Consider the following 121,778-nt stretch of genomic DNA (forward strand, 5'->3'; position numbering starts at 1 on the left):
TATTTCACATTCATGGTTTTATGTTTAAGGACAGCTCTGCCAGACAAGACTTTACCTGAGTGTTCACACAACCCCAACAGCAGAGCTAAGCTCAGCTCTCAAATCTTTAACAGGCATTTCTGGCTTTTCAGTGTGTTGCCTTGTCCCAGTGTTACTGTCAGGGCCTGATGCAGCATTGCAGGGGCTCACCTCCTTCACCAGGAGTGTCTGGCTGCCAAGTGCTGGGCAGCTGTGGAAGGAAACTGTTGCCATTCTAGCTGATGCTTGTATTAGCAATGTTGTTTTAAATATTTAGCTTCCTCTCCCTGCTCCTGAATCAGTTCAATCTGCCTTTCTCTGAGTTAGAGAGGATTTAGTCTGTGGAGATCAGAGCAGTCCACCCTGCTGGAAGGTGACTCAAACATTCAGCAGAGAGACCTGAACTCCCCTGGCCATGCCCATCTCTCAGTGTTCCTTGGAAATGCTGAATATTCCAGTTTGTTCTGGTGATTTAGGTGATTCACAGCTGGTCTGCTTTCAAACTGCACTGAGGTGTGTGCAGGAGCCACCAGTGACTGCTCCTCTCATCTTGGGCAGTCTAAAATAATTTATGTGCCTCTTGTCCTCCAGCCTGGCCTTGCTATGAGCTCATCCATCTATTTCAAGTTCTTACCTGCTCACAGCTGGGGAGAAGGCTTGAATTCACCTCTCCCCTTTTTTCCACAGCTCTAGCAAACAGTTTTCCTTGGATTTCATGCCTGAACTGCAGCACTTTCACCTCCCATATATCCTTCTAGAAGATAAATGATCATACTGAAACAAAAGCCCTGTGCCAAATGCTTAAAAGAGTCATTTATTAGCAAATCCTCTACAAACTGGTTTGAACATGGGGGGATGCATTTTCTAGAGAGGATGAATGATCAGAAACGTGGCAGTTCCCTAAAAATGGGAACTGTCTGTGTCCAGGGGTGGCCTGGGCTCCACACCCACATCTGCACTCCAGGACTGGAGCTGGAACAGGAGCTTGGGAGAGGGAGGTTTTGACAAGGAATTTGATACACCCTCATGGCATGCTCATTTAAAAAATGCAGAAGGGACTCTGCAGGCTGGAAGGGAGGAGCAGAAAATAAAAAGGACATCAGCAGCATGTTGGACCCAAAAGAATACACAGGACCTAAGCTGCTGGGATGTCACAGTCATCCAAGTGCAGAAGATACAAAAAGTGACCTTTCCTTTATTCTTTTAGACCTGTATGAAGTTTCATTTCCAGAGTTCTCCCAAAGGTTTATTCTGAACCTCCTGCATAGTTTCCTTTGCAATGGACTTGATTTCTCTGTGCAAGTCTTCAATGCTCTTTGAAGCATCCACCGTCTGTTTCCAAGACAACAAAAACACAGGACAGATAACAGAGAACACAGAAATGAGAAAAACCTTGCTGTTAACATCTGCTTACCCCCCATTACTCAATATGTTATTCTTCCTGAGTAGTGAAATGAGCTAATTACACCTCCTCTCTGCAGTTTCTGGAGTGCATTTGGGAGAAATCAAAATAGGTAGGAATAGACATTTAAGAAGTAGATGTGAGGGTGGGTGAAGGTAAACAGAAGGAGCTGCTGCTGGATGTTGTTTGCTGGCAGTGTCTGGAGTGTGTGACAGAGGCAGGTAAGCTGGGGATTCATCCCAGGTGCACCAAGAGTTGACCAGGGTCTCCTGGAACAGGGAAGTGCCCTCTCTGCCACATCTCACAATGCTCTTGGCTGGTCCCCAACATGTCCTGCTGAGCAAAGTGGGAAGGGGCAGCACAGGGATGTGACAGGCAAAATCTGGGAGCTGTCACTAGAGACCCTCAGTCCATGACAAGCCCATTAGAGTTAATTCCTCACCTTCCAGTTGAGGGTCTTGTCCTCCATGAGGGAATAGAAGCACTGAAGAACTTTCTTTTGGAAGGAGCTGGTCTCATAACGTTCCTGTCCAAAGTTGCCTCGTTCTGCTGCTGCTTCTGGGTTTAACTGGAGGAACAGGATCAGGTCTGGCTTTGGGAGCCCAACATCAGGCTGTTTGCACCAGTCCAGGCCAAAGTTCTGCCCCAAGCAAGGACAAGAGAGTGTGAGGTGAGACACAGAGACAGGAAAGCAGCAGACTGGCTGGAGAGTGAGGTGGGGAAGGAACTGCCAAGGATGGCAGGAATTGCAACCCAAAACTCAGCACAGGCCATGAAGTGCACAGGTGATAGCCCAGCTGGCCATGTGGGAATTCAGCTCATCTGGGGGTGAGCAGGTTTTGTCAGGTGTTCAGCACCTCCTGTGCTTATTCAAGTTGGAGAGAGTGGAAGCTTTTTGTGCCTCTGCTGCAGATCCCATCTGAGCTCTACCAAGGCACGTTCTGGGCCTCCACACAGCCAGTGCCACTCCAGAACTTGCTCAGTCCAGAAGAAAGCTGCTCCCAAACACAAAGACCACACAGCTGCAATGCAGATCTCTCTGAGCCCCTGGAGGTTCCTTCCCAATACTCACCTCCCCAGGAATTTCAGCCCAGACACAGGAGATGCAGTTTTCCAGCTTTTGGATTTTGCTGACAGGTCTGAAGAGTTTCACCAGGGAATCCATGAATGAATACCTGATGTTGGTGAGACTACAGAGTCCACTTACTGCTCATCCACATCTTAAATCCCTCTAGGAGGAGCTGGCACATCTGCCCCTCCAGTTTCTCCCCAGATGTTCTGTATCCTGGTAATCTGGGTATTTTTGGGGTGTATGTGCAGTGGGTTTTTCAATCCCCTGAGGGGGTAAGAGAAGCTGAAAGTGCCACAACATCTTGGGTGTGAGATCTGGCAGCCAGCAGACTTTTGTGTTAGGTATGGCCATCAACATCTCCCCTTCTCCTGGAAATGCTTCTTGAGTGAAAAACATGCCAAACTCCAGTCTTATAAGAAGCAGAGGAGGCCCATTCCAGCAGCAAAGGATGCCATCCCTGCTTCCCAAGGGTGGCATCCACATGGCTGAGCCCTGCAGCTCACCAGCTACATTCAAAGAAATGCAAACACTTTAAGACACCTTTTTTTCCCCCACCAGAAAGCAGCAGAGCATTCCTTGCTGTGCCCATGTGGATTTGGGATCACTATTTTGGGGTGATCAGCTCGTGTTACACATCCTGGCTCTTAATTTGGGGCTTTTGCAGACACCTAATTAGCACCTAAATGCTTCAATGCATCTGTCTCAAGCTACACAATGTCCAGGCAAGCAGGAGTGGGGGAGAAGATGCAGGTGAGGGTGCAGGGCTTGGGGAGCCCAGGATCTCCTCAGTCCCTCCAGGAAGCAAGAAAGGCTTGGGCAGGAATGAATGCAGGTCACAGCTGGTGCTGCAGGCATGGCTGGAGCTTCTGTGACCACTCCTAGAGGATTGGTGGCTGCTCAGCAGGAACAGGACACTTCTGAGGGAGTGGGACAAGTGTCTGTGCAGAATGGCTCCAAGAGAGGCTGACAGAGCTGACTTGTTCTGAAAGCCAAAAGGCACAAGTGGGAATTCCCAAGATATTGAGAAGAAATTCTTCCCTCTGAGGGTGCTGAACTGGTTCAGTCTCAGCTGCCCAATGTTTTAATCCAGTGCAGCACAGGAGTTGGAAATATGGCACCAATGATTTAAAAAAACCCCAAACTGTGGGATCTGATCTAAGATTACAAGGGCAGGGTTAGATGGGATATTGAGAAGAAATTCTTCCCTGTGAGTGTGCTGAGGCCCTGGCACAGGGTGCCCAGAGAAGCTGTGGCTGCCCCTTGATCCCTGGCAGTGTCCAAGGCCAGGTTGGACAGGGCTTGGAGCAACCTGGGACAGTGGAAGGTGTCCCTGCCCTGGCAAGGACAAGTGGGAAATTCAGGCTAAATGAGGAAAACCACTTTTCCTCTGAAGGTGAGCAGAGAAGAACCGAGAAAGGAATGGATCTACATCCCTGAAGATACTCAGACCTTGGCTGGATGTAGGCCCAAGCAGCCTGCTTATGTCAGCCCTGCTGGAGGCTGAATTCCACAGGTCCCTTCTAATGTATGTGGTTCTGTTCCACAAATTGATGGGCCAGCAGCCTGAGCAAGTACAGAGAGTCTACAGGTCAGCTTCCAGTCCAGCAGTCTGTCCAGACTTACAAAAAGTCACCAAATAAGTTTTTCTGCTTGTTGTGGGGAAGGGTGGGCCCATGTTAAAATCTGAGCTGACCCTTCCACCCCTCACCTCCCAGAGGAACGGCCCCTGGGCCATCCACACCAACAGCCTGGGGCTGCTTCCCCAAGCAAGAGAGGGGCAGGGGCTGCTGCAGGTCTCACTCACCCCTTTGGCACTCGTGAAGGCCACTCCAGAGAAGGCATATCTGTCAACCACCACCGTGATCCCCTGCTGCAGCTTCTCCTTCATCATCGGTCTGGAACCATGGGGGAGATAAAATAACAAAGCTGCACTCCTTTATGGTGACAGCAATGGAAGGAGTTCATTTAAAACTCCAAATATATCATCATTAAGGGAGGTCAGCTGTGATGCAGGTGGTAGGTGAAGAGATGTTTGTATTCCCCACCAGGCACTGACCAAATACCCCCTCATGACACCCAAACTCAGGGTGCCAGCACTGGGCACTGCTTTAGGCAGCTCCAGGGATTCCAGGCAAGATCAAAGATGAACTATATTGACATGGACAGATAGTCCTCTTGCCTTTTTAGGTGGTACAGCAGATTTTGTGACATGCTCTGCCACCTTTATTCATGACACTTCTTCTTAGAGCTCACTTCTGTGCCTTCTGCTTAACTGGCACTGCCACTACAGCAGAGCCAGCAAAGCTTTTCTGTAAAATGAGAACATTTTGGAATCTGTATTTCCAGGTAGAAACAACAGCCAAGAGTGATTTCCCCACGTCCACACACAGGCTCTGTGACTAAAGCAAGGACAGCCAACTCCTTAAGCATTGTCACTCACAGGGACTGCCTGGCAAAGCAAGGTTATCTTCAGGAAAGAGAATAAATTCACAGTCTGAACTGGTTCAGTCTCAGCTGCCCAATGTTTTAATCCAGCACAGCACAGGAGTTGGAATATGGCATCAATGATTCAAAAAAAATCCCAAACTGTGGGATCTGATCTAAGATTACAAGGGCAGGGTTAGATGGGATATTAGGAAGAAATTTTTCACTGTGAGGGTGGGGAGGCCCTGGCACAGGGTGGCCAGAGCAGCTGTGGCTGCCCCTGGATGCCTGGAAGTGTCCAAGGCCAGGCTGGACAGGGCTTGAGCAGCCTGGGACTAGTGGAAAGTGTCCCTGTCCATGCCAGGGGTGGCACTGGCTGGGCTTTAAGGTCCCTCCCAACCCAAACCATCCTGTGATTAAATCTGAGTCCTTAAGACCCCATTTCCAGCCTGTTCCCCTGTCTGACTAGGATGACATTCTTGTACTTCCTGTGCCCACTGCAAGCTCAAAGCCTGTGGGACCCCACCCCAGCCATTTTTCTCTCCCAAGTGAGCAAACATCAAGTTACACGTGCTCCCAGCGGTTGGCAGAGAAGAGCAGGTGGATGGTGTGGTCCTCCAGGTTCTTCTCCCTGCCCAGGTAGGAGCTGATCAGCTGCCCAATCTCTGTCGTTCTGTCTGCAGGAAACACAGAACACGCAAAGGCTGCCCCAAACTGCTCTTCCCAGAGGGGTGTCCGTCTGTCCAGGGGAGTCTGTCTGTCACGGGTGGGAGGTTGGTCTGAGCAGGGCAGGGTCAGTCTGTCAGTCATAGATGGGCTGAAGTCAGTCTGTCTGTCCATCAGAGGTGGCAGGAGGTCTGTCCAGGGTGAGGGGGATGTTTATTTGCCACAGTGGGAGAAGGCCAGTCCATAAGGGGCTGGATCTACCTACCTGTGACAGGCTGGGGGAGAGGAGCTCGGTCCATCCGGGATGAGAGTCTGTCCGTCTGTCTGTCCGGGACGGGAGCAGTCTATCCACCCGGGGCTCTGTCTGTCTGTCCGGGACGGGAGGGGTCTATCCACCCGGGGCTCTGTCTGTGTGTCTGGGACGGGAGCGGTCTATCCACCCGGGGCTCTGTCTATCTGTCTGGGACGGGAGCAGTCTATCCACCCGGGGCTCTGTCTGTCTGTCCGGGACGGGAGCAGTCTATCCGCCCGGGGGTCTGTCTATCTGTCTGGGACGGGAGCAGTCTATCCACCCGGGGCTCTGTCTGTCTGTCCGGGACGGGAGGGGTCTATCCACCCGGGGCTCTGTCTGTCTGTCTGGGACGGGAGCGGTCTATCCACCCGGGGCTCTGTCTATCTGTCTGGGACGGGAGCGGTCTATCCACCCGGGGCTCTGTCTATCTGTCTGGGACGGGAGGGGTCTATCCACCCGGGGCTCTGTCTGTCTGTCCAGGGTGGGAGGGCTCTATCGCTCAGGGCTGGGGCGGTCCCTCCGTTCAAACGCGGGCCCGCGCAGAGTTCGGGCGCGCCGGAAGCTCCTCCGGCCGGCCCCCGCTCCTTCCCTCCCCAGCACCGTACCCGGGAAGCGGAGGAGGTCGGCGGGGTGCCCGGCCTCCCGGAGGGCCTCCACGAGCCGCCGGCCCTGCGTGCTCTTCCCAGCCCGATCCACGCCCTCCAGCGCGATCAGCGCCCCGCGCCGTGCCGCCATCGCCGCCCGCCGGCCCCGCCCCTTCCGCCGCGCCCGCCAATCGCCGGCGGGCCCGCCCCTCATGAATATGCAGCGCTGCCGGCGGCGGCGGCGGCCAATGGGAGGCGGGCGGCCGTGAATACGGGATGAGGCCGCGGGCCTTGTCATGCGGGCCCGGCGGGCGGCGGGGAGCGGCGCGCGGGCCGCAAGATGGCGACTGCCATGTACCTGGAGCACTACCTGGACAGTGAGCGCGGGGCGGGGGCGGCGGAGGGGCCGGGACGGGGAACGGGGCGGGGGCGGCGGGATCGGGGCGGGGGCGGCGGCGGCGGCAGCGCGGAAATTAAAACTGCGCCATGGACAGCGCGGGGGAGTGGGGGGCGGGGGGGGGCGCGGCACGGTGATTGCGTCATCAGCCGGCGCCGAGCTACGTCAGCGGTGTGCGCTGGGGAGTGGGAGTGAAGCCATGGCGGCTGTGGGGGTCAGCGGGGCGGGGGTTTTGCTCCTGTCCCTTCTCTCTGCTCTAGATCCTCTTCCTGTCCCCTCCTTCTTCTCAGGGTCCCGCTCTTGTCCCGTCTCTCTGCTCTGGATCCCACTCCTGTTCCCTCCCTCCGCTCGGAGCCCGCTCCTGTCCTTTCCCTATGCCTTGGGTCCTGCTCCCGTCTCCTCCCTCTGCTCGGGGTCCCGCTTGTTCTCCTCTCTCTGCCTTCGGTCCCGCTCCCTGTCCCCTCCCTCCACTCGGGATCTCTCTCCCGTCCCCTCTCTTTGCTGGGAGTCCCGCTTCCGTCCCCTCTCTCTGCTCTGAATCCCGCTCCTGTCCCCTCTCTCTGTCCTCTCCGCTGCTCGGGGCCCCGCTGCTCCCGTCCCTTTCCTCTGCTCACGGCCCCGCTGCCCCCTCGGCTGGGCCGTGGTTCTGGGTGGTTCCAAAACCCAGGCAGGTGCTCAAGGTCTGCTGAGGTGAGCGGGCGGCTCACGGTGCGTGACTCGCAGGCTGGGTTTGGTTTGGTTGGGTTGAGTTGGGTTGGTTTGATTTAGAACTCATCTCGTTCCAGCCCCTGCCGTAGGCAGGGACACATTCTGTTGATAAGGTTGCTCAGAGCATTTAGCAGCATTTTTATTGTAGGTATTGAGAATCTGCCGTGCGAGCTGCAGAGGAACTTCCAGCTGATGCGGGAGCTGGATCAGAGGACGGAAGGTACGTGCAGGTGTTCCGGCAAGCAGAGCCGGGAGAGCCCCCTGGAGGCCGGGCTTTAGAGGCCGTGGCTGTTCCTTCTCTCAGGCTGAGTGCTCTGCAGTGTTTGCCTCTTTCCTGTGAGGATGCAGCTCACATGGCAGGGCTTGATTTTGTTTCCAATTTAAATTCATAGCTCTGTGATCACTCTATTCAGTGGCCTTCCTTCCACATGTTCCCATATCTAACAAGTTCTAGATTCCTCTGTGCCTTGCAGGATGATTTTTCTTGCTTTTTGAAGTTTTTGTTGGTGTCTGGCTGCACATTAATTATTTTAATTTTGAGCCATCAGAGCAGTAAGTGACAGCCCAACAAGTAAAATGTTCTGTATGTGGGAAGAGAGGCTGAAACTTGTGAACCCATGGGTTCAGGTCATGATCTTAACTGTGAATTAACTGTAAATTAACTTCTGAATTAGCTGTAGAATACTTGAGAAAGCAGAATCACACCACAAGTGACAAACGGTGAACACCTTTAACTTAACAGGTTTTGTTTTTAAAAAAGAAAATGCATTAAGGAATTGAGGGGAGCATAACAGCTGCTAGGAAGGGTCTCCTAAATGGAAATAGAAAACCAAAAAAAAAAAAATATTTTTTTTCTTTTCTCCAGACAAGAAAGCAGAGATTGACAGCCTGGCAGCAGCATACATTGAGTCTGTGAAGAACATGGTACCTGAGGAGAGGGTGGAGCACCTGAGGAAGATCCAGAGTGCCTACAGCAAGTGCAAGGAGTACAGTGATGACAAAGTGCAGCTGGCCATGCAGACCTATGAGATGGTGAGCCATGGAAAAATGGGCATCCTCTGGAATGCTACACGTGGAGATGCTTTCACAGTGTCAGCTTCCCTTCACTTTTTCTTCTTTTTGACTTAAATTTCTTACCAAAAGAAATTTAGTCCTCAAGTTTGTTTCTCTCTGTTGCCATCTCTGTTGCCATCCCCAAAAAGCTTTCTCCTTTGGCATCAGGTTTCTCTTCTGCTGAAGAATTAGTGAGTTTACCCCCCCCCCCCCCCCCGGAGATGGCTTTATCAGCAGTACTCGTCTGCTGTGTGATGATGCCAGCAAATTTACCCCACTCCCTCCTCCCCAGCAGCTCTCTGTCACTGATAATTTATTTGGGGCACACTTAGTTGAAAGCAAATTGGTTGGGTTTTTTTTAAGCCACTTGCTGTGCTGTGTTGTGGAGGAACAGCAGGAATTCTGCTCAGTTGCCTTGGTTTATTGGACCTCAAAATTTCCTCTATGGACCTTGGGAGAAAATCCCATTTCTTAAGATGCAGCTTTCCACTTTTTTTTTTCCCTTCTATCCCTTGAATATTTCTTATCTCCACTTGTTTTACCCCCTGGATGAAAGTTGAGTGAGGGGAATCCTTTTGACTGTAATAAATGTTTGTTGTCCAGCTTGCAGAGATGCTTTGAGTTTTGCTACAGCTGCAGTAGGTGTTTTGCTGCCATCAAACACTGCAAAAAAGGAAATGATGTCCCAGGATATCAATGCCCTGATAATTAGTGCACTCATTTAATGACAAACTATTGTAGCAGCACAGTTTGGGGGGGTGGCTTGAAATCCCTGTTCTGAAAGTCACTTTATTGCAGCCAGGGTAGTTCCAGGTACTTAATTAGTGTGTGTTGAGTTGATACTGAGGATAGCCAGACTCTGTCTGTATTTGTTGTTAAACTTTGATTCACATGACAGTGGAGTACCCTGGGAAAAACCCAAACTGCTCGGCTCGACACATTTCAAGGACTGCCTTTCAGTTTTGAAAATCGCAGGGACAAAACCATTTATTTTTTAGTCTCTCTCACATTGTTTTGTTCTGAAAATCATTACTCTGAGTTGCTTTGAGTGTCTGTTGCCTCCCTTCTTCCTTTCTGCCTGCTTGTGGAGGGGTTGGATCCTTGTGCTTTTCCTCCTCGTTCCCTCTGCGTGTGCCATTTCCCTTTCCCCACCCCATACCCCTTTCCTGCCTCACTCTGCACCACCACACTGCTCCTGCTGATAACAGCCAAGTTTGAGCCCTTCCTGTTTTTGTCTGGGGCTCTTTTTTTCTTTTTTTGGGTGTTTCTTTGCAGTTCAGTTTGTGGTTTCCTCTCGGGGCAGGTGGATAAGCACATCCGCCGGCTGGATGCGGACCTGGCGCGCTTTGAAGCTGATCTCAAAGATAAACTGGAAGGCAGCGACTTTGAAACCCCTGCATCCAGGAGCCTGAAAAGTGGGTGAATTTTACACAGTTGGCAGCCTTTTCCAGCACTTAGAGTATCAAAGAAGGAAGGCTGAGATGTAAAATAGGCTGTTATTTCTGGAGGAAGGAAAGAAATGTGTCATTCTGTTTGTTTTTAATGCTCTTACAGTGGGCAAGAGATGAAGAGAAATGTGGTGCTGGGATCAAATTTACTGTCACTGTTTCATCCTGAGCTTGTTACTGGTTCTAAGGAGGGTGCTGTGCCAAAACTGCACTGCTATAACAGTCTTAGTTTTGGGAGAAATTAGGAATTAAAAGAAGATTTAAAATTAAAAGCAGCAGTGCAGCACAGCTTTATGCCTTTGAACAATGAAATACGGGGTAGGAGCAAGGAGGTGGGGATAAAAGTTATGTTAGTTATTGAGTAATCTATTAAATGTGCTTTAAAATACACTGAGATGAAAAAAAAAATACTTCATGTCTAATCAAGTGTGATGCTGTTTATGACACACTGCAGTGCTTTGTTGCCAAAACTACAAACACAAGAGCTTGGTGCTCAGTTGTTATTAATTTGGTGTACTTGTGGATTACAAATGCATTTCAGTTGGCATATTCAATTACATACATAATAAGGATTACTCAGTTGCATATGAAATAGGGATTTGAAGCCAGTAACTGCATCAAAAGAACAGCTGGGGATGTTTCTGCCACTCAGATAGGCTGAAGTTTTGTTTTTCCTTTCTAGAGGGACGAAGTCAGAAAGACAAAAGAAGCTCTCGTGGTCGAGGCAGGAGAACATCTGAAGAAGATACACCAAAGAAAAAGAAGCTCAAAGGAGGGTAAGGCAGAGCCAGGCACAACTCCAGGGCCTTGGTGGTGACACTTGATGAATTTTCCACAGGCTCATATTACCCTGTTTATGACTCATGTCCAGATGGAGAGCAGTGTTAGGAGTGCTCTGGTCTTACTCCATTTCATTAATGTCCTGCTTAGGACAGGCCAGCATTGTTAATTAACTCCTTGGTTGGCATGTGGAAGCTCAGCATGCTTGGAGCACTCTGACTGGAAGGACAAGATCCTGTTGCTGTTGGCAAGCTGGGAGAAAATAGCTTTGATTTTTGTCACAGGGCTATTTTTAACAGTTGCTTGTGGTCTTGATGGTAAAAGAAATTAACTTCGCCATCAGGACAGAAACTGATGTTGTGCTGCTGTTCTAGAAATCTTGGAGAATTTTGGGGGGTTGTTTTCACAGAATTGTGTCCTAGATAGCCTTGAATAATCTGATTTGGTTTTGAGAGGCAAGGAGGAAATCTTGTCCCCTCTCTGAGGTGGGATTTATATTAAAGGGGCTCGGTTTATTATGATATTTTCAGGTGGCAGGAAACTAAAAGTAGTTTCTATGGACTGCTACTGGCATGTCAGCACATCCCTGTCAGGGTAAGGGGTTCACTCATGCCTGACAATGAGAAAAAAATCTGTATTGAAACAGGTTGGGAAAAACCTGTTTCAATAAACCTCAAAGAGGTTATTGTACCCACAACCAGGAGTGATCTGTATGATAATTTGTTACTTTACTCATGACAGCTACAAATCCCTCTCTTAATTCTTTCCAGTCATAGTGTGTTTGATCCAACCTACCGTATGATTTTAATTACTGGTAATGTAATACAAACTCTAAAACAGGCTCAGTGTGGTTTAGGGAAGGTACTGTAAAACACTAATTTTCCCAAGTAGGATTTGGATCTTGGAAACACCAAATCCCAGAATGGTTTGGGTTTGGAGGGACCTTAAAGACCATCCCCTGCAGTGGGCAGGGGCACCTTCCACTAGCCTGGGTTGTTCCAAGTCTGGCCATGAACACTTCAGCAATGGGGAGGCACAGCTTTTCCAGGCAACCTATGCCAGGGCTTCCCTACCCTCACAGAGAAGAATTTCCTCCCAGTATCCCATCTAACCCTTCCCTCTGGCAGTGGGGAGCCCTTGTACACAGTGCTGTCTGCAGTTGAGAAGTGTTTTGTCCTGACTCTGTCCTTGCCCACAGGTCTGAGTTTGCTGATACCATCCTGTCAGTGCATCCCTCAGATGTCCTGGACATGCCAGTGGATCCCAACGAGCCCACCTACTGCCTGTGTCACCAGGTGTCCTATGGAGAGATGATTGGCTGTGACAACCCAGATGTAAGCACTTGAGAGATTATTGATTTTCAGGTGTTTGTTGCCTCCCAACCTTGTACAGTCCAAGGAGGGGGTCCTTGCTCAGTTAGCTCAGTCCTTGCTCACTTAGCTCATACCAAATTATGGGAATGTTTGTGAGCCACTAAGAATCTCCTCTGTGGGTTTTTCCTTTCTCTTTTGCAGTGCCCAATCGAGTGGTTCCACTTTGCATGTGTGGACCTGACCACCAAACCAAAAGGGAAATGGTGAGTGTGACAGCATTCAGCTTTGGGGTTTTTATTAGGCTGCAGTTTGCCTCAGCAAGAATTAAAACCCTGCTGTGACCCTGACAGTTTGCATCCTCTGTGATTGGGGATTAATTTGAGGGTAGAAGATAAAAGATGAATCTTCTTGTTAAAAAAATCATTTCCACAGAAGTCTTAGGTACTGATGGGAGCAAAACTGCCTGATAAACAGAGCAGGTTTTGACCTGAGGCTTGTGTAAACAGGGACATGTTTCATTTGACAATGTTTGCTCCATTGTCACTAGTTGTGGCTATGCTTAAAACAGACCCAGGCACCTCTTTGTTTCACTTCTGGAGGCAAATTTTGAAGACTTGTCAGGGTTTTACTCTCTGCTTATCTTGGAAAGGGTTGTGGGCTTGTTATTTTTATCTAATGGACTGTTTTAATCAAATTACCAATTGTCAGTCAGAAAAAGGCTTAATTGTGCCCAAATGTTAAAAACAGTTCTCAGGCTCTGTGCTGGTAATTTCAGGAGCTAATTACTGCCTCTTTTTTGTTTTCCTACAGGTTTTGTCCTCGTTGTGTTCAGGAAAGAAAGAAAAAGAAGTAAGCAGTAGAGGGGGATACACTGCCGAGGCAAGAAGAATTTAATATATTCCTACATTCATGTTGCAATATTACCTTTGATTATTTTTTGTTAGTCTATCCTCCATCTTTTTCTGGTATGATATTTAATTATCCAGTGGCCAGTTGAAATTCCTGTTCTTTCCTAAGACAGTGACTTTGGGAGGGAGTCCCAAATCCCTTTGCCACGGAGATTTTATTTATGTTAGTCTTGCACAATAATACTGAGGGAGGGTGTTGCCTTTTCTGGCTGTTTCCATTTCCCTGAAGATTCTTTAAGTACATCACTGTGAAGATGAAACCTGCAGTATTCTTGGAGAGAGAAGGTCGGATTTATTCACCAAATAAGATGAAGGCCTGAATTTTTAGCTGTGATTGCCTGTGTGGCACATGGGTAAATCAGGTTTTAGGGAAAGGCTCCATGAGGATATTTTTTGTTTGTTCCCATGATGGTGTGGCTCTGCTCTTGAAGAAGGCCATCAGGAATGTTCTAACAGAACTTCTTGTCTTTTTTTAATTGGCCACATTAGCATGTTCTTGACTTCTCTAGCTGCCTTTCAGATGATGAATGTGAATCCTTGCATTAGCACAGTGTCAGTGGCTGCAGCAGAAGAGAGAGAGGAACTCAGGAGCTGGACAGCAAAAATCTGTCTTTTTCTTCCTCTGAGATACAGAAGTTGAGGGAAGAGCAAACTCTTGCTTTTATATCTGTCTCCTGCATCATGAGACTTCCCTGCCTTCAGTGAAAGATTTAGTGGGGAAAGGTGTTCCAGGTTTCTTTCCTGCTGGTGAAAGGAGGAAAAAAAAGCCCCAAACTCAAGAACTCAAGGATTTTGCTGGCTCTGGTTCCCAGTGGGTGTTGGTGGCAGCTCTGTGCAGGGCTGTGTGCTGCTTCCCATACCAGTGTGCAGGAGCTCTTGGTACAGACTGCTGGGAAGGCATCGAGAAACTCCCAGATAAACTTTTCTTCTGCTGAAAAAACAGTACAGAAGATTAAAGACACTTCTGCTCAGATTCTGGCACCTGTTTTCAAAAGAAAGGTGGCTTTTCCTGTTACACTGAGCCTCTTACTCACGTTTTGCAATGAAGGAAAGTAGAACACAGCTCCTGCCACCTCTCCTTTCCTCTGTGGGGCTTTCTGCCTGCTGCTGACATAGAACAGACCTCTCAATTGTGAGGCAACTTTTCCATGAACATTGATTTGTGGCAGGAAAAAAGGATGGATTTTAGGAAGAAATCCCTGTCTTCAGGGTGCTGTCATTTCCAGTGTGGTGTTGCAGGTGTCTTACTGCATTGCATCACAGAGAGATGAAGTTCCCACAGTTGTGTGCATGAAAAAGCACATTTGTGATACACATTTGTCATTGCTGCCTCAGAGCAGTACATGGACAACAGCAGGCAGGGAAATTAAAGCCAGAGTGCTGAATGGAAGGAGAAGGAACAGCAGTCACAAAAACCTGGAGTTCAGTGAGCCCTCTTCTTCTTCCTGCCTCTTCATGAGAGCAAATTTGTGGTACCTCATGAGCCAGCCTGTAATCCAGTCCCTGATGCTGTCCCAGGGTTTGTTTTCCCCTTCCCCCCCAATGGTATTGTAGGCAGCTTCTCTTCCTGATTTTCCTAAGCTTTGTTAGTACCTGGCATTGCTGTGGATTAAGCATTTGATCGGAAGCAACCTCAGAATTCCACTCTGGAGATCTTGCTGGAAGTGTGCCATGAGGGGAGAGCAGCTCTGGGTGAGCCAATGTGGAGCTGACTTCCCTCAGCTCTAAAATTCTGGTCAGGTAGGATAAAAAAACCACATTTCGATTCGTACTTTTGGGGCTTTGAAGAGCATTTTCTTCTTGAACCAGCAAAGCAAAAAGGAAAACAAGCTCTGGAAGGTAGAGCCCTCAAAAGGAAGGATAATTTGCTAGGAATGATGAATAGTGGGAGGTACAACATTCTGTTCTTTACAACACCTGTGATGTGTAAAGCATCTGAGATCTGAAACCAGCAATAAACTCTCCCATTGGGAACATGCCAGTTCAGGGCTTGGATGGTTCAGGAGCATCTCCTGCCCTCTTACACCTGGTCGTAGAGAATTTTTACGACTCCTTGTAGACAGAAATACCAGCAGCCTTCATTTTTGCTTACTAAAAGATTTAAATCTTCTGACTTTTGAATGTACAGTGTTAAAATATTTCCTACAAAAGGGTGATCCCTAAAGGAATATCCCACTAAACATTACCCCCCCAAAAAAAAATCCCACACAAAGAGAGGGGGCCCAGCTTTACTGCAGCTCATCCAAACTGGAGGTCCATACCGACTTTCACCCAATTCCCGGAAAAAAAATAATTAAGGAATGTAATGTTTAAAAGAAAAAAAAATGTATATCTGTATTTTTGGATCTTGGAGATGTTGGATTATATTATAAATAAAGTATTTTTGGGAATAAATGTGTGAGCGGGTTTTTTTTGGCGGGAAGAAATGTGAGGGGGTGCTGTTGCAACCTCCGGCCGCCAGGGGGCGCTGCCGCCCGCCCGCGCTGAGCGCGTTCGCTCTCATCGCGGCGGGCGGCAGCGCCCCCTGGCGGCTCGGAGTGAGGCGAGCGGCGCGTCCCCGCCGCTTCCAGGCCCCGGAGCGTCCTTGGAATCTTCCGTTTTACCGGGATAAGCCTGACTTTTCCCTCCCGGTCCGCGCTAGACCGCACTGAGAAGGCCGCGTGTGGCGGTGGGAGCAGCGGAAGAGCCGCCCTCACGGAGCGAAGCCGCGGTTTTTGCCCATGGCTGCCGCAGTCGTGTGGCGCCGCGGGGCCGCCTGGCTCAGGAGCTGCCGAGGGAACCGGGAGCTCCCCGGTGTGCCCCGGGCCAGGGGCTGTGCTGGCTCCCGGGAGGTGGTGCCGACCTGCGAGCGGTACGCGGTGCGGAGGCTGCCCTTCGGCCGGCTGGCGGATGGCGATGTGGCTTTCTTCGAGCGCCTCCTGCCCGGCAGGGTGGTCACCGGCGAGGAGGAGGTGAAGCCATTTAATGTGGACTGGCTGAAGTCGGTGCGAGGTAAGCGAGCCGCGCGGTGAAACCTCCTTCCTGCCTCCGTTAATTACCGGAACAAGGAGTTTGCCAAAGGAAAGCTTATCTTTATTAATGGCGGATCGCGTCTGTACAGGCCGTAGAGTTGGAAGGGACCCATGAGGATTATGGAGTCCAGCTCCTGGTCCTGCACGGACACCCCGACAATCCCACCCTGTGCCTGAGAGCATTGTCCAAATGCTGCTGCGGCTCTGGCAGCCCTGGGGCCGTGCCCATTCCCTGGGGAGCCTTCTCTGGAGTAAGAACCTTTCCCTGATACCCGCCCTAACCCTTTCCTGACGCAGCTCCAGCTGTTCCTCGGGTCCTGTCACTGGTCACCAGAAAACAGATGAGTGCCTCCCCATCCAAAATTAGTTTTTCTCATAAAATTATTCCTTTAAGAATTACCTGAGAATAAGAATAAGCTGGAAAACTTATAGGCTTTCTCAAAAAAAAAAAAAAAATCTAAACCCTCTAACTTAATTTTTTCCTGAGACAAAGTGATTCAGCTAACAGTTTTGATTAAACCTCACAAAAGAATATGAAAGCTTTTGGGAGATTTGATTGCAGCCTTCCAGTACCTTAATGGGGCTTATAAAAAGGAGGGAGAGAGACTTTATGTGGGCCTGGAGTGGCAGGACAAGGGGGAATGTCTTCCCACTGCCAGAGGGCAGGGATAGATGGGATATTGGAAAGAAATTCTTCCCTGTGAGTGTGCTGAGGCCCTGGCACAGGGTGCCCAGAGAAGCTGTGACTGCCTCTGGATCCCTGGAAGTGTCCAAGGCCAGGCTGGACAGGGCTTGGAGCAACCTGGGATAGTGGAAGGTGTCCCTGCCCATGGAATGAGATCAACTTTTAGGTCCTTTCCAACCCAAATCATCCTGTGATTCTGTGTTTCTAAATCAAGCATTGTGAATTCTCTGTTCCTTCTCTCAAAGATTTCATGAGAATTTAAACTGTTTCCCATTGCCTCCATTGGCACCCAAGTCTGCCTATACATGCAAAGTTTTTTGCAGGGCTTTAAGGGAAAGGCTGCTGTTGAAATGTTTGTTGTCAAAGTGGTTGAAATGCCTAACAGTGGAGGGAGCATCGTTATTTCCCACCTCATCTTTTCCCCCCTGTTTCTTTCTGACCTCTGCAGAGCCACAGCTTGCCTTGAGAGTCCCTTGCTTTCATTGCAGGCTGCAGCCAGCTGGTGTTGAAGCCCCAGACCACAGCAGAGGTGTCTCAGATTCTCAGGTAACACACACCTTTTCTGCTGGGCTTGGTGTTGAGGAGACTTGGGTCGAGCCAGGGATGATCCAGCACCTGAAGGCAGCTTGTAGGTGTTCAGACACCAATTCCTTAAGCACTGGACTTGCTGAGTTAGTTTTCTTCATGACTTTTCTGCTCTGATAACTGGCTAAAATTAGGTGTTGTACAGGTGCTCAGAAAAGAGCAGTTTTGTGAAAGATTCAGGAGGGTCTGTTTGAAAAGGTGAAGAAGGTTAGGGCAGAACCAGGCAGTTTGAGGGTCTGTTTGATCCACCGTGGTGTGAGCACAGCTCTGGTTGGGCAGTGCTGTGCCAGATCACTGTTTGGCTGAGGAGCTGACAGCTGCAGGAACGTGCTCCTGGCTCTGTTCAAACAGGGGTGCAGAGCACAGGAGAGGCAGGCAGGGCTTCTGAGGGAGCTCTGGTGCCGTGGGCTCTGTGCCATCCCTTGTGCAGGAGCTGCTGTGAGCTCAGAGGGGATGTGGTGGGTGCTGCTTGGCAGGGATGTGGCAGGTGCAGCAGCTGAGGCACAGGTGCACATTTTGTTGCCTACAGGACATGAATTTCTTGGGAGGAGGAGGGCACTCATGTCTGAAAGCACTGCCAGAGGGTGGCTGACAGAGCCCACTGGGGAGCCCAAGCTCTTAGAACAGACTGCTATAGAAACAGAAGCAGCGCTTTCCAGGCAGATGATGTGTGCCACATGTGTAGGGGTCTAACCTCAAGTGTTGGTTCTTTGCTCAGCCCTAGGCTGAGTTCAGACAGAAATTGCCCTTTCTCACTTTGTCATTGAAACTCTCTCCTTCCATCAATTTATTCTTTCAGTGAAATGCTGCTTAATTTTAAGGAGCACTGTCACAACAGTCAACATTCATGTAGAGATGAAACTTGTCTGACAGACTGATTGTGGCTTTTAAATGCATAAAAATTCAGAGAACTTTTTCCCTCCAGGTACTGCCATGAGAGGAACCTGGCAGTGAACCCTCAGGGGGGCAACACAGGCCTTGTTGGGGGCAGCGTTCCTGTCTTTGACGAGATCATTCTCTCCACTGCTCTCATGAACCAGATCATCAGCTTTGACAAGGTGTCTGGTAAATATTCCAGGGATGTGAAGCACAGAAATGAGCCCCAAAACACAAAACAGGCATTTTCCTGGAACAGATAGCAGCAGGATCAGCAGGGTTCAGCCCAGCAGCATCATAAGGAGGTTTGTTTGGATTTGGGGGGTTAGGCTGGTGTGAGTATCTCTGTTCAGAGAGGGAGAACAACAGACAGAGACACATTTCATGTGACTGTGTTTTACCAGTCTACAGTTGTGGGTGATGGGATATTGAGGCAATAGCTAAGCTCCCTGAGGCTTGAGGAGGGGGCAGCTCCCTGGAACATGCACAGATTTCTGCATTTAAACTGAATCCCAGGAAGTTTTGAAGAAAGTGGTGCTTGTATCTGCTCAAACTGCTCCTACTTCTTGAGGAGGCACCTTCTTCTTGGCCATCAGCTTGTAGCATGGTGTTTGCATTGCAGGAATCCTTGTGTGCCAGGCAGGCTGTGTGTTGGAGAGGCTCAGTGAGTACTTGGAGGAGCAGGGCTTCATCATGCCACTCGACCTGGGAGCCAAGGGCAGCTGCCACATCGGGGGGAACGTGGCCACCAACGCCGGGGGCCTGCGGCTCCTGAGGTACGGCTCTCTGCGAGGGACCGTGCTGGGCCTGGAAGTGGTAAGGCGAGTACCTGGCAGTTCCCTTCTTGTATAATCCTCTGCTGTACTGCTTCCTGCTCTTCTGACTGCCCAGCACACTGCCAGGTTCCTCTCCAGGCTTCCACTCTATCTTTTCCTTGTTGGGCTCTTTTGAGAAGGGTCAGCGCATGTCTTCATGCGTGTAGCATGTTATTGCTGCTGCACTTTCCAGCTTCCTGACTTCCACTGCTTGCTGACAGAGGTGGTGTTAGGTGGTTTTCTAATCCAGATAAGTGAAAAGAAGGTAGGGAGAGGTTGGGCCATCCCAGGTTATCTGCATGGAGTTGGTTCCTCTGAGCAGAGGGTCTCTGGAACACTCTGCTAAATCCATCCTGCAACACTCTCTTCTAGTGGCTGCTCACTCGGATTTTAATAGAATCATAGGATCACAAACTGGTTTGTGTTGGATGGGACTTTGAAGATTAGGGTTTAAAGCCCACCCCATAACAGAGCTGTCTGCTTTGGGTTCATTTGGCTGTGTCCTAGAGTCTCTGCTGTTTCTCAGCTGCTCCTGTCCTACAGGCGAGTGCCTTGGGATGTAAAGGCTGGATTAGGAGTTCTAAAAGTTTTCATGGCTGGGGACAAAATTTGGGCAGGGAACAAAAGCATGGCTTTGTTTTACTGTGTAGACTTAGAAAGGAGAGCATTTGTCTGAGGTCAGTTTGGCTCTAATGTCAAAAAGCCTTTAGTAACCTGTCTTGGAGATACTCAGCCTTAATTTAAGGCTCAAGTGGCAGAGGGTTTACTTCATTCTGCTTAACTGTTCACTGTTTCAAGTAGCTTTCCTTTTCTGCTGGATAGTGGGAGCTAGGGCTGCAGAGAATGTCTGGTCTTCTCCACCATTAGTATGAAAAGCAGAGCAAAGTGGATCTTCTGCTATTACTTCTCCTGATGGAAGTAGAGAAGTAGGAAGGAAATACCTACTCTATCCTACTGGGGTAGGATATAGAGAGGGGGAAGAGCTGGGAATGGAGGAGCAGTGTGGGAATGGGCTGCAACTGTGTCACGTGCTCAAGGGGAGTGACACTGTGACACTTCCCATCAGCTTGGTGATGAGTTCATTCCCAAAGGCAGCAGATTCCTAGGCAGGTGCTCTGACTGGGCCCCTGTTCCCACAGGTGCTGGCTGATGGCTCAGCTCTGGACTGTCTGACCTCTCTGCGCAAAGATAACACGGGCTATGACCTCAAGCAGCTCTTCATCGGATCCGAGGGGACCTTGGGAGTTATCACTGCTGTCTCCATACTCTGTCCTCAGAAGCCCAAGGCTGTGAATGTGGCATTCCTAGGTAGAAGTTGATATGAATGACTTCACACCTGAATTCAAAGGCTGGGAATAGGGATAGAGAGGAGAAAGCATTGCTCAGCCTGCTGAGCTGGACTGCCAGCATCAACTGGTTTCTTGGAAATAGTGTACGGCTCTGTGCTAAAATACCTGTGCAGGTATTTAATACCTGTTGAAATATCTGCAAGGGCAGGTTGTTCTGTAAGGAAAGTGGAGCCAGGAGCTTAGCAGGGTGAGCAGGCAGGCAGGACAGTCCCCTCACTGGTGAGGGAGGGCCTGGTCTGACAGGCTCAAGAGATGAGCAGGGCAAGACTGTGACAGCAGGCAGAGGCAGCCACCATCCAGGAGTCAGGTGAGTGACCAGGTGATGAGGCAAGGCTGAGAAATCACATCTGCAGGTCAGGCTCTGGATCAGCAAAGTATGTGGCCAGGCTGCTTAAAAGCTGCTTCTGGATGTCCCTCAGCAGGTCCAGAGTTGTTTGTGGGGAGCCTTCACTGAGATTGTTTTACTTCTCAGAAACCTCCAGAGGGTTTGGGGTGGTGTCTGTTTTTTGGTCATGACTCCTGTCTGTTTTGTCTGAAGGGTGTCAGAGTTTTGCCAAGGTTCTGGAAACATTCACAACCTGCAGAGCCATGCTGGGTGAGATCCTGTCTGCCTACGAGTTCATGGATGAGAAGTGCATGGAACTGGTTGAGACACATCTCAAGCTATCCAGCCCAGTGGCAGGTACCAGTGATATTCACACTGTAGAAAGGGGCAGGGAATCCCCTTCTTGGGGATTTTTAGACTACTTTTAAACACTTCTAAAAATTGACTCATTTTAAAAAGTTGACTCACTGACTTTTAAAAGGTTGGTGATTGTGTGGGCATCCCTCATAATTTTTGTACCTAGTATATCCATTCCAAACACCTTTTATCTTTAAAGATGAGACTTTTTACTTGTATTTGTCCTCACAAAACTGCTAGCTTTCTGGGAAGTGGTTGCTTAATAAAAGATCTAGCATGTCAGTGAAGTGCTCTCTCTGGCACCAGGGAGTCTGGGCACTTAACATGTGGGGGAAACTCAAAAACCTGCCCTGAATTCCTCTGTTTTGCCCCAGGGCATCTACTTACTTTGTTTACCCTCATTCTCAGACAGCCCTTTTTATGTTTTAATTGAAACTTCGGGCTCCAACTCAACTCACGATGAAGAAAAATTGAACAGCTTCCTAGAACAGGCCATGGCTTCTGGTTTGGTCACTGATGGAACAGTGGCAACGGATGAGAAGAAAATAAAGGCAAGTCAGTGTTTCCTCTCCCACAAATCTCTTTGTGTTTTATATAGGCAAGTGTTCAGACTCAGGTTTGGTGTATGCATGGAAGCCAAGAGCTGCTTGGCTGATGTGGATTTCTGTGATCCCTCATTGCTCAGGTGCTGTGGAGCCTGCGGGAGAGGATCACCGAGGCCCTCACTCACGAGGGTTATGTGTACAAGTACGACATCTCCCTGCCCCTGGGAAAGCTCTATGAGCTCGTCACTGACATGAGGGCTCGGCTGGGCCAGACTGCCAAAAACGTGGTGGGCTATGGCCACTTGGGTAAGTGGGGGTCTCTTGGATTTGCAGGGAATGCCCCAGCAAAGACAGGAATGACCAATCTGACTCCGTGTTCTCAGAAGGCTCATTTATTACTTTATGATATTATACTATACTAAACTATACTAAAGAATACAGAAAGGATACTTACACAATGCTCAAAAGATAATAATGAAAACTCATGACTCTTTCCAGAGTCTTGACACAGCTTGACCCTGATTGGCCAATGAGTCAAAATAACTCACACCAGAATCCAATGGAACAATCACCTGTGGATAAACAATCTCCATACACATTCCAAAGGGGCAAAACACAGGAGAAGCAAATGAGATAAGAATTGTTTCCCTTTTCTCTGAGGCTTCTCAGCTTCCCAGGAGAAAAATCCTGGGCAAAGGGATTTTTTCAGAGAATGTGAATGCCACAGGGGTGCTGGGAAAGGAGGTGATGGCCCCTCTGTGCTGTGGGTGAGAGGCTTAAATTGAGGGCTGTGGAAGAGGAGGATGCATCAGGATCTTTGTGTTTGAATTTCGCTGCTTTCAGACTGTTTTCCATGTACTGATGGCAGGTTGCTGGCCAGTGAGCCATGGAACTGGTCATCTGTATCTTCTGGCTGTGTACTTTCTATTTAAATATGTAATTTGTTCAATTGGGCCATCAGTTTGGTTGATGAACTTAGACACATTTGGCAGATAACCACTTTATTGTCCAAAGTGATTAATCCTACTGGAAATCAGTTTTTTGTGAGCCATTAACCCTCCAACAGAGAGTGATAAATGCACAGAAAGGCTGATAGATTTGTCAGCTTGCTAGGAAACTAATCTGATTTTACAAGCAGGTAAACTGGTCATTTGGGAGAGCTGTTCTGTTACAAAAAAATCTGGAACACTGTTGAGCACACTTGATTAGGGATCATTTGAAAGACACATTGCATAACAAAGGCTTCCTGTTGGTAGCTCTTTGAGGACTAAGCTGTGTGCAGTGAGGGTTTGCTAGGATGCAGGAGAAGGATGAGCAAGTTGTATTTTTCTTTGTGTGTTTTGTCTTTTGGAGTACCCAGCAACTCTGTGCTTAATCAAATCCTGTCACACACAGTGGCAAAAGGAGAAGTTGTTCTGCTTTCTTTGTTTCTATTGACACAGTGCCAAAGCACATTTAGGGCATTGCACAAACATAATAGGGAGAGAAAAAGTGATGAAGGACCATGTTAAAATCTAATAATCATTATGAAATGCCATTGGGCAAGTCTTTGTCATTGCATCACGGTGGTGGCACAAACATTAATGCAGCACAGTGGGAATTTGAAAATCACAAAGGTCAGAGTTTGAAAGTAGCTTAACTCAGAACCTTTCCTCAAATACTGCACTTGGAGCATGGAAAAGCAAAGATCCCATTTGAATTATTTGTGCACGGAGAGGCTGACATTTGTAGGACAGTGAGCTTGTCCTTTCTGCACAGTTTGCAGACTAACAAAGGCCCTGTTGTTTGAGAACAGGAATGAGTATCCATTGCAGGGCCACCAGGTTTTTCCCCCAGACCCAGCTGTGCAATGTTTTCTTCCAGGAGATGGGAACTTGCACTTGAACATCACGGCAGAGTCCTACAGCCATTCCCTGCTGGATGCCATCGAGCCCTTCGTGTACGAATGGACTGCCAGATACAGTGGGAGCATCAGTGCAGAGCACGGGCTGGGCTTCAAGAAGAGGCACTTCATTCACTACAGCAAACCACGCCAGGCAGTGCTGCTCATGCAGCAGTTCAAAGCCATGCTGGACCCCAAAGGGATCCTCAACCCCTACAAGACTCTGCCCTCAGCTCCTGAGGGGAGCACGTGCTGAGGAGGCAGCAGAGCAGGGCAGCTCCAGCTCTGTACCTGCACTTGGGCCATAAGCATCCTGGATCAGCAAGAACATGGAGTGCTCTGTGTTTGATTTTGTTAGTGGGATGGAACAAGTAAAGGAGTGGGGTTGCTCTTTTTGGGGGTGCCTGCTCTTGCTGAAGAACACACTGCTGGGTTTTCTACTTAGTCTGAACACTGAAACCAAACATGGAGATACTGTGTGTATGAGTATTCCAACTCTCTGTCTCCTTGGGTTTGCTTTGATTTATCAGTGACCTTAGCCAAAGGAGGCGTTTTCTCACTTGGGCTGTGCAAGTGAAGCATCAGAGACACAGGAGAGCCTGTGGATGTAAGTCTTCCAAGTGAAGGTGTTGCTCTTCCTGTCTTGGTTTGAACAGACAGGTGTCTGCTAAGGAAGGCAGGAGCCTCCCCTGAAATGGAAAATGTAAACCCTCTCCCTCTGAATTATTATGATTTTGAAACTAAGAGGCTCTCAGGTAAATATATGGGAATAGGAATAACAGTTCTTTACTAGGAAAATTAAAATAAAATTGCAATAGTACAAACAAACAAAACCATTGACAGAGTCAGACCATGCCCTGTCCCCTGTGTGTCAGGGGGTGGCACAGCCCCATCCCATGGGGGCTCAGCCCTCCTGCAGTGCCAGCTGTGGCTCTGCTGGAGCAGGGATCCTGCACAAGGGGGGAGTTTTCCTCTGCAGCTCCAGGGCTGCTGGAGATGGGCCTGGGCTCCCTCTGGCCATGCAGGGCAGCAGAAGCTGCTCCTCTGGCAATGCACTGGGCAAAGGCTGCTGTGCTGTGCCAGGCTCAGATTGGATCCAGGTAGGAATGCTTGGCTCCTGCCCTGGGCGCAGCATCTCCCCATGGGATGATGGATTGGATCAGCTCTGCAGGGACACAAGAGATCTCCTGGAGGGAGGAGTGGGTGTGGAAAAGATAAAACAAACTGCCCAATGAACAGAGGATAACTGCCCTGCCTTTAACAGATGGTAATTTAATACACACCCAGCCAAACCTGAGACACTTCCTCACTTGTTTTATCTAATACACTTATCCCAAAGCCCACAACAACATCTGGCCATGGCCTCTTTAGTGATGCCACCTCCAGGCTATCCCAACTAAGCACCAGTGTTGTCCCATGTACAGGTTTGCAGTGCTGGAAGGACTGCCTAGAGAAGAAAGGGTTCTGGAGACCCAGCTTCTGGATTTTATTACCTGGAGGAGAAATAGCAGCAGCCAGGATGATGGGGGGGATCCCAGCCCTCCTGCTTGGCCAGGGGCAGGCTCTAGGCATGCCAGTGTTTCCTGCTTCCTTGACTTCCAGTCTGTTCTTCACAGCAAATCAGGATTTGCTCTCACATAGAGGTGTGAAATTATCCCTCCCAACCTGGCTGGATAATACCTGGGATAACCTGAAGTGATAATCCAAAAGGATGGGCTTGGAGCAACCTGGTCTAGTGGCAGGTGTCCCTGCCCATAGCAGAGAAGTAGAATGGGATGGGCTTTCAGGGCCCTTCCAAGCCAAACCACTGTGTGACTGTGCTGGGAGTGCTGTGGGCTCTCTGGAGGGAGGAGAGGCCTTGCACAGGGCTCTGCACAGATGCACCACGGGGCAATGCCAGTGGCACAGAACTGCTGAGTCCAAGTGCTGGGCTCTGCACTCAGGGGGAGCAAGGCTGGGCACGAGGCTGAGCTGGGAGGGGAGAGGCTGGGGAGCAGCCCCTGGAAGGGTCTGGGGGTGCTGGGGCAGCAGCTCAGCAGGAGCCATGGCCAGGAGGGCAGGTGGCATCCTGGGGACACTGACACAGGAGAGGGCATGGCCTGGCTGTGCTCAGCCCTGGGCAGCCTCACCCAGAGAGCTCCAGGGTCAGGGATGGGGGAAGGGGCTCGAGTGTGCCCAGAAGAGGAGAACCAGGCTGGGGCTGGGAGGTGTGACCTGGGAGGAGGCTGAGGGCTCTGGCTTTGTCTGCTTTGGAGAGAAGGAGCCTGAGGGACAGCCCCATCCCCTCTGCAGCTTCCTGAGGAGGGGGCACGGAGAGGGAAGTGCTGATCTCATGGGAATGCTGCTCTCAAAGCAGGGCCAGGGAGGTTCAGGCTGGACATTAGGAAGTGTTTCTCTATAGAGCAGATAATCAAACACTGCACCAGGCTCCCTGGAGAGATGGTTGATGCCCCAGACTGTCTGTGCTCAAGAGGCATTTGAGCAGTGGTGTAACTTTAGGGCAGCCCTGAACTGGTCAAGCAGTTGGACCAGATGGTTGTCCTAAGTTCCTTCCAGCTGAACTGTTCTATTCTAACATGAAGGGTTTTGTTGGTTTTGGGGTTTGGTTTTATTTGCTACAGTGTCTTGTAATGTATGGTTTGTTGTACAAAACCACAGTCACCTTTCTGCTACAGAGGCAGTGAGTCATTTATCTTCTGGCTTACTTGGTGTTTGTTAGTTATATCCTTATTTACTGATATGTGTCACTCATAATCTAGGCTCTTTTGTATCCAAATGAAGCAGGTGGTAATAAGAAAGAGCCAGAGCATTTTCCAGAAGTAAATCGTCTCACTAAGCTGATAACTTTTTACAACAAAAGGATGTTTTCTTTCAACATGGGCAGAGCAGTGGATGTCAGCACAGCCTGTTATGCTCTTTCCCACAATCTTCTCCAGGCTGGACAGGGATTTGAGTGGCCTGGCCTAATGGTAGGTGTCCCCTGCTAGTGGCAGGGGGGTTGGAACAGGGTGAGCTTCCAACCTAAACCATCCTGTGATTCTGTGATTCTCCTGGGCTGCCTGGGTGGGCTGGGGGACAGGTAATAAGCTGGCTCAGGCTGTGCTCAGAGGGAGCCCATTGATGGATTTTACTCAGGTGTACTGGTTTGGAAAGCCTTACTGGATGCCATGAGAGTAGGGAAGGGAAGGTTGTGTCCTATGCAGTAGCCATCTTCTCCACTATCTGCTTTTCTGTGATGTTGGCTCTTCCACAGAGCAGTAAAATAAATGTTCCGTCCAGAGCCTTGTTCTTCAAAGAAAAACCATCCTAAAGAGTGTTTTCTTCTGTTTGTAGGCAGAACACAATCTCTACAAGGCTGCACACTGTCAGACTGCACTAAGGATGCTGGCTTGTGCTCAGCAATGTGTTGCAATGCCCTTCTCAATACAGTTCCTAAGACCACATCTCTCTCAGCTTGGTCTTGTGGATGCTTTTGACAGAAATACCTCCATATATTCCATGGCCTGCCAGTACCTAGTCCTGCTCTCCACTCTTGGCCATTCAACCCTTTCTCTTTATTATGGGACACTCCCCACCTCTCCCTTCATCCTTCAGGACCAGTCAGAGAGGAGTTGATTGTCCTCTTCTGGGCTAAAGCAAAGTGAACAATGCCATCACTTGCAAAGAGGAAGAATTTTGTCATGGAAGGGGTGCCCAGGCATTGGCAGGGGCTGCCCAGGGAGGTGCTGGAGTCCCTGGAGGTGTTCAAGGAATACCTGGATGTGGCACTCAGTGCTCTGGCCTGGTTACAAGGTGGATATTGGTCACAGGCTGAGCTCAGTGGTCTTGGAGGTCTCTCCCAGCTCAAATGGTTCTGGACTTCTGTGGCTCTGTGAAAAGAGAATACAGTCTGTGCTGCTTGGGTGTGGGGTGATGAAAAGCTATGGGAAGTTCATGATGTCCTTGGAAAAGAAATCTGCCAGGTTGCAGCTAGTTCTTTCTGAATCAAGCTGTTTATATTTTCTGCCCTTTTCCTACACCATTCTTTCTTTTTTTCCCCCTAAACTACTGACCATCACTGTGTAAAATACAGACTTTCCACATGAAAAGCTCTTTTGGGGAAGTGGAACTTTCCATAGTTCTCTTTTTCAGCTGTGTACAGAGAGGGTGCTTGGGAGGGAGACACACAACCCTGGGCTGTGGCCAGGGGAGTTCTGGCATAGCTCCATTTAACATCTTCCTTACACTTGCAGATCTTAAAGCCCCGTGTAAGTTGCACTGTTGCACTGAACAATAGAGCAGTTCCCTGGGGGAATACAAGGGAGGAGGCAGTGTAGGGTTGTTTTATCTTTCCTAGACCTTACTTCTGTGTTCTCAGTGATGCTTTCACATAGTGGTGCACTGTTGTTTGTAGCAGGGAGAGACAGGGTGGGTACATGTATGTGTATTTTTAGAAAGAGTCAGCGTGACAGGCATTTCTTGTCCAAAATTCTATTTTTTTTGAGACAGACTTAAACACTAGAATGCTGTGAATGCTCTGCACTTAGAACCAGTGGTCTTCTTGGCTCTCTCTACTGGTTTTGTCTTTCTCTGTACAGGATTATGGCGGGGACAGAGTTAATTTTCTTGACAGCGGCTGGTCTGGATCTGTGTTTGGATCAGCGATGGAAGCACAGGAATGTTGTAGCTGTTGCTGAGTGGTGCTTACACAACATGAAGGTCTGTTCTGCTCCTCACCAGTGCGGAGCTGCGAGGGGACCCAGCCGAGCTGGCTGAGCACAGCGCTCTCCCACGCCGGAGGAGGCGGCGCCCAGCAATAAAACCTGCCAGGAAGGAGGAAGGGGGTGTTCCCAAGTCACCGTTACGGGTGATGGAGCTCAGCTTTCCTGGGATGGCCCAGCACCCACCTGCGGCAGGAAGCAGGGAATGATTTCCTTTTGATTCACTTGTTTGTGCAGGTTTTGCTTTACCTGTTAAACTGCCCTTATCACAACCCACGAGTTTTTGCATTTCCTCCTTCTGATTCTCCCCATCCTGCTGCAAGGGGCAGCTCTCCCGGGGCCTGACCCCCAAGAGGAAGCAGAGCAGGATGGAGTGATGAATCTCACCCCAACTCACTAACTCTGTGTCACCTGGCTGCCCTTCCCTGCCCCAGCCCACCTCCACATCAGAACAAGTATTCATGCCTGGCATAATTTTTTTTTTTTTGGTGTAACCAAAGCTGACAATTCGTGTACAACACCCCAGGAGAGAGCAATGAATCAATTGTAAAAGTGTAAAAAATGGGCTTTTGTGATCTGCGGGCTCTACCAGCTCCCGAGTGAGAAATGCCACAGCTGACGTGTGTAATGTAACAGGAGAAAGAGGTCGCTGAAATGTGCCCTCCCTGCCAGCAGCAGCTGGTGCTGTGCCAAGAGTAACCCTAGAAATTCTCCATAAAAGAGCACATTGACACAGGTTCTACCAAGAAACTCAAGGAAAGCAACCCTACACCTTGCTAATCTCTGCATCTTGGTAAAGTGCTGGAGTTGGGGCTGGTCTGGGGAAGCTGTGATTTAAAAAGAAATGCTGTGAATTTCGGTGCTCTGGAAATGCAGCAATGTAGGTGAAGGATCCTGGAGTGCTGAGGATTTGGCTGTTCAGGGGGTCCAACAGTATGCAAGGGTTAGAAGGGTGGCACTGTGTGAGGGGAGGGAAAGGGGACCACCAGGAGGTGCATGGAACTCAGCATGGCTGTAAAAGACCAAAGTAACAACTCAGAGCCCCCTAATCCAGGCTGGGAGGTGTGGGTACACTTCTAGTTGCCCAAATGAGGAGAGCAGTGGCTTCCTCCCAGTATGGGGAGCAGGGAGATGACCCCCCCTCCAGACCTGCAGGACAGATTCTGCTCTCCCAGGACAAACTGCAACCATCAAATCCAGTTTGTGAAGTCCTGGTGTACAGCAGCCTCAGTGGAATCTAAAATTCCTGCACAATATGAATTGTAATAGTTGTTAATGACACCAGAGATAAAATAATGCCCCTTTAGGGACAAGATTTCTCCCTCCCAAGGCATGCATATAGCCAAGTCTATTAAGCTCTTAACCTCCAGCTACAGTAATTGCATTTTTACCAAAAATTTGAAGTCTAAATGTTTTAAGAGGAATTTCCCATAGGTGAACACCATTCCTGTTTGCTCTTGCCAAATGTGTCTGGCAGTGAATTCCTGTCCTTACCCATCGAGCAAGAAGCAGATAAAAGGGACAGCAGTCACTGACCATGGCCCCTGGTGCAGGGTGACAAAGGTCCAGTGCCCTCCAGCAGCCCCTGTGAGCCTCCCTCCTGCAGCCAGGAGAGAAAAGGATCCCTTCTAAGGAATCCCAGTTCAGCCTCTCCTTCCCAGCAAAGCTGCTGCAAACGCCGTGTCCCGAGGCAGCTCTTTATGCCCATGTTGATGTCCTGGATACCAGCACTTTTCATGGCTTATTAATTAACTCCCACCCCCTTCTGGGAACACCTAGCCACTCCCTTCATCCTCACCTATCCCAGCCATTTATAGCAGTGAACAGATGCTAGAAATAGAGACTTGGCCACTGTGAGCCAGAGGAGACAAACAGGCACTGGAGTCAGTTTGCAAAAGGAGAGATTTCCCAGCCTGCAGCAGCATGAAAAGCCCTGGGTGCACTCCAAGGTAAGGGCAGAGGGTGCTGAGTGCTGGGGGTGCCCAACTAAAACTTGCTTTGCAGGAAGGTCTGCTTCAAGTCATCCCTGGAAGTTGTTAATAACCCACAGAGTTAGTTACAATTTGCTCCAGGGAAGGGATTCATTTTGCCATTAGTATTTCTTGCCTGTGTTCCAGATCTTTGAATTTAAAAGAACCTTGCTAGTTTGATGCAGATGTCTGTTATTTTTGGCTTAAGCCAAAGGAACAAGAAGGGGGTCACAAGCCTTAAAGCATCTATAGCTGCACCTCTAAGAGAGGTAGATTTTGTGTAAGAGAGATAGATTTCCATGTTTTCTTCCCAGAAGGGAAAAAAGCACAGCAGAGGCTGGAAAGGCAAGTGGAACCTCTGGCACCAAGTGCTCCGTGGGTTTTTTGGCTTCTTAGAATTTTGTGTCTCCCATGCGCTGCTCAAAGGTTTTCCAGGCTCGTTCAGGTAACTTCAGCACAGCATTCAGATTTGGACTTTCTCTCCTGAACTTCGCTGCACCAGATCTTAGAGGTATTTCACAACCTAAACAATTCCATGATGCTGTGCAGGTCAGAGCCTTGCAGTCTTGTGACAAAGGGGGTGTGTGATACTAAGGGAACACAGCTTAAGGCTCTCACAGAGATGTGCCAGGGTGGTGGGGGCCAAGCTGGGGTGAAACCCCAGTGCAGGTCTGCAGACAGAGAATCAGAATATTCTGAGCTGGAAGGGATCCACAGGGATCATTGAGTGCAACTCCTGGTCCTGCAAAGGACAATCCCAAATACCACACTAAGTGCATGACAGCATTTTCCAAGTGCTTCTTGATATTCTCATAATTTCCATTGCATGCATTTGAAACATAGAGAGCCTGAGATGTAATCATTCTCTGCAGAATTTCAAGCAGTTGTCATGTCTTATTCTGTACTGAACACTGGAAGCAGGTCTGGGAGCAAATCCCACACTGGCCCTGTGCTGTTTTCTGGGAGAGCAGTCACACTGTGTTCAAAACACTGTGTATGCTCCAGGTGAAGATCCTACACCCTTTCTGTCAGTAAAAACCCTGAAACATTTCAGGAGCTCGTTTGTTTCCAAGCACAAGATGTGCAGAAATGATGGAGGCTTGTTGCAAGAGGAGGGAAAAGTGCCATCAGTTTGCTGTGTGAGAGATTTGTTTATTCAGCCACCTTATTCCCCCAGTGTGTGTGGGGATGTCACCCTGGAGCCAGGGACAGCCCTGACAGTGCAGTGCCCTGACAGGGGTGATGGGCACAGGACTCCATGGGTGCACTAACCTGCACCCTGTGTACCTGCAGCCCTCCTCTCATCCCCAGGGTCCCCAGTTTCCCACACTCCTCCCTGGGGATCTCCTGGATCCCTGCCCTTGGCTCTTCCTCTGGACACCTTCCTTGCTCACCTTTGCTGGGCTGAGGTGCAGCAGAGTTCCCTCCATGTCACCACTCCCTGCTTGTTCCCTGGGCTGGAAGGTGTTGTGGTGTTATGAGGGTCCCCAGAATGAGGTGAGAGATGAGAATCTGACTCCATGTTCTCAGAAGGCTGATTTATTATTATATTATATTATATTGTATTATATTGTATTGTATTTTATTGTATTGTATTATATTGTAATGTATTGTATTGTATTGTATTATATTGTATTACATTATATTGTATTATATTATTTATATTATATTGTATTATATTGTATGCTATACTAAAACTATACTAAAGAAAGAGAAAGGATACATCAGGAGGCTATAAAAGAATGAATAATAAAAACCCATGACAGACCAGAGAGTCTGACACAGCTGGACTGGGATTGGTCATTAATTAAGAACAATTCACATGCTGGGTAAACAATTCTCCAAATCACATTCCAAAGCAGCAAAACAGGGAGAAGCTGAAGTTTCCCAGCTTCCCAGGAGAAGAATCCTGGGCAAAGAAGATTTTTCAGAAAATATCATGGTGACAGGAAGGCAGATACCCATCCATCCATCATCCATCCATCCATCACCCATCCATCCATCCATCCATCCATCCATCCATCCATCCATCCATCCATCCATCCATCCATCATCCATCCATCCATCCATCCATCCATCATCCATCCATCCATCCATCCTCCATCCATCCATCCATCCATCCATCCATCCATCCATCCATCCATCCATCCATCCCAGGCACAGGAACAAGCACCATGCCATGACAATGCATTGTTTGTCACCCCTGGGACAAGGATCCTGCCCTTTCTGCCTGGGGACTGGCACCTGCATGGACCATGTTCTGCAGAGATCAGTCACTCTTGCTTCTTAAAACCCACCATTCCAGGAAGAAATAGTTTTGGTCTAGACAATTCAAAGGTTCATTCCTCCCTGTGTCTCCAGGGACAAAACATAGCTGTTGTTTGGTTTGGGGCATGTCCAGACAAAATGGGTCTCTGGGAGCATTCACTTAGGCTGGGGTTGGGCTTGGTGTGCTGAATGTGTCTGAATATTGGGAGGCAGAATGGCACTGTGTAATCATTCATTTAAGTAAACAACTATTAAAATATTGTGGGATGCCTTGAGGTGATAAGGTGCAGAGGTCTACAGAGCCTGTCTTTTTGCAGTAGAAGGGATTTTGCCATTAGTATTTCTTGCCTGTGTTCCAGGTCTTTGAATTTAAAAGAACCTTGTTAGTTTGATGCAGATGTCTGTTATTTTCAGCTTGAGCCAGAAGAACAAGAAGGGGGACCTATGCTCTGGGTCTTCTAGAGCATATTGTGATCTGTATCTGCCCTCAGGATGATTTTGGGTGTATGTGATTTGTTTGCCCCATAAAACATCATTCAGAGTTGCCATTTTGGGGACACTACCTAAATTAATAAATGGACTGTTACTGCACCCATTAAACTCGACAGAAAAGGTGCAGCAGGAGGATGTCAGCTTAGGAAGGACCTCCAGGCAGGCAGGCAGGCAGGCAGGGTGGTGTGCTTTGGAAAACCATCAGATAGAAGGCAGCCTCAGTTTAAATGAAAGACCAAGAAGATTGGTGTGGGGGCTGCATGGAGCCTGCTCGCTGCCCATGGGCTCCTCTGTCTTTCTTCTCCCACCTCATCTCCAAGGACAGGGGATTGTCCCACTGCCATCCCCCTAACAGGCCTGGGGCAAAAAGTTTAGGAAATCCTGATGAAATCTTGCCTGCAGGTCTGTCTTGAAACTCTGTGTGCAGATGCTGTGCTGCAAATTCCTGACAGAGGTTGGTACCAGCTAGGGTCTCCCCTGGCCTTGGGAAGGGCTTTTGGAGGAGGGCTTGAAGGCTTGCTTGCTCCCTTTGGAGAGAGGAAACCACAAGTGTGACCATAGCATGCTGGAAATTGGGATGATATCTTCTTAAAACAGTGTAAAGCCTGAGCCAGATCTGCTGCATTTTGGCCATGTCTGCAAATATGAGATTCACACAGAGCTAAAAAAGCTTCCAGGGTGAGAGAAGTCAGATCAAACTTGGTGGTGAAAAATTCCTTTTAGGTGGGCACCAAACCTTCAAAAGATCCCCTCTGTGTCCCAGCTGGAGTACACTGGTGATGATCATGGTACCATAGATTGTTTGAATTGGAAAAGACATTAAAGACCATCCCATTCCAACCCCCTGCAATGTGCAGGGAACCCTTGATGCATCATGGTTGCTTAATTAGTGCTGGAAAAGACTCCTCCCTCATCATTATCCACCCCCCCATTTCAAAATGGGGTGTAATAAATCCATTATAGGTGTTGTACAGATTTTTGTCTTGAAAAATCGTATTTATATTGCAAAAGTACCTCAGTTTAGTGGATTTTTTCCTCAGTTTAGTGGGTTTTTTCCTAATCCTCATCTTCTGGAGTGATGTGATTACAGGAGCTGCTCAGGTTTCTCACCAGGGAAGTCTTTATACGCCTACAAAGGGCTCGTTTTCTGGTGAATAATCTAGGAGTTTGAATAGTGAATAAGCTCTAAAGCCCCAGAAAACCAAAAGAAAAGCAAAACAAAAGGCAGCCAAGCAGAGCAGGAGGCTGTGGGAAGAGCTCAGGCTCTGCCTGAAGCACACTGTGTCTTGCCAAAAGCAAAATTAGGAGAGTAATAGTGAAAGTGCAGTTTCTCACTATCTGGCCTTTAATACCTGCTCAGGGTCCAAAGCTGGCTGCCAAAACGGAAATATAAAACTGTGCTCACATTCCTGAGGGCAAGATGCAAAATGTGGTGGTTTGGGAAAGGACTATTGGGTAAAAATCCACTGAAACTCTTTTTTTTTCCAGGCATGCCAGGTGTCTCATCATTTTCAGCTTCTGCCTGGGACTTTCCTGCCTCTCGGGATTCTTCCATATGAAGAGTAAGAGTTACAGGTAAGGGAGGCTGAAGCAAGGTTGCACAATTTCCTGTACCTGGAGCAGCCAGGACGTGGCCTCTGACATCTGATTTATTTCTCATGAGGCCTTGTGCTAATGTTCAAAGGGGGGTGGCTCAAAACTAGGTCCTGGTTTGGGGAAGGAATGGAATTAGCCAAAGCTCAGCCTCTTTGGGACAAAATCAGCTGTGTGGGAAAAGGGGATTGAGCTGGAATCTTTGGTAAGTGAGAGTCTGGAGAGAGGGAAAACTGTAGGGGGAAAACACCTACACTGGAGGGCTGGGGCTGATTTGGGTGCAGCCTTGGACCACTGCAGGTGTGGGGTCAGAGGAGCAGCTGGGCTTGGCTTTGCCAGGTCTCAGAGATGGGGTGCAGCACCAGAGAGTCTCTTTGCCCCATTTGTCACCTCCCTGCAGAATCTCAAAGAGCCGCGAGGAGCTGCTGATCCCTCCCACGCCGTGCCATGCCAAGACAAACGTCATGTTCCTCAAAACCCACAAGACTGCCAGCAGCACTGTGCTCAACATCATGTTCAGGTTTGCAGAGAGGTACAACCTCACTGTCGCCCTCCCTGCTGACAAGCTCCTCCACCTGGGCTACCCAAGCACTTTCGTGGCCCACTTTGTGGAGGGCTTTGAAACCATAGGCCAAAATTACAACATCATGTGCAATCACCTGCGGTTTAACCCCTCGGAGGTAAGAAAGAGCCACGACACCTGAGGAGAAACTTGGCTGGGACAGGACTAACAGTGGTGGTGTTTGCAGGGGTCCCAGGATGAGGGAGGAGATGAGAATCTTGACTCCATGTTTCAGAAGGCTGATTTATTATTTTATGATATATATTATATTAAAAGAAATTGATATATTAAAACTATTCTAAAAGAATAGAAGAAAGGATTTCATCAGAAGGCTAGCAAGAAATAGAAAGGAATGGAATGAAAATAAAATCTCATGACTGACCAGAGAGTCTGAGACAGCTGGACTGTGATTGCCATTAATTAAAAACAACCACATGAGGCCAATCAAAGATGCACATGTTGCATTCCACAGCAGCAGATAATTATTGGTTTTTCTTTTCCTCTGAGACAGACTAACCTCTTCTTCCTCCCACAAATAGGTAAAAAAGGTGATGGCAGCCAACACCTTCTACTTCTCCATCCTGAGGAACCCCATTCCTCTGCTGGAGTCTTCCTACATCTACTACAAGGACTATGTGCCTGCCTTCAGGAACTCCAAGAACGTGAACGAGTTCCTGCAGTCACCCACAAGGTATTACCAGCCAGCAGATTACAGGAGCAACATCTACGCCAGGAATATCATGTGGTTTGACTTTGGCTACAACAACAACGCCAAGGATGACACCAACTACACCCAGGCTGTCCTGGAGGAGATCGAGCACAACTTCCACCTCATCTTGATAGCAGACTACTTTGATGAGTCCATGATCCTCCTGAAGCACACCTTGTGCTGGGATCTGGATGATGTGATTTACTTCAAGCTCAATTCCAGAAGCCAGGACACCGTCCAGACGTTGACTCCGGAAAGTGAGGAGCAGATAAAAGCCTGGTGCTCACTGGACTGGAAGCTCTACCTGCACTTCAACCAGAGCTTCTGGAGGAGAATTGAGGAGACCATAGGGCTGGGGGTGCTGGCAAAGGAGGTGGATCACCTGCGGACCAGACAGAAGGAGCTCATGGAGACTTGTCTGTCAGAGCAGGAGGCAGTAAGGAAGGATCACATCAGGAATAAAGCTCTCCTGCCTTTCCAGTCAGGGGCTGCAAATATCCTGGGCTACAACCTCAAACAAGACTTGGACAACACAACTCTGAGAACCTGCCAGAAAATGGTCATACCAGAGCTCCAGTACACCTCCTACCTTTATGCTGTCCAGCACCCACACAAGAAGAGGAAAAATGTGGGATTGCCATTGCTGTGGACCAGTCTCCAGGAGAAGATGCAGCTCCCAGGGTCCGACTAGGACATGTGGCAGCCCACTGTGGCTTCCCACTGCTTTGCATCCCCCCTTGTCTGACATGGAACTGACCCACAGGACTCCTGTGCATGAGGGGGAGGCAGTGGGGGCTTTGTTTAGGGACACCAAGTTGGTGGTTGGTCTCTTTGGGGACCTTGAGCCAAAGGCTTTGCATTGTCCAGGTCCTGGGTGATCCCACCTGCCTGCTCCTGGCTGGAGGGAGCCAGGCTGGCTGCAGCTGGCCAAGACATTCCAGCCTCTTAATCATTAATCAGGAGCGTGATCATTTGCCTTCATTTGATTTTATTTGATATCCATCGTTGCATCAGTCTGGTCACAGCTCACTGGAGCAGGTCCTGATTTTGGAGGGTTTAGGGGAGGGGGAGGGAAGTCAGGGGGGTGTGACAAGGGGACACAGTGCTCAGGGGAGCAGGGGAGATGGTGGCTGTCCCATCCAGCAGCATCCACGCTCACTGAGGACAAACCAGCACACGCTGCTGGAGCTGCCTCTGCTGTGGCAGCCCCAGGCGTCCTGCCCAAAGCCAGGCAGGCTGGCTGCCTTGCCCAGTGGCATGTAAGCTGTGCCTCTCACATGTGTCACCAGGTGAATGGGCCTCTGTCCCGCGTGGGAGAGCTCAGTGCTCCCCTGGGAGGAGGTTTTGTGGTTTTGCCCCTCGCTCTCAGGCAAGGGTGCCTGGGCATGGATGTTCCTTTGGGTGCAGCATCCCCAAAGCCCTTTTTTGGCAAAGCAGACAGTTTTTTGGGGCTCCCATTGCTGTGTTGGCCAAACTCTCCAGCACAGATGAGGAGGGGATGGAGTGAGGCACAGCTTTGGGCACACTGGTGCATCCAGGTCCCCACTGCTGCCCTGACCAGCACGAGCAGGAGGAGATGCTGGCCCAGCTTTAAAACACTGGGGTTTTGTCAGGGTAAGCTGGCAGTGACAGATGTGTTGGGGACAGGTGACAGTGACACCAAATCCACCCTCACAAACCTTCCTGCACTGCCCCAGCAGCAGTGCCCTGGATGGCAGGACGGGGAGGATGGCTCTGGGGTCCAGATGTTGCCTTGGGGGTGAAGCTGTGGGGCAGCAGCTCCAGCTGGGAAGCAGGGGTGATGCTGTCAGAGGGAGGGGGGTGAGAAGCAGAGCCAGGATTTTCCTCAGTTGTGTTTAGCAGCTGCTGAGGCAGGGGTTAACCAGCCCAGCAGGAACAGCCCAGATTAACAGCACTTTGCTTCACTAAAATTAACCTGAGGCTTTTGTAGCAGCCAGGTGAAGCTGCAGGAGCCACACTTGGTCACCCTGGGCCATCCCAGGGGCCCTTCCTGAACAGTTCTGCAGCCTCCACCTGTTTTCCCCTTGGAGCTTCTGACCTGTGACTTGCCATATGGATTTTGTCAAACCCTCTTAGCTAAACTGATCACACAGATGGAATATTGGAATATAGGTATAAAAATGTTTTCTTCATAGCTGATTTATGTGCAGGTGGGGGTCCTGGGAAGGCTGGGGATGCTGGGAGGGCTGGGGTTCCTGGGAAGTTTGTGGATTCTGTGGTGCTGGGGATCCTGATAGGGCTGGGGATCCTGGAGAGGCTGGGAGTGCTGGGGGTCCACAGAAGTTTGTGGGTCCTGGGAGGGCTGGGGCTCCATGGAAGGTTGGGGGTCCTGGGAGGGCTGGGACCCTCTGTCCCACAGCTCCCAGGCTGGGGAGCTCACAGTGGGGTGCACTGGGGTGAACATGGGCTGGAGCCCCTGGACAGGGCAGTCTGGCCTCTCCCAGCCTGCAGGAGGGGGGAAACTGAGGCAGGAGATGCACGGATGCCCTCGCTTCCCCTCCGGGGGTCCGAGCACGGTGTCTGGGCAGCCGCGGGCCCCGCTCTGCCCATAAGGGCTCCTTTGTGCCCCGGGCGCCGCCGCAGCGCCGCTGCTGAGTCAGGGATTCGTGCGGGGGAGCCCCGTGACCCAGCGGAGGGGGGACCCTGCGGGACAGGGGGGCCGAGCAGGGAGGCCACGGCTCTGCCGAGAGCCGGCGTTACTCCGTGCTGGGGCCAGGGACACGGAGAGGGGACACTCAGCTGAGCGGGACACGGTGAGTGCCATCGCTTTCTCCGGGGGGTTGAATCAGCAAAAGCTCCTGATGAACCCACAGGTGAGAGCTCCAGCTGAGCCTGGAGTGGGTGCCCATCTCCTTCTAATCTCCAGGGAAATGCAGGGACATGTAAGCAGGGGACAGCTGACCTGTCCCTGCAGGAAAGGCTTTGGGGACAGCTCTCAGCCAGTGCCACAGGGACAGCCCAGCTGGGGACGCCGCTGTCCGTGCTCAGGTTCCCCCGCAGAGGAGGGGGAGCAAGGGCTCAGCCGGGTCCGTGTCACTGGAGGCAGCAGGGGCACAGGAGCACCCCTGACCCTGTCACGATGAGCCTGGGCTGCTCCGGGGGTCTCCTCTGTGGGCTCTGCCCTCCCAAGGTGTGCAGCTGCAGGTCTCACCCTGCTCTCTGCTCACTGGCCTTGATTTCCCAGACAAGCATCCTAAAGATCAAATTCATTTTATTTCATTTTATTTTGGGGTCCCTAGCTCAGCCTCCTCGCTGGTACCCTATGCCCTGACAGCCCTGAGCTGTGGTGAGTCGCCAGCACACACTCATCATCCCCTGTCCACCCCGGCCCCTGCTCCGGGGGCTACCCCGACCCCAGCCCACCGAGCTAAACCCCAAACCCTTCCAAGGACAGCCCCACACCCCTGGCCATGCCCAGCTGTCGCTATAGGACACGAAAGAACACAAGCGCACACCGCTGTTCCTAAGGGGAAGAAAAAAGGGAAGTTTATTTTCTGACTCCAGCATTTATAGTTTTCTAAAAGTGACAGCGGATTGGAGGGTGACAGTGCCACCTCTCCAATGCCACTGGACAAACCAACAGTCTATCAACTTTCTCCTCCTCCATAAAGGAATGCAAAACAATGAGTTATTTACAGAAAGTGTGTGAAAAAGTTCCCTACAAGAATGTTAATATTAGAAAGCTTAGAAAATCCCTGGGTGTCAGGGGCGACACCCAGCAGCCGCTCCCCCGCCTTCATCAGGCCCGCCGCATCCTTGTGCCGCAGCAGCTGCCATGGGCTCCCGGCACTTCCCGGCGCGGACCGTGCTCTTCGAGAAGGAATCCAGCGGTGTCACCTACCGTGTGCCCGCCCTGCTCTACCTGCGCTGCGTGGCCAAGCTGCTGGCGTTCGCCGAGGAGCGCCTCAGCGCCGACGATGCCCACGCCAACCTGCTGGTGCTGCGCCGCGGCTCCATCTACGGCAGCTACGTGCAGGTGGGACGCGGTGTGCCAGCCTGGGGACACGCTGGGGCTGTCCCCATCGCTTGGCGTGGCACAGCCAGGCTGTGGGGACTGCCACACGGGGAGGGGAGGATGGCTGGGTGGAGTCACAGGGCCACGGGCTGGTTTTGGGTGGATCTCAAAGGCCATCTCACTCCATGCCCTGACAGGGGCAGGGACACCTTCACTATCCCAGGCTGCTGCAAGCCCATCCAGTCTCAGGATCTCTGCTGGTCAGAGTGACTCTGAGATACGTACAAGTCTCTTTTTCCCAGCCTGGCAGTCGAATAAGGAGTCAGGATTCTTCTGTTCTCATTCTCAAGGTTGTTTATTATTTTTATCTAGAACATTTTTTCTCTGACCCGACGAGGTCTGTCTGGCAGGTCAGGTTGAGGCACACTGCCCACCTCAGAGGGTCTTTTTATACTTAAAACTACATGTACATTATTTCCAATAACTTCCCAATACCTATCACCGATGTTAGACAGTGAGCTTCTACTCTAAACCAATCTAAAAGTGCCAACATCACCTGGAACATTTACAATAACTTCCCAATACCCTATCACCTATGTTAGACAGTGAGTTTCTACCTTAAACCAATCTAAAAGTGCCAGCATGACCCAGAACATGGAGGCTAGGAAGAAGAAGGAAGAAGGACAGGGTACACCCAAATTCCCACATCTTGGGACTTCGAGCCCCCATTCTAAAAACCTCAAAAATCTATTTTTCACCCCGTGACAAACTAACTGTTATTCTACTTAAATTCTCTTGACTTGTGATTCTTCATATAAAGGTAGTAATTTGCTCCATGGGTCAAAATCAAAGGCACAGGGGTCTTGGGCTCTGTGCCAAGGTCTCCGAGCCCCCTGTCAGGGTCTCGAGTCCTCCAGGGCAGCCAGAGGAATTTCCAGGGTTCCAACAATCCAGCCCAGCTGGGAACAATCCAGGGATAGGGCAGCCACAGCTGCTCTGGGCAAAATCTGGGATGGTCCTTACCCCTGTCTGTCCTCTCCTCCTCCTCCTCCGTGGGCAGTGGGAAGACATGCGTGTGCTGGAGACAGCAACGCTGCAGCACCACCGCTCCATGAACCCCTGCCCGCTCTACGATGAGTTCACGGGCACCCTCTTCCTCTTCTTCATCACGGTGCTGGGCAGGACGCCCGAAGCCTACCAGATTGTCACTGGCCAAAATGTCACCCGCCTGTGCTGTGTCACCAGCGCTGACCAGGGCCTGAGCTGGAGCACGGCCACAGACCTGACACAGCAGGTGATTGGTGCCACCATCAAAGGTACCCAGCGGCAGGGGGTGCTGGGGGAGAGGGGATGTGACCGTGTTCTGTGTCTGAGGGGATCTGAGGATGAGGGAAGAGATGAGGATCTGACTCCATGTTTCAGAAGGCTTGATTTATTATTTTATGATATATATTATATTAAAACTATACTAAAAGAATAGAAGAAAGGATTTCATCAGAAGGCTGGCTAAGAATAGAAAAAGAAGGAATGATAACAAAGGCTCTGTCTTGGACTGTCTGTCCAAGCCAGCTGACTGTGATTGGCCATTAATGAGAAACAAACACATGAGCCCAATCCCAGATGCACCTGTTGCATTCCACAGCAGCAGATAACCATTGGTTACATTTTGTTCCTGAGGCCTCTCAGCTCTCAGGAGAAAAAATCCTAAGGAAAGGGTTTTCATAAAAGATGTCTGTGACAAGGGGACAGCAGCCAGCATGGTGGTGGCCCTGGCTTTTGCTGTCCTGGAGCCACCTGTGACATTGCTGGGGGTGACTTTGACACAGGAATCCCACAAGCTTCCAAAGAGGTGGAGGAGGACTCCAGGCAGAGGGGAGAAGGGGGATGGAGGGAGTCTGCATATCAGTTCGTGGGAGTGGGGAGAAGATGGAGAGGCACGTGTGGGGACAGCTAGGCAGCGCTGGGCTGTGTTACCCTCCCACCCCACCCCACCGCTCGAGGGGAAGCCCCGGGGACCCCCCACGCTGGGCATGGCGGGGCACCATGGTGCTCCCTCTTTACCCCATCCCACCTTCACCCCATGCCGCCTCTGCTCCCCAGACTGGGCGACGTTCGCGCTGGGCCCCGGGCACGGGATCCAGCTGCGCTCGGGCCGGCTGCTGGTGCCCGCCTACAGCTACCACATCGACTGCAAGGAGTGCTTCGGGCAGCTCTGCAAGACCACCCCGCACTCCTTCGCCTTCTACAGCGACGACCACGGCCGCGCCTGGCGCTTCGGGGAGTTCATCCCCAACCTGCAGTCGGGCGAGTGCCAGCTGGTGTCCGTGGATGAGGAGGACGGCTCCAACGTCCTCTACTGCAACGCCCGCAGCCCGCTGGGCTTCAGGGTGCAGGCGCTGAGCACGGACGACGGGGCCGTGTTCCACGGGGGGCAGCTGGTGCAGCGGCTGGTGGAGCCGCCCCACGGCTGCCACGGCAGCGTCATCGGCTTCCCCGCGCCGCTCGTGTACGTCCCCGCTGCCTCCCGGGACACCGGGATGCCCTCCCGGGGCTCGGGGGGCCGCCTGCTCCCCGGGGCGCTCCGGGCGTTTGGGCACCCGCCCGCCCGACAGGGCAGGAGGAGCTGAGCTCCCCGCTGGCGGCCGCCCTGAGCCCCATGAGGATGCCCACGGTGTCACCTTGGTGCAGGGGGACTCTGCGGCGAGCCCCAGCCCCGCTCCCTTCTTCCAAGCGCCAACGTGGATCCTGTACTCGCACCCCACCAGCCCCATGTCCAGGGTGAACATGGGCGTTCACCTGAGCACCTTCCCCAGGGACGCCGAGAGCTGGACAGAGCCCTGGGTCATCTACGAGGGCCCGAGCGCCTACTCGGACCTGGCGTACCTGGAGCTGCCGCAGCGGGAGGCGCCCGTGGCCGGCGGCACCGCCACCGCCTTCGCCTGCCTCTACGAGAACGGCGTGAGGTCTCCCTACGAGCAGATCTCCTTCAGCATGTTCACGCTGCACGATGTGCTCCAGAACATCCCCCTGACAGCCGCTGCTCCCCCCCGGCCCCGCGGCGGGAAGAGGAGGAGGAGGAGGAGCTGCTTCATCTCCTAGAGCCCGCCTAGGTCAGCTCCCCCCACCACCACCCCAGTGCTGGATCCTGGAGCATCAGCCCCTCGGCTGGGTCCTGCCACCGTCCAGCACGGCCCCAGCACACGGAGGTGTCATTGTCCCCACACTGGGGTCTGTCTCATTTTTATTGCTGCTTTTTAAATTCTGTTTTGGGTGGGGAGGCTTTTGCCCCCAGCTCTGGTGGTGTTCACAGGAGTCCCAGGACGAAGGAAGAGATGAGAATGTTGACTCCATGTTTCAGAAGGCTGATTTATTATTTTAGGATATATATTAAAAGAAAATGAAATATTAGAACTATACTAAAAGAATAGAAGGAAGGATTTCATCAGAAGTCTAGCAAAGGATAGAAAGAAAAGGAATGATAATAAAATCTTGTGACTGACCAGAGAGTCTGAGCCAGCTGGGTGTGATTGGCCATTAATGAGAAACAACCACATGAGCCCAATCCCAGATGCACCTGTTGCATTCCACAGCAGCAGATAACCATTGGTTACATTTCGTTTATGAGGCCTCTCAGCTTCTCAGGAGAAAAAATGCTAGCAAAAGGATTTTTCATAAAACACGTCTGTGACAGCCAGCCCAGCCTCAGGCTCCTCTCCAAGCAAGATCCACCTCTGGAAACAAATACTGGGGGGCGGCAGTGCAGGGGGGAGGCAGCCAGGGGTGCCCTGTGCCACCCCCGTGTGCCAGGTGCTGGCTCAGGGGCATGTGGGATGGCTGGTACCACCCCCCTGCTCCAAGGGCTTTCCTCCCCTTCTTATGCTATATAAATGTGGTATATAATGCTAAATTCTTTATTTTTCATGAAAAGGCTTTTTCTCAATGGTCTCTCTGAAATCACTCTGAGGGTTTGGGCTGGGGTAGAGTTCTGTTCCTTCATTGTAGCTGGGATGGGGCTGGGTTTTATATTTGGGCTGATGATAAAGAAAATTTTGTATTACATTACTTGTCTGTCTGGGCTTTTAGTGATTTTTCTTTGTTATTTCCCTTTTCATTACAATTCATTCTTATTATTTCCATTATTAAAGTGTTTTTATGTCAACCCAGGAGATGTCTCACATTTACCCCTCCAATTCTCCCCTCCCATGGCATGGGGGTGAGTGGCTGGGTGGTCCTCAGGTGCCAGCTGGGGTTCAACCACCCCAATGGCCCAGTAACTGTTTTGTCTGCTCTGGGATTTGGGTTTTTGATGTGCCAGGGCCATCACTGCTCTCTGACCCTTGTCAGTCTGGGGACAAAGCCCCTCCCAGCCCATCAGGCTCAGGCCCACGCTGGGTGCTATAAGGTTATGGGGAGGGGGCTGAGCACAGGAGGGGGGGTCCTGCTCCAGGGAACGAGCAGCAGCTGCTCCTGACACTTGTGTGTGGGTGAACTTTGGGGGTTGCACCTCAATTCCTGCTCTGCCTCCCCCAGCACAGCGCCTCAGGCTCCTTCACCTGTCCTGGCCTGGTGACAAACACCAGCTCAGCTGCCCTAAACATGCACTGATTAACAAAACTGATTAACTGGATTAATCTGGAGTGATTAGCTGGAGTGTCCAGCTCTTCAGTCTGTGACATCACCATGCCTCATTTTCCACCAGGGTGGGTGGAGGCTGACAAGTGACAGACAACACATAGAATAGAAATTTTCTGTTCCCTGGAAGTTGCAAAATAGAGCTTAAAGACTAACTAGCAAGTGAGACAAAAGGATGTAAAAGCAGGCAGACAGGATGCTAAATACATCTGGAACCACTGGAGAAACAGGTAATGAGACAGATGAGCTGTCAAGGTGATTGGTTTACACCTGATGGTTGCTGACAATCCCTAAAACATTTCATGTAAACTTGTTTCTTCTCTATCAGGACAAATCCCTTTACCACTGTTGTTGCTGTGTTATCTTGGGAACATTCAGAGCACATGGTGAGTGTCGAATGGAGATTTATTTTCAGGGTGTTGGTTTTCTTAGAAAACTCAAAGCTACAACAAATGGCCAAGTCTTCTGATGGAGCTTTCAGATCTGACTGTGTCTTTTTGGGTGCTAATATGTAACGCTGGCTGTTCACTGAACTGTTTGTATGTGATGCCACAGATTTATTTATCTCTTAGTGAGGATGTCAACCTCAAACAATTAAGCTATATTTATAGTTTTGTAGCAGATTAAATAACTCCTCTGGATTCAACAATTAACATTTTGGAACATGGTGACTTTTGTGGCAAAGTTATGTAACAGGAAACAGCAGCTCGTGCCCTGAGAGAGGTTCAAGGCAAGGTCACAGTATTGGGGCACTGAGTACAAGCAGCACACACCCCTGTAGACAACCCTCTAGGATCAAAAATCCCTTTTCCAGGAAGGGATGGAGGCATGTAAACTGGTTCTAGGCAAAGTGCTGCTTCTGTGTTCTCCAGGAAGCCCCTTGTGATGAACCTGTGTGACCATGGGGGAACAAACCCTGCTGTGAGGCCCCACAGCACGCATTGGGTCAGAGGAGACATCCTGCGTGTCCAGCTCTGGGATGAGGAGTGCCTGCTTTCTAATGCTCCAGATTGGGGCAGGAAATTGGTTCTCTGCCTTGCAGTATCTCAAGGCTGCCTGCCTTTCAGTTCTTCTCCTTTCAGTATCACAAGGGGTGGCTGAGGCAGCTGCTGGCAGCCAGGCCCTCCCCTCCGTCCCTTACCAGGCCAGTCCCAGCCCCAGGGAGGGGACACGGCCCAGGCCAGGGGACCTGCACAGGAGCAGCCCTTGGCTCATCATCCCCACGAGCTGCTCCAGCCCCTCGGGGGCTCTGTCCGTCTCACGCAGGGCTCCGGCACCGGGCCGGTGTCACAGCTCCTGCTGTGCCCTCTGTGCCAGCAGCCAAGGGACACCCGGGGTGGCACCTCCTCCTGGCAGGCCCTACTTGCCGTCACAGGAGCCGCAGAGGCAGCCGAGGAGGCCGTTGAGGATCTGGAGCAGGGCCAGCAGCATCTCGGCGGCGCTGATGAGCAGCAGCAGCGAGAACAGCGCCACGTGCCAGGCGACGATGCCCTCGGGCTCCAGGCAGGTGCTCCAGGTGCTCCGGTTGTACAGGTAGTTCTCAGCCCTGTGTGACAGGAAGGGGATAAGGTGCAGGATCCCATCGATTTCTGCCGTGAAACATCCCCCAGACACCCCACCCTTCATCCAGGGGATGAGCAGAATAAAAGCTCAGAAGCAAAACAGCAAGGAGCAGGCAAGAAAAAGAATGGTTAGAAGAATCACATGTACTCATGTGTGTGAATCTAAAAAGAGAACAGAATTATTTTGTGGCACATACAATGACAGGAGGGAAAGAAACCTATACAATAATTCTGCCATCTCTCCGAGAATTGACCTGGCCACTGGAGGCAAGCTCATGGAAGCTAATGTCAAGATGTTGCAGTGCAAAATCATTGGAATAAAACATTAACCATGGGTTCAGATAAGAGTCTGGCGTAAAGAAATGGGGCAGTGGGGTTCAAACAGTGAATGCAAAGGGATGATTCCACTTCATAATAAACTAGCAAACAGTGCTGCAACTTCTTATTCGAGTTCTATTCTGTAACTTATTATTACAATTACTTTAGCTAGGAGGTGGGAGGGTGATGAGGATGGAAAGCACCACTCAGAAACCCATGGAAGGTGAGGATTCCTCGAGCTACCAGGGTCCTGCATCAACCACCACCCACCCACCCCCCTCCATTAATCCACTTAATTAGCAATGAATGAATGAGGCGGCAGCGACTGAGCCCTCACCTGGCACCAGCCCCCAGGTCGATGGGATCCAGGAAGGGGTAACCCCAGAGGGCGGCGTGCCCGGGGCCCAGCGCGGTGCTGTTGTGCAGGCAGAGCGGGCCGGTGCTCAGCCCCACCCCGCAGAGCACGAAGCAGGCGGCGGCGCCCAGCAGCGCCAGCTTGGAGAGCAGCACGGACAGGAGCGCCTGCGGGGGCACACACGGTCAGGGGGTACAACCAGCCCAGCCTGTTTGGGAGGGGGAACTGCCCTGCCCAGCTGTGCTTGGGGATGGAGGCACCGCTGGGATGGCAGAAGCGGGCAGGGAGAGGCAGCGACCTGCAGAGCCCATCCCGGCACGCCCTGGGAGGGGACAGCCTGCCATAGGGCCCTTGGAGAGCAGCTCCCTGCCTCAGGACCCGCTGCGGGACAGGGGCGTTCCACACCCCGCCGTGGCACCTGAGAAAGGGATCTGTGCCCAGCATAGGAGAGAGGGACCCGACACAACCCACCGGGGGCCGGGGCAGAGAGGGATCCCTGCCCTGTCCCATGGCACAGGAGGGTCCCTGCCCTGTCCCGCCCTGGGGCCATGGCAGAGGAGGATCTCTGTCCCAGGTGGGGCTCTGGAAGAGGAGGATCCCTGCCCTGTCCCGTGGCAGAGGGGGATTCCTTCCCTATCCCACCGCGGGGACATGGAAGGGGACGGTCCCTGCCCTGTCCCATGGCAGAGGGGGATCCCTGCCCTGTCCCACCGCGGGGCCGGGAGAGAGGAGAATCTCTGCCCTGTCCCAGGTGGGGCCAGAGGAGGATCCCTGCCCTGTCCCACAGCGGTTCCATGGCACAGGAGGGTCCCTGCCCTGTCCCACAGCAGGGCACGGAGGAGCCGCTTCCCGGCCCCATTCCCGCCCCGCCGCTTCCCGGCCCCGTCGCCTCCCGGCTCCCTTGGCTTACGCTGTGGCGGCCGGAGCAGCCGGGGCGCTGCCAGCCCAGCGCCGTGACCTGGGTCGCTGCCAGCAGCACCTGCGGGGACAGAAGCAGAGCTGGGGGACCAAGGGGAGCCACCGGCCCCGCTCCGCGCCCCTGGCCCCGCTCCGCGCCCCTGGCCCCGCTCCGCGCCCCTGGCCCCGCTCCGCGCCCCTGGCCCCGCTCCGCGCCCCTGGCCCGGCGGGAAGGGCGCTGTGCCCCGCGGTACTCACGGCGATGCCGCCGCCCCAGAGCCCCGGCAGGGCGCGGGCGTGGCGGCCCAGGTGTCCCTGCAGCAGGTACCGGGATGCTCCGGCCGGGAACAGCAGCAGGACGCTGGCCAACATGGACAGCGTGCCCAGCACCAGCAGGCAGGGCCCCACGATCCGGCTGCACTTCCCCACGCACATGGCTGTCCTGCATGGGCACGGGGAGGAAGAGGAGGAGGAGAGGAAGGGGCTGCATTTGGCCCTGCAGAGCCCCGAGGGTTCCCCACCCTGAGCCCATCTCACAGCTGTGGGTGGGTGGGAGTTGCTGGGTTGTGCTTTTGGGTGTCAGCCCACCCTGCTGGCACTGCCCCTACTTGGGGCAATTTCCAATGGAAATTCTAATTCTTGTTTGCTAAATGGGCACTGGTGTTCCTACACCAAGCCCCAAGACCTGCGGGGCTCTTCCAAAATGTGTCCCAGCTCCTGGCAGGAGAACATGGGGGAGTTTTTTTCTTTAAGGTCCCTTCCTACCAAAACCAGTCTGAGATTGTATGGAAATGTTACTGCAGGGAGCCAAGCACCCACCACAGCTCAGCTTGGCTTTCAGGGTTTACAGCAAGCAGGAGGGAGCCAGGAAAGAGGCAAAATCCTTATACAGAACTTGTGAAAGCACATCAGTCTCCAACTGAATCCAACAGCAATTCCATCCCTGTCCCTGCCAGAGGTCTGAGCATGAAACCGATTAAATTTAATTAAGAAAACATTATTACCTATGCTCCAGTTCCACTGGCATCTTATTAAGTTATGAGTTTATCTAGAAAGCACCTGCCCATCTCCAGGTGATACCTTGTGCAAAATTGCCTCTCTTCTGCACCTAAAGACCCTTTCTGTACAGGATGTCCTTTGGTCACTCTGGCACTGCTGAAAACAGCATGGTTTGCTGCTGTCCTGGCTCCCAGCTGTTTTCTACCCTGAGTTTTTTTGGCTTGAAGTTGGGCTCATGCATTTCCCCCTTTCCTGCTCGATTGCAGCCCATTTTGCACAAGTTCCCAGCTCAGGATGTTTCTTGCTCTGGCTTTGCACAGCAGCAGCAGCTGTGGCACCGTGGTTGGCTCTGTGGAAGAGCTCTCAGCCCCTCCTGCAGGGCCCCGGGGCCAGGGAGGAGCCCAGGGCAGCACATCCAGCCCTGGCACTGCCCCAGGGGCTGGGGGACACCAGTCCAAGGGATCTACTTGGGACCAGTCCCAGCAGGGCACTGGGGAGGGCTGAGCATGGAGGGCCAGGGCTCTGAGACACCTGAGCAGCACCATCAGCTCCACACACCCTGGAATCCCACCTCTCTTGATTTCCATCCTCCCTGCCTTGGTTACAGGGAATTTAGGACCTCTTTCCCCCCTTCAATCGCTGCCTGCAATCCAGGGGCTGTGTGTGGTTGTTTCCTGCCACAGCCATGAGTGCCCTGTGCAGAGTCCCACCTCCCCTCCACCTTCTGGATACAGCTCCAACTCCTCTGAGCTCACAGCCTGGGCCCTCACCTTTCTGCCCATCTCCCTTCCACCTCTCCAAGCATTCTCCTTCCCCCCCACCACTGCTGCCCTCTCCCTGGGGATGGCAGGAGTCTCTTTCCCCTGGGAATCTCCCAGGGAATGCTGTCCCTTCCAAACATCCCCTGAGCACGCAGCTCCTCAGCCAGCACAGACAAACCCCTGTGCAGGTGCTCCCGTGTCCATGTGGACAGCAGGGCTCCCTCTGCCAGCACAGCCCCATGACCAAAAGCACAGAGACTCCAGCACAGCCCAGGGAGCTTCTCCCCCCTTCCCAGCTTACCTGGAGTGATGCCTCAAGGAGCAGCAGTGTCCAGCCCTGCTGAGCCCTGAGGATCTCCCATATTTATGGCACCTCAGCCTGGGCTCCCCTCCCTCTGCCCCCAGGGGCCGCCCACCAGAGCGTGACCCTCTGGCCATGTCCCCATCCCAGGGAAGGATGAGTGGCTGCATGAGCCAGCCTCTGCCTTGCTCTTCCCCATTTCAGAATTCACCCTGGCAGAGCTCACCCAAACAGGCACACCCTCAGACTTTAAGGCTTCTACCACGTCTGCACTAATTGCCTCAATCACTGCCTGAGCATTGAACATTGTTGCTCCTGGAACAACCTGTTGGGATAATGCTTTCCTCTCTAATACTTCAATAAAAGTTCAGAATAAACATTCCCTTGTGTTAACTGGCTCCTACCTCCCACCTTTTGCTCCTCACAGGTGTCTCAGCTTTTCCTCAGGTGCTGAGTGCATCCCCAACACATATGTCTCGTGCCTTGGTGATGAGATTGAGAGAGGAAGGTTATTTCTGGGTATCTTCATTATTAAAAGTTATCAGATATCAGCATTTCCTATCTGCCATGGCTGGCAGTTAATGTGCAATGGGAAACTCCAATTCCCACAGAGGTCAGGAACAGGAGCAGGGGAACATCAATGATCTCTGTGTCTGAGAAAAGGAGTCAGGGAAACAACAGCACCAAAAATGGCAAAAAATGGGGCAGTTTTGTCGGCAGAAGAGCTGCAGGTGGCACAAGCAAAGAGAAGAATGGCTCATGGGCTGTGCAGGCACAAGGAAGAACCTCCTCAAAGAAGAGTTTTGAGAGCCCTCCAAGAGCCACATGGGAAAAGATGAATGGGTGAGGCTGAGTTACAGCAGGCAATTCCATTCCTCTTGCAAAAATAAACTGAGGAGCAGGTTATCAGACAGTCCCTGTGAAAGGAAAATCAGAGTTGGCACCAGGAGAGGAATTCCCATTTTAGTCACAGAATCTCAGAATAGTCTGAGGGGGAAGGGACCCAGCAGGATCGTGGAGCCCAACACTGAATTGAGTTGCCCATGCAGGGATTGAACCTGAGACCTTGGCATCCTTGGCACTGGGCTCAAGCACCTGAGTTAATCTCAGGCTATTTCATCCTTAAATTAGACAGATCAGTCTCCAAAATGCAGACAGACAACACATGCAGGATAAGCAGAGTCCGAGTTTTCCTTCCTCCCTTTTCTCACTTTGAAAGAGGGGAACCCATCTTTCACTCTGCTGGAAGAAAATGTTTTGCAACCTCATCCTGTGCCTTTCCTACGTCACAGCAGCCTGAGGTTCCCAGCACACACATGATCTGCTCCATCACCCACAGAAAACCCCACGCCAGGAAGTGTGAAGCATCCAGCTGACACTGCTCCCTGGGCTGCTGATCTTTTCCTTATAAGAATAATCTTCATGGAAGGGTAATTTTAGCCCTGCACGTGAGGAGCTGAGTGCTTGCCTTTCTCACACCAAAGTGCAACTGTGAAAGTGTCAGCACAGCAAGGAATTTGCTGCCAAGTCACCCAGTCCTGGTGCAGCCAAACATGGTCCCAGCTAAGCCAATTCCAGCTTGGCCAGGAGCTCCTGCTGGTTCCTCAGAGCTGAACAGGAGCCTTCACCTCCCTGCTCCCCTGCCCTTTGCCTCCCCAGGCTCCTCTGGGGCTGGGGAAACTGCACAGCAGCCTGGGTCTCAAGACTGGTTTGGCTCCAAGGAGAACCAAGGAGACTGAGCTGAGTCTGACCTGGTGAGAAGGAAACCTGTGCCAAAGCAGCCTCCGCCTTGCTCCTGGATGGAAGATGTTCAGCACCCCTCTGGCTCTCCACTCCTCTCCTCAGCACCTGCAAACCTGTTTGTGCCACTACTCAGCCAAGATTTCTCCAAAATCCCCTCAGACAAAGTCCTGCAGGGCGTTTGTGGCTAGAACTAACTGAGGAAACACCAACACAATGCTGCACAATATTCCCTTTAGGGCTTAGAAATGTCACCCGAATTTACAGTTCAGATAAATCAACCCCATGAAAAGCTGGAAGTTTACAGAAAGGAAGAACAGGTAAATGAAACCCAAGAGGTATTTTGAGTTTGAGATATCCCTGCAGTTCCTTGACCTGAAGCCTGATGTAAAAAGATTCCTGACTCAGTTGGAACTGGAAATATTTTCCTAGGCTGTGTGAAGAGTTCAGGGTTTTCCAGCTTCAAGACCCTGGCAGGGGCTGAGCTCCACAGCAGAGTCCCACCTACAGTCAGGAACACGAGATGACCCAAAACTGATTTCTTAATTTCTGTTTCTCCACTGTACCTGCCAAGCCCTGGCCAGAAGGGTCCCTGCTCCTCAGCATTTCATGCCAGGCCACGACAGGAATGTCCCAAGGAACCCAAACTCCCTAAGTCAGAGGCTCTGCCTTGCCACTACCTGTACTGGGAGACACTGACAGCTCAGAATAGAAACCCCCATTTCCTCTGCTCCTTCATTGGGAAGGATGGGAAATCCTAGCCCTGCCTCTTTTTATTAGTTTTCATACAGGTATTTTTCCTGTCAAGGTCCTGTAAATTTGTCTCACTTCAAGATTTTCTATCCTCTACAACAGCCTGAAGCTTTCTTGGGCAGTGCTGTCATCAAGTTTCTAATCCTTCTAGCCCAGTATCTTTAAGGAAAAACTCAGGAACTCCACAAATAACACAGGGACAGACTTCCATTAGAACTAAACCAACAAATAAACCCCAACCCCAAAAAAGCAAGAGCTGAAGAAAGCTACTGAAAACAGTTTGTTTTATTTCCAGGATCAAATATTACAATAGGACATTTACATATATTTATAAAAAAATGCAGCAGTTGTGTATATAGATCAGAGGTTTCCTTGAGTTTGGTCCCTCCCAGCACAGTGAGCTGAAAACTTCCAAATTAATCCTCTCCCTCCTCCCATGTGAAGTTGCCATTATTGAATAAACTGACCATTGTGAAAAGCTGTCCCTTAGAAACTGGATGTTCCCCAGTTCCAGGAAACAGCCTCATTTTTAAAAAAACATCTGTCCTAGAGTCTGGTGTCTCTGAGCTGAGTTTTACCCAGATGTTCTTCATATAAATCTGGTCTATAAAATAGCACCTCATCCCCTGCTCCACACAGTTTCAGTTCCACACCTTCAACGTGGGCACCATTTCACAAGAGTTACAAAGTGACTTTCTCTGCACTGCAGACACTCCTAGTGATCAGTCAGTGCCCAAATCCCCAATTTCCGTCCTCCCTCCCAGGGTGCCCATGGAACACAGGGGATAACCCGAGGCAGGTCCAGGCACTGCTGTCAGGTGCAGCAGTCTCTGACTGAAGCCCTGTGGGTGTAAATAAATATGGCTCTGTTTGTGGGGACTGCACAGACACCGAGCATCCCAAGGACAAGAGGAGACAGGGAAAAAAGTCAGCACAGAAAGGGCATCCATTGACCTGCCCAGCTCCAAACCCACACGGGCCTGGGGGTGCTTCCACCAACGCAGCCAGCACAGGGCTCAGCATCAGTTTGTGTTGTCTTTGAAACAGGAGCTGTTCCACTTACAGAAAATCACTGGTGAAAATAAATAAATAGAAAGGGTGAGGGAGAGCAGAGGCTGGATTTGAGCCTGTGGGAACAGCCAGACCAGGCACAGCCAGTCCTTAAGGACAGACTTTGCCCTTCACACACCTAAAGCACATCTCTGCCACCCCTTCTCCTCTTGGAACACCTGATAATCAACTTCACTAAACAGGGATTAAACCAGAAGATAATGACATCTAGTACAAACTAAAAAGGGAATAAAAATGAAGTGATGAGGCCCTGAAATGATACAGATCTTCCTACTCACATGGACATTCCTACACAGGTCCCTGTGGTCATATTTCATTTTTATGTGGTTAACCAAAAAACCACCATGTTTCAAGCATCTCTGCAGTGTTTGCTACCTGACAAACAGCCCAAAATGCTGCCCTGCCCCCAAAAGAAAACTGGTTTTAATTTAGCCCTTGTTGCTCGAGTCCCAGTGAAGCAGCTCGGTGCTCTGACAGGAACAGGAATTTGAGACCCTTCAGCAGAGAGGCTGAGTTACTAAAACCTGCACCAAACCCAGTTTTTCTGCAGAGGTACAAACCACAGCAGCAGTGCCAGGGCAGGCTGAGTGTACAAATCAGCTCTGAAGGACGTGGACCCTGTGAAACACAAGCTGGACAAAGGAGAGGTGTCACTTCTCCTAACAGTGAGGAGAAGGTCAGGGAGCTCTGGGAAGAGCTGATGGAAAATCCTGTTTAGACCCACTTAGGAATAATGGTACATCTGGATGCCTTCTACAGACAACTGTATTTTACAAAGCCACCTGCAGATCCTGGACACTCCTCCAAGATCAGTGGTGTCAACTGAACCGATTTATCAGGAAAAGCAATGCACTGCAGTCCATGAATGTCAGAAATCATAACAGTCACAGACTTTTGTTAAATCCTAAAGAAAGTAACAAAAGTATGGCCAGAAGTGTTTGGCCCAGCCTCTACCTGCCCTTTTCAGGTCACTGGGGAATGCTCTAAGGTTGAAGCTGGTCAACCAGCTTGACTTAAGAGCGCATAGCATCAGAAAAATCCAAAATCCTTCTGTGGGCCTCTGAAATGGGAAGTAAATGTGTCAGCTGCACCTGGCAGGGAAAGCCAGAGCTTGTTTCCCCTTCTGTTCCAGGATCCTGGTTGTGACCAAATGGGATGTGCTTTACATCTCAAAACAAAGCTGTGTTAGATGAAGAGCACAGGCAAAGGGAACATTTCCACCAGCAGCAAGGAGCTCCAGCTTCAAACAAAACAGCCCTGCCAGTTCTCACTCAGGAAAACCTGCCCTGCCCACAGGCACTGCTGCTGCTCTGCTGCCACCAGCCCTGCAGCAAATCCTGACCCAGTGACACCCACAGGAAGCCACAAACCACAGCTTTTGAAGGATTGGCTTCCTCTGTCCTGTCCTTCCAGCTCAACACTGGATTTCTCAACCAAATCCAACACATTTTTTCCAGCAAAGGCAATTTGAGCTTCAGATTTCACATCTAGAAGTGACTCTTTAAGCATTGCCCAACCCATCACCTTCACTGCCATGAGCTGTCCTGTCCCAGGCAGGACTTGATTTGTGTTTTCAACCACATTCCTCAGGCCAGCAAAACACATTCCTCCAAAGGGATGAAGAGCTGAAGAAGCTGTATCCTGGCTGGGGCAGTTTCTCATCAGCTTTCAGCCCCCATAGCACAGCTGATGTGTGGCACTGGGTTTGTTTGGGTTGGGAAGGAGAGAGAGAGAGGAATGAACAAAGAGAAGAGCCACATGCAGGGATATGTATTCCTTAAATTTTTTTTTTCTCTCTGTTTCTTGTTCTCAAAGCAAAGCAAAAGAAAGGTGATAGAAAAAACCACACCGTGAGACAGAAAAACTCCAACTCAGTTTCCTGGAACAGAACAAACTCCTAGAAACTATGAGAAAATGCCATTTTCAGTGTAAATGTTCAACTTCCATATCTTCTTTCCCCTGTTTGAGCAATTCCTGGTCTCATCACAGCCCCACACAGAGGAGCAGGCCCAGGAGGGGCAGGGGAGGAAAGGTGCCAATAAACCACACCTGGTTCTTGTTATTCCAACCAGACAGCTGGAGCTGCTTTGGGAGCTTTAGGACTACATGGAAATGTGAGTTAGGGGTCTGGATATGCAGGATCTAAAGGATCCTTCAGTCCAGAGGTGCCACTGCTGCTCCACAGGCCAAACACAAGATCCCCCCTCACTTCCCCCTGCTGGGAGCAGCCTCCACACCTGGGGGTCTTTACAAACCAAAGAGGACATCTGGTGTCACATCAAGCACTGATCAGGAAACTGAGATGAGAATCTGCTTTCCTGACACTACATCCTGCAGCAGAAAGGGAAATCAACTTCTACAATTGCATGATTACGTGTCAAAGCTCAATTAGGAGCAGGAGACAGCTGTGAGTTGAAGTTTTCATGGGGAATGCCAGGCATTTTCTGTGATTTCTTGCATTTAAAGGTTCCAAAGTACTGATGCTAGTATGAAATCAAAGGCAAAATATCTTGAAAAACTGGAAAATGTAAATTTCTGACTACTAAAGTCTTTAACAAAGACAATCATCTGAGAGAGGCAGAAAAAGTCAGCAGTTATGCCAGGTCCCATGTGCTTTCTCCTCAGTGATTGAAAACCATGTTAAACTGAGTTTTTAGCAGTAAATACACAAATCCACCACACTGTGCTGAGGGCTGTGCCAGTTAACTCCTGTCCCATCTGCTGAAACACCAACTGGCCAAGATGTCCATCAGAAAAATCCAAAATCCTTCTGAAGGATGACATCCTGGTGGAGATACTGGAGGAAAACCAGGGCACTGACTTGTGTGCCAGTTTCCAGAGCTGAAAGGAAAGCCTGCACCAAGGAGCAGCTTTCCATGCAGCCCTCCAAATTTAGAGGTAAGTGACAGTAGATGAACACAGAAATAGGACAAAAATCATCCCAGGGAATTCAAGCCACCAGGCTGGGAAGTGTTTTATGATGCATTAATTGATGGTCAATGCTGTCAGTGATGTAAAACCCCTGTAAAGCCACCCACTCCTAGAAAAAGAGGGAAAAAAGCCATCTGACTGTCAGGTCTCTGTGGCAGGTGTTTTCAGAGAATCCAAAACCTTTACAGTACCCTTGTTACTATTTGCAAAATCCTGAGAGCAAGTAAGGAGACACTTTGAGGGCGCAGGGAAGGGAACATGGATAACCCACCCCCACAAAGGAGCTGGTTCTGCTCCAGCACTGGACTCACAGCTTTCCCTCTGGGCCAAGCAGTCAAGCCCATATGGAGCACAGTTGGATTTCTGGGGGATTGTTTTTTTTTTTTTTTTTTTTTACTATGTCCACTGGCAATTTAAAGGAGGAGGAAAACATGCAGGCAATCTAGAAGCCTTTGAATGAGATGGAGCAGAGCATTTTGCCATGGCTCAACCCAACTCCTTTCCAAAACCAGAGTGTTGGATAAGAGAAGGCTGGAAGGTTAATGGAGACCTTTTGTGTGGGGAATCCAAACAAAGGAAAGAGTGTCCTGAAGGTTATGCCCTCTCCTTCCAGAGAGATGCCTCCATGCCTCATCACACACTCTTTTCAAAAATAAATTAAACAAAACAGATTTAAGAATAGCAGCGAGAAGGGTTTGTGTATTATGGCCACTCCAAGCTCCAGCATGCTGGATACACAGATCACTGTTTGACTTTATTCCAGGAAAGCAGAGGAAAGATGTTCTTCCCAATGCTCTCTGCAGCTGAGGAAGAAAATAAAACTCTGAGCACTCTCATTTGGTCACTAGAGAGGGAGAAGGGAGGGAGAGAGAGGAGGAGGGAGAAGGAAGGGCCAGTCAGCTGCCTGATTCCAGCACTGCAATCCCATGACCCTTAACTGCATATTTAACCACTCTTGTCCCAGGCAAAGAGGAGAGGGAGGAAGGCTGGGAGAACTCAGGCCACAGTGCTAATTCCTTTCCTGCACAAAGACAGTCTCTTGAGGACACAGGCCTGCCTCCTGTAACGTGATCTCATAGTCCAGGTGGGAGAGTTTCCTCCTGGGGAAATTGGTGAGCAGTTCAAAGCGCTCGTTGGGGTATCCTTTGGACTGGACGTGTTTCACAAGAGCCTGGGGAGAAAGGAAGGCAAACCACTGTCACAGAAGTCAGAATGGGAAAAAAATAAAAAATCCTGTTTTCCTTTTAAAAGCGTCACCATTTCTTTTTTTTTTCCTTGGCGTGAGGGGAAGAAAGGGCATCATGGTAATACTGGAAGCATAAGCACCTCCTGGAAATAATGTGTGTAAGGAACCCAGTGCTTTGTCAATAACAACACAATTATTAAAAATAAAACTTTTTTTACGTTTTATATCATCAGCTAAAACTGATCAGTATCATCAGTTAAAACTCCTGAAGTGCAACTGTCTCCTTAAGCAATTTCTTTTGCTAGTTCTGGCCAGCTTTAAAATGGAAACAACTAAAGGCTGAAAAAAATCAGTATGGAAATGATGTTCACAAAGAAACACCTGAGAATCAATCTGGATCTGACTGAAAGGCTCCAGAAGATCACATGAGATGAGCACAAATGCTGCTTGTTCAGCTCTGCAACCAAAAGATGTCTTTACCCACAAACCTTGACTCAGCTAAATTCCTCTGCTGACTCTAGAGCAAAAGGGAAATCATATGCTGAGATAAATTTCCTTTAACTTCCACAGTCAATAAAAGGAGCCAAACCAAAAGTCAGGATTTATTTCAATTTAACACTTTTGTACTGCCTAAATGAATTGCTCAAGTATTCAGAAGTGCTACATGTCTGATAAAATGCAAATTTACTTAACAATGCAATGCAAATTTACTTAACAATCTGCATTCAAAAGGCAGCCAAGCTTTTTTTTTCCTTTTATTTTCAAGCAGTAGAGTCAAGGATGAGAACATAGGCTGAGGACACTGTATATTCCTAGAGCTGCTGGCTAGGCAATAGCCCCATTTTCTGTCACTTTTCTCCCAAATCCACACAAAATCCTTCTGATGAGGTGTGCTTTTGCCTTCCCTATGACTCCAGCTGTTAGACTGACTACATTTAAATGAGCTTAAATGACCACTGTGTCCTGAAAACTGATGGCAAACAGGAGCACAGTAACCTCTTTACACTCTGCTCCCTGGAGTATTTTGAAGGAAATGCCATTCACATGGAATTCTCCAAAGTAAGGAGCCCAAAGCACAGTTGAGACACACACCTGAGGCACAGTAATTGATCAAAATTCTACCTCCCATGCAAAACCACCACACTGTGTAATAAATTTGTTTGGGGAGAACTTCCTCAAAGTCTGCTCCAACATCCATGTCCAGAAGGGAGGGTGGAAGTATGATGGGAGAGATGGAGAATGAGGAGTTTTCCCTTTGATTTTACCATGGGAATCAACTACTTTAGAAACAAAGCCCCAGAAATGAGGAAGCTGAGAGCATTTTATGGTAATTAACAATTCATGCAAAAGCCATTTAGAGTCATTTTACAATGAAATGAGCAGTGTGGGGATTGAGGAAGACACTGGAGTGTACACAAAACCCAAGCTGCAGTGGAGACACACAGAACCAGAGAGAATGACATGGAACACAGTGCAGGCACTCCCTGGATACAAGTCTCCCACCAGAGATTTCAACAGTGTCTCCCCAGGCACAGAAATCCTCCAGTTTCATCTTTCCTCTACTCAGACAAGGATTCCCATTAAGGCCACTCACCAGAAGTTTAGCTTGTTCAGGCAGTGAAACTTGTTCCCTCTTTCCATCTGGATACCTCAGCATCAGCTGTGCCTTTGGTCCTACACAAAGGAATTTATCACAAGTTAACACCAGGGCAGCTGAGTTGAGCTCCTGGGTAGATTTTAGGTGGGACAGCACAGCAGGGTGAGGGGCTGGAGACAAACACAAGGTTCCAGGCTGTGGAGATAAATTTCTATCACAATGCTCAAGGCTCAGGACTCTTCCAAAGCAGCAGTGACTGACCCCAGGCAGTGCCCAGAGCACTTGTGTTACACCAGAGTGGATTTTACTCCTGGGCAGGCCCTGAGTCAGGGAACCCAGAGGGCTCTGCAGGCTGGGGCACTGCTGTGCCCAAGTGGTGCTGCTCTTGAACCACTCACAGGTCTGCTGGCAAGGAGGGAGGAAATCAGAAGGGATTTTTAAAAGAAGGGATGAAACCAGGCTTGGCAGCCTATGAACAGCTTCAGGCAAAAAAGCCCCAGCAAAAGCAATAAAAAGGGGCACTTACCATTCACGTCCAGGCCCCTGAAGGTACTTTCAGGCTTGTCAGGTGACTCCTCCAGAGCCCCTGCCTCAATGCAGGGCAAGACCCTGTGGTTTGATGTTGTCCCAGGCTCAGTCCTTGCAGAGGGCTCAGGCTGAGGCCTCCGGCTCTCCTCTTTTTTATACCCCAAGTCCTTGTGTGGAGACTTCCTCAGCTTGGCTGGAATCTCTGTCTCCTCCTCCTCCTCAGATCCACAAACAGAAATAAACTCTTCGCTTCCAGAAAAAAGCTCTGACTCCGACTCCTCATCCGACCTGCTCTCCTGCTTGGCCTGGGAGGAATCAAAATGGGTCTCCTGCAGGGAGGCTCTGATGGCAGCTTCCAGCTGGCTGTCCTCACTGGCATCGATGAGACTCTCCTGTGGGATGCACACAACATGTCACTGTCATATTTTCTGAAAAATCCTCTTTGCCCAGGATTCTTCTCCTGGAAAGCTGAGAAGCCTCAGAGAGAAATAAAAACAATAATTATCTGATTGCTTCTCCTGTGGTTGCTGCTTTGGAATGTGGTCTGGAGATTGTTTACCAACAGGTGGTTGTTTGATTGGTTTCATGTGAATTGTTTTAACTTAATGACCAATCACATCCAGCTGTGTTGGACTCTGGAGAAGAGTCACGAATTTTCATTATCATTCTTGTTAAGCCTTGTGTCTGTATCCTTTCTCTATTCTTTAGTATAGTTTTAGCATAATATAATGTAATGTAATATAATATTATCATATGATATATAATACATTAGCCTTCTCAGAACATGGAGTCAGATTCTCAATTCCCCCTTTGTCCTGAGGACCCTGCAAATTCAACAACAACACACACATCACAACTGCCTGCAAACATGTACTGAAAACCAAAAGGACATCAGTCTTCCAGAAGGGAAGCCACTAAGCCTGTCAGGAATGCACAGCAGGGAAAGCTAGGCATGCTGTAATTAGTGGTTTCTCCTTGGAGTTCTGCATGGAGTAATCAATATTCCTTTCACACTCTGACTGCTAAATCCAAACCAAGTGCCAAAAGCACAAACAGTGACCCTGGGAGAAGGCACTCCCTGGCACGCTGTGTTTCTGCACGCCCCTGCACCAACTCCTTGAGCATGTCTGGGAAATCAGGAGAGCTGGACAAGCACAGGTCACAGTGCTGCTCCAGGCTGTCCCCAGGGAGCCTCACACTTACAGAGCGGGAGCATTTCTGGGGAGGGCTGCTGGAGTGGCCGTCCAGCTGGCCGTGCTCGCTCAGGAACCCGGTCACTTGGTCCAGGAAAGAAGTCACATCCAACTGGTGCCACTCCACGAGCTTCTGGCCTAGGGAACAAAAGGTGTTATCAAACAAAATTTCAGCAAAGCGCTGCAGTTTAGTGGTCAAATGTGAAAAATGTGTATTTTATAATTAGCTTTTTACAAATATTAAAATGAATATTAGATGTGTTATGTTAGAAAGTGATGCTGTATTAATTCTCTTAAGTAGTGTGTTAAATATGGTTTTGGGTTATAACATATTAAAATAGAAACTAAGCTATGTAAGATACTTTTTTTAAAAGAGAGGAATGAGGTACTCCCACTGAGATAGCAGCCACAGGACACCTAAATCTTTCAGAGAAAGGGAATTTATTGCTCCATTTTCAGAAGAAACGAACTTCTTCCTGCCTTGCTGAGCCCTGAAGATGCCTTTAGGATTCAGAGGAAGAAGCTGACACTGATGGGACAGAATCCTGTGTTTGAATGGAATTTATGCATCATGTATGAGGTGTATGAACATGCAACAGGTTACTGTTTTTAAGGGTTAATCCTCTGTTAATGTGTGTCCTTTTTGGGGCTTATGTTTCCCAGAAAAGGTACCTGGACTGTCTGTAACTTTTTGTTTCTGTTGTCTCATATTGTCCTAATCCAAATTGTCCAGATTTTCATTACTCTAATTATATGACTATTTTTATAACCGTTTTATTACTATTAAACTTTTAAAAATTTAAAAACAAGTGACTGACATTTTTCACATCAAACACACCAAATCACTGCTGCAGAAGTCCCTGTTTGAGGAACTGCAGCTTCCCACAGGCAACCACCTGATAATTATGGAGCTTCCTCCTTCCACCCCCTTGAAAAGGGACAGACATGGATACAGACACAGTTTATTTCCATTCTTGTCCTTTAACCAATGCGAATGTGAGCACAGAATGGTGAATTTGGCCTCAAACAAAACCACTGAGCTTATGAAGAAGGATTTCTCCATTCTTGCTAAATTGATTCTAACCCTTGGCAAACAGCATTTGCTCCCAGAAGTAAAGTGCTAAGAAGAGTTTTCTAACTTCTGTTGCAGTATTAAAAATGTATGTATTTTTAGGTGGTTTAAGTCAGTTACACAGAGGTCTCATCTCTATTATTTCAGTCCTTAGACACAGGAGACCAGACCAACATTATATAATCAGGCAGCTGCATTATATGATGATAAAAGAATCTGCTGGATACAGAAGAAAAAGCAAAAACTTTGAAAGAGCTGTAGGGAGAGGGAGAAGTGTGATTGTTCAGGTAAAAAACAAGCAAAACAAAACAAAAACTCGAAGCCAAGATGGTATTTCAAAATTAAGAACCAATTTAAAGTCATTGCTGAGCCTCACAAAGCTCTGTGGGAGGAGCAGAAAGCAGATTCATGCAGCAATTACAAATATTGTAGTTATTTATCACATGACTTCAAGAAGCTTTTGAAAGACTTCAAAAAAAAGAATTCAGAGTTTTTCCACCAGATGGAACTATTTTCACTTTCTAAGCAAAATACTTGCCAAGCTTTAAATACACAAAATTTCTGCAAGTTTTGGGTGTTTAATTCCCTTAGTTCCTCTGGGAACATGCTGAGTCAGTCCTTGAGATTCTTCAGCCCAGTGTAACACAAACTGCAGTGGAAAGTATTCCAGCCTACAACTGTCAGTGCTTCCCATGGGATAACTGCAGGCAAAGCAGCTGCCACTTGTCTTACCTGTCCTGGGATCCAGGATGGAGACATAAGGGAAGTCTGCTAATTTGTAAAACTGTATGTACCGCTGGCCTTCCTCACTGTCGTGGTACACCTACAAAATCGGGCACATTAGTGGCTGGGGAGGGAACAAAACAAACTGTACCTTGAAAATGCACAGAGTTTTTCTCTCTTCTACAGTATAAACTGCAAATGGTACAAACAGTTGTAACTCTGAAAAGCTGGAATTAAGCCTCTAGCTCTCCATGTAGTGAAAGGCAGTTTATGCCTTCAAATGCATATCCATGAATTCCACCTCCATCCATAAACTACATACACTCCATGAAACACACCTTTTCTGCAGATTCACCAGGAATTCCATCTTTTCCAAATAATTCATTTTTTTTTCCCACTGTCCCATCTACCAAGGCACCGAGTCAGCCACACATCCATCCCCATGCAATTTCTCACCTGCCAAAAAATGAAGTGGTCCCTGATGATGTTCTTCACAGCCTCATTGCTCCACACATCACGGTTGAGGCACTGGCAGGCAAAATCTTGCACGTTCTGAATGTTTATCATGAGCCACTTGTTCTGCATCTGACCACACTCCTTGGCCTGGAAGCAGAAGGAAAAACTTGGTTAGATGAGAATGAAGGACCAGACAGCACCGATGCCAGCAATGATCAGAGATGGCTTCTACCACTGCCAGGCCTTCCACCAAACCCCTTCACAGTGAGGAGGATGGACAGAGCTAGTGAAAAGGCACCCACAACACAGAAGGCAGGGCTGAAGGATCTGCTTTAAATGAGCCTGGTTGAATTACAGAATCACATCGATGAACAGAGCTGCTGCATTTCAACAAGCCAAGCACAGGGAGGGAAAAGCAACTCAGAGGGGGGACACACATGGCACTGCTGAATAAAGTATTTATTCAGGGAAAAGTGTAGTCAGTCCCACTGATCTGACAACAAAGACCTGCTCAGTCTAAAGATAAACCCATGGACCATCTAGTTAAGTAGGCTGCATAATTGACAGAGGACATGCATTGATTCAACAGCACCCCTTCTCTGCATGTTTTCTTTTTCTCTCCGAGTTTTGAGTTACTCTGTGACTGTCCAACTGCCCAATTAGGCATCCTTTTTTGATGCTGCTTATCCAGACTGCAAGTGGGGAGGGAGACAGGAAGGCGCAGGAAGAAATCTTACTGGTTTGAGTCACAAAGCTGGCACTGTCTGATTGCTTGGTTGCAAGTTAATGGTAGGAGTTTGATCAAGAATGTAATTCTGATCGCTGAACTGTCATACCTGTTGAAAAAAAGAGGGCTAGATCAACAGCAGGAATGCTCTTACCACCTGGAAAGACTGGAGCTGACATAGGAACTCTCTTTGCTTAAAAAAAAAATAAATTTAAAAGTTATGCTCACCATCCTGCTGGGTAATCTACTGTTAAGGAATTCAAAGGATAAAAAAATTTAGGGGAATCAGGATGTTATGCAAGATGTTGCTGTTTGGCCATTACTTTGTTCCCCAAACCAAAGTCTGTACTTTTGAAATGAATTTTAGCCTGTGCAGTTTGGAACAGTCTGCCTGTCACCTGTGTGACAGACAGACAAGTGAACCCCACACACTCAGCTTCACCAAGGCAAGAATCTCAGCCTACAAAATCAGTCTGTGTGGCCAAGTGCCCTGCAGAGGCAGCTTTTGTATTACTAAAAAGGAAAAAAAAATGAAGGCAGAAGCATGGAACAGTCCTATTCCCACAAGGGGCCTCACACTAACTACTCACCACTAATTTACACTGCCAGCATCCAGGTCACCAGGTGAGAAAAGTGGGGAAGGTGACACCTAAGTAACTGGCAAAGGTCTTAAATAATAAATAATTGTCATGCTTTTATTTAAAGGACTTGTTTTGAGCTAAGTGCATTTTGAGAATTAGTTCTAAGAAACCAGTATGGTATGAGGCCTAGAGGCACTGCCCAAGTTTAAAGGGAATAAAAATCCTTATGTTATTTAAGTCAATTGGATTGCCTTAGTCCTGTGTTCTCATGCAGTCTGTTAAAAGAACACTTCCAAAAATATGTAATTAGAAAGCTGGAAAGTGAATCTCCTTCTTCTACCCTCACTCTCTATATATTTTAATATTAATGCAAACCTCTGGCTCTACCTCTCCTTTGTCCAGCTAAGGGCCTTGGAAGGATGCAAGCAGGAAATTCCAAAAAGAAAAACTATAAAACTGAGTTTTCACTTGCAGAACAGTCAGAGCTTTTGAAATTACTTTTAACTTCCTTCTAAAGGCAAACTTTGGATTTAACATTTAAAGGGCAAAGTTAAACTGCTGCTATCTCATACACAGAGTTCTTACACAGCTCAAAGGGTTCTTCTGAGAGGGTGGAAGGACAACAGTGTGAGGAGAAGAAACACTGTGGATTTGGAGATTATATTAGGGTGATTTTGGTAAGTGACAAGGCAACAAGGGAAGGCTCAAGAGCTGGCCTGTGTATCCCAAAAGCTGGGATCTGATGGATTTAGATCCTCTGTTTCCAAGACCAAGTGCAACCCCCCATTCCCCTCCTCCTTTGAAGTATAAAGGCACTCACAGAGCCCACAGACAGGGCAGTACAGGACAGCCACTCCTTGAGTGCAGAGCCAGTGGAGCCCAGATGCAAAAACCAACCCAAAGCAATCCAATCTGCCCTAAGTGTGCCTTTACCCTTTCTGCCCAGTCACACAATTCATCACTACACCAGCAACCTGGTGAGACAATCTGTGAGACAAGTCTTGCTTTATGCACAGTGCTGGATCTCTGTGGAACTGGCTCCTGCACTACTAAAAATAAGTTTTCCTCCCATTTGACTTCTCTGAACATGTATGGTTTAGAAATGTTGGGGTGGTTCCTGCTGGCTCAGTTTTGAAATGCAATCCTTTCAAGGCAGCAGAGAGAAGAAGGAAGTGGAGCCAGCACCTTGTGATTCTCTGGACATTTCTGTGACTCAGTGGGGAAGATAACAGCTGACAGAGAGTCAGAGCAAGACAGAACCAAACAAGAAATCTCCTGTTTAGGCCACACTTCTCCTTCCTACCTGGGGCAGGGCACAGATCCTTTCAGCACCCAGGCACCCCTGAGCCACAGCTGCACCTGCAACTGCTGACCCAAACCAGGCCAGAAGCACTTTATGCACAGGTAATTGCTCCACTTTAATACAAGGTCAGCTTCCAAATGATTGCTGCTTTTTAAGTAGAAACAAAAAACCCCTCAGTCTCAACTGTAAAGCAGGCAGCAGCTAAAAAAAGGTTATTCTTAAATGGGAAAAAGAAATCTTATAGACAGACTTGAAACTCTGCAATGTGACATTCAGTCACTTCACTGAAACCCTGCTGAGTGTTAAGCACAGAACTCCACACACCAGACCCATCCTTGCCCACAAGAAGTGCAAGCTAAGTCCCTTTGGTGTGTCCCTCTCAAATTCAATCATCTCTCACATCATAGGCATGTAGAGAGAACACCTGCAATTCTTGAGAGCAGCCTGAGATGAGAACAAAACCACACTCTCCTCTATCAGACATGTTTGCTGTGTAATTTATTTATTTTACTTGAGTGATTTATTCCTAACAGATTCCACATTAATGGGAGAACTCTAGTTTAGTCAGTCACACACTGAACCTTACAAGTACAGTGATCATAAACTGTTCTGCATGTGGAGCACAATGCTTTTTCATATAAGCAGGTAAAAAAACCCCAAAAAATGTCATTCAACACTCAAAAATTACTTTATTCCCCAAACCAAAGTTTTTACTTTTGAAATGAATTTTAATTCAAATTAATTTTTCCCATGGAGTTAACCCCACCTATTCCTAAAGCTAGTATTACTAAGTTAAAATGAAACAGCAACTTTTTGGGCCTTACTGGTAACAAAGTTTCCTTGTAACTCAAGAAAAGTGAGGTTTCTTGGGGAAAAATAAAAATAGTTACATGCACTCACTATCAAAAACCAATCTTAAAGTACCCAAAGAGCAGCAGCAGCTGATGAGTGACAAAGATACTCAGATAAACCCAGATGTCACTACTCCTGCCAAGGAAGCCCTAAATCCTAAATGGTTCTCTGATAAATGAGCTTGGTTCAACCCTGGCAGAGTGCTCCTGCCCACCCCTCCAGAGGCTGGAACACACCACACACCAGCCTTGGAAAGAAAACCCCACTTAGATCTAAGCTTAACTACAAGAGCATCACAATGACAGGATTTGGTCTTTGATATTCTGGAATGTGATGAGCATCTCTGGTTTATCATATGGTTTATATCCATTTATCTCAGCATACAGAGAAGGGAGAAGCCAAGAGCAGCTTGCTAGAGATGAATTTTGGGAGGCTGTGGTCACTGGGGCCTTACACTGTTCCAGGCTGAAGCAGTAGAGCAGTTTGCAGTCAGAAAAGGTAAAATGCAAAGGGAAATGGTCAACACAGTGAGAAGGTGAGAAGAGTGACATTGCAAGGAAGCTGAGGAGCATCAGTGTGAAATGAAGGGTATCCCGTGGGACAAGGAACTGGACAAGAACACAGCAGGGTGAGTGCCAACACCAGAAAGTGTGCAGGTCTTTAGAGTGCAGGTACTGCACAGAGCAGGGCAATGTGAGTATACACAAACCCCCTCCCCAACCCCAGCCCACCCCTTTTTTAAATTACCTTTCAGGACTGAATAAGAATGCAGAGACTTTAGGACAAACAAATCCATCAATCATTTATTTCACACTCTGACACCACTTCTGACTGTGACAGATGCCACAATCAACACTGCTGAAGTCTTCATACATTTCCAACAAGACCCAAGGAGAGACAAGCACCCATCTCCAACTCCACAGCAGAGCTCAGAGGGCACTTGCTGACTGCTCCTGCAGCAGCACTGCCTGTTGCCATGTGAATTCCCCTTACTGGTGCCTTTAACCACACATTTGCTGGTGTCACCTGTCACTGACATATTTTCTGAAAAATCTCTTTGCCCAGGGAAGCTGAGAAGCCTCAGAGAAAAATGAAAACAATATTATCTCATTTGCTTCTCCTGTGTTTTGCTGCTTTGGAATGTGGTTTGGACACTGTTTACCAAGAGGTGCTCGTTGCAAGTGAATTGTTTTTACTTATTGGCCAATCAGGGGCCAAGCTGTGCTGGACTCTGAAGAAAGAGTCACAAGTTTTTGAGTGGTATCTTTTTAGCTTTCTGTCTGTATCCTTTCTCTATTCTTTAGTATAGCATTCTTTAATACAACATAATATCATAAAATAATAAATTAGCCTTCTAAGAACATGGAGTCAGATTCACCCTTTCCTCCCTTCCATGAGGGTCTCTGAAAATACCACAGTCACCAACAGCTCTGGACCCCAGGCCCAGCAAGCACCATCAGCTGGAAGACCTGAAACACATCTTTTAAGGCTGCTCCTCTGCTCCCACTGCACCAAATTCCTCCCCAAGGTGGACACTGCTGTTCTCTGCCAGCATCCTCTCACAGCTAGAATTCTGTTAAGGAGATTGTGGAGGGCACCCTCAGAACACAGGAATTAGTGACAAGGCAACTGATCCCCAGTGATATGGGAAGCATAAAAAGAGAGATGAGGGTAATGGGATGAGAGCTGGAGACTCCATAAAGGCACACAGTGTTTCACCAAAAGCTCTCCAGCAGTGCTCTTGTACTTGTGCACAGCAGTCAAGGCACATGTGAAAACAAGGTAAATAATATTTTTGTTCAGTCAGTCAGTTGTATTGCAGACTCGTGCAGTTGTATTGCACCATTTATTCATTACTTTGCATTCTCATGCAGTAAAAATAATGATAATTTCCATCATCAAGCTCATCTATTCAAAGGTGACCAGGAGAAAGTTTAGTAGTACCTGGAATTTCTGAAAAATATCTGGAAATTACAGACTCAAAAATTAAAAATATCTACCAATCTGCATGTTCTCTAATCATTACTTAAGTCATTGATCCATATCTTAACAATTTAGGGATAGATCCACACATGCCAACACAGTCAGAGAAGGTGACACCTGAGATTGTTTAAAGCTGACAGTGTCCTGTATCTCTGGGATACTTTCCCTAGCACCACCAGAGGTAAAAGAACCACTGTGATTTTATAGAAGAACAACAGCTCCACTGAGGATGAAGTTGTGGCTTGATGGCAAAGACACATTCAAATACTTCTACTCACTCAGGTATCAGAAGCCACTCAGCCATGTTAACTCCACCTGAGCTTCTCAGCAGGGCTGTGCTGCAAAACCACACTGCCCTTTGCAGAATCCTCCCTCACCTGTGCAAAGCAATCCTACTCCAGCTTTTTCTGTGTCCTCTATGGAGACAGTGCAAGGGATGCAATTTTCCCATCCTGACCAGCCTCCCTTGCTCACTGAAGCCTTTCACCACATCTGATTTGCCACACTGATATTGAAACACAAAACAACGTGGTCTGCATGGTGAGGACTTGGACTTGATGATCCTGATGGTCCATTCCAGGTGACACCATCACCAGTGAACTCCTTCAACACATCACCAACATTCCCATGGGCAGTCCACCAAACACTTATCACTGCCCAGGATTTTGCAACTTCCTGACTGTCCAGCCATGGATCCATGCTGACCCCCTCCCCTCAGCCCCCAAGGGTGAGCCCTCACCGTTTCAAAGCTGCCTTTGTGCATCAGGTCAATGGGAGGCCTGAAGAGATCTGATGGGTCCATTCCAGGTGACACCATCACCAGTGAACTCCTTCAACACATCACCAACATTCCCATGGGCAGTCCACCAAACACTTATCACTGCCCAGGATTTTGCAACCTCTGACTGTCCAGCCATGGATCCATGCTGACCCCAAGGGTGAGCCCTCACCGTTTCAAAGCTGCCTTTGTGCATCAGGTCAATGGGAGGCCTGAAGAGATCTGCCAGCGTCGTCAGCTTCTTGTCCACGGCCCCTCCGTTGCGGAGCTCCTGCTCCTGCCGGACTGCACAGCCCCAGGAGGAAAGGGACAGGAGTTAGACACACACACTCACCAGGGCCATTCATCACTGCCTAAATGCTCAAACACACAGCTGCTGGGGTGAAACTCTCTCCAGCTCCTGGGAGCTTTGGGGAGAACAGGCTAGGGCAGCTAGTGAGTGCCAATCCCAGGATATCTCTTACAGAGAGTGCCAGGGTGAGACCCCACTGAACAAGATTAGCTGGTGTGGAAGGGCAGAACCTCCCTGTCTCAACTTTCTCTTTTAAACAATATCTTAATAAACCTGAGGGGTCACATACCAACATTTGAAAACAAAGGAGCCAAAAAAAGCCGCGACTTGTCCCCAGTGTTGCTTTTAAATGGGAAACTCAGCTAGATTGTAGCAATGTAACTTTTAAAAGGAATGTTTCTATTGTAGTGTTTCCATTAGTTGGTTGTGGGGCAATCCCACAGCAAAGAAACAAAGAAACAGATTTAGTTTACGTGGAGAAATCTCTTTGGATGTTTCTTTCAAAGAGTATCAATTCCATCTGAAATAGTACAGAACACATTTCCTACACAGACAGGACCATGACAAAGGTAAATCACAGCAAATACATGATGTACTTTATGGAACCATTTTAGGCTGAAATGGGCAATAACAATCCCATGGCCACAACTTTTCCAGTGTGGAAGGAGCCAAAGCATAAAAATGTCAATGGGCCAAAGCATAAAAACCATGCTTGAGCAGACATACAGGGAGTAAAGCATCCCTGTGGAGTAGCCCTATGAGCCAGGAGATAATCTGGAATTTCATGGCCAGGGCTGTTTTTCCAGAGACAGCCAGACAGTGATGTCCATCTGTCAAGTTCTGCCAAAAAACATGGTAAAGTTTCACCATAAACCCTTACAGTGTATCTCTCACATGTTGGGCATCTCTAAATGTCTTAAGAATGGAATCACAGGGTGGTTTGGTTTGGAAGACCCTAAAGATCAGCCATGGGCTGGAACACCCTGTGCTAGTCCAGGCTGGAAGATGGTGAGAAAAAATTTAAGGGTATTGATTCTGCACATGGTGCATTTTCACTTCTAAAGCTGCCACTGATGTCAATACTTGTTGTGTTCATCACTGCTGGAAAAGGGGAAAGAAAGTAACTATCAACACCTATTTTCAGTTTGGCAGCCAACCCCTAACTGTGTGGGAACATGGTCCATGGACCCCAGTAACCAGTGACAGGATGAGGAAAGAGCTTCAGGTCACACCAGGGGAGGCTGAGATTGGATACTAGTGACAATTTCTTCATGGAAAGGGTTGGCCAGCCCTGGCAGGGATTTAACAGACATGTGGATGTGGCACTTGGGGACATGGGGCAGTGGTGGCCTTGTTATTGCTGAGAAAACAGTTGGACTCAGTCTCAGAAGACTTTTCCAACTTTCCTGATTCTGTGGTTACACCTCAGGAACGCTCCAGCAACATCAGCACAACAGCCATGTGAAACACCTGGTGCTGTGCTGTCACAGAATCACATTTTGTGACACTTCCTGGATGAAATAACAGCCATGCTTTGGCATCTGGAGATTCTGTGCAAGAACAGCCAAGGGCAAACAGCAATTAAAGCCACTAGAACCTCCTGCTCAAGGAGGAAGCCTCAGGGCTACTCCAATGTAATTCAAGTGCCAGAATGTCCACTGCCTAGCCAAGAAATATCCAGTGGATTAATTTAATTTCTACTTGGGTGTTAGGATTCTTCCCCCTTTTCAGTTCCCTCTAGAGCAGAAAAAGGGGTTTTTTTGAGAGTTAGCAACACCAAAGCAGACAGAATATACTGTGATAATCATAATTCTATAATTCTATACTTCTAATAATGTACCCTGCTACACAATTGACAATTTAAAAACGTTTCAACAACTGAAAGCTGTCCTAGCCTACAACAGGAATGATTTCTCCATCTTATTTGCATTAAAAGTAATAAAATAAAATATCAGGCTTACTGATCTGTAGACACTTACTGGTTTCTGTCTGAAAATCCCGAAAGCCATCGAATATTGAGCGAGCAGGTCTGCGCCTTTTAGGAGCTTTAAAAAACAGGAAAGAATTATTTGAAAAGTATATTATCAAAATAAATACATATTAGTACTTTCCATCACATGTGTAGGAGAAGAGAATAGGAACCCCAAGCAGGGACTATGTGGGAGTAGAGGTCATTGGGAAGGGCTGGAGATGGATGGAAATAAGCAGAAGGTAATTTGTAAATTCCATTTCCTAACACATCCTCCCTCCAGCAAACCTTAGCCCAGAAACAAAACATGTACCAACAATACAGAGAGGCTTAAAGCCCCTTCTGATGGGCTTGCCAAGACCCTTCAGCATGGAGTGGCAGTGCTGTCACAGCATCACCTTGTCACAATTCCAGCCAAGATTTTACCCAAGGCCTTCAAAGGGATGAAAGACTTCAAAAGATTAAACTCCATGAGAATTGTTTTGTTTTTATTTTATGAAGAAGCACATTGTTTTTTCTACAATGCATTTCTACTCTTTTCTAAACTCTTATCCTGATCCTGTCCCAACTACACTCTTCCAGTAGATCCAGCATTGCTGTTTGCAAGGAAACTTTCAGAACTGATTATCTGCAGAGAGCCCAGGAGGGAATCAGAAATAGCACCCTCAAGTCCCACTAAAATCCTAAGGTACAGCACAAACACTGAACTTGGAAGGAAAACAGAACTGCCTGTCAAGATTATTGCAGCTACTTATCTCCTTTCCCATCAACTGAAAGACAGAACTTTCAAAGCCCAATTGCTACAAGACATAATAAATAAAAACAAATTCAAATAAATACAACCTATACCCAGTGGAAATGTGATTATACAGCAGAAAGCAAGCCTGAAGAAGGGATGTGCTGGGGAATAACACCTCTTAACTCCAGGGAGTAAGGTCTCCCTCACCCTGAGTGCTTAGGCACAAGCCAACCTCAGAACAACTTGAACTCAGTTGGAACAGGAACTGAAGGACCACTTCAGCAAAAGCAGCATGGCCCTGCCAGGCAGAACAGGTGAAGAGGCTCTCAGCAATCCAGGAGGATCCTTTGTACTCAATGATGGGATCCATACCCAGCAGGGCACAAACACACAGGGTCACCTCTTCAGCTGGGAAAAACCTGAGCTTATACAACCACCTCAGTATGACCCTTAAAAACAGAAACTGTCACCTCCCCTGCTGTAAGGCTACAGCTGAGACCAATTATCTCTTCAGGTTCAGCTACTCTGTCAGGCTGCTCTGTGCCAGAAACACAAGTGGCACTGCTGGATCAGAGAGTGCCAGGAGGGAATCACTGACCCAGGGCAGTGACATGTCACTGGGATCAGTGTGCAACAGGTAGGTGTAAGAACACCAAGCGTTAGGATCAACAGATCTGAATCCTAATAACCCACAGGAGTGAACAGATCTCTGTCAAAAACACTGCTGGGACACAGGAAAAAGTGCAGAGAGCTCCTCTATCTTCAGAGAGGCATCAGCAGGGCATCTTCCTCTGGATGCACATTTCCTGCTGCAGAACTACTAAACTCCCCACTTCCAAAATCCGGGCAGGATGGGAAGTGCAAGGATTAGACAAACACAGTGTGTCCTTGTTTTCAAGTCACTGCTTCTTATGGTTGAGACCTTCAAAGTCCAGTTTCACTGCTGCTGACAAGGTGGCCTTTCAGCAGCAAGGGGAATGTCACAAAACTACATCAATGAAGCTCACAGAAGTGCAAAAACACTTCAAGGAAAGCAGATACTTTGTACATCATTCCCTTTTTGCCCAAGTGCAAATTAAGTTTTTCAAATTGTTCTTACTTTATGCATCTCACATCAGTATGTAGAAGTAGAAGTTAAGTTAGTCCATTTCAGTGATTCATATTCTGTCTAAGGAATAAACATTTTCTGATGGGACTGGGGACTGAAACATAATAAAGGAGTCAAAATTGTCCAGCTCCTAAAACACACAGGGAAAAAAAAATTGCTAGAAGGACTAAAACTAGAAAAGCTAATATTGCTATCAGTGCAAGTACAGCAAAAAGGGAAGTGGTGTGCACCTGTACTGCCTGGCATTGTGTGCTCCCTCTGAACCACCCTCCACTTGTGCATCCTGGCTAAACACCTTTCTGATGTTGAAAAAGAGTCAAGAAAAAATCAGTTCCAGGGTACACCTGAAGCTTGGCCTCCTTCCCCTTTCTACTAAATGATAGGAAAGAGCATTTCCCATGGGGTGAGACCACTGCAGTGACAAGCACTTGCACAGCCTTCTTGGTGAAAAGAGCAAAGCTCTCAATCCATCTGACATGGCAAAGGCCAGCCCAGAAATGACTTGGTCCACATGAGAAGGACAGAGACAAGAAGAGCTGTGCACAGCACAGCTTAAAGAGCAAATTAAATTCCTGCATGAGAAATGGAGAAGGGTATGAGCAATCACAGAGTTCAGCCCTTCTTTCTGATCTGTCATCTCAAGATACAGCCATTTGTCCTCTTCATTTTCACTCATCAGCCAAAGCTCCATCTTCCATCCCAGCACCTCAAACATTTCCACAGCAGTACCCCACAGTTCTAGGCCCCCAGATGTATACTTAATTAAGTTAATTGGCTGCCACCTCACAAAGTCTCATGAAGCAAGATTTAGTAAATTAGTACCTCTGGGAATAAAGCATCTCTTGTGGGTGAGATTTTTAATACCACTGGTGTTATTTCTTCTTATTAAACAAGTTTTGATTTTCTTTTGTCACTTAGCTCACCTCAAGGTAAAGAAAACAGAAACCAAATAAGAACACAAGCCTACCTCCAAACAAGGGCTCAGGCTCTACTAAGATTTCCTGCTTTTGAGGAATTGGAGCTCGTACTTCATCCCTATCAAAGGAGAGGAAACAAAAAAGAAAAATCAGAGAGATGATAATATTCCAAGTGCTTACAAACCACATCTCATTATGCTCCAAGGCTCCTGCAACTTGAACCAGTTAAAGATGCTGCTGGTACCATTGCACAGAATGAAGGGGTTTGGGATTAAGTGGGACCTCATGGGAGCATCTGTTCCCACTCATGGCACTGCTGCTGGACCTGGTACCCTGTGCACTGAGAGCTGGCATGGATAACCTTTGATAAAACATTACACAAACCCCTGAGTGACTTGATCCCAGACTCTGTCAATCTATATTTAAACATGTTTTGTTCTTGAATAACTTTGTTAGAACTTGGAAGTTTTTAAAACCTTACCAAAAGATGTTAAATAATCTACTTGCCATCCTACTTTCCTTGCTAGCTACATGGAAAAAACTATTATCTTCCTGTTTACCAGCTTTTGTCTGTCAGAAGACTTTTTGCTTCCACCTGAAAGTCACACCTGTCTGTTTTCCAGAAGGAGGAAACCAGGTCAAGATGGCCATTTCCCCCATTTCTGAAGCAGTCCTTGGCTTACATAACTGGGCTCCCTCACATGTCCACAGCTCAGTCAGTTACACTTGCAGACACTTACAGGTAATCCAAAACTACAATTAGGAGAAGAGAGGAAATCACAAAGAAATCACAAGCAGCTCTGTGACAACAGTGTGGTCACCTGGCCCATAGATCTATGTGCAGGATTCATCCATTGCTACATCTTGTCTGTGAGCTCCCTCTTCCCCCAGACTCCCAAGGTGTGAAGAGTGCACTCTGCAGCTCTTGACCATGCAGGTTTCAAAAGGTAACTCAGGATGTCAGCAGGATGCACTGACCCTGCTCTTTCCCTCCACAACTTTCATTGCTCTGTGCAGCTAGTTACTCTCCATTTGCATATTTACTGTTCTCTCCTCCTATGAGGAATGCTGAGCTGATCAGCACCTGGAGAGTGTTGAGTATAAAAAAGAAAGTATTCCAAGAAAAATCTGGAGTCACTGATGTGCCAGAAGTTGTCTAGAAATAAGAACACTAACCTATATACCTATTTTAATTTTGTTAAAGGTTCAAGTAGGAAGGCACCTCACATCAGCTATAAAGCACTAAAATAATTATTTAAATTTAAATTTTTACATGTGTTTCAGAAGTATGAGAGGCACGGATTTTCCTCTATAAGTCAGCTGTCTTTTTCCTGGAGTGGAAGATTTTCATAAGTACAAAAGCCTGGCTTATGTTTAACTTACCATATTTAATGAATGTGATTTATATCACTCAAGATATTCCCTTTATCTCAAGCAGTCACATTAATAGGTAGCACTGAGATTCTCTGATATGCTCAAGTGGAAATTCTCTTCCCTTTGCAGGCAACTGATGTGTAAGAGACTGGTGAAGGTGCTGAAGTTGCTGATTCCTCTGCATACTGGTGTACAGGCCTGGCTTTTCCAGTGTCAAACTGGTTAAACAACCACTATAAAACCCTCACAAGTCAGACTCTTCTCCCAGGTAAGGAGATAGGATGAGATAAAATGGCCTCAAGTTGTGCCAGGGGAGGTTTATGTTAGATATTATGGCAAATTTCTTCACAGAAAGGGTTGTAAAGCACTGCCACGGGCTGCCCAGGGCAGTGGTGGAGTCACGGATGTGGCACTTGGGGACATGGATTAGTGGTGAATGTGGTGATGGTGCTGGGTTGATGGCTGGACTTGATGATCTTAGAGGTTTTTTCCAACCTTAAATTTATAAAATGGGAGTAAGGTGGCTGCATTTATAAGAACCAAATCAAAAGAACTCTCTAACTGCCAAATTAGTTATTACTGCATCCCTACTTTAACGACTCGGGCTTTGTAAAAAACAGCAGGTGAAAGCTCCAGAAAACTTCTGAAGTGCAAGAGACTCACAAACCAGAACACTGGAGCAATCAATTGCCCAAGAGCAAAGCAGTGTGCAATGCTGTGCTGAGAAGTGGGAGCTGCCTGGTTTGCTGTGCTTTGCACAGTGCCATCTCAGTGCCATCAGAGGGCCAGGCTGGCTGGCACAGCCATGCCCAGGGTACGTACTCGGGGTGCGGGCGGGCAGCAGACACGGCTGCAGAGCTGGTGCTGGGCTCCTCTGCTATGCCCCCTCCATCCAGGAACATGGTGACAGCCATCTCCAGGTTGTTGTTGCATGCTTCCAGCATGTGCTTCCCCACACTTTCACTGGCACCTGCAATGCCAGAGGCAAAGAAATCACAACGAGTGGTCATTAATTGTTGCAGTGTGGTGAGGGTTTCTAGGATGAGCAGAAAGATGAGAACTGACTTCAAGTTCTTAGAAGGCTGATATATTATATTTATATTATATTATATTATATTATATTGTATTATATTATATTGTATTGTATTATATTATACATTGTATTACATTATATTGTATTATATTACATGGTATTATATTATATTATACTATATTATATTATACATTGTATTACATTACATTGTATTATATTATATTGTATTATATTATACTATATGAAATGAAATGAAAATGATCTATTAAAACTATACTAAAGAAACAGAAAGGAGACATCAGAAGGTGAGAAAAGAATGAATAATAAAAATCCCCTGACTGACCAGAGTCCCAACACAGCTGGACTGGGATTGGTTATTAAGTAAAAACAATTCACATGGAACTAATTAAAGATGCACCTGTTGGTAAGCAACTTCTAAACCACATTCCAAGCAATCAGATAATTATTGTTTACATTTCTTTTCTGAGGCTTTTCAGCTTATCAGGAGAAAAATCCTAGCTGAGGGATTTTTCATAAAATACAGCAGTAACAACAGCATTTTGACTGGAAGTGCCCAGAACAGCTTTCTCTCTCAAAGCATTAATAATTAGGAGGAACAGTTCATCAGCTGCCATTTATCCCTGAAGCACAACTGTGAAAGGAGACAAACGTACACAGCTCAGGGGGAAGGGGATGTTTGCAGTCAGGACTGCCAGGCTTCTTCCTGTCAGCAACTGAAAACCTACAGGAAACCATCTGAGGGGTTTGAGCAGGTTGTGGATTTTCTTCTAGAGGTCAGGCATTTTCCTGGTACATGGACCTGCTGGAATGAGTCCAGAGGAGACCACAAAGGTGCTGTGAGGGCTGGAGCCAGGCTGGGAGAGCTGGGGGTGCTCACCTGGAGAGGAGAAGGCTCCAGGGAGACATCACAGCACCTTCTAGTGCCTAAAGGGGCTCCAGGAGAGAGGGACCAGGGATGGAGGGACAGGACAAGGGGAATGGCTGATAGAGGGCAGGTTAGGTGGGATACTGGGGAGAAACCCTTCCCTGTGAGGGTGGGGAGGCCCTGGCCCTGGGAGTGCCCAGAGAAGCTGTGGCTGCCCCTGGATCCCTGGAAGTGTCCAAGGCCAGACTTGGAGCACTCTGGGACAGTGAAGGTGTCCCTGACCACCACAGCAGGTAGAACAAGATGAGTTTTAAGGTCCCTTCCATGCCAAACCATTCCATGATTCTGTGGATTTTCCAACATAAGTAGGCATACACAAAGAAAAATGAAAACCTGACTTAACATTTTAACAGGAAGAATATTAAATCAACTGCTAAAAATTTTTATCCACTTGTAACAGACATTTAGAGAGGGAAGAAAAGACACTCTGATTTACTGATTCTGCTGAAAGGCAAAATCAAACCAGCAGAAGCTCACTTTATATAAGAAGGGGGGAAAAAAGCAGCCAAGAGGGAGAAAGTAATACTTTTCTACAGAGTTCTTTGTATAATGATTAAGATTTATTCAAATCACAGAATCATGGAATGGTTTGGGGTGGAAGGGAACTTTAAGCTCATCCAGTTCTACACCTCTGCCATGGGCAGGGACACCTTCCACTACCCCAGGTTGCTTCAGGTCCTGTCCAGACTGGCTTTGAACATCTAAAGTGCAACTAATCCCAGTTTTGATGTTGCTGCTCCCAACCTGTAAATCTTTCCTCAGAGGATGAGCCTCTATGCCCCAACTTCTCCTCAAAAACCATCCCATCAGCAGAAGTTCCCTCAGGAGTAGCTCTCCTGCAACCCAATTCTTTACAGCATCTCCTCCCTAGGTGGTGGACTGCCAAAGAGCTTCTTTTCCTTTAGAAAGGCTGGTAGAGAGGAAGAGTGGTAAAATGCAGCTGAACCAGTCTGGGAGCAGCTTTGGGATATGTAGGAACTCTTCCTAATTTCACAGCAAGTCACCAAAATGACACCAACACTTTGCCCAAAATCAGGCTCACAGACAACGTCAGTGTGGGCAAAACATCTTCAGGTATTTCTCAGATTTTTTGGGAAAGACTCAAAAAGCTCTGGTTTGAGCACAGAACACACTTTGAAACTGTGGAGGTCAATCAGTTCTAACTAACCTGCACATCAAACCACGGAGAAAGCCAAACTGACTGAGGGAACAGGTTTCCCAAAACACCCAACCTGCCACAACAAGCACACTGGGATGACAAGCAGCTGTATTTTTAAGACCTTAACTGAGCTGAAGAAAGTACAAAATAAAAACTAGTAACATCCCAAAAAACCAAGAAGTTCAAGTTCTTCACTCAAATGATTTTTTGGCATTTTCAGCACTTTTCAATGTTAGCTGTAGCAATGAAACCACACCTGTGAGCCTGGAGCACACAGACCCCACTCTACACCTCCCTGCAGAGTCATGCAAAGATTCATTTGCAAGAACTGGAAGAAAAATGATATTCAACCCTCTGTTGTTATTAAAAGAGACACTGACACAGCAAGTGCCTTCACTGAGTCCTCATCATTCCTGAGGAAAGGGCCAGCATATCAAAGCTTTCAGTCCTCATGCTGGAAAACAGAAAATTCTAAATATTTGTTAAGTTTCAAAGCAAAATTCACAGATATCCCATCATTTCCTTGGGGAAGACTCATGTCTTGAGAGGCTACCTAGGACAGAGGCTGGGCAGAGTTAAAGGCATAAAGTAGGGATTTATTAAAAGGCCTTCAAAGGGTACACCTTGGGAGTACAAGAGCCTGGCCAAGGCTACATCCAAGATGGATCCAGAATCACAAGTTTCCACACTTTTATAAGTTTTGGTCCATTTCCATACTGGGGTTAATTGTCCAATTACAGCTGCAGGTTATGAAGTCCCATCCTCTCAGCCTGCTCTCCTCAATTCACTGCTCTTTATACTTTTGGGGCCTGAAGCTGCAATGGTGTCCTTGGTTCTTGGGCTGGAACAGGATTGTTTTGTCTGACTAAACTGTGAGGATAACTTGCTAACACTTTATATGCAGTTCAGAGTTATATACTAATGCAGAACAGAATCTGGAAAATGTGAAAACTGAAACTTAAGGCAGCAAGACACACAGGAGTTACATTCTCTTAGCAGTACTTTCCTGGTTGAGAGCACCAAAGAAACACAATTCTGCCACCAGGATCAAAGAAAAGCATCAAGGACTATTTCTCCTCATCCCTGATGCTGGAGATTATTCCCTCAGCCTTTTCCCCACAGACAGGAGTGACTGGAAACACTTACAACTCTGAGTTGAAAAAGCTACTAACACAAAGCACTGAGGTGTGAGCACCTGTCACACCACAGACAAGCTCCACACACTCCTAGATGCAACCTTAAATTCTGTTAAAGGTAAAAACAAAACCTCAAAACTCCACTTAATAGTGGATGGCTGAAGCCCAGCAGGGTATTTCTTTTTTGGTTTTGAAAGCATAGAAGGGTTCTCTTGTGTTATGCATAAAATATGTGTCTAAACATAAAAGGCGTCAGGAGGAGGAAACCAGCACAGCTCTGCCTGCCCTGGGTCACGTTTTTAGCAAAAATCTCCCACACAGGCACATACTACTGATATAGAATTGCTGTAGGTTCTTTTTGTTCAAAGGGTTTACTCTATAAAGATTCTTTAGGAATAGCTAAGAGATCAGTAATTTCCCTGCTTACATCCTGTCGAGGCTTTAAGTGTGTCCAAGTACAGGGACACAATCTGAAACGGAGCTGGTGTGGACAACGGAATTAGAGCAGTTTCATTTCCCTTTGGCTGTTTAGTTGACACATCTTATTAACCACTCCCGCAGCATCTGACACGCAAAGCCATCAGCCAGGGGTTAGTAACTACGGCGAAGCAGATTAAACACAAAGTGGGTCAAGAGCTCCGAGCACACAACGTGAAGCAGGAGCTGTCACCTGACGCGAACTTCCACGGAAAAGCGACCAGCTCTCCCCGTTCCCCAACTCGAGCCGCCCGCGCTGTAGGACGTTTCTGCTTTTTCAAAGGCGGACTCGGGGCTCAGCTCCCGGGTCCCTCCCGGCGGTCAGAGTCACCGGCGGGAGCGGGAAGCGGCTGCCGGGGCGGAGCGCGGGCGGGAGGGACGGAGGGAAGGGGCAGGAGGGAGCAGGACGCGCACCCGCGCCACCGGGACAACCGACAGGAGCCTCCGAGCCGCCGCTCAAAGGGAGGCGAGCTCTCCGCCGCGCAGGGAGCGGGGCCGGCCCCGGGGCGCGCCCGCGGACGGGCCCCGGCACCGCCGGCGCCCCGCGGGAGGCGCTCTCAGGGCAGGGGCAGCGCGCCCGGAACCGCTCCGTCTCGGCCCGCGCCTCCCGGCCCCGGCCCGCCGGCGGTAGGGGACCGGCGGGACCCTCCCGCGTGAGCCCCGCGACCTCGGCGCGCCCCGCGCCCCGAACCCACCGGTGATGGCGGTGAACTGCTGGACCAGCGCCCTCAGCGCCGCGGCGCCCGCCGAGCCCCCGGGCGCCGCCATCTTGCCGCCGCCGCCGCACCACAACACACGCGCCGCCGGCCGGCGCGCGCTGCGCATGCGCGGGGTCCGCCCGCGCGCGCGCCCTTTCCCCCGCCCGCCGCCGCCGCGAGGGCCGGGAGGAGGGCGCGGTTGCCGTGGGAACAAGCCCCGCCCCCTCCTGCCGCGCGGGAGGCGGGAGTTGCCGTGGCAACGCCCTCCTTCCCCCGCCGCCTCTGCGAATTTCCCTGGGAATGTCCCCGGAATTCCCGGCCCGCCGCCGCTTCCGAGCGGGGACACGGGCCTGAGAGGCGGAGCGGCACTCCCAGGACACGCACCTGGGGTTCCCACGCGGATTTTCCCCATCACAGGGGCCCGCGGCACAGCAGCGAGGGGCTGGGCAGGCCGCGGGCCGAGTGCTGTGAGCAGGGAGCCACCCAGGAACAGCCCGGATCACCGGCACAGGCCAGGGACTGACCCGCTGGAGAGCAGCGCTGCGGTGAAGAACCTGGGGGTTCTGACAGGCACCCAGCTGTCCCCAAGCCGGCAGAGTGTCCTGGGGGCCATAAGGGCCTGTGGGACCCTGGGGGACACTGGGAAGAGCACTGCCAACAGGTCAGGAACTGATCCTGTCCCTCTGTCCAGCCTGGCAGTGCTGTGTCCAGCTCTGGGCCCCTCAGGAGATGAGACACGTGGAGCTGCTGGAGCAGGTCTAGGGGAGGCTGTGGAGATGCTGAAGGGCCTGGAGCATGTGGGTGCCCAGGAAAGGCTGAGGGAGCTGGGGCTGCTCAGCCTGGAGAGGAGCCCCAGCTGAGAGGGGCCCTCAGCCCTGGCTGGCCCTGGCTGCAGGGAGGGGCAGAGCAGGGCCGGGCTCTGCTCCAGGCCCAGCAATGGCACCAGAGCCACGGGCAGGGACTGAGCCCAGGCAGCTCCACCTGGACATGAGGAAGAACTTTCCTGGGCAGTGCCTGAGCCCTGAACAGATGCCCAGAGAGGGTGTGGAGTCTCCCTCAGTGGGGATATCCCAGAGCTGCCTGGACACAATGTGTGCCATGGGCTCTGGGATGGCCCTGCTGGAGCAGATGGACCCACTGAGGTTCCTTCCAGCCTGGCCCATTCTGGGATTCTGTGGGGCAGCACCTGAGGTGGTCAAGGAACAGCTCATTTGCACCCATAGGGCATCCCTGCCATCACAGTCACAAAGCCAGAGGAGGAAACCCTTGGATTTGTCCCCACCTACTGTACCAGGTGTTTCTGATCCCCAGGCACCCCGAAGGAATGTCAGGAAAGGAATGTTTTACTCCTTTCCAGTTTCCTGACACAGCAGGAATGTGGCTGCCTTGAGGCTGAACACCTTGCCAGTAACACCTGTCAACTCTGAGTACCACAAAAAGCTGAGATTTCCCAAGAATTCTAATAATTTATTACCTCACTGCCATGGAAACAGGTCCATCTGTTCCCTCTCTTATTGTCTCCCATCCCCACAGCAGCTCTGGTGCTCAGAGACGCAACCAAGCCTGTGAAGTATTTGGGATTTTGGCACTTTTGTTTTTCCTGGCAGTTGGATGAGCTGAGCTTGTTCACAAACAAGACAAATTAATCACCAGGGCTGAAGGCAGGTGAACAGCAGTGAACTGTTACACCAGCTCAGCCATCTCAAATACAGACTCCTGCTTCACCAACACCAGTAAAACAAAGCTGATCTCACCTCCTTCAAAAAGCTCCCAGAACACAGGGTCAGAAAAAAGCTGTTGGTACAACCAAAATCAACTCAGCCAAATTCCACCCTCTAACAATGAAGTTCTAAAATAAGCCAAATTATGCCTGGTGAGGATTATTGTGCCATGGATATGGTGAGGAATGGGATAATTTGGGGGCTTGCAGCATCCCACCTCGGATAAGGCTGCTGCTGTAGGTGACAGGTTTTGTACATTTTGCAGTTAAGTTTGAGTTTTAACTAACAATCAATTTTTAGTCCTGTTTTGTTTTTTTGCATTCTGGTTTGAAAATGGGGTTTGTTTTTTTTACAGGTTTACCCTGACTGGACAGGCTGAGTCACCAGCATGGAAACAGTCAGTAGCTCTGCCTTAAAAAAGAACCCTTTAATTAAGTTTTTTTTGACATCATGGGTAAACCAGAAAATAATCCCAACTGTGTTAAGGATTAAGGAAAAGCAGACCCATATTGAAGGAAAGCTTCCAGAACAATGGCTGAGGCAGCAGGAGAAAAAGCAAATTATTTGCCACTGGTCACCTGTTGTAACTTTCTCAAAAAACATCTCTGAACAGAACATTTATTTATTTATTTATTTATGAGGAGCCCACCAATGATAAAGATGTGCAGGCATTGGGGAAAAAAAAAAATCCCAACAATTCATATTTTTGGCTCAGTGTGCTGGTCATGCTTTCCATAAAATTTGTTTTTTTAAAACTTAAACCATCAGAAGATGCTGCTGAAGAAACAAGTCTGTTAGGAACGTCCTAGAACAGAATTAAAATCATCAATGGGGTTCAAAAAAAGGACAGAACTCAAACATCTGCTGACTTTGATGACTAGCACACACTCTTCAGCACTGCAGCTGGCACTTGGCTCCATTTCAAACACAGACAGTGCAAAAGTAGCTCCAAAGAAGTAAAAAGCCAAAATATGACTTCATAAAACAACAGATGAAACAAGAAAACTTCCTCTGCATAGTAGGATCTGGTTGCCTCTTCCCCAGCCTCAACTTCCTACAGGCCTCAGCACCTCCACATCTAAATTATAATTTTTTGAGGTGTTTAGTTTTAAACCCAACAGGAACAGTATTTAGTAGTGCCTCTAAAAATGGAGGGGAACAGTTACAGCCAGGCAGGGCAGTTATGTGAATTTCTAATTACAGTTATCATTACTGACAACTCCAGCCTTCAGTTGCTTCTTTCCCTTTCAACTTTCTCCATCATAACTGGCTTCTGGACTATTGTTCTAATCACATTCAAACCAGTTTGATATGAAAATGAAACAGCATTAAGTATAGTAACACCATTGTACATTCATAGGTACCATTAACAGGATATTAACAACAAGAAAACAAAAGTATCCTGTTCGTAACAGGGAAAATGGGATCTGCAGGAGGGATCTCTGTGAACAGAGGTGAATGGGAGCCCACAGCCTTGGCATCCATGAAGGATCCTTGGCTTTGCCAGGGGAGAATGACCTGTTTGTTTCCTTTTTGTTGAAGGGAGGGCTTAGCACATGAGAGGGAAAGAGTGGCTGTCTGCTTACACTCCTGTTAACGGGTGTGCCAACAATGCAATTGCAGCAACAGCCTAAATTCCAGCAAGGTGCTTCAATTTACAGAACAGTGCTTGTGCTGAGGGAAGCTTCAACCTTGCAGCTGACAGCCAGCTGGGAATACAAACTCGTTTTTCATTTGCTTCCTCCATGGAATGGGCATTTTTTCCATTCAAGGCCTCGGATTCTCATTTCCAGATCAGACCATCACTTATCATTGCTTTCCAACACTACCAGTATTCACACTCCAAACCATGTAAATTCAAGTTAGAAAATAAGAAATACTCCCATACCTGCAAGAAGTGCTGCAAGTGCTAGAAAATAATATTCAAGAAAGGAACAATTAAAAAATGGCAAATTCTGGTGGTGTATGTTGCTAGAACTTCTCAGAACTCACAGAACTGCTGCCCAAAGTGGTTCCCCTCCAAGACAACCACTCAAAACTGCTTAGGGAAGCTTTGTCTAGCAGAGGAGAACATCACCACAGTTCCCATTCCCATTCCACCATGTGTCCATGGCTCTCATCTACTCTGCAACAGGGCTTTTAAACATCTGCAGGATTGTCTTTTGCTTGTTCTTAGGCAATGAACAAATATCATTTGTGTCACTGGTATTAACCACACAATTCAAAACCTTTCCTTCCTTGATGCTGGGGGATTTCACCCGGACCCTGGCAGGGGTCTGCCAGTTTTCATTGCAGGAACCTTTCCTAGTCTTGTGGTGATTGTTTTCAGCCTGACTTTTTGATCCCTTTGAGTCTTTTGCCCCCTTGGAGCTTCCCTTCCTGGCAGCAGAGTCTTTCCCAGAGCGAGGTGGTTTGGTACGAAGCAGGTACTCATCAGGAGAGCCCTTCTGTCTGTTCAGTGTCCTTTCCTCCTTGTCCAGCTCCTTCTGCAGCTGCAGAGCCAAGAGCCTGTCCTGCTCCTCCTGCCTGCGCCTTTCATAGAACTCCTGCTCAAAGGCTCTTTGTGTCTGCAAGTTAAAATCATTCATCTGCTCTCCTTGGTCTTCTACACTTTCTGAAAAGGTTCTTCTCCTCTTATCAAGCATGTCCAAGTCAATCATGGCATCAGCTGGGACCTTCACTGACTTCCTTTTGGGAGTCTCCTTAGAGTTCTGTGGCTTTTCTGGTGTCTCTTCCTGTGAGCATCCAGCCTCCTTCCCCAGACCAGACAACACAGACATCACACAATTCATTCCTAACTGACCAGAGGTACAAGTTCCATCAGCCTTTTCAAGGTTTACCCTTTGGACATGTGTCAAATTGCCACTGTCTGACTCAATTCCATCATCATCTCCATTGGATCTAAGAAGAACTGTCCTAGACCCTTCCCCTTCTGTGGTTCCATGAAGTGCATCTGGAACTCCATCTTCTAAACCATTTGGTCCTGGTGTTTTTTCCTGCTTGACAGTGGCAGTTTCACCTGAAGCTGAGGCACTGAAATAGTTCATGCATGATTCCAAAAATGAATCCTTAGCTCCAGAATCTTTATTTACACTGGTCAGCTGTGGAGACAGGGTTGGCATTTCTTCTTGCTCATCCTGCACTGCAGAACTGCTGCCTTCATTGCTGTTGGTCTCCTGAAGAAAAGGAGGACACCACTAATGAAGTAAATTTATCAAAAGCCCATGGGTGTGATTAAATACCAAACTCACTTCTCATGGCTGCATTGCCTGAGTGCTCCGGGATAGCAACTCAGATACTTCTCTTTTTAAAAATACCTGTTTAATAACAATGAAAATATTTAAAATAACTGCAGAAGCCCAGCTAAAGGACTGAAACCACAACCACAGCATTTTCCTCTTATCAGTGATTCAGACTAAATGTGCAAGCCTGCTCATCTTCTTTGGAGGCCTCACAGGAATGATCAGACAGCCATGGAATGATGTAAATCAGGGTGCACCCTCTTCCAGCAGGCTCCAGAACTGCCAGTCATGAATACCAAAGGTAGCTTAAAAAGGGCAATATAACCTGCCCAGTGCCACTGTGCAAGGGGAATAGAGGACTGGAACCCTACAGGATCATTAGTAACTGTGAGATTTGTAACAAAATGATTCTTGTTACCCCAGAGATAGAGTTGCTCCTGCCTCTTCCTGTGGTACTGGAGGATGATACTGATCCAAACATACCATAATTCTTTGGAGACAGATACCTTCAAAAGAAAAAAAGGATAAGCTTTTTGTCCTTGAATTGTCAGTCCTTTGTATTATTCAAGGTCATCAGGTTCATTCTGACAAACAAAAAAAAAAACCAAGAAGGCAAGTGTTTCCCTTCTCCTCCTATGAGGAAATGTTTTAAACTTCAAAACTTCACATTTGTCCCCAGTTATCTCAGGAAGCTGGCCTACAGCATTCCAAAAAAGCAAATGGGGCAGAGGGACACTGAAACAGGCCAATAATTAAAGAAACACTTGGCTGAATCCCTTACTTCTGAATGTCTCCAGAGTTGCTTGGTTTGTTCTTTGCCTTGCTCAGGTTCAGTGGGGATGTTGGAAGGGAGAGGCTGTGTGCTGGTGACAGGCTGCCAGGCACGTGTCCCTCAGGATCTTCATTCTTCCAGACAAGTAAAAATAGCATTAGGTAAAACAAAACACAACACAAACTGCAGAAACCTCAGGGAACTGCTTAGATTTTGCTGCAGAATCAGATACTGTTGTCCAAAGAATTCTAGAACTGTGAGTAACACAGGTTATGGAGAAAGAAATGTTACCTTTCCTGGATCTAGCACTGAGGGACAGGAGGCTTTGCTCAAATAAGTACACAGGTTTCATCGTTGAGTGGTAAAAATTCAACTAAGCAAAACAAATTAATTAAAAAAAAAATTCCAAACAAACGAACAAAAAAACCCCCAAAACCAAAACTCCAAGAGGTAAGGTACATTTTCACTGTATGTTCCTTTCTGCCAGTACAGGTTACACATATTCATTTCTTCCAAAGAAGGATTTTAAAAAAGATGAGGAAAAGGAAGCATACAGCAGAAAATCAATGCTTTAAAATGTTTCACAATGAAAACATGCAGCACACATGGTGGGTGCTGGATTTCAAGTGTGTATTACACAGGCTTCAAAAATCAATGGTCAATCAAGGCTTTAAAGTACTGGGGGGTGACAACAGCTTTCAACTACAACTAAAATAAATTTGAACTATTCCAAATTTCATTTGCTCTCAGAAGTCCAAGTTACTTGCACTATATTGATATTTGCTGCTGTCCCACTCGATCCTAACTCACCAGGCTGTTACTGAGCTGCCAGGCCAGCTCTTCATCTTGCTTCAGCTGCTTTTCCATCTCCTTCCTTCTCTCTTCTGCCAGCCTGTGCTCCTCCTCCTCCTCTGCCAGCAGCCGCTGGATGTACTCCTCACTCGCTTTGTTCTCCTCCTGTTCATGCGCTCGCCTTTCTGCCTTCACCTAAAGCAGGTGTTTGAAAAAACCCACCTGGTTACTACTGCAGGGCCACACTTTACACCAGGACCTCTCAGCTGACACTGCTTAAACTTGAACCACACTCACTGTTCACAAAATTCAGCAGCATTTCATTGCAGGAGTCTCAAAGATGTAGGGATCACATGGATGCTGTGTGTAGAGCCTTGGGTTTGACCACAGTGGCAAACCTTTTGGTTTCTCTAAGATTATACCATCAAACTGCAAGGTTAAACTCCATTCTTCACCTTTTCAAAGTGTTAGTAACAAAGCTAAGATCTCCAAGTACATGGATCTACAGAGAAAGTGGGACTAGAATTCTGTCTAAGTCTGGATGCCAGCTGTCCCACAGCATTTGCTCAACCTGCTTTTATCATTATACATCCCAAAGACAGCACATCTCTCTTCTTGAAGAGTGCTGCTCTCTTGAAACATGCAAAACCCAAAGCAGCAGGCCAGGAATTTTACATCTGCCTTTCTTACAGCAGACATGCTGGGAGATCAGGTACCAGCAACTCCACAAGGAGAGCAAAGTACTTCAAGAATAAAGCTGTCTTTGGAAATTCCCCCAGTCCTCTGCTTCATGTGCTCCTGCAATCACCAGCAAGGGGCTGTCAGGGAAAGGTGCATTCCCATACATTCCAGCTCTAAATCTTAATGCTACTGTGTCTGAATTGGAGGAAGGATCCTTAAATAGGCCAGAATCGAGAGTTCTTTAAAATCTTTACTGATTTTCAAATATGCAAAGGTAACAGAGTGAACAAAGAACAGAGAAAATGCTCTATGGTCATTACTGAAAGTTATCTAGTTGCAGCCTCTTACTTGGAGGGAAATCAAAAAGACAAATATAAAACCAAAGCCCAAACAGTTTCAAATTTCTACATTTGCTACTTTTATGTACATTGAATGAGAGATGAGGTAGGAAGTATAGATCAAGAATGTCACCTCATGTCAAATACAAAGAAATCTCTTCCACCAATTTAATTCATGATTCAGGAGTGACCAGTATGTTCTTGCAGCTGCAGTGCCCTTTTAAGTGGCTTTATTATTAAATAAAATTACAGCTGTTTGTAGGAACAATTCAAATAACTGGATAAAAAGCATTTATGCTTTTTAAACATATTTTTAGACTTACCTTACTAATCTCTGCTTCATATTCCTGCCTCAGTTCCCCAGGCTTGCTCAGCTGGTGCTGTGGCTTGGGGAGACAGACTTGGAAGGAGAGGAAAAAACCAAAGTCAACAAAGTCATGACAGTCAACAACAAAGGATTTTAACAACCGCAAAGGATTTTAACTCCATACCCTGTCATGAGAATGACTTGACTTAAATCAAGTGCTGTGATTGAAAAAAGGCAGGAATAAAGCAAAAAGTACCAAGGAATAAAGTTTACACAGTAGAAAAGTGTGGTGTTACAGAGTGGCAGGAACAGGCAGTGTTTCCCAAGCACTGTATATAAAGCAAATATAATGGAACAAGTCTCCAGAGAAACTGTGGCTGCCCCATCCCTGGAAGTGTCCCAGGCCAGGTTGGACAGGGCTTGGAGTAACCTGGTCTAGTGGAAGGTGTCCCTGCCCATGGCAGGGAGGTGGAATAGGAACTTTAAGGTCTCACCCAACCCAAACCATTCCCTCATTCATTCTCTGTTGGTACACTGACCATAATTTGTGTATTTCCCTCTCTTTCATTAAAAAGACCTCAGAACACTGCAAGTGGAACAAGTTGCCCTAAGGGAAACCTATCAAAATGTCCCCCAAGGGTGCTTGCAACATCATAAACCCCAAAATCCTTCTTCAAAAAGTTAATCAGATTTCACTTCCTTCTGACACCACAATTTTCAGCTCACAGATTCTTGCATTGACTGAACACCTGGAATTTCAACGAAACTAACTAACACCTGAAAATCTTTTAACCACTTCACTCACTTGACAATGATAAAGAAACACACCCACAGACTCAAACACACTGCATGCAGATGCTACAGCTGCAAATGAGCAATGAACAAGGCCAGGCACTGATACCCCACACCAAAGGCATGAACAAGTACCCACTGAAATCACCAGCCAATGTAATTCTTATCCTCTGTGCTACAAATGAAGAAGGCATTCCCCACCTTTCCCCTGCCCCTTTTGCAGGAGAATTCTGTTTCTACCAGCACTAACACACCTGCATACCCACAGCTCTGTATTTCCCAACATCTGAAGTCACCCACAGCAATTCCTGTGACAAAGCACAGACATCCCAGGACAAGTGACATTTCACTTACTTTCCTCATCCAAATCCTGTCCGTTCATCCTGCGCTTGCACTCCTCTGGGTAATCCTTCTGAATCTTCTCCCAGAGCTCCCAGTTGATCAGAGTGTTTCTGCGGGTGTTGTACCGTGCCCAGGAAGAGACTCGACGCCGACAAAAGGGGCAAGAAAGGCTGGCATTTTCCACTGTCATCTGGAAGCAGGAGTTACACAGGGTGTGGCTGCACGGCAGCGTGACAGGCTCCACAAAGATCTCCATGCAAATCTGGCAGAGGCAGTCGGACAAGGACAGCGGGGCCTTGGATTTCTTCGACATACTGACTCGAGGTAGAGGAACAGCACTAGGACAACATCAGGGCCTGAGAGCAAAAAGAAACATTTATGTTCCTTACGGGAAGTAAAATGTAACAGGAAAATACAAAATGTTTTACAGCTACTTCAAGAAAATGTTAGTGGATTTAGAAGCCTGCTTAAGTGGTTGCTTTTCTCTGGGCCTGAGAGATTCCTGAGGAGGAAGCAGAGCTTTACAGAACTCATGGAAAAACTGTACCAGGTTTTCCTACTGCAGTTCCCTGTGAGCTGTAACAGATGCTTTAGGGAATAGCAAGGAGGCGGTAAGGAGAGGGGGGAAAAGAAGGTGAGAGTTCTTCCAGCCACCTCTGTTACTCCCCTCTTCTCCCTATCTATGATAAGAGATGCTGGATATAACTGTTACTCCAGTTACCTTAACTTTCCATTCACTCATTTTTTTTCAGTATATGCACATCCTTTGAGAGCTGCTTTTGGCACAAGCTTGATCCCAGCACGTTCTGAAGGTGAAATACAACAGAGCAGAGCAGCTTCTTCCTCATTCATTTGCTTACTTAAGCTAGGACTATAAAACTAAAATTCCTTTTTTCTTAAGACAAATGAAGAATTAAAACTTCTCTACCTTCTTGTACGACTTGAAACTGTGGGGGTCATCTGTCTCCTCACACGATTTTTCCACTTGGCCCAGCAATACTGTGGGAGACAAAACAAAAGACACATACAGCAAAATAAAAAACCCACTGATATTTAAGCTACAAACTTCTTAAACAGGCAGCTTTAGAGACAAGAGGCCTTGAAAAAAAGGCTGCTATTCCTCACAGAAAACTCTCCATGGAGACAAATATACGTTAAGGCGAGTTTTATTATTTCCGCTATTTTTATTGATAAAAAATAACCCCCAGGAGGTCGGCGCCCAGGGAAAAGGGAGCCCCTGGTCCCCCTGCGGCCCCCCCGTCACCCCCAGCCCCTGAGGGTCCCAGCGCGGACTCGGCACCCACCGCTCCGGAGGGCGGCAAAGGCCGCGGTTCCCGCAATGGCGGCGGCGCTGGGCTGCGCTCCGCCCCTCACTCAGGGACTGTTCCCGCCGCCCGCCCCAGGGCTCCGCCTCCTCCTCCTGTTTCTCCTCCTTCTCCTTTCCTCCTTCCTTCTTCTTCTCCTCTTCTTCTTCTGTCTCCTCCTTCTCCTCTTCCACCTGCTCCGCCGAGCCTGCTGGGAGACAGAGGCCTTCAGAGGGAAGGCGGGCTCGGCTGTTGTGATAGGTCGGGCGGGAATGGCTTCGCGCAGCCCGAGAGCAGCGTTAGGTGCGATGGGAGGGATATATCCTGCCCTATGAGGCTGCTGGGGCCCGGCACAGCCTGGCCTGGGGAGCCGTGGCCGGGATAAATCCTGCCCTGTGAGGCTGCTGAGGCCCGGCACAGCCTGCCTGGGGAGCCGTGGCCGGGATAAATCCTGCCCTGTGAGGCTGCTGAGGCCCGGCACAGCCTGGCCTGGGGAGCCGTGGCCGGGATAAATCCTGCCCTGTGAGGCTGCTGAGGCCCGGCACAGCCTGGCCTGGGGAGCCGTGGCCGGTCCATGCCCGACAGTGCCCAAGGCCGGCCGGGCGGGCTTGAAGCCGGGCTTTGCTCCCTGGCTTTGGTCCTTGGTTTTGTGAAAAATGCCTATTTTATGATTGGCTTTTCGCAATTATTAAAATGAATATTAGATGTGTTATGTTGAAAAGTTATGCTGTGTTAAATTTCTTAAGTAGTATGTTAAGTATAGTTTTAGGTTATAACATAATGTTAAAATAGAAACTATGGTATGGAAGATTTTTTTTTTTTTTAAGAAAGGACTCGCAGCGAGATAGCAGCCACAGGACACCTAAATCTCCCAGACAAGATGAATTTATTGCTCCATTATCAGAAGAAACGAACTTCTTGCCTCACTCAGGCAGGATGATGCTGTTAGCATTAAGAGGAAGAAGTTGACACTGACCAGACAGAATCCTATGTTTGAATGGAATTTATGCATCATGGATGAGGTGTATGTATATGCAACAGGCTATTGTTTTTAAGGGTTAATCCTCTGTTAATGTGTGTCCTTTTTTGGGCTTATGTTTCTCAGAAAAAGGTACCCTGACATCCGTAACTCTTCGTTTTTGTTGTCTCGTATTGTCCTAATCCAAATCGTCCAAATTCTTATTACTCTAATTATAGTCATAATTATATGACTATTTTTTAACCACTTTATTACTATTAAACTTTTAAAATGTTAAAACCAAGTGATTGGCGTTTTTCCCGGTTTGTTCCCTGGCTGAGCTCACCTGGGCACATCCCGCCGCAGGTCCTCCTCCAGCATCTCCGCCTGCCGGTCAAACTCGTGCTCCAGGCTCTGCAGGCTGGAGTCGAGCTGAGCGAACCGAGCCTCCAGGGACAGCAGCCTGCTTTCTACTCTGGGCGGTGGAAAACGAGAGTAAGGGAATTTCAGAAGGAATTGGGGCTTTCTGCTGTGGCATTGCATTGTGAACAGCTTCAGACCCCGTTCTGGGGGTCCTCCCACGGTTTGTGAGAACAAACAACAGTAAAAGTCAAGGTTTGTTGTCAGGTCTTTTTGGCAGTTTGCTGGTGCAGAGATCCTGACATCTCCATATACAGCTGCAAAATTAGTATGTAGACATATCTGTGGCTCTCAACCATACGCATTATCAGTGGCATAGGTTTTTCTCTAACACATTTTGAGGGGATTTATGTTTTTATTTGTAATGTCATGGTCTTTTGAACCATTTTCATTTAACATTGAGCAGAACTTATCATTATTCCTCTGGTTAAAAATTATGCAAATAATAAACAAGCCACCAGCAGTCTTTTTTTTTAAATAGAACTCCTTCCACGGAATGACTGTGATAAAAACTACTTCATAGCTTGCATTTATTAACTGCTTTTTCATTATTTGGGATCTGTTGAGGTTTTGCCTATTTAAAACTGTAAATTATAAAGATGAGGTTTTGAGTTTTAAGCCACTCCACTTTTGCTGAAGAAAACTGCCTTGTTTAAAAGAACTTGCTGTATTGAGACAAGGTACAAGGCAATGCCAGTATTTATTTTTGTACCCATTTCTCTCTTTCCTGGAGATACAGGCAGTGCTGGGCTTCTGTCACTGTGGGTGGTTTTTATAAACCTAGTTTTCTCCACATTTTCCTCAGTTACCTGATTGACATCAAGGTGTGTTATTGAGAATCCTGAGGATCTGAAAGCTAATGTAAATAATTCAAAGTTCCTTCCTAAGCACTAAACAACTATCTCAGTACCATGTAGTCAATAGTAATTTACTAGCAGAACATCACCTACTCCTTATAGAATTTTTTGTGATTTTCCTTTTTATTTTACTGGCAAAACATCAGGCTGTATCAGCTAACAATAACTACACTATCAGCAAATACTATTACCTACATATTTTTCCTTTTTTCATTCCTAATTTGCTCCACCACTTCTGTGACCTACCTGTGTTAAACACTCCATTGCCTGTATCTTTGGATGAACTTTTTGTAAGGACAAAATACACAGCAGCTGGTGATGACATTAAAAGATAAAAAGCCAAAACAAAACCCTTCAAATATTTTCCCATTCTTTCACATACATCCCACAGTATTTTAATGCCTGTTGTCATAAGAGATGGACCAAAAATGCCTTTTTTTTTTCTTAGCAGCAGCTCCTCCCTCTCCCTGCCTGTCTCTATTCCTGCCTCCCCCTTTTCCAAACCAAACCCTTCTTTGGATTCTGTCTGCAGCTGACCTGAATGAGGAGAAAATAAAAATATTTCAACAGTGGCATATTTTACTAAGTATCCCCGGCCTTAATTCATTGTTTGGCCGATTGTGGAGATGCTTGTCTAACGATTTTCTGTTGTTTCCTGAGGCTAGAGGCTTCCTCTGCAGCCTGGTGAAGTTCCTCTTACTGATGTAGGACTCCTCTCGCTTCAGCAAGAATTTTGGGACGAAAATAGAACTTTAATTGGAAAACTAAGCTGGTGACATGTAGAAATGTAAGGACTTGAGAAGAACTGGAAGGATTGATGTGTCATAATTGGATTGAATCTGTCAGCACAGAGAGAGCAAGTGCAGAAACTGAGGTGAGGTCAGTTGGGGTTTGCTATGAGTGACTTTCAGAGCTGGGTTGTCAGATAATGAGTGTTCTTGCCGGTGAATTGTTGGTTTGCAGCTTTTTATCATGGTAAATAAGCTTCCTCACAGCCCATTCTCCAACTTCCTCCTCTGTAAGTAAGAGTGAAGTTATCTAAGATCTCATCACTAACGCTACTCTCAGTGCAGCAGTAGTTCCTCAGCAGCCTTCAATCCATCACTTTACTATTTGACCAGTTTTGTCTCTCAAACATTGTTTTTATTGCCTGTCTGTAAATTAATCTTCTGTATTTTTAAGCATCTGCAACAAACATTTCAGCATTTGCCGATTTTGGATCTAAAAATGTCTGTTCAGTTATACCACACTGAATTCCCACAGCTCTAAGTGAATTCTGATAGACTGAGTGCTGCTGCCTCTTGATCTAAGTTTGGAATGAAAAGAGGAAGAATGGATTAAACCTCCTGTTTTCATTTCCATCATGACCTCTGAACACTTTTTCCTTTGGTGTAAGTGAAGTTACCACTAAGTCAGTGACCTCTGACTCTGACTAGTGTACACACAAACCACATCCCCATTCTTTACCAGAAAGCTTTTAAAATTCCTCTCATTAGCACACAGAACATACTTGGAAGCCATGCAGTAGAAGCTCCAGCATTCCCAATTCTCTGCAAGTGTGGTTCTATGTGAAACCTTATTTCTGTTATTCAGGCATTTACAGAAAATGACATTTTGGAGCTGTCACTCTGTGGGTTTGATTTTCCAGGCCAGTGCAGCATCCCACACTTCTCCAAGCTCTCCCCATTCCCTCACTCCATGGTACATCAGACACACACTTCTTCAAGCAGTTTCCCACAGAATTAATTTTCACTTTTTTCTTTCAGGAGTTGTTTCACTGTCCCTCTGGTCAGGTCTCCAGTTGCTACTTTTTGTTCACCATTGTGTGAATCAGTCACCCAGGCTGTGGGTGAACCAACAGTATGAGCAGTACCTCGACAGGAGGAGCAGATTCTTTCCAAGTCTGTCAGCTGTCTGTCTGTCAAGACAATCATTCATTTCCTGAGCAGAAGTACTGCATCCCATCAGCTGTGATACTCTGGACTGGGATCCTTTTCACTGCAGGTAAACCACAGTTGTATGTCTGACACCTGATTTGACTTTTAAATGTCTCAACACTGCATAGTTTGCCTTTAAATGTACCATGTCACAGAATCCCAGAATGGTTGGGGTTGGAAGGACCAAGGACCTTAAAGCTCAGCTCATTCCACCCCCTGCCATGGGCAGGGACGCCTTCCCCTAGACCAAGTTGCTCCAAGCCCCGTCCAACCTGGCCTGGGACACTTCCAGGGATGCAGGGGAAGCTACAGCTTCTGTGCCAGGGCCTCACCTCCCTCCCAGTCATGTGAAAATCCAGACAGTGGGGACAGTATCCTGCCTGCCTCTAACTGCTGAGAATTTCAGACCCTCTTTTGACTCTTTTTCCTGAAGATCCATACTCATATCTTTATGTCTGCTCTGAGCCACCACCACTGGTGCCTGCTGCTGCACAGCCCAGCACAGAGCAGTGCCAGTGGGGGCAGCTGAGGCTGGATTGTTTTTCAGGAAGTCCATGAACCTGTTGGTCACATTGCTCTGCCAAGTGCAGGCTTTGGAAATGGAGGGTGAATCAGCGTCACCTGATTCCCCAGTGGTGGTGATTTGCTTTCCTTAAACTTTTAAGAAAGGTCCATTCTTAGGGGTCTTTTTTTGCTCATGATAACCACTTACTCCCTATCTTTGAACCCTCCAGACTCTGAGGCATGGTCTGAAAATCAGAAGTTCACCTCAAATCTCCAATTAGAACAGCAAGCCTGAATTTCACAGAAACACAGAATATGCTGGGTTGGAAAGGATCCAACTCCTGGCCCCCCCAGCAAGCCCACCCTGTGCCTGAGAGCATTGTCCAAATGTTTCTTGAGCTCTGGCAGCTTTGGTGCTGTGACATTCCCTGCCTCTTCAGTGCCTGACCACCCTATGGGAGAAGAACATTTTTCCAATATCCAACCTAAACCTCCCCTGACACAACTTAAGGCCATTCCCTCAGGTCCTGTCACTGGGCACCAGAGATCAGTGTCTGTCCCTCCTCATGAGGAAGTTGTAAACCTCAGTGAGGTCTCCCCTCAGTCTCCTCCAGGCTGAACAGACCAAATGCCCTCATGCAGCTGCAGGCCATGGGTGATGGAGCAACTGCCCAAATCCTGCAGGAAACAGCCAGGATGGCAGCCAGGGAATGAACACCACCATGGAGCTGATGGCTCTGTCCCTCTTTCCTCCCCAGTGAGCGAAGGAGAGATCAAGCCTGTTCATGAGCTCCTCTCTCCCTGTTTACAGCCCACCCCGTTGCCCACAGAAGTTTCCAGAGAAGCACAGGTTACCCTGGCGTGGTGTCCCATGTCCCAGCCCTCCCTGTCCCCTCCCCAGCCCCCCAGCACCTGTTCAGTGTCTCGTTCAGGGACCGCAGGGAGATGCTGCCTTTCGCCATCTTCCTGGAGAACACCAAGAGAAGGGATAAAAGCTGGAGTGGGCTCACTGCTCTCTGCTGCAGCCGGCAGCAGGGACAGGGGATCCGAGTCCTGCAGGAGGTTGTTTGTTCCAGGCTTTTTATAGCCTGTATATCCAAATATAGGTCATGGATGCACCATGGACGTGTCACACACTGAACCACACAGCCCCTTCCTCTGCCCCACTGATCCCATGGCTTCACACGTGAACTAATTCACAGCTAACACAAAAGGGAGCAACCACAATTTTCTGCTTTTTTTTTTTTTTTTATTGCTGTGTTTTGGCTTCGATTTGCTGTTGCACCCACCAGATCATGTCTTGGGCCAAAGTCTCCTGCTGGGAAAGGCTGTACAAGCAGATTGCCTTTGTTTTTTTTTTTTTTTAATTAAAAAGGTATGAAGGTAAAATCTGATTTGGATGAGAATGAGTTGTGTTTGGTTGCAGGGAGCTGCTTTAAGCAAAGCCAAGACAGTTGGAATCTCTTCCGTAAAGGATGGAAAGAGGCAGCATAACCAGATAATGATTTTCCAGAGCTGAGTATGTAAAAGAATTGAGCTGGAAATTTTTCCAATATAATATGAGTATGGTAACAGCCCAGTTGGTGAAACACAGCAGCACAAACCCAAACCTGCCACCAGTGCAGCAGGTCCTCAGCCAGCACTAGGAATTCAGTTCTGTGACTAGATAAGGATAACCCAGGAAAAATTCCCTTTTAAAAAAATTATTTGCCCACTTCATGGGAAATCCAGCATGAACTGAACATGCCCAGAGCTGTAATATTTCCACTTAGGTCTTCCTACCTTCAATTTGCAAGTGAAGGGAAGCTTCTAGCAAGCCAAGTTCTGCTCATTGTGTTTCAAAGCTTTGGGAAGACAGGAGGTATTTGGGTAAGGAGAAGCTGTGCCTTTGGCCCTTCAGATTCACCCTGTGATGGGGGTAAAATAAACTTTTGGACACAATTTTGTGTGAGTCTGGCACTATTAGAGTGATTCTAAGGACAAGGGAAGAGTGAGAGAGAAAGCATTTATTAAGACAAATGTAATAGTTCTTTTTCCCTGGGATACACAACTAACTGACAGCTGACCAAGCAAACAGGTGTAACAGCTCCCCTGCTCCTTCTTTTACTGCAGTGAAAAAATTCAGTTGGCAACCACAGGGAAACTCATTTGATTACTGGTTAATTGATGCATCTCTAGTTTATGCAGTTGCTGACAGAGTGTGATGAAAACCAGATTCCACCATGACCAGTTTAAGCCAACTGGGACACAGCTTCATGGGAGAAATCACACAGAGCACTGCAACAGCCCAAACCACATAGAGCTGAGCCAGTGACAGCCCTGCTACTGCTCAGCAGCCTCACTTGGCACTGTGGGTGTCTCCTGAGCACTAATTTTCTCCTCCAGCCTTAATTACGTCAGCTTAGCCATGAACTAATGTTACCCCTAAATATAGAGACCCGTTTCACTTAAATTCAAGCAGCAAGCTGCCAACCCTGCAAGAGAGAGTGGCTGTGAGCACAACAGCCACAAAGAACCAGCACAAGGCCAGGGACATCACGAGTGCACAGCAAACCCCTTCCCTTCCCAGGGACCCAGAGGGGTTCACTGTCCAGTTCACTGTCAGTGCATGTAACTGGCTCTCAGAAGTGGTTTTATCCCCCAAACTTCTGTAAGCACCTGGGTGCCTTAAGGTTCTGGCAATGGATAGGCTGATACAGAGCTGCTCTGGTCAGCAACCAACACTCTCCTGGAGCCTTTGATCTCTGCACACGAGAGCCAGTTCACCTTCTCTCCGTGCTCAATGCTGAGCTTTGGCACAACTCCAGGGTGTTCATTTGAGGCTGCTTTGTTGAGCTTCCCATCTTTTCTGCTGCAAGCAGCTGCTTGGGCCTTTTTCCTGTGCAGAGATTTTGCTGGACTTTTCTGCTGCTTCCCAAGGTTGCTGCTGAGATCCCAGAGCAAGACTTTCCCATCGTTTCCTCCAGACAACAACCAGTAGCCCTCAGGCACAAAGAGCACCTGTGAGACTCCCAGGCTGTGAGCCTGGAACTCCAGCTCCTGCTCAAACCTGGCACCAGTGACTCGGAACAGTCGGACTTTACCATCCTGAGCTCCACAGCTGAAGATGTTGCCACAAGAGGCCACGGACAGGGAATGTGCAAGAGGTGGGTTGAAGAACTGCCCGGCTGACTGGGGGCTCTCTTCCTCCATCTCACACTCCTGCAGGTTGGTGCTCCACAAAGGACGAACTTTCTGCAGGTTCCACAGCATCACCTGGAAAAAAAAAATCAATTGTTTGTGTGTTTTACTTCAAATTGGATGTTTAATAGTAAAATAAGCAACCACAGTTCTTGTCCAAGCAGAACAAAGGCTGTGTGTGACTCCAAGGGGTGTAAGGTATGTGGTTAAACTTGCCCTAATAAATGTAGCAAATCTTTCTGGCCTGCTTTCTAAAGCCCCACCACCACACTCTGCAGTCAATGACTCAGACCTTTAGACCACGGAAGAGATGCAAACACTGCTCTAAAAGCTTTTGCATTCATCTCAGCAGTAGTAATCATGACATACTGCACATCAATTATTGAGAAGGAGGGACAGGGAAACCCTAGCAGTGAATAGAGATCATTATCATTCTGGATTTCTGTCTCTGCTACTTGGCCTATAATAGTCACTTCCACGAACGTGTCTGAAAAATGGGACAGCAAAAGGCAAACAGCAGTTGAGGCTGTGGTTTTTAAACAGGCATATTTGTATTTATTTTCATATCCAGTGAGTAGATCTGGTTTGTGCTATGGAGTAGGGCATGCTTTACCTATTCCATGGGGGCAGGTTGTGCTTTTAGAGTTCTTTTTCCAATGCCACCACACCTCCAAGTGAAGAATCCTGTGTCTCTTGTACAGCAGTTCAAGCACTACAGATTTATACTGAGCAATTAAAAATAATGCTCTCAAGACTTTTGTAGGATCTGAATTGACATTGAGCATTCTCAAGGCCAACAAATAAAAAAGCACAAGTCAGTCTAATGCAGCACTGGTGTACTGTTTGCTTCATAAAGCTAAGCTTCAATTTGTTATTAATAAAAATATTCCTTCAGTAGTAAACACCAATAAGAAGTACAGGAGTCTTTAAATTTAGTTCACAAAAGAGCCTGGCTCTGCATTTCTGGAATCCAAATCACACTAAAACATCTGAAACATATTTCCTGTCACTTTCCTGTTTCAGTTACTGCTGTTGCTGCTGCACTAAAACTACTTCCACAACAACTGTGATTTACTGTTAATCAGAGGGGCTGGGTGATGCTTACAGAAAATACTCCTGCTTTCATCAGAGACAGGACTGCAACAATCTGATGAATCCATCAACTGCTGAAGAGTTTTCTGCAAACTAAGTATTTTCTGTCCTCACGGCATTTCCCCTGCTTCATCAAAACTCCTGAAAGAACTCCAGCAACCTGAATTTCAATTCTCATCAGCCACAGCTTCCCTGAGGGTTTGACAAGCCCAGAACATGTTTTGTAGAGCTCATAACTTGTCCAAAGGCATGGTGCAACACAGGGCTTCAGAGTTCTGCAACAAAGCTCCCCTCTGGGAAATGATGTATCTTAAATGCAGCCTCAATGCAGAATGATGCTCTTTTCACTGTACAAAAGCACACTAATGAAATCCTGGTTTGGGATACTGACTTTCACATAAAAACCAACTTGCTGAGCTACAATAAATGAAACTAATACTAAAAAGTCACAAAAAATAATCAGCTCACTTTTACTGAGTTGTACATAAATGTTTACAATTCTGATTAAAAATTTCCAGCCACAAGCTTGTGTATCTGCATTTTAGGGACCAAAATTAAGCCAGCTGAGGGACTGAGTGTTTACTCCTCCCAAACAGGATCTATCATCGTGGCTTTAACACAGAAAAATAGAGTTTAAACTAAATATTAGCATGTATTTGCTCCAAGGGGTGTGAGATGTACTTTGGTTTCAAGGACACAGAGTGAAACTGCTCAAAGCTGTCACACAAACTTCACCCTGACACCGCTGGAACCACAGAAACTTTTGAGAAGTGACAGTTTTCATATTGGGCCAAACCAGGAATGTGGTTACACCTCAGCCACTGGAAAGAAATTACTGAAAAATATCTGTTCTGGGCTTAACTACCAGCATGGCTCTTCTCAGAATGCAAAGGACAAAGTTTCCTCCTGATGAGGATAGGAAAGTTTAAAAGGCAAAGAACATTTCATGTTTCCAAGATGCTAACAGAACAAAGGATAAATTATACAAATCACTTGTCCTCACAGTGATATGCTCCACTTGGAAAGATGCTGCTCTACCTGCCTGCCTCAAGCACTGTGCCTTTTCCTCACCATCATTTGCATCTGATCTGCAGCCACAACTGATCCCTAGGGACAGATGCTGGTTTTGCTCAGTCCATCAAAGAGCTAATACAGCACAGGTGAGCTTTGCACTGTATTCTGATTGCCCCTCACCCCACTCACTTTTGAATTGTAAATGTCAACGAAGATAAAAACAGGGGCAGAAGCTGCTCAGTGGAACATAGCCCAAACAGCCCCAACAGTAAGGTTTACGGCCAAAATTACTTCAGATAGTGAGGGAGTTTTCCAGTGATTGCAGGCTGAACACCTTCGTGCTCAGTGAAAGTCTGTGGGCGCCTCGCTACACAGGTGGGTAATTACTGTTTCACTTCATTAATACCCGTGCAAACGTATGCAAATCACCTGCATGTCCAGTCCACAGGAAACCAGGCTTTGAGGCCGCTGAGGTCGGAAGGCAACAGACGAGCAGATGTTGGAGTGTCTCAAGGACCGGCTGACTTTCTTGCTCTCCAAGTCCACAACCTTTATGGCCCCCGAGTCATCGGCCGCAGCCAGCAAGCCGTCGGTGTCGTTCACCGAGAGGCAGTTGATCTCCTCCTCGTTCACGTGGAAGCGCTGCAGGGGCTCCTGGAGGGAGCGCACATCCAGCACGCTGATGGTTTCCCCGTGGGCCGTGTACAGCGTGCTGGGCCGGCGGCAGGAGAACAGCACCGAGGTCACGTCCTCCGCCTGCGGGAGCCGCAGCTGAGCCACGGGCGAGCCTCCCCCGTCCCAGAGCGCCAGCTCGCCCCGCTCCGCGCCGGAGGCCACCAGCCCTTCCGCGCTCACGGTCAGGCACAGCACAGAGGAGGAATGGCCACCGCTCCACTTCACTGCCATGCTCCACGGACACCCTGAAACAAACGAAAACAAGCCCTGAGCTGAGGTGGTTGTTGTTTGGTTACAGCAGAAACTTATCAAGCAAGAAGATCATCCTGAAATTCCGGTGTCCAGCTAAAACGGGCACCTCGACAGCTCAGGACAGCTCAGTACCCAAGTGGAGCTTTCACGACACCAGGCACAGCCACGGTGCTGACCGGTCTTTTCCAACCTAAATAATACAATGAGACTTTGTAAAAGAAGTATTGTGAAAAACGCCAACCAAACTTTTTTTTAAATTTTAAAAGTTTAATAGTAATAAAATGCTTATACAAGTATTAATACAATTAGAGTAACAATAATTTGGACAATTTGAATTAGGACAATATGAGACAATAGAGACAAAGAGTTACGGACGTCTGGGTACGTTTTTCTGGGAAACATAAGCCAAAAAAAGGACACACGTTAACAGAGGATTAACCCTTAAAAACAATAGCCTGTTGCATATTAATACACCTCATACATGATGAACAAATTCCACTCAAACACAGGATTCTGTCTGGTCAATGTCAGCTTCCTCCTCTGAATCCTAACAGCGCCTTCGAGGCAGGAAGAAGTTCGTTTCTTCTCATAAGAGGGCAATAAATTCATCTTGTCTGGGAGATTTAGGTGTCCTGTGGCTGCTATCTCACTGCGAGTCCTTTCTTTAAAAAAAAGTATCCTACATAGCATAGTTTCTATTTTAACATTTCTTATAACCTAAAACTGTATTTAACACACTACTTAAGAGAATTAATACACCATTACTTTCTAACACAACACACATAATATTCATTTTAACATTTGCGAAAAGCCAATCACAAAATACGCATTTTTCACAAGTATTACTAACTTAAAACAGGTTGCAACATATTTAATTGGTTCTCAGAGCACACCCATGGCGCTCACCAACCTTAACCCTCCCTGGTGTGACTGCCCGCAGCGCCTGTGTCACAGCACTGCTTAGGGCAGCACATCAGCAGAAAATTAAGTGAAGGGCGAAAAAAGGGTAGCACAAAAGTGTTGGAAGGACTGGGACGTTTCGGAAAAAAGGAGACAGGCACATGGGGCTTGTGTGACAGCCCAGCAGCCGCTTCGCTGCCCTAAGGTCCGTGCATTAATTTCACTACTGGGCAACAAACGGCTTGTTTCTGGTGGTTTTACCTTCTTTTGTTTTTTTACCACGTTATGTTTTCCATGTGGTTCTTATTGACCCAGATCTAAAGAGCAGCCAGAGCTCTCCCATTCATTCCACCAGAGGAACTTCGCTCTTGGCGATCAAATAACACCACAGAGAAGGCCGATACCTTCCCCGCAGCTCGTATCGGGACCGATTCGCGGCCGCCGGTCCCCGGGAGCCCCAGGTGAGTCGTACCCTGCCAACCTCCGGGCCCCGCGGCAGCTCGGTCCGACCGCCCCCGCCCCGGCAGGCCCGGCCCTGCGGCCGCCCCCCGGCCCGGTCCGGCCGGGCCCGCGGGGGCGCGGCGCTGCCGGGCCCGTCCCGGGGGGCTCGGGAGGCGCGGGCCCCGCAGCTCTCACCTCAGCTCCCTCAGCTCCGCCGCGCTCCCCTCGCCTCCCCCGGGCTCCGCTCGGCTCCGCCGCCGCCCCCGCCCCTCGCCGGCCCCCCGCGCCCGCCGCGCACGCGCGGGGCGGTGCCCGCGGCCGAGATGGCGGCGCCGCGCGCCCCCGCGCCGTGAGGCCTCGGGCGGCCCCGGCCACACCGGGCGGGCGAGGGCAGCGCGGGGGGCGATGGCGGCGGGGCCCGGCCCCGGGCCCGGCCCCGGGGCGGCCGCGGCGTCGTGGGGAGGGCCGGGCTGGCGGCTGCCGGGGCGGGTGCTGGAGCTGGTGTTCTCGTACCTGGAGCTGCGGGAGCTGCGGAGCTGCGCGCTGGTCTGCAAGCTGTGGCACCGCGTCCTGCACGGCGACGAGAACAGCGAGGTGTGGCGCAGCCTGGCCGCCCGCTGCCTGGCCGAGGAGGCCCTGCGCACCGATATCCTCTGCAACGTGCCCACCTACAAGGGCAAGGTGAGGCCGGGACCCCCGCCCCGCCGAGACACCCCCTCACCGCCTGCCCCGGCGCTTGGGGACACCCCCGCAGCCCTCCGGCCCACCCGCCATTGGAAACGAAGGGGGCGGGAGGCTGGGGAACACGACGGGGTTTTATCTCCTAGAGCCACAATGGTTTGGGTTGGAAGGGACGCCTCCCACTAGAGCAGGCTGCTCCCAGCCCCGTCCATCTCCCCCTCCCGCCTTGTCTCGCCCAGGTCCGTGCCTTCCACCACGCCTTCAGCACCAACGACTGCTCGAGGAACGTGTACATCAAGAAGAACGGCTTCACGCTGCACCGCAACCCCATCGCGCAGAGCACGGACGGGGCGCGCACCAAGATCGGCTTCAGCGAGGGCCGGCACGCCTGGGAGGTGTGGTGGGAGGGCCCGCTGGGCACCGTGGCCGTCATCGGCATCGCCACCAAGCGCGCCCCCATGCAGTGCCAGGGCTACGTGGCCCTGCTGGGCAGCGACGACCAGAGTTGGGGCTGGAACCTGGTGGACAATAACTTGCTGCATAACGGGGAGGTGAACGGCAGCTTCCCCCAGTGCAATAACGCGCCCAAATACCAGGTGAGGGGGTTTGGAGTGGGCTGGGGGGGTGCTGGTTGTCCCTCACTGTTCCGGCTGGCTGCTGAATTGCTCCTAAGTGACTCTCAAAGGTCTCTTTGCCTTCCCTGCAGAAGGCAAATGATTCTTCCTTGTGAACTCTTTCCCCCCTTCATTTACTGCTTGTGCAGGCTACACCTGTCTGGTGTTCAGTGCACCTGACCCTGGGTTGTTCCCAACTTTAATCTCAAACACTGAGTGTGAAACCTGTACTGTGGCTGTCTGCTTAGACATCGTGGTGCTTTTTGGAATAAAACCTGAAAGACTGTTGTAGCTTTCTGAAGTAGCGACTTGCCCCACAGCAAGGTGAGTGTCTGAGGGCTTTGTTGTCTGGCAGGGTGAGCTGAAGTTAGTGCTTAGGTGAGATTCTTCCTGCAAAAACCTGCAGCAGTGCTGATTGCTGCTGCTTTGCTCGCTGGCCACCTTCCGTGGGCGACATTTCTTATCTGGATTCTGATGTTCAGATAACTTCAGGGTGTTAAAGAGCAGAGGCCACCCTACCTTTTTGACTTTATAGAAGTGCTTGTCTTGTCATTCTGCCTGCTCACACAACTGCCTTTTCACTGCTGGATTTGCTCGTGTTACAACTTAAACTGGATCATTGTTATTTCCATCTCATATTCAGAGAATGGGTTAGGAGGGACTTCAGAAATAATCCAGCGTGACCCCCAGTGCTGTGGCTTTGTTTCACTTGTGAGTGAAGATCTGTGTAGTGCCTTGCATCTGATAGTCCTAAATTTTGTGTGAAAGTTCAAATCGGTGACCCTTTGATGTATTTTGTGTTTATTAAGCCCTGTGCAGTGATCTGCTCATAGAAAACGTGCTTGCAGGAAACACATGTGTGTGTTAGAGTTGGCTAGAAGAAATTCCCAGTGCTGGGGCTGGCTGGAGAAGAGTCAGAAGTTTGTGTGGTGCCTGCTCTGTTTGTGGCTGTTGTCTGGGACTTTTGTTGGTATCTGAAATAATGTGTGCTGGATAAATGCAGGGAGCTCTGGGCCTGCCTGGATCTAAGGCTCCTGCTGTGGTCAGTGCTGGTTTCACTTGTGTGTCTGTATGTATATATATATATTTGGGGGTTTCATTTTACATTTTGTACTGAAATTTCCTTTTACCTTGGTGAGGGAACACCTCTGTCAGCGACAGCACCTGCATATTAATCTATTCTGGGATTTTTTTGTAGGTGGCACTTGTCTTTCTTAAACCCATTGTCTTTAAAGCTGCTCCTCACAGAGCAGTTGCTGCTCAGTGATAGCAGCAGCTGAACACAGAGTTCAGGTAACTTGGAGCCCATTGCAGAGATTCCAGAGCTCTGCAGTATTTCCAAAGCACACAGCACATAGTGCCTGCTCTCAGTGCTCTCACAGGTTCATATGGGAAAGATCATCTTTATTACTATAAACAGGTGGTGGATGCTGTCCTGCTTCAGATCATGGTGAAATTGAGAAATTCCCATCACAAGAGCAATCAATCATGAGACACAGGACAGTCCTGCTTTACATTTCTCTGCTATGTTACACTTTGCATTATTTTTGTTTCCATCTGAACATGCTGACTCTCTCTGTGTGTTATTTTTACTCTCCCTCCCGTCTCTGTTTCCAGATAGGTGAAAGGATTCGAGTTATCCTGGACATGGAAGACAAAACATTAGCGTTTGAGAGGGGCTATGAGTTCTTGGGAGTTGCCTTCAGAGGACTGCCAAAAGTTTGCCTGTATCCAGCAGTGTCTGCTGTGTATGGTAACACAGAAGTGACTTTGGTCTACCTGGGAAAGCCTCTGGATGGATGACATGGATTGTTTCCTTGGGACGTCGAGATGTGGATGTTTGGGAGGAGAAATCTGCATGTTGGTTAGAGGGAAACGTGTATTAGAGGAAAAAAAAAGAACAAAAAAGTGTGGGTGTGTGTCCAAGAGCCATCGAGGGAACCACATGGAGTTTGGAAACGGAGGACCAGCCGTACTTCAGAAATTATGTTACATTTCCTCTTTCTACCAGGCCAGAAAAATCCTCAGGGCTGCAGTTGGTTGAGTGGGAAGCTGACACATGCATGTCGCAACAGATTTTATTGCTAAAATGGCAGTGTGACCTCAAACATTTATGAAAGGACTTGATACAAAAATGCTTGAGGAAATTACCCTGGGATTTGTAAGTGGCGTGTTTTGTGAGAGACTCCCATTTCCAAACTGCTTGTTCCTTCCTTCTTTCCTTCCCTCCTTCCCTCCTTGGGGCCAGCATGGGGGCTGGAGCAGAGCTGGGGGTATTTACAGTTTTTAGTGTCCTCAGAGGCACGGTCTGTGCAACTGCCCTTCTCTGGTATTACCATACAACACGTGTGCAGCTATTTTTAAGTGTATTTTAAGGATTGTATATAAAGAAAATGTTGAAAAGAACAGTTAAAAGAAAGGGTTTGCTTTATTCTAACTGGGACAGAATTTCTTAAAGGGGAAAAAAAAATCACCCCCCCCCTCCCTGGCACCAGAACACACAGCTGGGGCAGGTGTAGAGCCTTCATGTCAGTGCAGTTCTGTTGTAATGTGTTTTGGGATGCTCTTGTGGAGTGAGGTGCTGCTTTGGGTTGTTTCCTGTGAAAGTTTCCATGGCTTCAGTGACAGGTTTGTTCTCTGTAGGAAACAAAAACGTTTCCCCATGAGTTTCCTTTCAGCAGAGCTCGTGCTCCCCTCAGGAAGGAAGGCTGAGCACAGCACTGAGCCTGCCTTCCTTTCCATGTCAAAAATGCCACCTTTTCAAAGCATTCTCTCACTTGCTGATCACTGTTGTGAGATGTCTCAACTTAATGTGGAAGGAGCATTTGGCTTCTGCAACCAGACCTTACTTTCAGCTTCAGTGGCTTTATAAAGCTTTAAGGCTTGCCTGAACCTTTCTTAACTGAATGAAATCCCCCAGCACCCCCACATTCACCTGCCCAGGACTAGTAATACTCTCACCAGCCCTTTGATGGGGATTCTGGGTCACATTCAGTGTTTGTGCTCTTCACTGATTTTCTCAAAGCCATGTCCAGACCCCCCAGGCGTGTCTGTGTGCTGGCCTGTGCAGGCTGGGAAGCTGCCAGGTGTAGTGAGGAGGGAATTCCTGGTGAAACCACTTTGCTGTGAGGCTGGAAGGTCTGTAGGGAGCCCTGGGAGGGCCCTTTAGCAGGGCAGGAAGGCTGTGAGACCCATGGCTCCTGATTCTGGTTTGGTGCTGGTTGGCATCTCCCAGAGCTGCCTGGGCTGTTTCAGAGCTGCTTTTCAGAGAGGGAAAGGAAATGTTTATACAACCTCTTTTTGCTTGTTTTTTTGGTTTTTTTTTTTGTTTTGTGCTAGAGAATGTGAGTTGCTTGGTACCAGACACTGGCAATTCTCTGAGCATGGAAGAAAGAGGAATTCCTCTTGGGCTGTTGCTCATCCCCTTCCCTGTTCCTCAAGGAAGTGAGTGAGGCTTTGCCTTGGAGTGCTTTTGGCCAGGTAGATCACCAGGTTCTGCCCTGGAACTGTGTAAGTTGTTACAATTTAAAGGATTTTAAAGTATTTATTTGTTCTGTGTGTTCATTGCTGAAAGGCAAATCAAGGTGTGTTCCTCTTGCTGCAGCAGACAGAATGTGCTGTGAGCAGTGGAGGTGTTTGGGGTGGTGCTGAGAGCAGCCAAATAAAGGATGTGGGACAGGCATCCAAGTCCCTGGACAAATCTGTTACAGGCATTGATTGTACTGGACTGTGAAGTGTCTGCAGAGCAGAACCGTGGGGCATAGAGTTGGGGATAAAGGAAACAAAACCCTGCCCAGTGTAGGAAAATAAATAGTCCCCAGGATGAATGTATCCTCAGTGCAGTCCTGAAAGATGCAACCTCTGCTGTTGTCCAGATCCAGTTAGAGGCAAGGAAACCCTGAGAATTCTGAGGAGTTTTAATCACAAATTCAGATTGATTCCCATTCTTCAGACTGCATCTTACCCTCTAAATAATTTCCCTCTAAATCAGAAATGCTGAAAGTTGAACATTCCTTAAGGGTGGGTTTGGGCTGACTCACTTATGTGATTATAACTTATTCCTGGAGACCAATGCTGGCTGTACAAAATATTAAAATAAACTCTGCTATCATTGAGAAGGATCTATTGGTGTGGATTGTTGGAATGGCATCTGCAGAACCCCACAGATGGGAAGAAGGGAGCTGCAGTTTGGTGCCCCAAGAGGACAGAGGTGTTGGGGGTGTGTGATCTGCTGTGTGACTGCTGGGAAAGACAGAGTCTGAGTGCTTAAGGAGGGCTTGGAAACTCAGGGATCTGATAGCTCTGATGGGAAATTGCCTCTCTGAAACAGGGATGCTCTCTCCTGACTGTGGGAAAGACATTCCTGCCTGCTGGGGACCTCTGGGTTGGAGATGGGGTGGTGTGGGCACCACTGCTGCACCGAGGGGTCTCCTTCCCCCTCAGCTTCCTGCTCTTTGCTTTGCTTTCCCTGTAGAAGTTCAATATTTCACAGTGCTTTTAGGAAGAAGTATTGTGGGTTTGAGCTCTGAGGCACTTTCCAAACTCTCTGCACCAAGAGTTTGCTTTTAAGCAGTAAATCCTGGCTGACACCTCTGTGACTGTGTTCCCAAGGGTCTTAGGATGAGGGAAGAGATGAGGATCTGACTCCATGTTTCAGAAGGCTTGATTTATTATTTTATGATATATATTATATTAAAACTATACTAAAAGAATAGAAGAAAGGATTTCATCAGAAGGCTGGCTAAGAATAGAAAAAGAATGAATAACAAAGGTTTGTGGCTCGGACTCTCTGTCTGAGCCAGCTCATTTTGATTGGCCATTAATTAGAAACAATCACATGAGACCAATCCCAGATGCACCTGTTGCATTCCACAGCAGCAGATAACCATTGGTTACATTTTGTTCCTGAGGCCTCTCAGCTTCTCAGGAGAAAAATCCTAAGGGAAGGATTTTCCATAAAAGATGTCTGTGACACACCTCCTGCAGGAGTAGAGAGGTTTGTGCTGGTTTGCCAAGAAGGCAGAGATGGTTTTTTTAGCCTGAGGTACCTCAGAGTCAGCTGAGCAGTTGTTTGGGCTATTTTTCCTGCCCTGACAAGGGATTTAAGGGCTTTGGTCAGGGGGAACATCAAGTGTTCACAGCCCCCATAACAGAAATCAGTCAGATTAACAGGTCTTGGCTTTAGACTCTTACAGGATTTCGGGATAAGTGAGCCTTTTATCTGTCATTTTAATAAAATCCAAAATTCCTTGTGGTTTGAGTGTGCTGTGAAATCTGTTGGGAGCTGAACAGTCAGTCCTCTGTCCCTGCCATATCTCTGGGGAGGTGAGGAGCTCCGTGTGGTCACTGGTTTGGGGACAAAGGCTGTTCCTGGCCTTGGTGGCACCTTGTGCTGACCCTAAGCCACTTGTGTGACACCTCAGGTGCTGCTGACACACTGATAAATCAAGGTGGGCTGGGAAACTCCCTGCTGCAAAATGCTTTGATCCCAGCTGGAAGGCTGCAGTGGGTGTACAGTTTTGGGAGCCCTGTGTGCTCCTTCCCCTGGCAAAGGCCCCTTGGTCCTGTCCCTCCTGGCCACGTTTCAGGTGACAAACCCAGGCAGGAGCAGATGGCCCCGGTGCTGTGGCTGTGCTCTTCCCTGCCTGCCTCCCAATGTGACAGTGAGAAATCCAACTTTTCTCCCTGCCTGTCTCTGATCTACATTTCTAAACTCCCTGAGCACACTGGGTGTGTTTCCAGATGGCTGCCTCTATTTTTTTTTCCTCTTCCATTTTGGCTGGGTTGATGACAGCAGCCTTGAGTTAAAATAACCCTGGGCCTGATCATAGTCTGATCATGCAAAACTGGTTTTTTCAAAGTATTTAAGAGGTGAGCAGCCCTCAGTCATTCCTTGAGCTATGTATTTCCATGTGAATATTTCAGTTTTTACATGTTATAAATAGCTCTTAGATGTGCAAGTGAATTTTTTTCACTTAGTTGCAGTGAAATCTGCAGACAGAAAGCAGCATTATTGAAATTGCACTATGATCCTTTGTACACTTAAAAAGCTGCTTTTCAGGGGGCTGGCAGCAGCCATGCTTGACTCTGTAAGTGACAGTAGCCCACCTTGTGCTAAAGTATGATTGAAAGAAAAAATGAATGAAGCAGTGAATGACCACAGAAAGCTTTTCCTGCTGGACTCGCTGTTTCATCCCTTAAGCAGTTTTTTCCTACAGCTGGGTGAGGCTGTGTGACTACCAAAGGAACTCTCCCATCTGCCCACGAGAGGGCAAAGCTGTGGGAGCCTTGACCTGTGCTCAGACAAGTGCTGAGTACAATAAATGTTTTTAATGTGGAACCTTCCCCCTTAACAATTACTTCCTGTTCTTTTCAAACACCAAACCAAACTAAAAAACCTCAACAGAAGTGGGTGATGGACATAGAATTATTAAAATTCACTCCTTCATTTGAGCCCTGCGTCCTGAAATAGGCTGAGCAAATATTTGCATTTCAGAAAATTATTTTTAGTGACACCAGAGTGAGCCAAAACTCCAAGATCACCTTAAAGGACTGAAAGGGATTTGAGAGGCTCAAGCAAAATGTCAGATTTGCTGTTCAAGGTCCACTTTTCCCAAGACTTGGTTTTCTTCCCCTCAGGCCTTTCTGATGAAGAAATAGTGATATCAGCAAAAGATTATTTTTAAAAAATCCATTGCAATTGAAAAAAAAAATCAGAGTTATTGAAAGGGAATTTTGAAAATAAACTCGTATGCTACAAGTGTTGTTCATTCTTCTGCAGTTTTACCAAGTCAGGAATTGAAGGGATTTTCCCTTCATGCCTGCACTGGCAGGTGTGGTGTGAGCTACCTGCAGTGGTTTCATGTCTGCTTGATTTATTTTGACTTTTTTATTTTAATGTGGAGCTTCCCTTGCTTAGGAGAACTCAGCCATATCCCATCACTTTTAAATAGCAATCTAAGAGAGTAAATTCTGCCTGCCCCAATGTGTGGCTTTATAAAGTGCTGCACAAACCTTCTAGTAAGGAAAATGGATGTTGGTCAAAATGCTTTTTTATTGCATTCAAATACTGCAGGGGTTAACATTTTTCGTGGAATCCAGATTGGCTTGGTCTGGAAAGGACTCATCCAGCTCCAGCCCCTGTCATGGGCAGGGACACCTTTCACTAGACCAGGCTGTACAGCCTTTGCCAGTCCCAAATCACCTTTTGGGCTTCTTTGATGGCTTTCTGTTTGTTTTTCTGTGCTCAGGTGACAGACGCCACTTTCCTCACACCAGGTCCCATCTGACACTGGGCACCTGACCCCTTCCACAGGCTCTTGGGCAAGAGCAGAGCTGGAGGGTGGCATCTTGCTTTGGAAGCAGCCAAAAGACTTTATCTCAGCTTCAGCATAAGGTTTGATCTATTCCTGGGTAAATAATCAACATGAGCAGAGTGGATCAGAGTTGGAACATCAGTGGGGCTCAGGAGAGGGTGCAGGATGGAAACCAGGTGGTTTTTAGTGCCCACCTCACCCCACAGTGCTGTGGAGCTCTGGGATGTGACTCTGCTGAGCTGCTCTTCCTGGCAGGAAGGTGGAGAGCAGAGGGAGATGTGATATTGATCCTGAGTCTGCCTGAACCTCCCCCTCCTGTGCTCCTGTGCTGATTCAGGTCCCCGACCGAGAGCTGGAGCTGCTTTCAGTCTCTCCCAGAGATGGCATTTCAGATACAGCAGTGATGTCACCTCTGTTACACTGGTGTCACATGTTTGAGTTTGTTTTAAAACCCCACAGAAATATCCTGGCAGTTTTCCTGTTTTCTTACCCAAGACCAAGGGATATGTCCTAGGTGCTAGAGCGAGTTCCAAACCCAAAACCCACAGAGAGGCTTTGTCCTGGTCCCTCAGGAAGCCTGCTAGAAATGCAGGGATGCTGTGTCCCATGGCTGAAAAGCTGAGAAAAGAGAATTTTGTAGGGTGCATTTGCTTCCAGCAGGTCTGCCTGGCACACCAGGCTGTGGCACAGGGATGTTGGCCCTTGTGGCCAGAGAGGAAGATGGGTGGGACATGCTGAGCTCTGCAAGGAGCTGAGAGAGTTTCACTTCCCTTTGGGGTTGTGACTGAATTACTCACTTCTCTTAAGCAGAAAGGCAGCAGGGAGGGAGTTTGTGGGGCTGCAGATGGGGGTATTATTTTTTTTTTTGGTCAAAATTTGCATTCCTGAATGATGTCACAGCAGTGACTTGTCCAAACCTTCTCCTTCTGGTGACTTACAGTCTCCAGTCTTGAGAGTTTTAGGCTGAAAACTGACAGAGAGGAGGTTGAGATTTGATATTAGGAAGAAATTCTTCCCTCTCTGGTTGCCCAGAGCAGCTGTGGCTGCCCCATCCCTGGAAATGTTCCAGGTCAGGTTGGAGGGGTTTGGAGCAACCTGGGATAGTGGAAGGTGTCCCTGCCCATGGCAGGGGTGGAACAAGATGGCCTTTAATGTCCCTTCCCACCCAAACCATTCCATGATTCTGTGATAAAAGACTGGTTAATGTACTGGGGTAGCTGGGTCAGGGGGATTTGTTGCTTTCAGTGGTTTATTTTATTGTACAGTACAACAAAGGTCAATTTATCCACACGTTTGGCAATCCTGTGGGAAAAGCTTGGGCAGCTCCTTCAGCTCTAACTGCAATCCAAGTCCAAACTAGATGAAAGCAACCTGGTTCTGGGACTTTCCAGTCCCTGAGGAGATCTAGGAGGAATCACAGGATGGTTTGGGTTGGAAGAGACATTAAAGCCCATCCAGTCCCACCCCCTGCTGTGGGCAAGGACACCTTCCACTGTCCCAGGCTGCTCCAAGCCTTGTCCAAGCTGGCCTGGAACACTTCCAGGGATGGGGCAGCCACAGCCACTCTTGGCAAAGGATCAGAGGTCTTTTCTGACTTTGGGCACTGGCTTCTCCTGCAGATGTTCTCCAGAGCATCTGGACTATCTTGGATCACAAGGGAGGGGATGCACTTGGCTTCCAGCTGCTCAGAAATACGAGGTCCTGCTGCTTCAGCATCCAACACATCCTGCTGCATGCTGTGCTCTGTCACTGTCATATTTTCTGGAAAAATCCCTTTGCCCAGGGTTTCTCTCCTGGGAAGCTGAGAAGCCTCAGAGAAAAAGGAAAACAATATTATCTCATTTACTTCTCCTGTGTTTTGCTGCTTTGGAATGTGGTTGGAGATTGTTTATCCAACAGGTGAATTTTTTTTTTAATGGCCAATGACCGTCAAGCTGTGTCGGGACTCTGGAGAGGGTCACGAATTTACATTATTACCTTTAAGCCTTCTGCATGTATCCTTTCTCTATTCTTTAGTATAGTTCAGTTTAGTATTCTTTAATATAATATAGACCATAAACTAATGAATTAGTGACGCCGGCCAGGGGCTATTTACAGACGCGAACAAGACGGGGCTGCTATGGACAGTGCTTCGAGCTGTTTATTTTTCAGCATCAGTCTCATTGCATGATTATGACAATGGGAAGATGCCAGCAGCTCACATTCCAGGCAGCAGACCAAAAAACTTAATGTTACAACTTACTTCATAAGCTTCTTGACCAATCACACAAAGCAAAAGCACATTGGCAGTAATTCTATCAATCACCATAAGCACTCGTGCCTTTGGTTAAAACAATGCTTGCTTATTTCCAATACAATACCTGCTTGTAAGCCTCAACGCACAGAGCTCCATTATTAAGTTTCAACCTTCCTAATATCTTGCTAGATAAACTTTCTGCAGCTTAGAGAGCTATTCAGACAAGCATTAATACACAGGCCATTGTTCTATTTGCCCTTGCTTTTCTACAGTTTAAATACTTTTTCTGCTGACCTATCTCATGCCTGCTGCTTTAGCTCTACTCACAGTTCTGCTGTATCTGCAGCCTGCCTTTTGCAGCTTTCCCAAAACCCTCTAATTTTGTAGATTCCCACAATTAGCCTTCTAAGAACATGGAGTCAGATTCATCTTTCCTTCCTTCCAACGACGGGGGACCCCAGAAAATACCACAGCACTCTGGGGACCAAGAGATCCAGATGTTCTCCTGCTCTCCCAGGAGAAATTCACCTCATCCTCGTGATGTGGATCCTGAGGAGCCCCCAGACCCCAGTCTGGGAACAGCAGGAGGGTGAGGGCTGCGAGGAGTGCTGCAGGGAGGGGCAGGGGAAATGAGATCCCTGCTGCAGCTTTCCCTCTGCAGCCGCTTCCTCCTCATTTACAGCCCCAGCAGGAAGAGCCATGACCACGGATGGAGCTGCCTGGGCTGGACCTGCCTGTGCGAAGGGAACTGGGCAGAGCCTCACCCCCTGCATGGGGTCTGGGAAGGGGCTGTGGCCCAGCCACTGACCGAGTGTTCCAGATTGCAAGGCAAGATGTATTCTATTACCATCTGTACGGCTGCTGTCTTGTCAAGTGGGCAATTTTCCTTATCTCTCTCTCTGAGTGATCACAATCACTCCTCCCTCAGGAGGGGACATTGCTGATAGCAGCTATTGAATGTCCCTGCATGGCTGATAAGAACTACAGCATCCCATTGGGAGATGTGAGCCCAGAGGGAGGAGCCAAGCATTCCTACCTGGATATAATCTGGAGATTCTGGAACACCAGCACAGCTTCTCCACTGGATTTCCCAGAGGAACAGCAGCTGCCTCTTCCCCTGGATCTTCAGAGGCAGAGACTGCACCTTTCTACAGGATTCCTGCTCCAGCAGAACCAGCCCTGACACTGCAGGAGGGCTGAGCCACAATTGCAATGGGACTGCTGCCAGCACCCTGACCCGCAGGGTGTCAGGCTGGGTTCTGACTCTGTCAGTGTTGTTCCAGTGTACTGCATTGTTTATTTTATCCTTTTATTTTCTTCCCTATTAAAGAACTGCTATTTCCTGCTTCCATATTTTTTTCCTGAGAGCCCCTTAATTTAAAATTTATAGCAATTCGGAGGAGTGGGGAGGGTTTACATTCTCCATTTCAGGGGAGGCTCCTGCCTTCCTTAGCAGCCTCCTGTCTTTCCAAACCGAGCCACAGAGCCATCTCAGGACAGAGCCCTCCAGTGCTGGCTAATGTCACTGTTAGGCTGGATGTGACACACACACATGATCTGGGTCAAGAAGAAAAAAGTTTTTTATTCTGTGTGTTCTCCAGCTTAATATACTCTTAACAAAGCATGATCTTAAGTAATTAACTACATCACAATAACTTATTATATTCATTGGTGCAAAGCAATTAACGTCAATATAATTGGCAAAAGTTTTACAGAAATTTAATAAGGCACCTATACACATCTACTTAGGCACGTAGTCTAGCTTACAAAAATTTTCATGTATCCTTTCTAATCTGTTTTCACGCTGACAGCCTTGTCTTCTTCCTTGCTATGGATACATTCATCATTTGTTATGATGAGTGTATCCATCAAGAATCATCAATTGTTATTTCTTCCGTAGCTGCTTGTAGGAATCAGGGTGAAGCAGAGGGATGCTTAACACATCTCTGGCTCACTGGAACAGGGATGTGTTAAGCACTGTAATGCCAGGCCAGAGCTGTTAACAGCAGATTTTAGAACCTGTTCTTGTGTGTGAATATCTGAATGTCCTTGCTGTGGCTTTACATGTGCAAGAAAAGCAGTTGTTGAGGAAATGAAAAACATCACCCTTATCTGAGAAACCAAACTGTTAATAAACAGGTAATAAAGAAAACAACATGAAGATGTTGGTGCTAACTGTGAAGGCTGGGTGAGTTCTGGTGCCTTCCACAGCCCTCTGAGGCTTCAGCAGATGGAGGTCCACTCCCTTTGCAGGCAGCTCTCCCAGGCATCCATACCAGTGTTCAGTCAAAAATCCCTCTCCCCTTCCCACCCTGTGCTCTCAGGAACGTGGGTTTGACTCCCACTAATCCTGTTCCTCCCTCTCTTCTGAGTCCCACAGAAGAAATGGGCACCTTTTGGGCACTGAGGGGTCAAAGGTGGGATCCTGATCGGTGTTTAGATCCTTCACCAAATGTCCTCCAAGCCCAAAGACATGATTTTTCCCAATTGTTTTTGCTGCAGCTCACCTGGATCCCTGTAGGCTTGTTGCATGTTGTCAGTCTGGGGGCATTTTTGCCTCCCTCTCCTCCTGATCTCCCACAGCCCCAACTCCTCTGGTGTTGGCAGCCAGTGTGATGCTGCAAGGGTGGCTGAGCCAGCCCAGGGCTCTGCTCACAACAACCCAGAACTACTCCTGGCTTCAAAGAAGCCTTCTTTGAGCCCTGCTTTCCATCAGAAAACCTGGCAAGAGCTAGGAGATTGCTGACAGCTGGAAATATGCTGAAGAAATTCCTGGCTGTAAGGGAGGTGAGGCCCTGGCACAGAGCAGCTGTGGCTGCCCCTGGATCCCTGGAATGTCCAAGGCCAGCTTGGACAGGGCTTGGAGCAGCTTGGGCTGTAGGAAGGTCCCTGCCCATGGCAGGGGGTGGCATGGAGGCCTCCCAGAGGGAGGTGCTGGGGCTCCAGGGGCTCCCAGACACACAAGTCACTGCAAAAGCAGAGCCTGGAGCTTTACTGACAGATGTAAGAGCTGGCACGTGCCTTTCCTCGGACCCAGGTAAAGGAGCAGGGAGGTGGTTTGGGCACAGCTTGGGGAAAAGTTGGTTTTGAGGCTGAATACAAATCCTTGGTTTTTGTCCCTTGGTTTGCCCTGCAGGAACTGCCCCAAAGGAGCTGTGCTTCCTGCAGAGCTCCAGCCCTGCTGCAGCTCTCTGAGCCCACAGTCCTGGTCAGCAATGCACCATCCTGGGATGGGACACATCCCTGGCTACCCCTGAGGTTAAATTCCCTTTGGGAAATGCAGCCAGATGAAACTCCAGAGCTCAAGTTTAAGCTTCAGGCAGCGAGCTGTCCATTTCAGCTTTTCCCTTTTGCCCATGGATCAAATTCTGTTTTCTTTTTTGTGTTCATGTTTCCTCTTAAATTGAAGGCAACTACTGCTGCTGGCAGCTCCAGAAATACAGGACATCTCAGGCTTGTTTTATCCTGAGAGGTGATTAAATAAAATAAATTAAATTAACAATGCTTTGCACCATCATCCCTTGCAGAACCATTTTTAAAATTCTTGCCAGTTCTCCATCCCACTGGGAGTCAAGGAAGCCCATGGAGAAATATTCCTGTTTCCCCTTTCCCCCACTCAACAGGTCCTGCTGCTGAGTGAACCATGAGTGACCCTTCTGCTGCTTCCACTTGGGAATAAATCACATTTCCTGCAGGAAAACACATGCTCAGTGATGGGGCTGCTGTTTCCTGTTGCAGTTTCCCCTTTCCTGTGTCCTGTGCTGGGTGCATTCCAGGAGAGACCAGAAGGGAACCTGCCCTCTTATCACAGCTTTGCCCTTGGGCTGGTTTTGACAACTTGAAGGCTGTTAAGGGAAAAAGATTGGGGGAGGAGGAGGAGGGGGGAGGAACAGAAGAAGCTCACTGGGTGTAAAACCATAAGGGGATTCCCAGTCCTCTCCTACAGCTGCAGGAATTGCAGCTGCACGTCTGGACATGGCTCCAGGCAGCTGAATCTCCTTCAGTTTAACCCACCCGTGCCTTTGAGCTGCACTGGAGCTTCCTGAAGGGCTGATCAGAGGAGCAGCTCAAACCCTGTCCCTTCCCTGTGCTGGTATTAAATAATAAATTACCCCCTGTGAAAAATGCGTGTTTTATGATTGGCTTTTTGCAAATATTAAAATGAATATTATATGAGTTGTGTTAGAAACTAATGCTGTATTAATTCTCTTAAGTAGTGTGTTAAATATAGTTTTAGGTTATAACATAATGTTAAAATAGAAACTATGCTCTGTAGGATACTTTTTTTAAAAGAGAGGAACGAGGGACTCCCACTGAGATAGCAGCCATAGGACACCTAAATCTTTCAGAGAAAGAGAATTTATTGCTCACTTATCAGAAGAAACAAACTGGTGCTGTCAGGATTAAGAGAAAGAAGCTGAAACTGACAGGACAGAATCTTTTGTTTGAATGGAATTTATGCATCATGTATGAGGTGTATGAATATGCAACAGGTTATTGCTCTTAAGGGTTAATCCTCTGTTAACGTGGATCCTTTTTCTGGCTCATGTTCCCAGAAAGAGGTACCTGGACTCTCTGTAACTCTTTGTTTTTATTGTCTCATATTGTCCTAATCCAAATTGTCCAAATTATTATTACTCTAATTATATGACTATTTTTATAACCATTTTATTACTATGAAACTTTTAAAATGTTAAAACCAAGTGATTGGTGTTTCTCACACCCCCTCTCGAAGCACACATCAAATCCTTGCTGAGAGGGCTGGGTGGGGGTGTGAGGGGAGGAAAAGGAGGGGACCCAACAGCAGCTTCAGGACCTTTTCAGAGCCATCCGGCTGCAGGATGTGGGGAAAGTGTGAAGAGCAGCAGCAGCACAGAGCCGTGGGGTCAGCCCTGAAGTGGGGCTGCTTTCCAGGAACAGCAGCGTGGGGAAAACCTGGATGGGCCCTGCAGGGGCTCTGCCAGCCCCTGGAGCTGCTGGGGATGGGGGTTGCACTGCCCTGGCTTTGGGGATGGGCTGGGGGCAAAGCAGGGCATGAAGGAGGTTGTTTTGTCTCCCAGTTCCTCCTGGGCTGCAGGAGGAAGCTTGTTTGACCCCCCAGGGCATCACCTTGAGGGTGGCACCACAGAAAGGAATCCATCAGAAGCCTGCCAAATCCATCAGAATCCATCAGAAGCCTCCCAAATCCATCAGAATCCACCAGAAGGTCTCCCAGAGCCTCCTGATCCAGAGGGTGGAGGATACCCAGGTGCTACAGCTCTGCCAGCTCCTGTGTCTCCAAGCACCAGGTGAGGGGTTTGAGTGTGGGCTCCTGGCAGGGTTTGGGTGAGGAATTTGTGCTTATCAGCTGCTCTCAGCTTTTTGTGTGCCCTTGAGCAATGCCATGGGAATTTTGCCCTTCTGTGAGCTTCTGCCAACTCCTGTTCGCTTCTCTCTTCTCCTTCTTGATTTTTATACATCAAACTTCCTTGAAAATGGAGGAAATGAAACCACAGGGCTTTTTTGTGAGTGACAAGGAAGAGGTCAGCCTCCTTCCAGAGAAGAAATGAAATTTAGGGGGAAGGCAAGAAAATGATCTCCCTGGTCATTTTTGCTGGTTTCAGGAGTTTGGGGGCCACGTGGTCTGGCAGTTCATCTCCTGACTCTGCAAATATCCCATGGGCACCATGGAACATGTGGCATGTAGAGCATGGACCTGCTGATCCCAGACAGGTCCTGCTGCAGGGCTGGATCCTTTCTCCATAGTTCTGAACCCTTTCCCAGCTGGGTAGATCTGGGCAAAGTTTTCCTCCTCAGAGGCTGGGTTTGCTGGGGACTTGGGGGTGTGTGAGGACCCTGGGAAGGGGGAGGCATGGGGTGAGGAAATGGAGAGCAGGGGTAGATGGGGCTGAGGAGGAAGGGGACCTCCCTGTGCATATTGCCTTGGGAATGTGGATCTTTCTTTCCTGAAAAGCCATTTCTGCTGACTTTCACACCGGGGTTAGCGCTCAGGAGGTCACTGCATCCGGGTGTCTCTGACTTGGGTTTGCTGAAATCCCCAGTAGCCCCAGGACACCCAAAGGTCTGAGAGCAGGGGGATAGCAGTGTCCTGAATCTCACTTAGACAATGTGAGGGACAGGCACTGGCTTCCCAAAGTTACTGGAGACTCAACACATAGGACATGTCCAGCTTGGCTGATGCAACAGGAAATACCAGCACCTTCTTCCCCCATGGGACACACATCCCTTGGCTCCTCTCAAACACCTGAGCTGGGGGTTGGAGGCAAGAGGGGTCTGGAGGGACACAATAGATGCCATGCAGGGGTGGCATTTCTCCATCCTGCAGGAGTGATGGCGTGGCTGTGCAGGGCAGAACCACCCTGGTCATCATCTCTGTGGGCTGAGACCCCTGGAGCTGCGTAGAGGAGTCACCATGCAAGGCTTGTCCCCAGGAGCTGTGTGACACCCTGGCTGCCTGCTGGGCCCCGTGGTTCCTCCCTGCAGGGTGTGAGTGAGTGCATGACCCGTGCAGGGAGTGCTGTGCTCAGTGAGCAGAGCAGCAGGGCCCGCTCGCTGCCTCCATGTGACTGCAGCTTCCGTCGCTCCTTCCGCAAAGCCTAAATTGGTGCTCAGCCGCAGGGCGGGTGGCACACGGCCCCGAGGGTGGCACACGGACCCCCAGGGTGGCACGCAGACCCTGAGGGTGGCACACAGACCCCTAGCCCTGTCCCCAGGACCCCCTGAGAGCAGCTGAGGGGCTGCAGGATGGAGCGTGCCGAAGCCCACACGGTGAGTAACTGCACCCCTTACCTGTGCTGGGGGAAACACCCAGCGTGGGGGTTCCTGAGCCCGTCTGGGGACCTGTGTGTCACCAACAGCCGTGCTCGAAGGGCTGTGGCTGCGTGGGCTCATGCTGGGGTTGGTGTGAAGCGTGGGGAGCAGCCCGGCAGCTCCCAGAGCTCTTGGATGTGGGCTCTGGTGTAGGGCTGCGGGCAAGGGTTTCCTGCTGGGGCTGCTGCCTCCTCTCCCGCCTGGCCAGGTGCCATCCCACCAGCTCCAGGGAGCACTGGGAGGATGAGGTGCTTCTGGTGTTGGGAGAAGCTGGGGAAGGTTGAGGTGGGTGAAGGAAAGTGGGAGTTTCTGCAGAGAACCAAAACTGTGTTCTTTGGGTGCAGCAAGGACCGAGGTCCAGGACAGCAGGGTTCCTCTCCTGCCACCGTGCCTGGGTAGGAGTTGCTGCTGGACCCCAAGGATTTGAGAGGGTGAAAGGTGCTGTGTGTCTGTTGCAGCCTGGGGAAAGGGGACTGCCTCTCCATGTCCCCCAGAGAAATAAATCCTGCTTTGATAAGGCACCAGCTCAACACTTTGGCTGTCCCAAGGAAGGAGACAGCCCAGGACATGCCCTGCTCCCTCTGTGCTGTGAGGCTCTGGCTCCCTGGGCTGCCCAAAATAACCCTGTTTCTCCTTCATGCAGTGGCAGCTGTGAAAGTGCTGTGTGTCAAACACTGGCTGAGCCCTC

General features: G+C 48.4%; 10 protein-coding genes and 1 long non-coding RNA gene across 15 annotated transcripts; 6 read left to right on the forward strand and 5 right to left on the reverse strand.

Annotated features, from left to right (window-relative positions):
• Positions 1-809: 809 nt before the first annotated feature.
• Positions 810-6,618, reverse strand: DTYMK (deoxythymidylate kinase). Of its 2 annotated transcripts, none has more exons than XM_036389186.1 (5): positions 6,480-6,618; positions 5,485-5,593; positions 4,297-4,387; positions 1,863-2,060; positions 810-1,350 (listed from the first exon to the last, which is right to left on the reverse strand). In XM_036389186.1, the coding sequence occupies exons 1-5, from the start codon at positions 6,607-6,609 to the stop codon at positions 1,240-1,242; spliced, it is 639 nt and encodes a 212-aa protein (XP_036245079.1). In that variant the 5' UTR covers positions 6,610-6,618; the 3' UTR covers positions 810-1,239. The 2 variants fall into 2 exon arrangements, with proteins under 2 accessions (XP_036245079.1, XP_036245080.1); XM_036389187.2 differs by lacking the exon at positions 6,480-6,618 and adding an exon at positions 5,848-6,391.
• A 107-nt stretch (positions 6,619-6,725) lies between these two features.
• Positions 6,726-15,459, forward strand: ING5 (inhibitor of growth family member 5). Of its 2 annotated transcripts, none has more exons than XM_036389093.2 (8): positions 6,726-6,835; positions 7,712-7,783; positions 8,429-8,595; positions 9,920-10,031; positions 10,747-10,840; positions 12,043-12,178; positions 12,359-12,420; positions 12,968-15,459. In XM_036389093.2, the coding sequence occupies exons 1-8, from the start codon at positions 6,799-6,801 to the stop codon at positions 13,008-13,010; spliced, it is 723 nt and encodes a 240-aa protein (XP_036244986.1). In that variant the 5' UTR covers positions 6,726-6,798; the 3' UTR covers positions 13,011-15,459. The 2 variants fall into 2 exon arrangements, with proteins under 2 accessions (XP_036244986.1, XP_036244987.1); XM_036389094.2 differs by lacking the exon at positions 6,726-6,835 and adding an exon at positions 7,116-7,545.
• A 158-nt stretch (positions 15,460-15,617) lies between these two features.
• D2HGDH (D-2-hydroxyglutarate dehydrogenase) lies at positions 15,618-24,328 on the forward strand. 3 transcript variants are annotated; one of them, XM_036389112.1, is made up of 9 exons: positions 15,618-16,056; positions 17,250-17,307; positions 18,272-18,411; positions 18,845-19,038; positions 20,177-20,345; positions 20,925-21,068; positions 21,477-21,619; positions 21,754-21,919; positions 23,477-24,328. In XM_036389112.1, exons 1-9 carry the CDS (start codon positions 15,786-15,788, stop codon positions 23,749-23,751), a joined length of 1,560 nt encoding a protein of 519 aa, XP_036245005.1. In that variant the 5' UTR covers positions 15,618-15,785; the 3' UTR covers positions 23,752-24,328. The 3 variants fall into 3 exon arrangements, with proteins under 3 accessions (XP_036245005.1, XP_054371912.1, XP_036245006.1); XM_054515937.1 differs by having other exon boundaries at positions 15,973-16,056; positions 17,210-17,307; XM_036389113.2 differs by lacking the exons at positions 15,618-16,056; positions 17,250-17,307; positions 18,272-18,411 and adding an exon at positions 18,490-18,527.
• A 4,930-nt stretch (positions 24,329-29,258) lies between these two features.
• Positions 29,259-36,780, forward strand: GAL3ST2 (galactose-3-O-sulfotransferase 2). The gene is made up of 4 exons (XM_036388356.1): positions 29,259-30,144; positions 34,414-34,500; positions 34,919-35,198; positions 35,620-36,780. The coding sequence occupies exons 1-4, from the start codon at positions 30,119-30,121 to the stop codon at positions 36,478-36,480; spliced, it is 1,254 nt and encodes a 417-aa protein (XP_036244249.1). The 5' UTR covers positions 29,259-30,118; the 3' UTR covers positions 36,481-36,780.
• Positions 36,781-38,484: 1,704 nt separating this feature from the next.
• Positions 38,485-43,924, forward strand: NEU4 (neuraminidase 4). The gene is given in 5 exon segments (XM_036389280.2): positions 38,485-38,563; positions 39,581-39,786; positions 40,826-41,081; positions 41,866-42,377; positions 42,379-43,924. Coding segments are annotated over 4 exon segments (1,455 nt in total). The 5' UTR covers positions 38,485-38,563; positions 39,581-39,585; the 3' UTR covers positions 42,865-43,924.
• A 1,730-nt stretch (positions 43,925-45,654) lies between these two features.
• TM4SF19 (transmembrane 4 L six family member 19) lies at positions 45,655-47,964 on the reverse strand. Its single transcript, XM_036389163.1, has 5 exons — positions 47,788-47,964; positions 47,543-47,611; positions 46,622-46,799; positions 46,102-46,106; positions 45,655-45,936 (listed from the first exon to the last, which is right to left on the reverse strand). The coding sequence occupies exons 1-5, from the start codon at positions 47,962-47,964 to the stop codon at positions 45,757-45,759; spliced, it is 609 nt and encodes a 202-aa protein (XP_036245056.1). The 3' UTR covers positions 45,655-45,756.
• A 4,386-nt stretch (positions 47,965-52,350) lies between these two features.
• Positions 52,351-80,987, reverse strand: UBXN7 (UBX domain protein 7). Its single transcript, XM_036389062.2, has 11 exons — positions 80,910-80,987; positions 76,286-76,433; positions 74,140-74,207; positions 71,336-71,401; positions 69,237-69,349; positions 62,841-62,987; positions 62,394-62,484; positions 60,600-60,727; positions 59,395-59,788; positions 58,866-58,945; positions 52,351-57,256 (listed from the first exon to the last, which is right to left on the reverse strand). The coding sequence occupies exons 1-11, from the start codon at positions 80,980-80,982 to the stop codon at positions 57,095-57,097; spliced, it is 1,470 nt and encodes a 489-aa protein (XP_036244955.1). The 5' UTR covers positions 80,983-80,987; the 3' UTR covers positions 52,351-57,094.
• Positions 80,988-83,239: 2,252 nt separating this feature from the next.
• On the reverse strand, positions 83,240-96,930 carry RNF168 (ring finger protein 168). The gene is made up of 10 exons (XM_036388425.2): positions 96,792-96,930; positions 92,508-92,636; positions 91,204-91,411; positions 90,828-90,898; positions 89,912-90,255; positions 88,782-88,858; positions 87,458-87,634; positions 86,657-86,781; positions 86,294-86,381; positions 83,240-85,809 (listed from the first exon to the last, which is right to left on the reverse strand). Exons 5-10 carry the CDS (start codon positions 90,210-90,212, stop codon positions 84,754-84,756), a joined length of 1,824 nt encoding a protein of 607 aa, XP_036244318.1. The 5' UTR covers positions 90,213-90,255; positions 90,828-90,898; positions 91,204-91,411; positions 92,508-92,636; positions 96,792-96,930; the 3' UTR covers positions 83,240-84,753.
• Positions 95,193-100,837, forward strand: LOC129046776 (uncharacterized). The gene is made up of 3 exons (XR_008508546.1): positions 95,193-95,442; positions 98,799-99,025; positions 100,083-100,837. It is a non-coding gene; the product is annotated as an uncharacterized LOC129046776 (long non-coding RNA).
• WDR53 (WD repeat domain 53) lies at positions 97,871-104,024 on the reverse strand. The gene is made up of 3 exons (XM_036388423.1): positions 103,947-104,024; positions 101,595-102,085; positions 97,871-99,134 (listed from the first exon to the last, which is right to left on the reverse strand). Exons 2-3 carry the CDS (start codon positions 102,069-102,071, stop codon positions 98,547-98,549), a joined length of 1,065 nt encoding a protein of 354 aa, XP_036244316.1. The 5' UTR covers positions 102,072-102,085; positions 103,947-104,024; the 3' UTR covers positions 97,871-98,546.
• Positions 103,824-108,849, forward strand: FBXO45 (F-box protein 45). The gene is made up of 3 exons (XM_036388424.2): positions 103,824-104,114; positions 104,354-104,710; positions 106,346-108,849. Exons 1-3 carry the CDS (start codon positions 103,839-103,841, stop codon positions 106,529-106,531), a joined length of 819 nt encoding a protein of 272 aa, XP_036244317.1. The 5' UTR covers positions 103,824-103,838; the 3' UTR covers positions 106,532-108,849.
• The last annotated feature ends 12,929 nt before the right edge of the window (positions 108,850-121,778 follow it).

This window comes from Molothrus ater, chromosome 10 (genome assembly GCF_012460135.2).
Source record: "Molothrus ater isolate BHLD 08-10-18 breed brown headed cowbird chromosome 10, BPBGC_Mater_1.1, whole genome shotgun sequence".
Taxonomy (NCBI): Eukaryota; Metazoa; Chordata; class Aves; order Passeriformes; family Icteridae; genus Molothrus; species Molothrus ater.

Bases quoted from the DNA above. Each gene is read 5' to 3' on its own strand.
- DTYMK (XM_036389186.1), bottom strand. From the start codon at position 6,609: ATGGCGGCACGGCGCGGGGCGCTGATCGCGCTGGAGGGCGTGGATCGG. The intron at 4,388-5,484 runs GTAACTTGATGT...CCATGGTTCCAG, and splicing joins GCCAACCGCTGGGAGCACGT to ACCGATGATGAAGGAGAAGC. The intron at 2,061-4,296 runs GTGAGTGAGACC...TGCTTGGGGCAG, and splicing joins CCTTCACGAGTGCCAAAGGG to AACTTTGGCCTGGACTGGTG.
- ING5 (XM_036389093.2), top strand. From the start codon at position 6,799: ATGGCGACTGCCATGTACCTGGAGCACTACCTGGACA. The intron at 6,836-7,711 runs GTGAGCGCGGGG...TTTTTATTGTAG, and splicing joins CCTGGAGCACTACCTGGACA to GTATTGAGAATCTGCCGTGC. The intron at 8,596-9,919 runs GTGAGCCATGGA...CTCTCGGGGCAG, and splicing joins CCATGCAGACCTATGAGATG to GTGGATAAGCACATCCGCCG.
- D2HGDH (XM_036389112.1), top strand. From the start codon at position 15,786: ATGGCTGCCGCAGTCGTGTGGCGCCGCGGGGCCGCCTGGCTCAGGAGC. The intron at 20,346-20,924 runs GTAGAAGTTGAT...TTTTGTCTGAAG, and splicing joins TGTGAATGTGGCATTCCTAG to GGTGTCAGAGTTTTGCCAAG. The intron at 21,069-21,476 runs GTACCAGTGATA...CCTCATTCTCAG, and splicing joins GCTATCCAGCCCAGTGGCAG to ACAGCCCTTTTTATGTTTTA.
- GAL3ST2 (XM_036388356.1), top strand. From the start codon at position 30,119: ATGAAAAGCCCTGGGTGCACTCCAAG. The intron at 30,145-34,413 runs GTAAGGGCAGAG...TTTTTTTTCCAG, and splicing joins AGCCCTGGGTGCACTCCAAG to GCATGCCAGGTGTCTCATCA. The intron at 34,501-34,918 runs GTAAGGGAGGCT...ACCTCCCTGCAG, and splicing joins ATGAAGAGTAAGAGTTACAG to AATCTCAAAGAGCCGCGAGG.
- TM4SF19 (XM_036389163.1), bottom strand. From the start codon at position 47,964: ATGTGCGTGGGGAAGTGCAGCCGGATCGTGGGGCCCTGCCTGCTGGTG. The intron at 47,612-47,787 runs GTGAGTACCGCG...CTGTCCCCGCAG, and splicing joins TCTGGGGCGGCGGCATCGCC to GTGCTGCTGGCAGCGACCCA. The intron at 46,800-47,542 runs GTAAGCCAAGGG...GTGCCCCCGCAG, and splicing joins GCTGCTCCGGCCGCCACAGC to GCGCTCCTGTCCGTGCTGCT.
- UBXN7 (XM_036389062.2), bottom strand. From the start codon at position 80,982: ATGGCGGCGCCCGGGGGCTCGGCGGGCGCCGCGGCGCTGAGGGCGCTG. The intron at 60,728-62,393 runs GTAAGACAAGTG...TTTGTTCCCTAG, and splicing joins CATCCTGGATCCCAGGACAG to GCCAGAAGCTCGTGGAGTGG. The intron at 58,946-59,394 runs GTAAGTGCCCCT...TCCTTTGTGTAG, and splicing joins CAGGGGCCTGGACGTGAATG to GACCAAAGGCACAGCTGATG.
- RNF168 (XM_036388425.2), bottom strand. From the start codon at position 90,212: ATGTCGAAGAAATCCAAGGCCCCGCTGTCCTTGTCCGACTGCCTCTGC. The intron at 88,859-89,911 runs GTAAGTGAAATG...TCTCCTTCCAAG, and splicing joins ACAGGATTTGGATGAGGAAA to TCTGTCTCCCCAAGCCACAG. The intron at 86,782-87,457 runs GTGAGTTAGGAT...CTTGTCTGGAAG, and splicing joins GGCAGCTCAGTAACAGCCTG to AATGAAGATCCTGAGGGACA.
- WDR53 (XM_036388423.1), bottom strand. From the start codon at position 102,071: ATGGCAGTGAAGTGGAGCGGTGGCCATTCCTCCTCTGTGCTGTGCCTG. The intron at 99,135-101,594 runs GTGATTTGCATA...TTTTTTTTCCAG, and splicing joins CCTGTGGACTGGACATGCAG to GTGATGCTGTGGAACCTGCA.
- FBXO45 (XM_036388424.2), top strand. From the start codon at position 103,839: ATGGCGGCGGGGCCCGGCCCCGGGCCCGGCCCCGGGGCGGCCGCGGCG. The intron at 104,115-104,353 runs GTGAGGCCGGGA...TGTCTCGCCCAG, and splicing joins TGCCCACCTACAAGGGCAAG to GTCCGTGCCTTCCACCACGC. The intron at 104,711-106,345 runs GTGAGGGGGTTT...CTCTGTTTCCAG, and splicing joins ATAACGCGCCCAAATACCAG to ATAGGTGAAAGGATTCGAGT.